The sequence below is a fragment of the Chlamydotis macqueenii genome, chromosome 10, assembly GCF_036417535.1.
Source record: "Chlamydotis macqueenii isolate bChlMac1 chromosome 10, bChlMac1.mat, whole genome shotgun sequence".
In the NCBI taxonomy this organism is placed as follows: domain Eukaryota; kingdom Metazoa; phylum Chordata; class Aves; order Otidiformes; family Otididae; genus Chlamydotis; species Chlamydotis macqueenii.
The window spans coordinates 15479740-15622548 of NC_141565.1; the positions used below are offsets into that span (position 1 = coordinate 15479740).

At 45.6% G+C, this 142809-nt stretch overlaps 2 protein-coding genes across 3 annotated transcripts; both read left to right on the top strand.

Moving 5' to 3' along the window:
- The first annotated feature begins 13203 nt into the window (after positions 1–13203).
- Positions 13204–115813, top strand: SYNPR (synaptoporin). 2 transcript variants are annotated; one of them, XM_086755940.1, is made up of 6 exons: positions 13204–13331; positions 13410–13475; positions 87872–87996; positions 105184–105382; positions 113126–113317; positions 114030–115813. In XM_086755940.1, exons 1-6 carry the CDS (start codon positions 13314–13316, stop codon positions 114294–114296), a joined length of 867 nt encoding a protein of 288 aa, XP_086612066.1. In that variant the 5' UTR covers positions 13204–13313; the 3' UTR covers positions 114297–115813. The 2 variants fall into 2 exon arrangements, with proteins under 2 accessions (XP_086612066.1, XP_086612067.1); XM_086755941.1 differs by lacking the exons at positions 13204–13331; positions 13410–13475 and adding an exon at positions 72824–72967.
- A 6239-nt stretch (positions 115814–122052) lies between these two features.
- Positions 122053–124730, top strand: SNTN (sentan, cilia apical structure protein). Its single transcript, XM_010128331.2, has 4 exons — positions 122053–122162; positions 122770–122804; positions 123526–123665; positions 124557–124730. The coding sequence occupies exons 1-4, from the start codon at positions 122053–122055 to the stop codon at positions 124713–124715; spliced, it is 444 nt and encodes a 147-aa protein (XP_010126633.1). The 3' UTR covers positions 124716–124730.
- Positions 124731–142809: the final 18079 nt, after the last annotated feature.

Genomic DNA, 142809 nt, shown 5'->3' on the forward strand with positions numbered 1-142809 from the left:
TTTTGATGTCTTCTATGTCTGCAGCTGAAGCAAAAGGGAAGTTCATTTGACACACTAGTGCTTTGATCTTCAAAGCCTCCAAAGAACACAAGTCCAGATGCTGTGCTGTTGATTAGAGAGGACCAAGAGTGTGTAAATGAGATGCAAATATATTTACAGGCTCTAAATCTTGATGATATCTAGTCATGTTTGGATCACCTTCTCTCTTTTGCTTTTCTCACAAAAACATGTGTGACAGTGTCTGACTGCACAGATGTTTAGGAAGAAGCTTTTACCTGTGCAAATTCAAGGGCTCCTTCACGAGCGAGTGTATTCTGATCTGTGCCAGAAGTTCTTACAGAACCATCTTTTCTCCCTCAGTAACTACAGAAATATCTATGGCAAATGAAATGAAGAAAATAAAATATAAAATCTGCTAAATTTCCAGTACACACTTGATTTTCTTGGTAAAACTTTCAAACAAAGCATTTTTGTTCTCCATTCCTGCAGTACCTAGCATATGACCAAGACTGTAAATGACTCTCCAATACAAGTTAAAATCCCATTGCTGCTTTGCTCAGAGTCAGTCACAGCCAGCTTTGAAAACTCATATGCTCATGCAGAGCCAGGCAAGGTTTTCCTTTATTTGGGAAAGAAAGATGAATTGCCCAGATAGCAGCTTTGGGCAGGACAAGGCTCGTTTGCTCACGTCCTCTGGGAGAGGCAGAGCGATGCTCCTAGAAAGAGCCCGGGACTTCAGGATGGTTTGCTGCTGTTGGAGGGTCTGTTCAACTGGAGAAAATAGTTTTGTGTGGCTAGACTGTGGCCAACACCAGAGCTAGGGGTGGTAGATGAAATGCAATGACTGTGTTTGGCCAAGAGACTAAACAGGGCTGTTCTCAAGGCACAGGTGCTGATAGATCTCATGATTTAATCACAAGCCCTACAATGCTTAGAGATTTTTCTGGAGTGTGGCTTTTGTTTGATGAAATGGAAGTTCTCAGCCCTCAAGATTGTCAAAACCATTAATCCCTGTGTATCCTAAATTTGCCTGTGAAGAATCCTAGCTTTATTTCAGCAAAACACAGTTTTAAGGTGCCATGTCTGTGGTTACGAACGATGAAACTCAGCTCCTGAAAAATAAGGCAGACAAACAAGAAAAGACAGCAAGCTCTCCTCAATCCTCATGCTGAAGCTAAGGTGAGTGCAAGAGCCCAATAAAAGCTGAGAAAGGTGCAGACAGGCATACCCACACCGTGCCAGAGCTGGCAGCGGCTGCAGAAAGTGACATCTGGCCTGGGATAATCTGCCTTCCCGCACAGTGGCTTTATGCGAGGGAAACGCCACGGATCTCAGAGGACGTGTTCCAGATTTAGCTTTGTGTGGGATCAGAACGAGACCGGTTGCAGCCGCTCTGGGCTGCCGACCCTGAAGCACCGAGCAGCCCTGGGCGGGTGCTGCGGCATCCTCTGGGCCAACGCTTTCCCAGGAGAGCCCGGAAGGCTCCGGGTACTGCGGGAGCAGGTTGGATGGCTTCAGTGCCTTACGCTGCATTGGAATGAGCACAGCCAGGAAAGGATTTTCTGTTGGTTAAATGAACCATCCCAGGGCAGAAATTTGGCTCGTCCCAACTTCTTGATGCACATCCCAGCCCCACAGCAGCAAATCACACTGGAAATGGTCTGCAGGAAGGGTGCTGAGTTCATTGCTGGGTGCTTGTGCTTGATTCAAACCCAGCTGCTTGAAAATCATCCTCTCTGGAGCTCACATCACCGATTTAAAGCATTTGAGTGACAGCTTTCTCCCCCTGATACTTTCATCAGTATCTGGACACTGGTCTTTTTAGTTGCTCTTTACCATCGCAAACCCACTAAGAATTTCAAAACCAGAGGCGGAAGAAAGCCCTTCCTCTGCCCCGCTGGGTATGGCCACGCAGCACAGAAGCGATGATCATCAGGATGTGTGCCAGGCATGTCAAGGCAGTATGATGGGAAGGCAGAGGACGTTTGACTAAAAATATCCACCGTGACAAATTGCACAATAAAACAGAAAACAAATTAATATTTATAAAATATTTAGGCTTCTTTGATTTTCACTTTGAACATTAGATATTCTTGCAAGCCTAGATTAACATGTAAATATGCATATAATCAGGTCATTATTTGCAAAAATTATTCCTGTCATCACAGAATGCACGCAGGTTTTTCTTTTTGATGCATTTTAGGTTAAGGGTCTGATTCTTACTCGTGCTGTGTTCTTTATGCTGTGCCAGTAAATTCCTCTTATTTTTAGGCCTTTTTACTTTACCAACAAGGTGTAAGAAGGCTTTTGTACAAATAAGGAATGGAAATGAACTATTCGTTTGTGAAATTGAATTATACTTCATCTGAATTACGAAAGATAGAAAAAATAGCTCAAAAATTGGAGAAGTGGCACATGAAAACACAAAACCCATGATCTTTAACATGTTTTGCTGAAAGGTTTACAGCTTATCAATAGTCCTCTGTTCATGCTTTTTCCCCGTGATCTAAATGTTTTGCTTTTACAAAAGCAATATGATCATGGGTTTCCTCACAACAAACTGAGTTGCTCTAAAAGAACTAGATGACATTAATGAATTAAACAACCCTAAGTCCTGCTGCTTTCATATTTGCACTGTACAGCACGGAGCAGATTTTGCACTAGATGTCCTGCTTGAGAGCTGGGAAAATCTTCCTAAGAATCTATTTCCTCCTTCAGTTATATGAACATAATTTTCATTACTGGTAAGGGTTATATATAAAAAAATATATATCCTTTCAAACCACAAAGAATGTTGTTTTATTTTTTGTTCATTCAATGACTTAATTGTTTCCTTCATTTAGTGGCATGGTTGGTTGTGGCAATAGAGATGCTATTGTAAAACAAAGCAAGCTGTCCCCGTTTTCACATCAAAGGAAAGGAGCACGGTATGAAATATTTTTTGAAAAGCATTCTCATCACCTGACATGTATCTTTTTAAATTAATCAAATTATTTAAATTGATAGAGTATTTTATACAGCACTGTAAAGATATGGCCAACAGTCAAGGGATACTTTCGAGCCTCTTGGCCAAGAAGCCAGCAGCAGGTGTGCAGGAACTGCTGCTCCTGGCCAGAGAGACTGAGCTTGAGATCGAGCCTTCAGCATGTTGCACACTCAGGACACTTGGATGGGAGTGACGCTCCCTTGCACGTCTTGTTTTGCTCAGACAAGCAGCTAAACTCTTTCACTCTCTTCTCTGCACTTTTCCCTATGATTAGGCCTTTCTTGCTCTTGGGTGGCTATAACACTACACAACACCCAAAATTGTACAGGGGTACAAACACTCCTTTGTCCACCCCTGAGAGGGTCCAGAATGGTGTCTGCCTTTTTGTGGCCATATTGCACCGCTGGCTCATAGCCATCCTCTGACGCATGAATAGCCAGACCCTGTGCTTCTTGTCCCGCTTGCTGAGCTCCCTGGTCATACGTGTGTGGTGTGCACTCCTACGGGGAGACATTGCCAATGAAGTCGTTGTTGCTTTTAAGTGCTAGCACTGTCACCTACTAAGTGTATGAATATGTGTGTAGACACACACATTGGACTTTTCTACCGACCTCTAGCCTCACCAGGAAGTTCTGGTGTATACAGGTCACTAAAATAATCTATATGGCCTTCAAAAGATCGGGCTGCTCTAGAAGTTGCTTCTGCCAAGGTAGATTTGGAGAAAAGCAACGCAATGCCACTACACCGCCTTTTGTTGACAACAACCTGGGGGGGAAAGAATCATCTTTACTTTCTTTTCCAGTCTCCCATTCTTCCTCAGGCCTACAAAATTCTCTCAGACAGCCTGAGCTTATTATTTCTCCCAGATAAGTTATTTCACAGACTCAAGCCTGTTTTCCATCTCTCAGACTGATTCCATGAGAGCTACCATAGCCCCCAGCTCCTTCTGCACCTGACGAGATGTCCTTGTAGACTTCAAACGTTTCTGAAAACTGCAGCAGGAAATCTAGCCAAAAGCCAAAGCTTGAGGAAGGGAAACAAGAAGCGATAAAATTCAAGGAGGAGGCCAGAAAGACAGAAGATGCTGCAGAATCTGCTTTTGCTATTTTTTTTTTAAGGTCTCAATGCTCAAGACTTCTCTCATTTCTAAGAAAAATGACCTTCAGCAAGAAAATACAATGTATTTCTCTTAGGAAGCACATAACTATAAAGAAGACTAAACGAGGAGATGCTCAGCAGATTGAGGCAGTCTTTGGAGTAGCACAGTGGATAACTTCCTACTGCACTGCTGCCTCATGCAAGAGCCTACCTGCCTCTCTCCTCTCCCTCCACAAAACAGCCAGCAGCTCCCCTCAGGCACTACATATAGCTTTCCCCACCCCTTCCTAATAGACTTAATAATGCCTCTGGGAGGAGCTAACTCAATATAATCCCCTCCTCCAGCAAAGCCCTTGCAATCTTCTGCCCAAGTGCAGCTACTTGAGATTTTTTGTGCTGGGCTGTGTGTGCTTTCTTTTTAATTACTCTTTTGATTATATTTGGGGGCTTTAAACTCCTTTTTAGTATTTTTCCATGCTAGTTCATGTCAGTGTTCCTGCTGTTTCTTGTGTTTGGCAACACTCTTTCACCATGGCTTTTGTGTTAGCAGTCTCTAACCGCTCCCTCTCCTGCAGGGTCTCCCCGTGTTTCTCTTTCTAGCAAAGAAGTGAGGTCTAAGTTCTTCCAAACAGAAGACAGTCACTTTCTCTGCAGCTTTGGGGACTGTGGCTGCCAGGACAACTCTAAAAGGGTATTTCTAACCTGGTAGGAAGGCTAATTTAGCCTTATGAAAATTAGGTGTTGTTTGGTAAGTAGGAATAATACACTGGCTGGTTCTCTGTGCTTTACGGTGCCTAAATAATAACATCAGGAGTGCTAACCAGATTCCCTCAGAAACAAATTAAGAGGAGGGCAGAGGAGAGCCCGGTGAGGGTTTAACTGATTGTGAGGATCCAGGCTCTCCTCCACCTTGGTGAAGCTGCACAGCCAGCTTTACCTGTGAGCACCTGAGCCCTTGTTTGAAATGAGGACGCAGCAGGGCCTGAAGTCCTTGGTGGAGATGGGAGACTTCAGTGCTGACATCTCAGACTGGGGAGAGCTGGTGCTGTCCTGGGGGAGCTGGATGCCTCCTTGCAAGGAAAAATGAACTCATCAGGCTGTTGGAATGGGCAAGAAAAGTTGCTTTTGTTTTTTTGCATTTTAATTTTTTTTCACCAAACCTCAAAAAAAAAAAAAAAAGGCACTTTTTTTTTTTAAACTACTTTCAATATGATGAAGCACAGATTTATAAACACACAAATTCAAAAACACAGTCCTGGGAGGAGGGAATGGATTTCAGTGTTCTCAACAGTGCTATAAATAGTACATCAGCAAGCAGCATGACTGCTGCAACAGCTTTAGCCAGATTGCAGATCTGAAGGAAAATCAGATAGAGTTTAGCATGAGAAAGGGATGTTATGTTGATTGTTATGAAAAGGGATGTTTCCAGCTAGTTTTTGGTGGTTACCTATTGTTTTAAATAGTTCTTTTTATGACAGGTAATAAATCTTCTGTTTTGAGGTGCGGCTGATAATCTGACTTCAGCACATTCTGTCAACTATTCATACTGTTAGCAAAATTTCCAATTAAACCCAGCAAAGCTCTTTATTAAAACCTGAAGATTTACAGCACTCTTTCCTGCTCAACCTCAAAGCTTGAGAAAGCAGTTGGGAAAACTGTAGTCAGTGTGAGGAAAGCAAAGATGAAGTGTGAATTGCCTGCAAGGAGAACAAGAGGAGTGGGGCTGATGTTCAGGGATGTTACAGGCAGGGTCTTTGAGATTTGTAGGTTCTTGCTTTCCCATGATTTATACTAGTCCACTTTCTGTTTCTGATCCCAAAAAGCAGGATGTAAAGCTGCTCACTTCCTGAAAGTTTATTGAAATACTGTTGTGGATTACAGGAATTGGTAGTGTGCCTAACTCTTCTACCCACCTGTCAAGTACTAATTAGGTGCATTTCACAAGAACATCCCAGTGGGTCACTGTCTTTAGTGCCTAGCATGGCCAGGCTTTCACCACTGAAACCTGCGGAGTGTTGTGATCTTGGAGCATCCCCCTTGCTGCTGTGACCTTGCCTGGGCTGTGCAGCAGATGATGCTTTGCCTCTCAGCTCGGCTTCATCTGCAGCCCTGTGCTTCGGGCTCCCTCTGGAAAGGATGATGTGAGTTTGAGCTTTCCCTGATTGGAGAATGTCGTAGTTCAGCCCCGATCGGACCAGACTACGCAGTCTCTCTCTCACTCCCCCCACCCTCCGAGAGAACAGGGAGAGAAAATATAAGGAAAAACGGCTCAAGGTTTGAGATAAGGATTGAGTTTAATTGGGAGCGGTAATGGGCAAAACAGGGATTGAAGTTGACAAAAGAGCAAAATGATTAGGGGAAATATATGTTCTGATTGTGGTGAAGGGACAAGTGGTGAATTGTGTGTAAATTGCATGGTATATCCACTCCTCTCCACTTCTTGCAGCCAGGCTGGACCGAGACGGGCCCAGTCGGCTGCCTGGCGAGAGGCCAGAGGGTGAGGCCTGCAAGGCCCATGAGGCCTGCGCATCCCCCTCTGCGCCTCTGCCCCTACTCAGCTTCTTCACATCTTCTCTCCTCTGTCTTTTTTTTTTCTGTTTTCCCATTCTTAAATACGTTATCACAGAGGTGTTATCACGGGACATTCTGCTACCAATCAGCTCGGCCTTGGCCAGCAGTGGGTCCACCCTAGGCCCAGCCGAGTCCACTGAACAAAGGGGAGCGACTTCTAGCAGTTTCCTACAGAAGCTACCACCTTAGGCCCCCCCTACTAAACAAAACCACGACAGAGAAGAAACTGAATTTTCCTCTCATGCTTTGTGTGAGAGCACAGACCAGCAGGCAGCAGGGTAAAAGGTAAGTTACAGTTTTAAGAAGCCCTTGCCGTTCTCTGAAGTGATGGGGCACCAGTTCCTGGCTGCAGGCTGTGGATGCACATGGACATCGCCTTGGAGAGATGGTGTTTGGGGTATTTCCTATCCTTTGCACTTTTATAGCTATCTTACACAGCCAGCTGTGAAAAATACCTTCCAACTTGCAGAGCTGTGCTGGTGTGGATTTGGGGATTTTGGCAAGTTGTTTTTTTCCCCTTTGTGTTTTGGGATATTTGCACCTGCTGTGCTGTCAAATTGCAGAGCTTTAATCCAGACTGAGGGAGGCAAACAGATGCTCCCCCAGCAAGGGAAGAAGAGGGGAAATACATTTTGGGATACAGATGTACGTGCACTATGCCTATCTCATCCCTTCCTAAGGATGTGAGTGGTGTGTGTGTCCTTTATACCAGTACTGAGGGGCAAAGCTGGGGTTTGCAGTATTTCTCATTCAATCCTGGAGCTGGCAAGGTGAGTCCTCTCCACCACTGGCTATCCCTGACCCTCTAACCTCTTCCCCTGAAGAGAGCTTTACTCATGCAAAACAGCAGCAATGTGAATTTAGGGTTTCGTTATTGCTCTGGTACCCGAAACAGGCATTGGGTCAGGGCACGGCACAGGTGGATGTGCAGGTGTGTCTCTCACAGGGCTGGGACAGCTGAGAGCATCATCTCCATGCAGGACGTGGTGCAAGCGCCTTTCTCTGCGGTCACCCCACAGCAGCTTTGGTTTTTGCAGCTGTACCTCTGGGCCGGTGCACTGACATTTTCTCTTCCTTTAAGAAAAAATATCTAGCATTTAAACCTTTGCTTGGTAAAGGATGAAACAGAAAAGTAGGTCGGATTTGAAGGATCCCAGCCCTGACAGCATCCCTTCTAGAGCTCCAGACCCAGGTTTTTGGAGAGAGACAGAATATGACTGCCGTGGTGCTTCTCATGCTCATCTGTGCTCTTTGTGCTCCTGCGTACAAAATCACCCTCAAAATGCCCAGGATAAATTATATCCCTACGCTTTTAAGGGAAGGATTTGGTTGCCAGCAATATATTTATGAAATGAAGCTACCTCTGCTCAGCTCCTTTGAAACTTAGCTGGGTTTTACCAGGAAGCAAGGTTATTTTTTACTTTTAAATAGTCTAAGCTAAATTAGCTGGAACCTAATTACAGAATGCTTTTGATTAAAGCCAGACAATGCGCTCTGGAAGCTAGGATCAAAAATGACAAGAATTGATGTCTGTGAAGGATTAAGAGGGAAAAGAAAAATGACTGATTAATTTTTAAAATCAAATCAGGATCGCTCTTTGTACATGGAACAAAGGTTGCAGCGAAGTCAGGCAATCCTTTTGGACGCAGGAAAACTTGACTTCCAATGATACGACTTTTAATTTCATTTGACATGCACATAACTGAAATCCAAAAAGAAACACCAAAGATTATTTCTGCAACTATTCTTAGAGATCAAGAGAGAAATAATTGTAAGTCTTGTGTGAGATCTAGAAATCTCCTTAAGATAGTTTGACTTGTAGACATGATACTTTTCGGTCCGCATCAGCTGTGCAGGCAGGCAGCTAGCTGCTTGCCTTAATCACTGAACCTTTAGAAAGTGCTCCATGCTGATTTCCATGCCATCCTCTGAAAATGACCCTGCTTAAAGAAATCGTCCATATTGCTAGCAAAACAAATGCTGGTCCAACGAAGCTCCTTTCAAAAATACTTCGTACCTTTAGCTTAATGAGCAATGACCTCGTTGCTCTAATGATTTGAATCCTGACAACTTTTTATGATCTATCTGGTATCATATTGACGCATGTTTTTCCAAGCTATTTTGCTCCAGAACAAGCACACGTGACTTCCTGTATGCAGACTTTTCTCAGCTTCTGAAGGTGGAATATTCTGCAATACTACGGCATTTTAGTTTATTGACCTTGAGGTGTGGCAGAGGGAGTTGATATCCTCATTTGGCCCTATCCTCTGGGCACAAGGAAATTTAGGAAATGTGGTTTCTGTGGAAATGAGGTTTCTTAAGGAATTTTTTTATAGGCAAGGGTGAAAATCTAGAATTTGAAAATGGAGTAAGGAGGAGAGACCCATGAGCATGGGTACAGGAGCTGGCTGGGACCTAATGGGCAGGGACTGGTCTTTCCCATGGGTCCCCATGTGTGGTTCCTGGCCACATGGAAGGCAATTTTTGGCTATCACAGGGCCTCATGTTTTGTTGCTTATCTGTTAAATTTTAAAGTGAAACTATCAAGCAAATGAAGCCAGGCCATGAAATGACAGGCAATTGGCATTAGGATGGGAAAGTGAACTCCCCTGTGCCAGGAAAAGGTGAAAAGCTCCCTGGTTCAGAATACAGCCCCAGGGAAAAATACTGTAACCTGATCAAAATGACTGGTAGCTTTAAAAACAACAGAAAGATCCAAGAGATGGCACCAAGCTCTCCCTTTCCGGGGATAATGTATTGCGAACAAATTTGATGGAGACCTGGAGAGGATGAAATGACCCTCGCCAGTGCGGATCTTGAGAAGAGTGACAGGTAGAGTGTGAGACTGAGGCCTGGCTGGAGCTGGGAAATCTGGTGTGCTAAGCGCCATATGGTACTCCGAGCTCGTGTGCGAGACCTCATTTCCACACCCAACTGCTCACAAAAAAAAAAAAAATAGCACTGGTGCTATCACCAGTTGCCTTGAACTCACTTCAAACTGGGTGACCCCACCGTCTGGTCCCCGCTGCTGCAGCCTGGATGGCCCATGGGTCGTAGGCTTCGTGCTCTGCCTCATGCAATGAGGAATCCATTTTAAATTATTTATTTTTATAGATGTGTGCATGTATATATCTGTGTGTATCTGGCTTATATTTAATGTCCAGTGCAGCGAAACAAGAGATCGTTCCCTACCATTTCCTCATTAGCAGATGGTTTCAATCTTATTTCCAAAGATGTCCCAAGCAAAGACAAATCCCGCTGTCCTCTTTCAGCCCCTTGAGGCTGGTACAGCTCTGCCTGCCGCAGCCCTGGGCAGAACCAGCATCACTACCAGCCCTGAAGGTAGTGTCCTCTGGCAATGACCGCTTCTCCGTTCCCACAGGGACAATTTGATCCTGAGCCACGTGCTCAGGAGCACTGCTGGCACAGCCCTGCTTGCATTGATCTGCTGCTTGCATTGATCTGATGCTTTCCAGCGCAGTGTGGTCTGCAGTCTGGAGCAAAAGGCTGAATTCAGTTGACTTGGTGTTTGGAGGACACAGCAGGAAATTATTTGCCAGAACACAGGTTCAGGCAGGTCAGAAGTCTAATACAAATCTTTTGGTAAAGCCCTGGGAAGAAAACCTTTCAAGGTAAGAGTGAGAAGCAGGCATCTCTAGGTGCTTTGCCTACTGATATATGACACCTGACAGCTTGCCATTAGTCACGGAAGCTTCCCACTCTCTGTATCCAAATGAAAAATCAGGGTACATGCTTCCCAGAAACAGGAGATAAATCACTGCTTGTAGATGGACAAGCTTGAGGACTTTGGCTTTTAAACTTGCCGTGTCAGAATTTGTGCCAATGAAATCTATTTTTCCAAAGTGAAGAAGGAAGAGCATTAAAGCAATAGTGTCCTCTGAGGGACTTTGGCCCTCAGCGTTGATGCTGGACTGGCGTTGCTGCTTCCCCTACGGCACTGGTGGACCCTCTCCAAGGAAAGGAAAGGGTGGGAGGTTCCTGTCTTTATGGAGTATGCATATGGTGGGACGTTCCATCCCTTTGAAACACTTCTGGTCTCCCCAGATTATTTTTCATTCATCGTGGTGATTTGGAGCTGCACCTCTGTGGCACTTTTTTTGAATAATGCCTGTTAAGCACAGTCATGGAGGTGTGAGAACGGTGAATATAATGTAGTGTCTTGGTGAATGGGTTCCTGCTGCATCTCCAGTAATTGCAGACATACCATCTCTGCTAGTTTTAAGATATGTTTCAGTGTTTATTTTATTATGTAGTATCAAAAAAGCGTGGATCTCTGTCACCTGCAGAGCAAGGTTTGTGCTGGGAGGATCGAGAACTGGGAAGGAGATGCTCTTACTTCCGAGCTAACTGGGACCATGTATAAAATCAGGTTGCTGCCATGGTTCTGCAAGGATTTCCAGCCAAAGGAGGAGCTGAGGTGGGGATGGCCAAGTGCTGAAGAGCAGCAAGCCAAAACACAGCTGGGACGGTAGAAGGGGATGGAAGACGCAGCACGAGGGAGCTCCTGTAGCTGCTGCAAGCCCAAGTGCGCTGAGCTAGAGAGCAGTGGGGAAACCATCTCAGTCTTCAGGAGGGCCCAACCTGCCGGTGGTGAAGGTCTCAAGAATATTTGCTTTTGTTTTTCTGTCTTGGACTTCAGTTTTCAAAAATTGTCAATGTGCTACTAAATATAACAGGAATATAACAGGAGATAATTAATAAAGGGTGAGTTCAATCAGGCTTGCAGTTCTCCATGGCAGTCAATGGAGATTGGGCATATGTTTTTCCAGAACATACTACCAATAAAATTAAGGAAAAAAGATTCTCCACATGTCCCTAGTCTACTGCTCAGTTATACTTTTACTAAATATTTCAGTATTTTTTTTTAATCTCTCAAGAGGTTTTTGAGCTGCTTCAACACATCCTCTGCTGTAAGTCTCTCCATGGAAGAAACTTATTAAAGGAAGCAGCACATGACAGTCACGGTGAGCTGCAAGCAATGAAACTCCCCACAGACAGGAATTTTGGTGGTTGTGCTGATGCAAGCTAACTACAGCTGCTATCAGACACCAGAGCTGGAAATCTCTAGGAGGGAGCGCGGTTACCCTGCAGCTCTGCGCTGGTGGGGAAAGCCGTGGCTGGAAGTCAGAGGGGAAATTTTGTGTCCCTGTCTGCTTGTGCCTTTTGGAGTCTTAGGGATGCTCTGTCCCTATGTCTGCAGGAAGGGACTCTGCCACCACCAGACAGTTATTAGAATTGCTGAGAAGTGGTTTGTATTTCCTAGAGGTTATTATTTAAATAAATAAAAGCTTACTCAATAACATTTTGTAAGGAAACGTTCTCCATTTTTCTTCCCTGTTTTTTCTCCTAGGGCAGAAAGAAAAGAGGGCACAAAACACAACGTTTTTGGTTTTTTTTCTTGAAAAAAATGAAATGTAATTGTAATTCTGACCTCAAAGCTGGTTTTGATAGGATAAAAAAGATTATTAAAAAAAATGAATTGGACCCAATCCCATTGCTACCACAGACTTCATCTAGGCTTGTTGCAGATCCATGAGTTTGACACAAAGTCCTCTGCCTCAAATTCCAGTGGAACCTTCAGAAATTCTTTCCTCCCCTGCACACATCTTGTTTACTCCAAGAATACATTTGAATTATTTTTTTTTTTAATAGAGCTTTAGTCTGAGCAAAACTAATTGACTTGTTAAACTTTTGCAGATGGCTGATTCCTTACAGGGCATAAGAGCTTCAGGTATTTTTTAGGCAGATATTGCAGTCGCTGACCTACTTAGGACCCAAATCCTATTTGAGCACTGGTGTCCTTCTGGTGGCACAACTGGTTATCAGGGTGGCAGCTAAATCGAATACGCAAATGTTTGCAGAAGAGGGGCCCAAATCTGGTCGCTGGGTGTGTGCTGTTAGACACGGTGACGGGCTCGTGCCCTCAGCACTTTCCCCAGCCTTTGCCGGGGCAGGACCCGGCTCCATCACAAAACCCTCGCGGTGATTTTTTAACGCCGCGAGGAACTGGAAACGCTGTCGGCGAGCAAGGGCATCACCAGCGCAGATGGACGCGGGGAACCACTGCTCCCGCCCAGGATATATTATCATTATTAAGGCTATGTTGGGAAACCAGGCCAGAGCAACAGCAAGACAGAAAACGCTGTTCTGCTCTCAAGGAAACCCTCAGAAGCGTTGGCGAGCAGGCGGGCAGAGCTGCAGCCCTGCGGGGGCCGGGGGCGGCCGGCAAGTTGGCCCCGGGAAGGGAGAGGACGCGGTGGGATGCGGTGCCGTCCACAAAAACATGAACAGTTCTCTGCAGGCGGGGGGAGCCAGTTTGTTTTCTTTTTTTTTTTCTTTTTCTTTTTTTTTTTCCCCCACGCCTTCCTTTCCCTTCCTGCCCCGAAATAAAAATTATTAAAGAATAAAAAAAATTAATGATTTTTAAAAGTGGCGGGGTGACAGCGGCGCCGGGGCGCGGGGCGGGTCCGCGGGGCGGTGCGGGGGGCGCGGGGCCCCGCCCGGTGTGCGCGGGGGCGGCTCCGCGCATCTTCCCCGGCTGGCGGGCGGGGGCGGCTCCGCGCATCCCCGCGCATCCATCTTCCCCGGCTGGCGGGCGGGCGGCTCCGCTCCGCTCGCTCCGCGGGGCTGCGGCGCCATGGAGGCGGTGGACCAGGTACGCGGAGCCTCGCGGGCGGGATGCGGGGAAGGGGGTTACGCGGGCGCGGTGCTGACTCCCTCTCTCTTCCCGCAGCTCGCCTCCGCGGGCACTTTCCGCGTGGTGAAGGAGCCGCTGGCCTTCCTCAGGGTGCTCGAGTGGGTGAGTCTTCGGGGTGCGTGGGGCAGCGGGTGGGGTGGGGGGGTCCCCAAAGTGCGCGCCCGCGGAACAGGTGGGAGCCGGGCTGGGACGGCGGCGGAGGGGGCTGGGGGCGAGGGGCTGAGGCTGGGGACTCTCATCCTCCAGCGATGTGGCCGGCGGGGTGGGCTGGGAGCTGGGTTTGTGGGTGCCCCCCCTCCGCTTCATTCTTGTGCTGGATGTAAAATAATTTTTTTTTAAGAAACCGAGGAGAGAAAAAAAAAAAAATCCTCATTATGCATTTAGCAAACTTGTCTCTGGGCCGAGCGGGGAAGGAGGCAGATAATTGGTTTGCGGAGCAATGTCACTGTTTGTTGCTCTGATGCTCATTCGTAGTGAAGTCTGCAGGTCAAATGACATTCATCGCCAGTAGGTCTGCGGGAGGAGAGAGCCTCTCTGAACGGAAAGTTCAGAACATGTCATGGAGGATTAATCACATTCCCCTAACGCTGACTGGCTGGGGAATTATGTAAGCTGCGTATTTTGGGGGGCGCGTCTGCATGCGGGTGCTTTTATCCACATGTTCGCACCCGTCGTGCACGGCCCGGCCACGGGGTGTTTGCAAGGGGGTGTTTTGGCGTGCGGGGGAGCGGCTGCTTGCCCCAAACCCAGTCCCTGCCCATGATTGGCAGCTCGTCTTCCTCGCCGGGTGTCTCAAAGCACCAGGTCCTGCAGGGCTGGGTGATGGGGATGCGGCAGTGCTGTGGGCCTGGGACAAGGTGGCCTCACAGCAGGACAGCCTGCATGCGGATGATGAACAAGGTCCCTCGTGTTCCTCGCCCAGAGCTCCCCAAACCCACCCAGTGCTGCTGCGCTTGCCTGGAGGAGAAGTCAGGACACCCAGGGGCTGAGCCCCAGACACCACTCTGAGGATGCTTCAGCCTCTCTGCAGGGCTCACCACGAAGCAGAAGAACGAGGAGCAAACCTATTTCTATGGCAAATAGCTGCTGGGAGCATGGTCTCTTGACTGTCTGCTCAGTGAAGCTGGGTCTGATGGCAGGTGGGAAGCGAGCTGCTCCGGGAAAGGCCCTGGGCCAAGGGGCGCAGGCTGTGCCCTTCAGGGAAACTGTTCCCCCGGAGCGTTGGCGTCCTTGGGACAGCAAGCGGGAGCTCTTTCTCTCTTGGCAGTTCCCTAGGTCTGTAACTTCTTCCAGCAGCCGGATATAAAAGCCGCCTTTGTCATGGTTGAAAGCTGCCTGTAGAACTCTTCTGGCTGCACGCTGCCCGTTGGTGTCTATAGAAATGCACGCGCGACTGTATGTAAACAGAGCTCTGCTGATGCTGCCGAGCTGGGTCAGTCCTTGGCAGCAGGGAAATAATGCAGGAGAAGGATGCAGTGCATTTAAGATGGTGTGAGAAATTACTTTTTCCCCTTTTGATGTGTGTGTATGAGTAGAATCAAGCATGTTTTAGTGCCTTTTTTTTCTTTTTTTTTTTTTTTTTTTGATTACACAAATTCCATCTCTGTTCACTTCATCTTGTTGCTTGCTCCCTCTCACCATGCTTACCAACTGCTAGCCACTTCTCTCTGCCATCTCTGATCTCAACTAAGCGTCCATCTCTCCCCCGGATTCCATTTTTCAGCCTAATTATAATCTTAAATTTTTAAAAAAGCCCAAATGCTCCAGCAGATTCTGCAGCTGCTTCCACATTCCCCGGCAGCCTCGCGGCCCTCGGTGCGCTTGATCAGAACAGTCAAATTACACTGCTAATTGCTGGATTTACAGCTGTTTCATTTTGGGTGTTAAATGATGTGTGAGTGGGGGGTTTTCTATGCAAAAAGTGCTGGTGACAGTGGGATTTATTAAACCTGCTCTTGCTAACACTGATGGGTTTTTTTGAGCTTTACAGTGATCACCTGTCAGAGGGTGTGACCGGTGTAGTGTGAGTGATGTGGCAGCTGAATCCTATCACTCAGTTTTACAGGGTTTTAGGATTTGGGGAAGCAAGAGCAAGTAACTTTAATGTTGCCTTCTCTTGGCTTATTTGTCATCTAAAAGGGAGGTGTTAACTTCTGCTTTTGGGAAATTTACATTTTTTAAATGTATATTTCCCAGAAAGCCAAATTTTGGATTTCTAGTGTGAAAAGCAAGCAGGTAGGGTACAGAGGTGGGGAAAGCCCTTTTTGCGATCTAAGGAGGGGAAAGCTGGTGTTTCTGCCCTGTTGCTTGTGTGCTGTAGCCCATATGCTACTCATGGCACCTCTTAACGCCTCCCACTTGAGTCCTAGATTGCATCTGCAAAGAAATAAAGTTCATAGCCCAGCTGGTGACGCAGAGATTCTGGGCGTTGGGAGGCTTCGTGGTGCTGGAGCACAGATGGCAGAGGTGGGGATTTCCTCAGAAGGGCTGGTAAGGTGGAGATGGTGTAGAGCCAAAATGTCCTCAGCTGGTCCAAGCGGTCCAGCACTCTTGTCTGTTGGGAAATTTGGGTGGCTCAGGGGTCGGTGTGTCTTTGTTAATAAACCTCTTGTGCAACGATGCGGCTGGAATTTGTGTATAAATGAATGCCGGTATTGCGAGTCTGGAGGCGGCTGGAGTGGCTGCGGGTGTTCCTCGAGTGTGAAGGTGTAACTGTTGCAGAAGCAATCTCTAGGTGTGCAAATTCCAGTTTACCTGTAGTCTGGCTCAGATGTCAACTCTGTCTCGAGGAGCAAGGACTTGATCTGACCTTCTTGAGTCTTCTACTTTGACTGTCCCCTAATGCCCAGAGAGAAGATCATGGAATCATAGATGCTGAGATAAGACTGATTCTTCGGAATATTCGCAGCACTGTAATCTGTTTTCATTTGTGTTTCCCGTGCACTTTGTAATCTTATTTTCGGCCAAGAAATTGCATTTGGGAGCCATTAAAAGACAACATTGACTCAGGCCCGGGAAAGGTTAAGAGAAAGGAAAAAAAAAAAGTGACTTGTAGCAATTAAGCAAGAGTTGCATTCTTTTGAACTCTTGGTATAGGTTGTATACTTATGGTATGTGGATCACAAATCTAGGCTCAGAAAACTGCACGTAGCTGTACAAGATGGGCTCTGGGTGTTCTCAGCTTTGAGTCTACTCTTGCTTCATGGCATGTGCTGGGGACAGGGAAAAGCTCTTTAAAAGCCACGTTGGTTCTTGCTCCTCTTTATTCCCTTGGCTGTTAACTCCACAAATCTTTGCATGAGAAGGGGGTATGCTTCTGAAGGTTATTTCTCATGATTGTCTACCGTGGCGCTACGACTGGTTGCAATGTCACAAACAGTATTACAACTTCACTTGAGAAATGACTCTCCTATATGCACACCTGATGATACTGAATAAGGAAAGATGAAAGAGAAGAAATATGTTCATTCGTCTCCCTGGATTAATTTCAGTCCTGTGGAGCTCTGGATGTGTTTAGGCTCCTTATTGGGTCTGCAAAAAGTCAGGATGACAAGCAAATTTGCAGGATTTGCAGGTCACCTCTCTGGAGCCCTACAAAAGCACATCAAGTGAAAAGCAGGGCTCTGTTTCTTAACCTGTTGATTAGCTGCCGGTTATTATTTTAATAATAACAAGCTACCTGCTCCATGTGCAGCCCTGTCTAGGTTGGTATGGGCACAGAGGGCATATTTTGAACATGAAGACCATACGAGGAGCTCTGTCTGAACCAGTGCTGCTTATGTCAGGGCAGATGTGAGTCACTTATGTTGCAGGACAAATCTTGTGGATACTGGGGCTTTTCTTGGTAGGACAACTTGGAAGTGGACATTAAGGATGTTCAGTGAACCCAAATGTGTCTGAGTTGTTGTTTTCATTCCTGCCTTTGTGCAGAAAAAATACATTCCAGGCCTTGCATGAGTGCGGATCGTCACTGCTCACGAGCATCCTCATGGGATGTGCCAAAGATTTTCAAAGTAGGGCAGGGCATTTGGACAACAAATCCCCATTCATCTCTGGGAGAAACTGAACAAAGGCACTGCAAGGTGGCTTCAAAAACCTGTGTGTACATGGACCGACCAAGCTAACCTTGCTTTCTTGCTTGCCTTCATGACATCGTTGTTTGACTTGTGAGCCAGGAAAAAGGCCAGGCTGCTGCCAGCCTGGCAAAAGTCAAGCTTGCTTTGATTGTATAGCCTCTGAAAGGGTTAGGAACCCTTCCCTTGCAAGCAGATGTGTATTTAGAAGGCAAAAGGAATCTGAATCTTGAAAGACTGGTAATAAGTCTTGTCTTTTGTCCTAGTGCTGATTGCTCATCTGGCCATGGAGCACTTTTGTTGGATTGTATTTGCATGCGTATGAATGGACATAAGTAGCTGCATGCTTTCAAGTGTGTCCTAGAAAAGCCTAGATATCTTGAGATGCTGAAAATAAATGGGAAAAAAAAAAATGAAGAAGACAATTCTTGCATGAAGCATATGTGATTAGTAGTTTGTTCTGTATGGCCTATGATGGGCCTGAGATATTTTATAGTTGCCTGAGAATCTTCATCACGTTTGCTTGTGTTTGTTTGGCTTTTGCTTAACCAGAAGTCTGCTGTCTACTCTGGCATGGGCAGAGACTTTAGCTGATGGAGCAGTGTGGCCTTGCTAAAGCTTAATGCTCCTCATGGATGCAGGCTGGAAAAGTTGGGTGTTGGATCTTCTCTACTCTCATACAGAAAAAGAAAGCCTTAATAAAAAGAATATTTCTTTCTGCCTGCTGATGTCACTTATGCAATGCCAGGATCAGATGCTGCATTTAGTGCTGGGTCCATCCATCTTGATGTGTAAGATACACAAGCACATGTAAAAAAGTATTGTGGTGTGGGTTTTTTTTTTGTTGTTGTTTTTTTTTTTGTGTCTGCCTTGGGATATATGTACCTGGCTGTTCTTGAAAACCTGGTCCCAGTTACTGCCTCAAAGGTCTTGTGTATATAGTGTCAGGTCAATAAAACATGTGCCACTTAATCAAAAATGTAAATCCATTTCTACGGTATTTTAATATTAGAAAGGTAATTACTGTGTAACTGGCCCTTCTCTGTAAGCTGTCATTAATTGGATGATTTCTTATAGGCAGCTTAGCATAATGCATGCAAAATGCACTGCAGCTCTGTACAGACAAAAATTGCCACAGTGAAACAACAGGATGCGAGTGTCCAAGAGACTCAAGGCTTTATCGGTCCTTGTCATCGGACGTACGACTGCTGAACACACATCAGGGCATCAGTAACCTGCAGGCAGGAAACTGTGTTGGAGAGGTTATTTTTATCAGGAAGAACTGGGAGGTGGATTTTGCTGTTAGGTGTCAGGCTCTGTTGTGTGTGATAGGAAAGATCTAAAAAGTTTTTGTAGTGTCACTGAAGACAGATGTGAAAGCCATATATCACTCTGATGGGACTGGGATAAAGGCAGCAGAAGCAATAACAGTGTCTGTGGTATTTTACCTTCTGGTCTTAAAATCCCAACTTCTGGGAGTCTTGTGATTCTGAAACCTTTGGCTTTGGTAAATCATATGCCTTTAGATCAGGAAAGCAGAAGAAGGATGGAAGGCCTAAAGTCTGCAAACCCAGAAGAGTGGAAGAGCAGAAAAATTTATCCTATGATCCCATATTTTTATGCAGACTGCAGAGAGCTGGCTGTTCTACACACTGTTCACATGCGTGTTTATCTGTGTGCGTATCTTGTTGGCAACTGAGAACCATGCCAATCTTATCCCATTGGAAAGTTGCTGTTAAAATGGTACAAATACCAGTACAGGCAAGGAGAGAAAGAGAAGTTCAGTAGCGCCTGACCACATTGCAAATAAATGACATCTTTCATCTGGAAAGTGCCTAACACTTTCTATGTAGGCTCATGTTGTGATTGTGGAAGAGTTGATTTAATAAGGTCACCTAACAATTCACTTAAATCCTGATGGTTCTCAGGCAGCCCAGAGTGGGACCTGGTATAAATGAGTTACGTAGGATTAGCGCATGTGGTTGAGAAATGGTGCTCCAGGAGACAGGAGTTTTTGGAGTTATGTACTGCTGTTGTGGAAGTCTGTGGGTGAAACTGGTGAAACCTCCTCATGGTAAGTCACCTTCTCGGTGATGAAGTCTGCTGGTGTTTTCTGAGTGTGGCTGTTTGAAGCATTAGGAATAGAAGATGAGGAGAGAGACTGATTAATACTAAATTTGATTATATATGCAAACCAGGTTTCTGTGAAAGGAAGAACAAAAATGATCTGACTTTCAAACGAGCAAGAATATGTATGGAGATAGAGGTTCTGCCATTAGACATACACGGTTAAAGACTCCTTGCCAATTTTTATAAGGGAGATGTTTCAGTCATCACTCCTGTAAATCAGCATCTGCATAATTGGAGCCCCGGGTAAAAGCCCTGCGTGTTGACAGCTTGGGATTCAAATGTTGCGGTGGGGAGAAGACAGCCTTGGGGTGCTCGTGATGAAACCCTTTCGTCATCTGAATCCTGCGTTCCATGAGTTAGCCTGGATTCACAGCACTACGTGTGATCCTGAGGGGCAGCAGACCTCCTGGTTGCGGGCTCTGCTCCGGGAGAGGGGAACCTCCTTGTGATGCCAGAGATAGGGAGAGGCAGACAGGTGACGCGGGGCTGGTGATGGAAGGTGAAGTGCTCATGCCACGCCTCCACAAGTGCAGCTTTCTCTCTCGGCACCGAATAAAAGCGGTTGAGTAGTATTTTGGTCCTGGGATGCAGTGTGGAATACAGCGCTTGGCCATCTGTCTGTCCGTCCAGCAACTGGCCAAAGGGGTCTTAATGGCTTCTGCTCTCTGGGGGAGATCTGCAACGTGCTGTGAAGAGCGTTATGGAGAGGAACATGGAGTGTGGACGTGCTGCTTTTAAGGTGTTTGTTCAAAGTGACATATGTACGGCAAAGTGTGGCATAGTTGCTAAGGTGACAGCTTGCTTGGTTTTTGGCAAAAGCAAAAGAATACTGAATATAGACAAACTGCAAGCTTTTGCTTTGTTTTGTTTGCACGGTTTCTCTTCTGGCTATTGTAGAGGCTTCTTGGGTTTGTCTTTCGAAGCAGTGTTTCCCTGTTCAGAATACTTCACTCCGTTAGAAAAGCTACTATTGCTCCCTGTTTTAGGAAATGCTAAAATCGCATAAAATGGCAGGGGTTTCAATGGTTGTAATTGTAGATACAAATTATGGCATTAAAAGAGTTTGGTGATGTCGTTCAGTCAAGTAAGGAAGTGTTCTCTAAGAACCTTTGATATAAAGAAAAAGTATTAGGTGTTGCCTCGTTAGCAGCCTATGGATGCGGGCACATCCCTGAGTGCACAGTCCAGATTTTTTGCGCGTAGTGTTTGCATGCATTTGCAAGCTGCTCGAGCCTAAGCTGAAATGCATGGTGAGGTGAGAGCTGCTGTTGGTTGTGCTCAGAGGTTGGTGGTGGTGAGAGGGAGCTGGAGTTTTGCACCAGGCAGCTCGGTTACTGCTGTGGCTGAGTGTTTTCATAATGCTGCTAGGGGAGGAGGATCAGCGGAGGATTAGACTGACGTGACCCCTCCAGAGAGGGAGGTGTTCAGACGAGAAGCCATCTGAGCTTTTACTGAAGGACTGGGGATGTCCCTGCTAAGAAGACCCCCACAAGCATCCTGGGCACTGAGGTGTGCCAGGCAGCAGTGGGGACATAACCTCCTGCTTCTCTGTGTTAATGAAGCAGGAGGAAAAACTGTGGAGCAGAAAGATTTCAATGAAGTGTTATAAATGTTCAGATGGGAGGTATATAGTTCCAGACGCACTGTCAGAAATAAATCTGATTTGACTGTCTTGCAAAGTTCCCAACCTGTCAACTTGATCTTTATTCCATGAGAAATACCAGACCCTGCTCCAAACAGCCTGACTGAATAATCACTGGAAGTGCTCAAGAACCTGAAGTATTGAGGGTGAAGTTCTGCCCGGAAGATCTCTGAAAGAAATGCTACCAAACGTCGGTGAGATCATTGATACATCAGGAAGTAATTTAGAGTTACAGCTCTTCAGTAGCTCTTTGAATTTCAACAGGAAGTTTATTGTGTCTGTCCTCAGTCTGCTTCTCCTGATGTTAATGCTCTGCCCTCCTGTGTTATTCGTCAGGTGATGTAAATCCAAAGTATCTTTGCCTTGAAGTGATAAGCCTCAGCTCAAATCCTTTGGCACCTGCATGCTGAGTGCTTGTATTGGAGCCCCATGTTTGACACTGCCTTTGCCAATCTTTCTAATATGAGGTGAAAAGCCTCTATTGCACCCCAAATAATACTGTAGAAGAAGCAATATCTTCCTTGCCAGGTTCTCAAAAACCAACGAGACAACTGACTTCTTGATTCTCCCTCCCTAATACGGGCCGTGTTATGGTGCATGGCTGCCTTCAGCATCCAAGTCAAAATACCCCAGGATGCCAGGAAATATCTTGCGGTTATTTAACAAGCAAACTTGAGTCTTGCTTGAAGTGTTTTCAGAATAATCTTCTCCCTGGCTGTGTGTTGGAGGTATGCTCGAAGCAAAACAAAACAGGACGGTGCCCATCTGTGTGCACAGTTTAAAACAGCACAGTTGCTTCCCCCCACTACTCCTCACGCAGAGGCGATGTCGTGCACAAAAAAAAAAAGCGCTGCCCTGCCTCAGTTTTGTACCCCATTTAAAGCAACCTCTGTATGGAGAAAGTGGTGGCTGGGAGCGGTTGGGCATGGCAAGGTCACAGCTCCCTGTTGGGACTGTCGGGGGAACGATGCCCGCGGGTGTATGTCATGCCCAGCCCCATGGGGTTGGGTTTGGAAATGGGCTTACTGCTGCAGAATACGTATATTGCAATAATTATCCTTCGGAGCTGAGCGGTTCCTCCAAGCACCTTTTTAGAGACCGTGTTTCAAAACCAAAGCAAGTGTGGGATTTCCCCCACTGCCAAATCCAGCAGCCGACAAATCCGGCAGAGCTCTCCTGATTGCCATCTCCAAGGGCAGTCAGCGTGCTGGAGCAGAATTAGGTCCCGGTTTGAAAGAACACGCCTGCCAAAAAATTAAACAATGGATGCCTTCCTGTTTAATTTTAACATTTTAATTAAATTCTTTGCTGCTGTGTGCCTCTGATCTCAGCGAGCTGATAGACATGGTGTCTGCTGTTGTGTCTTAGCAGCGTTTTGTTCTCATCTTGCACGCAGACACAAGGATGTGTTTCAGTGTGGATAAAAGTGCAGAAGCTGCACGCTGCCAAGTACAGAGCGTGTTGCAAACTGACTTTTCCAACTGATGACCTAAGGCATGTGGACAGAGGGATTATTCACGAGTGTGGCTCAATAGAGCTTCTTTCTCAACGTATTTTCCTCCACTTTTAATCTCCTTCTGTGAATGGTGTTGCAAGAAGAATTTCCTTGATGAAATTACTCATTGAGAGGGTTGAGGCCAGGAGCTGAGATTTTGCTGTGAACCAGAATCAGTTTCAAGTGGGATAATTAATAAATTTTGATCCCTCAGTCAGAGAGGGCTTTGACTGGGCACATCTACAGATTAGTCCCAGCCCAGTGCCCAGGTTGGGAGCGTTTGGCAGGCTGCTGGTGTTCCATGCGGCTGTGCAAAACGTGGGTACCGAGCAGCACGTGGCCAAGCAGCCCCTCCACATCTGATTTCTGAATGTGTGGAAAAGTCTTCAAATAAAGACGTGGTTACAGGTTTCCCCTGTGTTGTTGGTGGCTGGGTGTCGATGGTGATGGGAGGAGGTGAGCGAGCTGGGAGCATGTGGTGTTTTCTTGGCAAGGAAAGGTGTTCAAGTGAGCTCCCTCGTGTTTTACAGCCTGGAGCAGGTCACTGAGGAGCGCGTGGAATATTTGTCCTTTGCAATTTGGGCTGTGCCTAAATGCAAGGGAAGTGGCTGTCATCACTGCATCAAAAAGAGTCATTGGTAGAGCTGATTTGGAAAAAAAATAATTTAATTTCCTTGAGAGAAAAATCATGTTTTATCTAAATTTCCATTGGAAACTTTGGTTTCCAATGGAAACCAAATTCTCATTCTGGTGAGATTGTGAATGAAGAAATATTTTTCACAGAAACTACACTGTCTCAGCTCAAAATATTTCTGCAAAGAAACAGTGGTTGGGTCATATTCTCCTTCTCTCTGCAGCCCGGAGCATCCTCCTGTGATGCCCCAGGCTTGCTCCTCCTGGAGCAGTCAATGATGGATCACGTTAAGCTTGACCCTTCTGTGCATCGAGGCAATGTAGTCTGGCCGCAGAGCCTGGTTTACAGAGCAGGGGCAGCACAAGGGGCCAGCCCAGACTCCTTGGAGGCACAGCAGTGGTGTTCCCAGGGTAGATGTTGCAAGTCCTGAGCACTGGGACTTGCAAAGGAGAATCAATGTTTTTGGAGAGAAGATGACAACTCTTCTGGAAAAAGATAAGGCTAAAATGCAGAAAATGTGGAAAATAATCTGACTTCTGTTGTAGTATATATGTATATATGACTCTGTGTTGTAGTATATATTTATATTTTGTGCCTAGCCCTTTTATTTTTGATCAAACATGGAATTTTTCGGAGATACACAGAGGCAGCACAGTCCACTTAGCAGAGAATCAGCGAGCCGCGTTCGTGAGCCTCCTTGCTTTGCTGCGTTGGCTCCGTGGGCTGCATGTGCTCCCGCTCCACCGTTGCAGCCTGTCGCTTGTGGCAGGCGGCTCTGCGGAGAGGCCGCCCGTTCCAGCACAAAAATCTGTGCCTGGCCAGATTGCGAGGCCCTGGCAGGCAGTGGGAGCTGGCTTCGCGGTGGGCTGGCATATGTGGGGGACGCTGGGTGTGCCATGCGGCAGAAAGCCTCCTGCCACCGCCGTGCGTTACGGTGCTTCCCGGGGAAGGACAATGCTGTGAAAATGAGCTCTTTGCCTGCGGTCCTCCGTGGCCCGGTGGCACCCCTCGCTACAGGGACCAAATACTCTTCCTGCTTTTTTTATTTCCCCCTCCCCCCCTTTCCTTTTTTTCATCCTCTCCATCATGTTTTCACAACAGAACAGCACCAAGAGACTGAGATGAGGCTCAGGTCTTACGGCAGAACTGATTCAGCACAGCTTGTGCTGCTGAGCAGTGATACAGAGAAGCTTTATCAGCCATATAGCTCACCATGACATAGTTCACTCATTTTTAAAAATAATTTTCCATCTTTTTCTTTGTGCTCATTAGTGCTGGCCGCCCATGGGTGCAGTGTTGGTTGTTAATGCAGCTGAACAGGCTCTGACAGAGCTAATAAATGGGTTTTTGCACAGCTTAGTCCCTACAAAGTAATGACTCAGCAATGATCAAACATCTCTCGTGGGACAAACAGTTCCCAGCTATTCTCAACTTGCAATAAACCTGTGTGTCACTGGGCTGCTGGGAGGCGGGGCTCGAGTACCCCACATCTGTATTGCTTCTGCACAGAGAGATTGCTAAGCATGTCCTGGGTGTTAGGACAAGAGTACTCTTGCTTGGTTTAAAAGAGTTGGTTTTTTTTTTTGTTGTTTTTTTTTTTGCTGGGGATTTTTACACTCCACCCTGTGATGAGCTTTGGGATGCATTCAGCTTTCTCTTCTGAATAGGACTCCAGATGATGGAAATAAATTATCATAAATTAGAATAGATTGCACTCTTCAGCATCTCTACATCTGTCATTATGTTTCTCTAACAGTTCGGTTTAACATTTATACACACTCTGACAGCAGCTACTGGTGTGTATGCTATAAATATTGGCTTGGAGAAGACATTAATGGAGTTTAGGTAAACGTTTGATGCCGCTGAGATTCTGTTCCATATGGTGGTAAGCGGCGAAGTCGGATTTAACGTGCCACATATAGCTCTCTTGCATTCCCTGTAGACTGGCCTCCCGGCGTGTCGTCAGCTCACTGCGTTACCAAGAAAGCACAGGTGCCTTCAAAGAAGAAAGTGACCTTCTTGCAGTCCAGTCTGGTTTTTACCACCGGTATCATTTGTGATGTTTAAAGCCAATGTGTAGCACGTACGGATGGGAAGGGCCCAAGGAAAAGGAATGTCAGGTGGTGGTCAGGAATTAGGTGACAAGCTGTGGGAGCACTCTGCTTTGAATACACGTGAAGAAAACCCATAGGATTTTCTGGCCAAGATGCTATTTCATTAGACAGTAACCGAGTAACAGGGCAAAAGCTTTGTGTGTTGGTTGGTCACAGTTGCTAAACCTGAAATTTGTGATTTAACCTCTGACAAAACTGTCACCAAAACCACGCATGGGGAGCATTGCTTCAGGGTTTCAGTTATCTGGCTTGCGTCCCACTGACTTGCAGGAGGACAAATAGCCGAGACCATCATGGTATGAGGCAGGAAGATATATATTGTGGTCCCTCTGGTGTCTTTCCATCATTCAACAGAATTTGGATGTCTCCCACAAATGTTTTGTTGTTGTTTTGTTTTTTTGGGGGGCTTTTTTGGTTGTTTTTTTTTTTTCTTTTTTTTTTTTTTTTTTCTAATTGCAACACCTTGATTATTGTAGCCTGATGATGTGGCTGCCTCCTCTGCAGTATTTCTCTGATTTACCCTGTTTTCAAGCTAGCATTGGAGTAGGAGGTGTGTTGTTTGGCTTGGCACCGTGGAGGGGTAGTTGGGATAAAGCAGCCAGGCAGCCCAGCCTCTGTGCCTGATGTGGGGTACTGCGAAACATCTGTATCATGCTGGCCCTGGGGCACATTTGCTGCGGAGAGGAGCACGGCTGCTTCGTTTGCCCCTGTGTAATGCAACGTAAGTAACGAAGTAACCGTAATGTACAAACAGGCACAAAGCAGGGCAAGCTGAAGAGAAAGTGCTCTTCACACTGTAAATTGCTGAAGGTCTTTATGATGCCAGTGAATTAAAAATCTGAGAAGAAAAAGCCCTCCAGTGCTGTAAGTTCAAGACACATCTTTTAAAAGCTGCTGGTGGGGAGGGGAAGAGATAACTTATCTGAATGGAAATGTATTTAAACTCTGTCTCTTGTACAGTTCTGGATTACTGCAAGGAAAATGGTGTGTTCCCTCTCACTTGGGGAGCTGGAGGAATTTTTGTATAGACTGAATGGGTTTCTGTGATAATGTTGCTCCTTTTGATCTGAATCGTTAGGTGAATTTTCAGACCTTTGCAGCTTATTTCTTCTAAAAGAAGTTGCTTCAGATGGTTCGGTGATGTACTTGTGTTTATTTGCACTGGCAGTACAGAGTACATCTGCAGCCTCCTTCACCTTGGGCTGGGCAGAAAGCCCTCTCTTGCCTTTTCTCAAGCTTCCAGGTTTTGTCATTGTTCTGACTGCTTGTGTGTGGTTCTTCTGCCCCAGCTTTCCTCTTCTTTCTGGCTCCTGCAGAAAAAAAATGTTTTGCAAAACCATTAGCAAAATCCTTCCGCCCAGAGCAAAATCTTACCCGTGGTTTTCCTTTGAACAGCTAGTTGTGTTTGTCTGAGCTTGAGGCTTGCATTTATGTCTCTTGAATGATGCTATAAAAGAACTAAACTGTATTTAAAGAAAGGTAGCATTTACATTTGCCTGATGTTAAAGACCTTTTAGCCCAGCCAACGAGATCTCATGGCAAGCCTTGCGCCAGCCAGGAACTCTTCAGCCTTCTCCAAGCTGAAAGAGAAACTGGAGGCCAGGGACCAGTTTCAAAGCATTGAAACTCTTATTGTTATTTGTTGTATTTCTTTTCCGCATCTTTTGGCTCTTCAAGGCCTGGACACTTCAGGCCTGGACACTCTGGGTGCAGCCCTCACTGTATAGCTATGACAGGCACAGGTTTCTCCGAGATGCCCCCATATGAGCATGCTGAATTGGAGAAGGGATATGCCGTGTGAGGAAGTTCATGGAAACAATCTGCACTGGATCACTTGTCATGAGACTATCTCCTTGAATTGTTTATTTAATTGGATTTTTTAAATTTAGCTCCGATCTAGGCTGTAAAGATACTCTTAAATGGAGGGGAGAAAAAGAAGCCGTTATTCTGGATGGGTTTCTCTATTTGTTTTCAAATATACATTATATTCTCATAGAAAACGGGTCTATGTACTTCTTTTTTATTAAACCTGCTAGGTTTTAGCTTTCACATATGACTGACATTCATAAATCCCAAAGCTATTTCTTTTAGGCTTCCTGTTACCACAGTAAACCTGGAGATGACCCATTCCTGGTTCCAACTGTCATCCATACCTGGCTGAGAGGCCCTTGGGGGTAGGATGGGAGAAAAGTCACACTCTTTGCACTCCAATCAGTGCTGGATCTCAGAGTTTAAAAATACCACAAGTGAAAAACATGTGAGTCATACAGAAGACACCCTTCATTTCTAAGGGAATATAAATATCAGATTAACACATTCTTCGGATGTTTCGTCCTCCTGAGAGGTAGCTACGTCTAAGATTTCTGTTTGAAGTGTTCGGTCATAAACATTGGTCTTCTGGTGTCCGAGTGACCACTAGACACAGGAGACACCTGTGAAATGTTAAAAGCTAATGCTGTGCCAGAGCTGCATCACTCATGAGAGTCTGAACGAGCTTCGCTTGGAGGGAAAAGGTGGAGAATGCTGCGACTTCACTTCTTGGGCCAAGGTGCTGCAGCGATCCCAGTCTGCAGTGAATGCCTCACTTCTGGAAAGTCTGGTGCTCGCTTTAGACCTAAGTGCTCATCCACATCTGACACATCTGGTGTTATATTCCAGGACAGTGTATCTACGTGCTTTTGGAGTTCTTTTCAGTCATTGCCTTTGCCCCTCTGCAGCTGGGAGACTATGGTTTTGTATCACCTGGGCTTAATGGTATTTTTGAAGGAGGTATATGTTAAAATGCATATGCATTTCCCTGTGTTTTTACAGGATTAATATTTTAAAGGCTATTTAATACAAAATGACTGAAAATTATTTAAATCTGAGACATGCTGGAGAGATCAGAGAACTCTTATCAACTGCTGAATTAGTAATGTTGAATTAGACATGAGAAAATCCTTTTCAATTTGAGAGGCTTTTCTCACAACTTTTTACATTTAATCTCTTCATTCATCCTTCTAGTAATTTTTTCCAGTTTTGGCTCTCTCTGAGTGTCCATGCAGATGTGCACAATGCGTACAGCTGGGGCCCTGATCCATTCAGTCAGGCTGTACATCCCTGAGGACCATCAGGGAGCCCCAAACCCACTTGTCTCAGGGATGCGTTTTCCCCCTGTGAACGCAGTGCAAAGACCGAGCCCTTCATGGATAATTTCGTACTTGTATTTGAAAAACCTAGTTGTGCTGCTGTCTGAGAGAATGGAGATCATGAGTGCTCTTCAGTGTAGACACTTCAGCATTATCTTCCAAGAATCTTAAACTTAAAAATTGGAGATAGAAATAACATTTGTGTAATATTTTGCAAGAATGCTACTGCGAGCCTTTGCAAGGAGAATTACGGATATGACAAATACTGCTTTTTTCTTTCTTCATAACTCTTGAAGAGGGTCGGCCTCTCTCCAGTCCCCCTTGATAACAAGCTGCTGTGAGAGCTCAGCAGAGCAATGTGTGTCCTGGTCGCACCAGATGGATCTCATTTGTGTTGCTGTTCATAATCATGATAGGCAGCAAATGGAGTGGAGCCGGAGGCAGCACTTTGCTGCCTGAAGTTGGTGCCTGATGAATTACGGAGATAAATAAGGCAAGAGTCTGCCTTAGCTTTTCCCTTTGAGTGTGCACGTAAGTGTTAGATGGCCCATGTTTGAAGAGACGATGTGAAATGAGCTTTCAAATATTTCCTTGAAGTTGTCTTAATTATTCCATTATAATGGTAAGGAACAAAGCAGAAGAATCAATACACCTAATTATTACAACTAAATGCAAGAGAAATTAGCCAGTGAACTCTCCCTTCTCTGGGGAGGATTAATCTTCCTATGCTCTATTTCAGAAGTCTTCCAGAAAAATGAAAGGCTTATCACCTAGGAAACATGCGGTCCTAATCGCCCAGGTCTGGCACTTGGATTTACAGGCGGTGAGGGGACGCTCTTAGTTGGTCTTCTGAAGCACAAAATTAGATTGTTTTGCTTATGTTTAACTGTTACAGTTGCAATTTTGTAGCTGGGTGATCTGAATGACAAACGTTAGTGGGACATGCACCACGGGTCATCCAGAGATGCCTTGGCTGGTTCTGGATGAGCTGGTGGACCTGCTCAACACCAGGCGCTGCTGTGTGGAGGGGATGGGTTGGGTCCTGATGTGATGCTGTTGATGGGACAGTGCTAATTAGCTCAGCTTCTCAGCAATTAAGTGCTGTACTGATGAGTCTGTAATGCCTACAGTGCTCACTTACCTTTGCACTGTAAAATGCATGGTTTTTTGATAGCTGTATGAGACTCCAAGAAGATATAGTTTTGCTGTGGCCTGGTGGCAGATAGCTACAAGATGCTTACAGGTAATCCCGGTGGGGCTTGATTCTTCACCCTTGAATTAGTCTCTGAATTAAAATGAAAAAAGTATTTCCTGCGTACTAGGTTTAGTATGGCAATAAATTTTCGTTCTAGCTCCTTGCTGTTGACTTGCACCAAGTGAATGATATCTCGTGATACTTTCTACTAGGTTGATTATAACAATTTCAAGCTGATTTCAAATGGAGTGTTAAATGAATAAATTCATCTTTATATAAAATGTGTTGAACCCCCACTCCCCCATAAGGTCTGACTTTCTTTAGATTTTTGTCATTTGTTATTGTGTGTCATCCTGGTAGAAATCCAAGTCTGGAAGTACTAAGATGTGCTTCCTCAGAATATTACCACATTTTTGCACAGGCAGATCATGCCCAGGAAGAGAAAGGTTAGGTTTATTCCCTGCCTGCAAACCCACCTCAGTGTACAGAAGGCTCAGCAGCTAAAATGTGAAGTCTAAATAAAAGAAAAGAAGAGCCGTTTCTTTGCATAACACTGGGGAAATCAGCCTTACGGTTCACAAACTGAGATGACAGCTCGCTGTAGGGAAAACTTCAGTCCATCATTATTTTGCATTTTTAGGTTGCATTACTCATGGCAGTTTATTAATTAGTTTCTATTTTGCACTCTTTCTTAAAAGAAAAATATTTTGACTCATTATATATCACCCTTGTACCTTTCTTCCTTCCCAAATTACTCCGCACTGTGGTCAGTTCCCATCTTTCCTGGCTGTCGAGTTGATTAACTGGGTGATGCTGACTGGAGGGCATGGGATGGGCCACCGATGCACCACCTGATTATGTGGTCATGGAAGCCCCTGGAGGTAAGACCTCTGTTATCAAAATAAATTGGGATTTTCTGCCAACTAATGGTTGGCAAGGCTTGCACTAATGCTGGATTCTGCTGGATGATGCACTATGGAAGCCAATTAGCCTTTGCTGATAAGCTAGGCTTTGATTAAGCTTTTTCTAGGCTTTCTTATTGCAAGAAACATGTATTACTCATTGAACATGCAAATGCATTTGCAGTGTGTAATTACAAAATTTTCTAAAGGAGCGACCTATTTTAAACGGGGCTTTTGTTTCACTCTTATTCCTTCATTGCATTTACCAACTCAGTCACACGGTCTAGTTCAGCAAACATAATTGACTGGTTTTAGGAGTTAAAATATCCTGTTGTTGAATGTTTTATGCTTCAAATACCGAATATAATGGCGACCACTGTGGTGGGTACGTCAGCTCTCTGCAGCTGCTCTGAACGCCTTGCCCTTTGCAGTGAGCCTTTGGGAAGCCGTGGGCTGGCAACGCTGTGATCCGCCGCTTGAGCCAATTTAAAAGTGATCTTGTCCTGATAATGCTCAGAACAAACTCTTTTTTTTTTTTTTTCTTACTTTTTTTTTTTTTTTTTTTTCCCTGTAGCCATGGGCAGGGATAACGTGCAGCTTGTTGCACTTGATGGGAATTCATGTATTGATCTGGTTAGCTCCTGACCTGTTTACAAGGTGACTGTGGATGAAGCAGTGTAATTAAAATTGATTATGGCTGTGTATCATGTCTTTCATCTTTGACACTCAGGATTTGGATATTATGGTATGCCTTCTGTGGCTGATAATGAATTATGAAGAGCATCAAGGAGTTAACGTATTTTCATACTCCTTAGGAATATGCTTTCTGTGTTATGTTCTCACGTATGGTATTATTAACTGAGTGACAGTATTGTATTTCTTACCCGGTCGTATGTATTATGATAGCTTTAGTCGCTTTATCTGAGAGATCGTGTGAGCTTGTGTATATGCGTCTGTATCATATGATGCTGCTTTTGAAAAAAGCTTGGGAAATGGAATTTTGTTTCCAGGTCTAATTCATAGTTAGAGTCATCAAGTGTAACAAAAGCATTCCTATAGCCAGAGGGAATAAATGCTTCCCATTTGTGGTGCCTTTAGTTTATTGCATGCCTAATAACATGGAAATCAGTTTTCCTATTCAGAGCTGTACGCTGTGGTACACTGATGGGATCTAAGTTTGGCCTAGTTAGCATTTTCTGATTAAAGCATCTTGCAAAACTCCCCAATCAGAGCAGAAGGAAGAAACGCAGAGGTGGGTGGAGTGGTGCCCCCGCATTGTACATCCCATCTCCTGTGGCATGGCTGCAGACGTGGGAGTGGGTGATGGCAGGAACAGAGCTGCTCTGTCCACTGGGCACATGTGCTCCATCTCCTGCGCTTTCTCCCCCAGACTCCCAGTGCAGTACCCATACCTGGGCTGGGAGTGATGCTCCGGCAGCAATTGTCCCTGCATGGGGGTGAGGGAACCAAGGGTTTGGCCCCTGCAGAAAACTGGCTGAGAGTCATTAAAAGGCCCCAGTCCTGCAGGAGTAGTCTTGTGGGTGATACAGGTTTTATCCCTTTTGCAGATTGTTATTGATTACTTTGGCTTCTCTTACCTTAGCATGGGGTCTGGTGGGTTCAAGGAACGCTTGATGTGAAGGTGTATGTAGAGCATGAGCATCCTTCACTTGTGGGGCTTTGCTCTCCCCACTTGTGCTCTCTTGCTAAGCCAGCTCCCTCTGCTAATTGCATGGATGCTCCCAGGGTTTCAGTTAATGATCACAAAGCAGGCTTCTCTGCCATGTGTCTGTCCTCTTCCAAATTAGCTGTTCTCAAGTGTCCCACTGGACATCCGGCCTAAAATGGTCTGAACATTTCTACAGTTTTATTGTCATTGCCAGCGTTCATGCATGCACGCAGGCTCGGTGAGGCCACGGTCTAAACATCTGCACCAGTGCTGCCTTTATTTAAATGAATCCCATCTATGGTAATAATTTTGCAATGGAAGCTCCCAGGACTGATGTTTGAGTGTGAATATCTGAATTATAATTTAAATTCTGCAGCATTTAAGCTTAAACAGAATTTTTGTAAAATCTTAAGAATTGTGATGCTTTCCCGTTCTATCAATAGTAACTGCAAACTTGAGCATATGCTGCAGAAGGCATGGAGGCAAAGCACTTGGAGAGAGAACACAAGTGCCTTTTTCATCTGAGGAAAATTAGCAAAAAGGAGACAACTTCCAGCAAACTGTGGCTTCCGATCCACAAGCTGATAAAATCTGCATATTAGTCACAAGTTATTTTTCCAGTTTTCTAGTTCATTCTCTTGTCTTAATCAAATGCTGAAATTCTTTTTCAGTCCTTTCAGTCTCTGCTTCATAACTAGTATGCTTGGTGGGGGGGGAAATACCTCGAATCATCACCACCACCGTTATTACAGCTCACATCTGGCAGGTTGTGATTTGTTTTTTGTCTCAGCCAACAAAGATGCCAAACTGGTTGGTTTTTTTTGTTTGTTTGTTTTTTTTTTTTTTTTTTTTTGTTCAGGAGTAAGTTTAAGGGACAATGCAGTCTTTTTTTTGGGACGACATTCTGTAAAAATGAGATTCCCCCCCCCCCCCCCACCCAAAGAGAAGGTGGTGTTTTGTGACGAAAACCCCACAAGATTAAATTACAAAAATCTGAACCCTTCATTGCACAGGGTTTGTGTTCAGCATCCCAGCACATCTGGTATTTGCATACTGGATTTAAAGAAGCCTGAGGTAGATCTGCACATTTTATGCCAGTGTGGAAGCACGTAGCCATGCTGAGCCTTTGTAGTGATGGATGTGTGTCTGTCCAGGCTTGCTCCACACTAAATTAATTGCTGTGAGCATTAATGGTTCTTCACCAACTTCACTTGCCTATAGAGGTTTAAGTGCCATAAGCTTTTCCTAATTATAGGAGCTGCCCCTGGCTTGGGGAAGGGGTAGCATCACTTGCCCCCTCTTCTAACAGTGCAATCAAAGGCTCGGTGTAATGGTTCCTATTCAGAAAAGATGGTCCTTTTGGTGTAGCAGTGGTGTCCTCAACGAATCAGCTCTTCTGCCAGAAATAGCAACCACTGGCTACAGCATGGGTGTTGCTGCTTAGCGTGATATGTAAGAGTATTTTGGCTGGAAAGCTTAGCTTTTTACAACTTCATAGCATTACAGTGACTGAGGAAATATCATACTCTTTGCTTCAGTCAGTGTTTTCTGCACTGTTTTGGCATGTGGTAGTTTCGGTAAAAGTTGTTCCGGTGGTGCTGCTGAGCCTGAGTTCCTGCCACCTCATCAACTCTGGAAGAGCATCGCCGTTCTCAGTGTTGTCCGTGGAGCGGGTAGAGCAGCTGGCACAATCAGAGCAAGTACCATGAAATCTGTTGGCTTGTGGCTTCCTGATACTTCTTTAGTTTGGTGCTGCCTGTTGTCACTGTAAGTAATGTTTTGATTGGCTTTTACTGTGTTTTCTATCTTAAATTTAAATTTTATTCACTTCCATAGCATGGAGAGATGTACAGGAGGAAGTGTGTTATTGGAGAACATACACAGAATTTGTAGGCTGGGAATATTGACCTACAAGCAGAAGATATCAGACTGGCCCTTGCCGAATGCTATGCGCAGCCCGTAGCTCCAGTTCAGTTTGTGGGTATAAGACTGTTCCACTGTATTATGCATTTTCCCCCTCAAAGGATCATCCATCCTTCTGCTTTTCGCTGTCTGGTTTTTTTCTCACACTCCTCTTTTTTTGCCCCATTTTCACTGCTATCAGCCTGTCTTCTAATTTATTTTTTTATTTTTTCACTTGTGGCAAACTCTTAGAAGTTAAATGTTGAGTTCACAGTGGGCTAGGAAGAATACATGATTATGTTAACCTTTATGCCATTGTTCTGTACTGAAAATGTCTGTTTATTTTCCGTTAAGGCAAACTGATTGATTTGGCCATGCAAGATTTTACCTCCCCAGTGCCATGTCACTAATAAAGGCATTGCTTTCTAATAGCTGTAGCATTGTGTCTTTATTTTTCTTTTCAGCATGACCTTTGTGTTGATTTTGTCTGTTGTTAGGTTGAGCAAGTAACAATGTTCTGCGGTGTTATAACACTAGCTATGACAACAGTGTTGGCGCATAAATGGTGACTATTGTTGCACAGTGTGTGGAGGTGATGGGTGATTGCCTTACTCCAAGATACCGCTCTTCTGAAAAGGCTGATACAAGTAAAGCATCTCTTGGCTGAAGGAGGACTTCAGGAAAAAACAAACACAAAGAAATATTTCACAAAAGCAACCTAAACAGACAGGGTCAACTAAAACCTCAGTGTCTGCACCTGCAAAATCCGTGTGGAAATTACGCTGGGTTCGGTACCGATTCTTTCTGAGTCGTTTCTGCTAGGTAACATCACCATAGATTGCCATGACCATTTTCTTGACTTTGCAGCAAATCTGTCATTTGCAATGGATGAAAGTTGATTTTTTTTTTTTCTTTTTTCATGTTGTTGTGGCAAGACATTTACAGCCACCGCTCTGGATGCGTGGAAGAGAGAGAATGAGGGACTGTGTGCGTGTACCCAGTGTGGAGCTGGGCTGCTGTCTGTAACTTGAGCAGGATAAGTGCTGCCTTCCAGAGAAGTTGCAGCTGGGATAATACAGCTGATGCTGTAATATTTAGATCCTTCGAAAAGATGGTTGGTTGCTATAGAAGCTGGACCTTCTACAAAAATAAACCTGAAGTTTTTTGGGAGATGGAAGAAGCTAAGACGTGGTTCACAGGGGGCCAGCTCCTCTGGATCTAAGCAAAGCAGATGAGGCAGCCTGATTTGGTGGTGATTTGGGATAACAAGCCTTTGGTATGTGCCCTTGCCCTGCATCTTCTGGAGGCAGGGAGACTTCTGCTTGGGTGCTGGGATACGAAAAAGTCTGCAGGAAACCTTCCCTGCAAGCTAGAGGAATTACTGTGCCCATTTTAAAAACAGATCCCTATATTCATAATTTAAATTTGTCTTACCTCTGACATGCTTCAAACTTTGTTACCTGAAACATGCAATGGAGGGCTGTTCTGTGGGGCTCTGTAGGTAAAATACCAATGTATTTCCATGGACACACTGATTTTTAGTTTCTAAATGCAGAGACTGTGATTGCAGTCTGTGTCCCCTAGGAACTTGTTTAGAGCAGATACACCCTCCAAAGATTTAGCAATCAGAAGTGTTTTCCTCTTGTTTCAGTACTACTTTTTTTTCTTTTTCTTTTTTTTTTTTTTTTTTTTAGTGAAAGCCTGTAAAAAATGGGCAAAATGTAAAGCTGAAAGGAAGAGAAGCCAGGAATACTAAAGAGAGAGAGAGGGAGCTTGCTTGGAAGTGTTGGCCAAGCAGCTGTTCATGCCTCCTATTTAGCATGAATGGAAGACATAGCCCTGATTAAAAATGGTAGGTAGCAGCTGCACAGCCTGGGCTAAGGATTACCAGATGGTTAACTGTGATTGACTTGTCTCCATGGAGCTCGGTGGGGAGGGAGAGGTGGAATATCTGAAATGTGATGAACATGCTAGGTACACATTTTTTATTTTTTTTTTCATAATGAATGTGCCAGATTTGTTTACATGCTTTTTGAATAAAATATGGCTGCTAGTTTGACTTAAGACAGACATCTTTAGTACATGCTATGTTGCAAAACCTTGCTCTTTTGATTGTAGGTGTGATGATTCCCCCTCGTTCCCCCCCTCTCCGCCCTGGTGCTGTGATACAGCATAAAATAATTGGTTGACAGAATGTTGATTCTGCAGCACGGGGAGGATTTGCACAGATGGGAGTCAAAATATGTCTCCTTGCCTTATGCTAATGCCACCACAAAGGTTAGGGAGAAGTTCAGAACTGAATGTGGGATCCTTGTGCTGCTTTGGCTGTTGCAAAGTGTTTAAAGTCGGTACCTGAAGGAAGAAGATCTGGATTCGAATGCTCTGGTTGTCTGCTCGCTCTGTTTTACAGCGAAAGGGTACCAGCACTTGCTACATATTCGTGGTACAGTGATGCTTACGTGGCTGCTTTTCCTTGATGTGTGCCCATCATGGCTAAAGTGGGATTTTTAATTTTTTTTTTTTCCTAGCCTGGAAAGGGCTAGAAATCACAGATATCTCCTAAAAATACTGTGGCAAGAGGATGATGCATCAACATGATTCCAAACAACATCATCTAACAGGGCTTGGCCAAATTTCTCGTGAGCGCCAATCAATTGGCACTTGTTTCAGCAATATGTTCCTCAGCCATGTGCAAGGTGGTGTGTTCGTTGTACGAACTGCGCGTTGGGGTGGGGAGAGAAAGCAGGCGTCCGTCAGGTCGATAGGCTTGAACGCCTCTTCTGAACCTCTTCTCCTGGGTGATCTCTAGAAAGGGACTGCTCTCTGACTCAGTTTCCCTTCCCCTCCCTCTGATCTCAACCCCTTTTGCTATGGGCAGCAGCTCTCAGGGTGTGTTTTTGGAGGAGTCCCGGGGCCGTGGCATCCTGAAGGCCGTGAGGTTCCTGGGCAAACAGTCCTGCATGCTCACATCCTTCCGCTCCGTGTCACTGCCCTGACTTTTGTGGGAGGTGGAAATTGCAGGTAACTAAGAATAGAAGCCAGTAATTTGGAAAGTAATACCTTGGCATGTCTTTAGGAAAAAAAATATAGTAATAACGGTGAATAATTTAGAAATGCTAAGATAAATACTGTGTTTGAGGGAATGTGTCTCCTTCAGCTGAGGGGAGTGGGAGGCAGCAATAGTGTTTCTTTATCCTCTGTGTTGAAAATTTTACTTCGTGTTTGCATTAATTTTTTAAAGCAAATTACAAATATGTCAAAAAGATGGAGTTGTCAAATATGCCAACTCATTCCCTCCTATTTGAGTATGAATGAAATTGTGATGCAGATTTGTCTTCATAAGTGCTTTGTTACCTAGAAAACATTACTTCTGAGCCTGTGACACTTAGTAATTTATTATTAGTCTTACCTGAATGTCATCGCTGTACAAATAAAGTGCTAGTTCAAGCTTCTGATGTTGATAAGCAAATTGTTTATTTTGACTTTGTTGGAATTTTTTTTTTTGTGTTTTGGCAATGTCAGAGCCTCTTTCCTCCTCCTTTCCAAAATATAAAACCAAACCAAGACCCCGTCTGACTTATTGAAAGGGGCAGAGCCTTAAATGCTGTGATTTAGAGGCTCATTGTCCTCAAACAATGCATGTAATTGCCAAAGGAGGGAGGTTGGGCTGGGTATGGCATCTGTGTGGGATAAAAGGTTTGGCTGTGAGTTTTGTGGTCCAGGTGTAACAAGTCTCCTGGCTGCAGCAGCACAAGAGCATCCCCTACATGTTTCCAGTGCATATGAGAAGCTCATGAGGAAAACAAACCCATGTTTGCCAGGCTGAACGTGAAGCCCATGAGGTTTATGGTGCCTTCATAAGGGAGCAACGAGCTTTTGGTCTCCCCCTTTGCATCGAGCTGTTTGGATGCTGGGGTGCGATTGATGCCCGTGGCCAGCTCACTGGAGCGGATAGCGGGGTGCGTGTCAGAGGTCCCTGTACTTTCCTTACTTCTACACACTGCTGGAAGTCTGATTTCTGGGAAAAACTCATCCTCAGCATGATCTGCTTCTCAATGTACTAGAAATGGAATTAATCTTAATGGTGTCATAGACTTAGGTCATAAACGGAGGTGATAAATCTGTTGGCAATCACACCAAAAAGGCCAAAATATTCTGCATTTGTGGAGGTTAGGCACTGTTTGTAGAAGATAAACATTTATGATTGGGCCACATCTTGCAAAAAGAGCAAAAGAGGTGTCCAAGGAGACCTTTCCTGTTTGGTATTTGATTTATTTTTCTTTTTTTTTTTTAAATCCTTTTGTGATAACAGGGAAAGATGTGAAAGAGTGCTGCTGTGATGAGAAATGGAGACTGCTGTGCAGGAGGGAGACAAAAAAGGGGCTGGCTTGGTTTTTCTGGTATAATGGGCACACTTAAAATTTTTGATTTTTAAACACATGAAGGGGAGAACAGCTGTTTGAGCTAATGAGCCAACCTTGTGTGGCTGTAGGAACACTGTAGGTTACAGGAACACTGCAGCCCTTGAGAGGATGAGGCTCCTGTGCCAGCGTGGTAGGAGGAAAGGAAGCAAAACTGTTTTTTTGAGAAAACTGAGAAATTTATGAGAGTGATGATGCAGTACTCCCTGAGCAGCAGGAGACTTGGTGACCCTTATGGTTGCTTCCAGCCCTGTGAGAGAGGGGAGAGCAGGGTGGTTGTGATGCCCTCGGGGCAGGGCAGGGCAGAGGGTGGCCCTGGCTGCTGCCACTGGGCATTTCCAGCTGTGGCCACCACCGTGACTTCAAAGGGGTGTCACAGAGAGCGGGGCATGGGGAGAGGAGAAATCCGCCCTCTCCCTACACGTGAGGGTAATTTCTTCCTCAGTGACACTTGGCAAAGCCACGTGTGAAACACTCTTCATATCTCACTGAAAAAAAAAAAAGGCAAGACTGCCAAAATTTTGTCTGTTTTGAGTCAGAAAGAAATGTTGAAATCTTGAAAGTCTGTTTGCCTTGAAAAAGATAACATCCCGAAACTCAGATCTGGTCAACTGAAGTGTTTTGATTTTGATCTATTATGCTTTTTTTTTTTTTGTGTTAAAATTTTGTAGCATAATATTTTTCAACTGAAACTGTAAATTTTGAAAACTTCAAGAATTTTGACAATGTAAAAAATTTCTGTACAGAACATGTCATCCTTCCTGTCTACAATTAATTGTGACAAATCAAAGTTTTAAGGGAAAAACACACATGGACAATAATAATTCTTTGGGAAATTCCTTTCCAGCTGCATTGCTTAACACATTATTTCCATTTTAACAGAAAAGGAAATGGCTAGTGTAGACCTGTAGCATATTTTGAGGATAAATGGCCATTCCTCTTGAGGCTCAGTCAGCCAGTCTCTTGTTGCCGGGCAGGGAAGATGGGTCTTCTGCTGTCCCAACAGCGCTTTGGGGAGCTCCCAGGAAAGCATCTCCCACTGCTGCCTGTCGTTAGCGGAAGCGAGGAGGTTTCAGAAGGATGTGGCTGATGACACTGCTGTTACAGTCACAGTGGAATGTGTGGCTTTATCTGCTGAAGAGTGAAGAAATGTTGAGGCATTTGGAAAAGGAAAGACAAAACCGAGGAGCCAGCAGCTCTGCGACCTTGGCTCTGTGCAAGTGGCTGGTTGCAAATGGAAAGGTAAGGAGGAGCGAGGGTCAGGCTGGCACCTTTTGGGAAGAAATACAATTCACAAGGTGATGTTGGGAGAAATGCCAGGGTTTGGAGAGTACTGCTCACACAGTGCCTCCTCATGGGTCCTGCTCTGCCCCTCCAAAAGCAGCCAGCACCTCTGTATTGGCTGTGGGGCAGAGTGGTCAGGAGCGAGGTCACCCTGCCAAAGGTGCATTCCCAAATCGAGAGGAGCCTCCTGTCCCTCAGGAGAAACTACCCCTGTGCAGCACTGTGTCCAGTACTAGTTTTGTAGCTAATATTAATGAGAAGACATTCCTGGCCATCAGAAAGTGGTGACAGTGAGAGGAGGTAGAGCTGCTCCAGCAAGCTGTCTGCCAGCGTAGCTGCAGCTCAGGCTTTCCTGTTTGCTTTCAAAATGGTCAGCAAATACATGTTAATCACACATGTCACTGAAGCTGCCCTTGAAGGTAAGTGCCTATGGCTGTGTTTTTTGAGTAGTTTGCTGCTGCGTGTGGTAAATACCGATATATGTGAAGAGAAGCGTCGATGCCGTGTTGCTTTGGCCCAGTAATGTGCTCTGCTGGTGCAAGGATGCTCGCCGATGTCTTTGCCATAAAATATTTTCATCTGTAGTGAGCTACACATCAGTAAGTGCTTGATAGCAAACAAAAAATATCTGGCTGCTGTTTATGACTCCATCATAAACAAAACAGATGCAAGTGGTTTTTCTTTTCAGTGTTGTGTGCTGAAGCTTCAGGCTTTGGAAAAAAGCCGTCCAAACCTATTTACATTCTGTATTTTGCCATTTTACTCTCAGCACAAAACTCATTGTCTCCATGTCATTCCATCGCATATAGTTCATTGCTTGACATTTTCCCAGCAATATTTCTAAGCAGATTTTTTTTGTCCCCAGTAGCATAAACACTGTGGATCAGGATTTATGCTTTGTAACTCAAGGCCTGGGATTCTACACCGAGAATAACATCTCGCATGAATAAAAGCTCGGTGTCCACGTGTCAGGTAGCTACAGCATCCTACCTTCTGCTCCGCAGGATTTGTCTCAGGAAGCGTATGACGAATTAGCTCTTTGGCACTTAACTTCTACACATTAGTCTGCTTTATGGGTGCTTGGGTGACTCACTAGTACTCATGCAATGTAAATCAAATCTCTCTCTCTCTGGCTGAATGCTACTTTGAATGTAGACGATAACTTCAGAAATTGTCTTGCTGGAGACTGTTGTTTATCAGCTTAAATTAACTGTTAAAATGAATTGTTTGCAATGATACAGAAGAATGTGGACAGTTGATCCAGTTTAAGACAAATATACATTGATTTTTATCTAAAATTATTCCTTGTTTTATGAGTATAGAGCAACATAGAATTGACTTAAAAGAGATTGCATCGATACTGTGTGAATTTGCTTTAGCCAGATTAACTAAAGGAGTTAAATCTTGCCATTGCCCTGCTGCAATGTAGAATACATCTATGTATGGCTTATAGAAAATATGCGTATGTAGGGAAACTGTATATATTTACATACACACACATGTGCACATATATATAGAAATCAGGTAGAGTGCATCTGTGGGTGGCTGTAGGAATCTGGATTTGAAGGATCACCTCTAGGTTTGAAATCTGAACCAAACCTTAACAGGACAAGGTGTCACGCTGCTGCGGTTTGTATTTGGATGTGCCAAGCGCAGGCTGCATTAAACAAGGCTGGACTAAATCTCGTCAGTGCTGTACAGGTCATTAGCAATATGGCTGGTCCTTGGCTCCCCTCCTTGCCCTCATATTCACAGTTTCTTTCAGCTGGATGCTTCCATGTAGTCCTCTTTGAGAGTAATCTATGGATGGAAAATGAAGACCCTTCCTGAGCTGGCTCGCAAAGACTGCTATCGTGCAAGCCCTGCATTTGGTTTCATTAACGATGAACGTGTGCAGACATCCCAGCACTGCTCTCGTGATGTGTGTGATCGCTAAAGCCCCATATTCAAAGCTTGGATAGCATGGGAAGCTAGGCAACAGGTTTTACATGCGTCTGTGCCTTGCATGCCTATATTTTTGTCTCCAAAAGCAGCGTTCCCTCTGTCACCTGTGTCTGTGACCTGAGGTGGTGCTGGGCTCTGATACCGGTCCTGAGGATGTGTTAAGCCACGCAGGGCTCGGTGCCATTTGCGCACGTGGAGAGGTGCCTCAGGACCTCTTCTTGTGGTACCCTCTGTGTTCGTGCAGCGCAAAAATCTCATCACAGGGGATTAGAGGGTTTAGTTCTGCATTGTGCGGTTGAACCAGTTAAGCTGCACTTGGTTTATCCACGTGCTCAGATATCTTGATGAATTCATCCTGCCCTACAGCATGTGCACGTTCTGCTGAGAATTAGATTTATGTTTCTAAATTTCTGAAAAAAAAATCTAAATAAACTAACAGAGTTGAGCAATTGATCTGGATTAATGAGGACCAACTCTATTAGCTTAATACAACAGTAATCTGATTCCAAACTGTTAACATATTAAAGCTGCTTAATTATATGTTTGTTTGACACAATGTGGTAATCCAGTATGATTTAGGGTATATTGTTACAGCTCTTGACTTGCAATGCCTCACCATTGATAAAAACACAATTAAAACCCTTCAGCATGGGTTAGGCATTCACTTCACCCTTTGCTGTATTGAAACGTGGCTTGTTGTAAGCGCTGCCAAGCATCCTCCCCGCTTTTATAGGCTGGAGAAAGAGTCAGCACCTCTGTTTCATGCATGAAAAGCAAGGGGCAGGAAAGGCTGGTGTTTGCTTAGGCAAGGAATGGGTGTCTGAGCTGGGAACTTAATCCAGGGTTCCTGAGTCCGCGTCAAGGATTTAATGATGCAACAACTGTCTTCCCCTACTGATGCTACTAGCAAAGCTGGGTTTCATCATACAGCAAGAAAACTAAAAAAATTGATAGAATTTCTTCTAGATGGACCAGTAGGTTAAGGGATAAGAGGATATAGCACTTCGCAGTATTTGGGCAGTTGTCTGGTGTTGTGCAGTATTTTCTACCCGATCTGGATGCAGCGATGCTCCAAAAAGTGAAAAGCCTCCTCACATCTGCTCACTGTGAAGAGTGGCATAACGAGATGCAAAATCAAAGCAGAACACAAGCCATCTTTGCTCGTTTGAGCCAGGCGCTGTCAGAGGAGAAGATGCCTTCACTGAGAAAATTGCTCAGCCATTTCAGAGTGCTGTTCATGCAAAGGGCCTGATCCTGGGCTTGTGAGGAACGTGTTGCCCCGATCCACTGCAGGAGCAGGGCCAAACCTGGCCTCACTGCGCATCTCCATGGTGCGTTATGTTTTTCACAGCAGAATATGTAATGTGAAACGTGCCATGGGCTCAAAGGCATGGTGTGCATTTCCTTGTGCAGAATACAGCATCTTTCTGGCTCTGCAGAGAACCAGAGAGAGGTGCAAGTTTTGTGACTCCTGGTGACAAATTAACGGAACACGCTGAGGTCCCTCATTATTGAAGATCTTACCAGAACAATTCAGCTAATCAGCCTGTCCTAAAACCACAGTTAGCACCTCTGCTTTTCAGACTGTCAGAATCTCTGCTTTGCAGAGATTGTAAGTTTTTTTTTTTTAAAAAAAAAAGAAAACTTTGAAAAAATCGTATTACATGGGGTTTTTTTGATACCTTGTACAATATTCTTGAGAGTTTGCATTGCTATTGGGCAAGGTTGGGGGGCAAATTTTACATAGCATCTTTAAAATCAATATAGGTCAAATGCATTTTTACTTAAAACTTTGCATTGACTTGAAAATTTTCAGATTTTTAAATACAGTTGAAAAACCTTGAAGGATTTCTTGCAGCTTTGGTATGAAGATGTTAGCTTAAGCTTGTTGTAGAGAACATGGGGCTTTGGTGGCCATCTAAAGTCAAAATATTCCTGGAATATATGCCCTGTAAATTGATGCCTTGAAAACAAAGTGAAAGATTTATGGTCTTCTGTCCATCTCTCAAATTCAGCATCTGCATGGCCTAATGAAGCATCTGCAAAAAATTCAGATTCCAGGGATTGTGTAGTATGAAGACATGGACAACGTCCTCCCTGAACCTAATGGGTAATGCCTGAAGTGATGGTGCCTTCAGTGGACATTATAGTGACAGTCTCAAAGAATATGATGACATGAGGATCTGCAAGATGGATACTATAAATTCTGGGATGTTTGACAAGGCTCTGGCATTGGGATGGATGATCGGGGAGGGGGCGGGGGGAAGAACAGAAAGTCCTAATTTTCATATGATTTTGAAGGTTTCAAGGCTGCTGTTAAGTTTTATCACCCTACAAGGGTTTGCTTACTTCAACCAAAGGACCCGGGGCTTATTGACCAGTAAGGAAGGTCTGTTCCCAGTTAAAGACATTTGTATCCATGGCAGCTCAAATCAGAATAAAATTCTGAGTGCCTTCAGGAGTGTCTTTCACACGATGAGGCAGTGTCAAGCTGCTGCAAGAACATTTCCTCATTGATTATCTTCGAAGTGTGACGATGCCTGTAGGGATCAAGTATGGTGGCAGCGTTCCCAGAGTTAGTGCTGGGTGCTGCTCTTGTGTGTCCCTGCTGCCACGAGTGGCAGTCCACAGGGGGCCTGGGATATGTCATCTCCTGTGAAGGCTATTTTTTTTTTTTTTAAGGTAGCTTTGTAACTGATGCAGAAGTATTAGTAGCTCATATTTTCTCTCTAGTTCTTACACTGTGCTGATTGTAGAAATGTCGTGCATACAGATGAAGATATGAGACTGTTTGGAAAGATGATTTCCCCCATCTGAGCTCATTTTCTTTCTGTTGCTCCCACTTTTGTGTTATTTTGGATTAACATAGGAAGTCTCTCTCAGCACCATTTGCTTGAGGCACCAGGATAGGTAACTGTGCTTTTTACAGTTATCCAAGGAGCTCTTTAACTCTCACATCTCATACCTTGCTTTACGCATCTGGGGGCTAACTCCCCCTCAGCTGGAGTTGTGGGAATGACCCAAACCAGGTCCTCTCTGGAAATCTGGACTGTGACTGCTCTGTGAGTTGGTTTTTGGCAGTAAGACAGAGGCTGAAATACTGGGTTTCCTCAAAGACTATGTCAGGCTTCAATCTGCCCTGTTCAGAGGCAGCACATGACACCTCCAAGCCCCCACATCCTTTATGGGGATGAGAGTTAATGCTCAGGTTAGGTTTTCTTTTCTGTAAGGCAGCAGGCTGTAGGAATGACTGCAAACATAAGATAATTATCCAGAAGCAATGGTACTGAAAGCTTTTTGTATGAGAACAAAGACAAGCAGCATCTGGTTTTGGAGGGGAAAGTGGCCGTCTTTTTTGGTTATTGGTGGTATGTGTGAAAATCATCCCCCTGAGCAGTAAATGGGCTGATAAAGGAGCATTTTCAGATCTGATCTGTGTTAATCAAGAAGTTGGTGACATCTGGTGGCAGGCTCCGTCCGGCTGCGCAGCCCTCGGAAAACAGGCGCTTTGCTGCCTGACCCAGATCCAACAATTGCCCTTTAAATGTGCTTCTGCAGGATTTCCTGCTGCTTTCTGACAAGGGCAAAGTGCTCCAAATTAAGAGTTATTGTTTTCCAGGGTTTTGCAGCCGTAAAACCTAGTAGGTAATTGTGTGTAGTGATGGGAGCATCCCCACTCCGACGTGGTTCCTGGCTGCACGGGCAGGATGATGTCCCTGAGACCATCCGTGCCTTTTTCTAGCTGCTTGAATTCAGCAGGTCCCTTCCTCTCGAATCACCTGGAGTGCGTTTTCTGTAACGGATGAGATATTTGAAGAAGAATAGACTGTAGCAAAGGCTAAGCTCGACTGACTTCTTCTCTGTTACATTTTGGAGTAACTAAATGCCATTCCTACTTATTAGGATGCATAAGTTTTGTATCGCTTGAGATAAAATCTTATAGAGACATAGGGAATCAGTTAAAAAGAAGATAATTGCATGCTTGCATTTATCCATACCTGCTACTCTTGCCAGCGTCTAACTTGGAAGAATACTTTTGCCCAGTTAGGGGAGGTTCGGAGTCACTGAGCCTGTTTGGTGCGAGCACCCTTCCTGCGCACACCCGGAGCCTGCTGGGCTGGTGCACATATAGAGAAGTGGTTTTGGATGAGCGATAGCCATCGTTCGGGGCGGTGTTTGCCACTGCAGAGCCAAGGGGAGAGCCTCAGCAAGGTTGCAGTTGGGATCCTTGTTGTGTCTCAAAGCGTAAAATAGTTTCAGTCCCAAAATCCTGTAAAATGAAAACCAATTAAAATATTTGTGAAGACTTCTTGAAAGTCACTTTTCATCCTTTACAGTCTCATATTCTGGTCGATGGAAGTACAGCATCATTATATCAGAGGAATGATATTAAAAGATCATTCAGAAGGTATTGTTCTCCTCCAGTGACGGCTTTATTGCAAGAGATTAACTATGAAACATGTTTCTAGGATGGCCTAAAACCCCCAGTGTTTTAAGACCAGAGAATTAGAGATTTTTCAAAATTCCAGTCAGTTCAGCTGTATTAAGGTGTCCTTTCAGATGTTATTTAATGTTTTGGAAGTCTTTTCTGCTCTCAGTTTAATTAGCTTCCTCCAGTTGAATTTGGATTTTGCATGTTGACTAAGTGATTCTTGCCCAGACCGCCTGAGGCATCAAGTTGATCTTGATAGAAATGCTGAGGTAAACATTATTATTTGGTAGCTGTGACTGTTCAGAGCCGCATCACTGGTGCTGGACTGTTACCGCCTGTGACAGCTCGTTATCTCCCTGCTTTCCCAGGCATGGTCGTATCAAAATCACTCCATCCTTGTTCTTAGTAGGTCTTTTCATTTGTCCTGGTGGGCTGAAAATAGATTTGTGTCCATTAATATGTGTATTGCTGTTGTCTGTACAGTTGTGTAACCTTGTATATTAGGTTTACCACATCTTGCTTGTGTAGTTTTATTGGTGCAAAGGCCAATGGGGAGACATGCACTGGTGTAAGCTTATTTTATGAAGTCCAGAGTATTTATATATATATATACACACGCATATATAAAAAATACAATAGTATGTTACAATTTTTTTACATATATACACATTTAAAAGATAGTGTGTAAGCACCTGAGCCTGTGCATGGATGAAGGTGACGGCTGTTCCCAGTCAAGGTGAAGTCTGTGTATGCCTCCCAGAAGCAGTCAATAAAGAGCTTTCCTGGTCTAAAATACCTAAAGGTGTCTGTTTGAGCTCATCTAGCCTCTGCACTGGACAAAGACTGTAACATTGTCCCCTCTAGGTGATTTTTTTAATAATACACCAGCCAAGTGTATCTATTATGATCCATTGGGTGTTCGTTGGAATTGCTGTAAACTTCTGGAATTGTTCTGAGTCTGTATTACTTTTTTGTACTAAGGAGCTCCACTAACATGATGTACCTGGGTCTCAAGCCCTCATGGTGATATCTGGTGAAGCAGGAATGTGACTTTATTTAGTCAGATGGGGGACATTCTTCTTAAGGCTCAGAGATAACAAATGCACAGCTTAATGTGCTACAGATGAATCAGGGGTTGGAAAGCTTCCGAAGAGGTAGGCTTTGCTGCTGACGGCGCGTGTTACGTGAGCTCATCCTGGAAAACAACCCTGTCATCCTTGCGTACCTCGGAGTGATGTAAATGGCAAGCAAGCTCAGAGCAGTGGTTTGCAGAGGGTGGTCATTAAAAGATGTATCTGCTTCTCCTTTATTACATTTTCTTTTCTTTCATTTGCAGTAAATTTCACCAGTGAAGGAACCAATGAATAATTTTATGAATATACTGACAATCATTCCAGACCAGAATATTTTTCCCTAAATCTTTTTTTATTTTCTCTGAAATGCTTCCCTTTTTCTTCAGCAGGGTGGCTTCATTGTGTTATGTATGTATCTGTTGTCTTAAAAATGCTGACAAAGGAGTTTGCCAAAATAGCATTTGTTTGCATAAATTTAGCACATAAGAACCTACTTGTGATGAAGTTGAATACAGGGAAAAGCTTTTTGGTATGAAGAGCAATGATCCCTGTCAGTTGTATCAGAGAGAGCCAAAGGTCTTCCTGTGTGTGGATTAGTGAATATTTGTGTATATTGTATGGTAAGAGTGGTATTTTAAGGGTATTTAAAATACTGTGGAAGGAGTTTGTGTTGCTTCAGTGAGGCAGTGAGATGTTGAGGGTGAAGGTTTGCACGCAATTCGTCTCTCCTCTGAGATGAGCTCCTATTCCCCAGGCTGTGATCAAGCTCCTGCGCTTGGCAGCAGTGGTGGAGTTGTAAAGATTTCAGAAACCCCCAGTTTCCCATGATCTCACACCCAAAATGTAAGAAATGCCTCAATCCTCACTCCCCTGCCTGTTCACCTGCTGCCACAGTTTATCTCCCCATCCCCAATGCACATGCTGTCTACAGCATAAGAATATTGGGGGGTGGGGGGGTGGTGTGAAAAAGAACCCAACAAACTAGAAAAAAAAAAACAGCCAAAACCCAGAAAAGGAACATGGGGCCGTTTGAAGGCTCAGCCTTGTATTGAATGTACACAGCTCTCAGCTGCATTAAATCCTCTTGCTCCTGTCACAGCTGAACCTGTGCCATGGGGGATAATTCCATAGGAGCAGAATTTATGTTTATCTGGGGAACTACAACCACCCTGCTGTTACAGGCGTGTACAAGGATGCTCAATGCAAAAGCTCAGAGGCAAGACAGGAGGCGGCCTGACCTCTGGCAGCAAGGACTGATGACGAAAAAGTGACCGTGTGTAAATGGCAGGATCACGTTCACCTGTTCCTCAAGAGATGAGTGTTTGTTATATTTGGAGTGGTCACACTGGAAGCCTAGCCCAGAGGGGCTTGCCTTTGCAGATGGAGAATACTGAAAGAAGGAACATGTCTTTCCCTGATGTAGCCCAGGTCTGATGCTGGTTTTGCAGGAACATGCCAATAGACTGAGCTCAGCTGCTGCTTGTGAAGCAGTGATGGGTTAGAGAAAAAGCAAACGCTTCTAAATGGGCTCTAGCTCAGCACAATTCACCAATTTGGAGTCCTGGGCTTGGCCCTTCTCCTGGGCAGAGCAGGGAGGCAATGCTTTGTCCTGAGAGCTGCTCATCTCCGAAATACCCCAGAGGAACCAGGCATGCCGCCAGCGTAGATGGAGGCTGGAGGATAACTCTGCAGTGGGATTGGCAGAAGAAGTGTTTGCTGAGAGCTCTTTAATGAACTTCAATGGCTGTCCTCCATGGGGTCTGTGGTGACTGCAGCTTCTCCTGACAGCACTGGCACTGTAACTCAGTTAGGAGTCTTCTCTTGCTTTCTATTTTTTGCTTAACATACTTTCTTTCTGTGCTTTCTTGGTGCTCTGAACTATTACATTACCCAGTTGTCTTCAGTAATAGAGAGATGATGCAAAAAAGGCTGCCTCGTCAGGAGGTGAACACCAGCATTTCAGGGCATGGCAAATTATCCCATGCCGAGCTCTCTGTGTGCCAAAAGCACCTCACTCCATGCGCATCTGGAGAGTTAGAAAAGTTAAAAATAAGTTGAAGAAGCTACTTAAAAAGCCCTGTCTGAAGTCCATCACAAGGAAAGCATCACTTTGGCTGTTCCTCGCTCTCTGCTGCTTTTCTCAGCAGGTAGGAGCGGGGTGCAGGCAGGGCTGTCCCCAGCCCGGGGCCGGCCACACCCGTAGCGCGTCTCCTGGCACAGGGATGCAGGATGCACAGTGGCACCTCCCGCACCCCAGCCACCACAGGTTTGCCCTGCAAAACCCTCTGCTGTCGTTTCCTCATCTCCAGAGGCTTTTTACGGTAAGTGCCTCTCTGCGTTGCCAGCTTTTCACGGCTCGGCTGTCGAAGCAGCACCCAAGGGGTTGCTCCCTGAAGCCAGGCTGGCGCTGCAGAAGTCCTGTGGGTAAAAGCCCACGCTCACACCTTGGGAAAATTGCCCCTGGATATTACATACCGATCCAGATTAAGGGAATGATAATTGTAAATATTTTTTCCAGGCCACCTATGTTTTGATATCATACTGTGTAGTTTCATTTTGGTCGTCTCCATAGTTATTACAAACATTTCAGTGCGTTTTTTCAGTGAGTGCACAAATGGTGCTCCCTTACAGTAGAACTTAAAGCATCTGTTCTCTGTTATGAGTTTGTTTAAGCAACTGTGACAAGCTCCTGGCTTTACAGGCGCGCTCTCTGCTTCCCTGTGGTACGTCAAACGAGCTTCCTTCTCGTTGCTGCTCATCAGAACATTCCTGTTCCTCTCTGAACACTGCATTCCTTACCTTGCCGGTGAATGCTGCAGGGAGACCCATGCCGTTGCTGCTGGCACCTATGGGGTGACGCGGGCCGGGCGGTGGTTAAGCTGAGCAGCCGCCCCGGCAGGTGAAGTATGGCTCTGCGACACACCTCAGCCTTCAGATTCATACCTAACACAGGTAGAGACATCAGATAATGTCCTTGACAGCAAATTCTTATTTATGAAAGAGAACAAAACTGATAAATAGGCAAAAGCAATATGATGATTGTAAAGGATTTTTTGCTCAGCACCTCACCTGAACCTTCAGTTTTTCCCTTTAGGTCAAGCTGGAATCTCCCTCCATTAGTTTAAGGTGAGGTTTCTTGCTTATATTTCCTAGAGTTTGCAGCTGTACCTTCTTCCATATGGAGAAGGGAAGGACTTGGGCAAGAAACATGTACGGTAAGTCCTGTACCATGCCAAGTGAGAATGCAGCACTTGTTCCTATTTCAGAGTATTTCCTGCAGTTGGATGTTGAACCTACCCGGCACACGTGGGGAGTGGTTTTTCTCCTTCCCTCCTAAGGGTTTGGAGGTTTTTTTTCTTAATTAACATGTTGCTTGAGCTTAATAATTGGCTCAGTTCTCATTTCTGGCTGCTGTATTCTTCCACAGCCTTCTGAGGACATGCTGGAGATGGTATCATGATAGAATGAATGAATCATTTTCCTGACAGGTTTGTAACTACTCTTCCTCTGTGGGCATTACGAAGAGCAGGTATGTGGCACAGACAGTGAATTTGGGAATACGATGCGTACTATGAGCAGTTCTCTCCACAGCAGTGTGACCTCACTTGGCTTTACAGGATCTCTTCACATTTAGAGAAATACAGAAACAACCAAGTAATTGCTCAATTTTGTCCATCCAGTGAGTAATAATTTTTCCATGTGATTCAGCTGTTTTTCACCCTTTTCAGTCCCAAGAGTTCATTTTGTTCATCCTTCTACCCCAAGATAGGGTCTGTATAAACTGTTCCTGACGGAGCTTTATCTAACCTACTCCTAGTATGTCCTGTGATGGACATCCATTGCTTCTCTAAAAGGAAAACAGTGCTTGAGTAACTATTTATTTCCATTTATTTCATGGGAGTAACATGCTCTGAAGAAGATAGAAGTTTGAAGTAGATGACTATCAGTCTTAGGATAGAGTGCTTTGATATAAATCAAGCTGAGTAGCTTTTTATATTGTACATAAAAAGTGTGTAATAGAGTATGTAAAACAAAATTAAAACTGTTCAGTTACAGCCATAACCACGTAACAGTACGACTGCACCCGTTGCTGTAGGATTTCAAATGATACAGAAAACAAACACTTTGGTTTCAAAACTCAAATTTGTGAATGGGGTGTAACTGGATATATGATAGCAAGCAATGGTGAACAGTCCTTTAGAAAGCAGAGTTCTAAATAAATGAATAGCTCTTTATTTGCGGGAACTTGAGTGAAGTTGTAGGAGTCATTGCCTGATAATGGCATGAAAGTGAAAAGCAAAAACGAGCAGGCAGATTTAGAGAAGGGAAAAAAGTAGCTTTTAAAGAAATGGTTTCTGGCTCATATGGTCTTTAACCCACTCATTGATAGAAGTGGGAAAAGTGAGAATCAGTCTGTGCATGCCCTGCTTCTCTGCCTCTCCCCCTTTTCCTCGGTGTTAGCTGGAGGGACTGGTTAACTGGTCACTTCTGAACTATGTGAAGAAAGGAGATGGAGCGAGGTGGGTCTGCGGGCTGACCCTGGATGGCCGTTCCTGTTTGCCGTGTGGAGGATGCTGTGGGGTGGCTGCTTGGCCCCGTGCCACCGTTGCCATGTTTCTCTCCACATCCCTTTGGATCTCCACCAGCGCATTGCTGGGGTAGCACAGAGCAGCGTGAGGCATGCAGGACATTTATGAGACAACGAGACAAATTCTTCTTGACCTGTAGTAATAGATTTCACAGACATGTAGGAACATTTTCTTATTTAGGTAGGCTCAATTTTCTTGTATGGATTTGCACTGCCAGGGCATTTCTTCCAGCCTTCCTTTGATAGGAAAGGGGTGTTCATGATGCTGGTTGCCACCAAGAAATCTGGGCTCAGTTCTTGGCTTGATCACAGACTCTGTGAGATGCTGGGAGCAGGTTTCTTCTTGTGCCTCGGCTGTAAATGAGGAGATCTTCTTTTCCTCTATCACGAGCTCAAGGCTGTTCCTTTTAATAATGCACCAGCCTCATTGCCATGATATAAATAAGACTTTCTTTTGCATATTTCTGTGCAGTGATTTGATTCATCACTTCAAAGTTATCTCCAGATTTTTCATTCTTTCTTTATTGAGTGGTATTATCCTGTCTCACATTTTCCTTTGCCTAACACTGCTGAAGAGGAGATACACGCGGTGATAAAGTACGGTTGCTGGCGTTCACCTTGCAGGGAGGGCTAAGGTGAAGAGCTTATCTGCTGCAGGGCTCCTCTCTTGTAATCGTGACACGGTGGTTGGAGCACGAAAAGGACTCCTTCTAAATGATGTTGGAGGCAGCATTCGGCTCATAAATATTTGTGTTTCATCACCGCATCAACGAAAATTTGGACGGCTGTAATACCCAGTTGGTTCTGTCTTCAGTGACAGTAAAATTTTAATTGGTTTTACTTCTGGTGCTTGTTAACCAAAAGGTAATGTCTGCTTTCATGTCAAGTTCAAGGGGAAATTAAATCCCTTCCAAAATTTTGGAAATAAATTGCTTAAATAGAGGCTTGGTTTTGTGATTAATTTTTTTTTTTTTTTGCAAGACAAACTGTTTTCTGCTCTTTGCAAGGGAAAAGCCTCCTGCTGCCTTTATCGGTATCCTTAGTTCAGCCAACTTGTTTACAAGGATTGAGCTTTAAAATCAAAGCACCATAAAGACTCAGCTGTGACTCTGCCTGGATTAGAGCAACAACACGATCACGAAATACCTGAATTATGTTATTACTTGCTGTAAGCTCTGTGGAAGAGGCAGCCTTTTTTTTTTTTTTTTTTTTTTTTTTTTTTTTTTTTTTTGTATACCACCTTCTCCAAAACACACTGGCTTGTGCCCCAGGTGACACATCTACCCTGACCTTCCCATGGGAAGCTCTGGTCTGACACTATTTCCATAGGCACCAAACTGGGACCAGGGCTAACAGAGAAGCGTTTTAGCCTCATGACAACAGGAACTGCTGACCTGCTTGAGGTGAAACCTGGGGAGAACAAGGTGGGTCTGCAGAAGAGAAGACTGATGAGCAAACCAGGCTCTGGAGGAGACCATCACTCACCAGTGGGTCAATGCCATCTCTGTTGGTGGAGCTGGATCTCCTTGCAACAAAGTGCTCTGCACCGGACCAGCTCCAGCCTGGGGTTTGGGGAGTCCATGCAGCAGAGCCAGCCCTGGCGCGTTGCCCAGGGCCATCCCGCTGGTCGGGAGGCTGCTGAATACCGAGGGGCATGGAGAGCTGGACAACAAATAAGTTGGGTTTTTTTAACAAAAAATCTCTTCAGTGTGAGGTTGACGTGTCTGAGAACAGCATGTTTTGGTAGCATGTGTGGTTTTTGCACAAACAGCCCCTAGGACCACTTTCCTGTGGAGCAGTGAGCGGTGGCTGTGCCTTTGGCTGACCCTGCAGAGCACTTTTGGGGGGCAATTCCGCACTGGAGTGGGCTGGCACCAAAATGAACCCCGCCAGCAGCAAAGCCAGATTTCTCAGAAGTCCTGCATGTAGCAGTTTCAAAGCTTCTGTGCCTTTCCTGTGTCCAGCTCTCAAGGAGAGGGAGAGAGCAAAATTGCTTTGCTATATTTCTTTAATTAGCTAAAATCTTGACGATTCGGCTTGGAGTTGATAATGACTGAACTCTGCTGTTCCAGAATCGTCAAGCTGAGAGAAATAAGGAAAATCATTGCAGAAGAAGCCAGAGATTTCTTCCAGCGCGTGGATACGTGGCCCCAGGTTGGGCCATCCCCCGTGGGAGCTGTGTTTCACTTCCAGTGTTAATGTGGGAACGTGCTGGCGGCAGAGAGCCTTAGCTGTGGGCTTGGAAAATGTGGTACTCCATTTTTAGAGAGGTTTTTTTGTTTTTTTGGTTGGTTTTTTTTCTGAGGTGGTCTAAAAAAGAAATAACTGTAATTAATTTTGCAGTGCCGTGGCTATTTCAGAGGGCTGGCTGAAATCATATGCTATATGAATAATGGCCCCTTTCCCCCATCACCTCCCAGCGCTTAATGGATGTAAAAGTGAGGGCAGAGTCTGACTTCTCTTTGATTTTCGTGCAATTAGTTTTAGTCACAAACAGTGTCAATTCCTCCAAAGCTGAGTGAATGCACTTGTTTTAACACCCCTTAGTAACACTGCCTACAAAGCCTCATTTAAACCTCTATATGCTTGAAGTAATTTACTGCAGAATATTGTTGAGTTTTGTCACTGACAATCCTTATACAGAGGAGCCAGCAAATTCAAGTTAGAAAAAATGAAAAGAAAATTTAATAAAATTGTGTAATACTACATGATGGGCTGAAATAAACATAGGGTTAGAGATTTATTTTCTTATTTCCCACTCTTTCCTTCTTGAGGTATAGTGATGTAATTGCAGTTTGAGTTAATCCAAGACACAGGACCTGGTGTCCTCTGCTGTAAGTGACCTGGCTGATATGAACTTTTCTAACCCTGCCCCAGACTGTCCAGTATGAACAGTAAGATGTCGCTTCCAAACTGGGTGTTAAAATCACAGTTCAGGTAAGAACCAGCAGTCTGTGTACCACTGGAACTACTGGTCTTAACTGAAGCTGGCAGGCTGGAAATGTAAAGATCTTTCCTGTGTTAAAACATCTTCAGGTGATGGTAGAACTTTGCAGAGCTCTATAAAACCTGTTGTCTCTAGTGAAATCAGTCTCTTTGATCTCAGTCTCCATTCTGGGTTTCTATGAAATTAAACAAAACTATGCAAATATTTGAGAGGAGAATCAAATAGTTATATTACTGATAAAGTGACTTTTTTTTCTTTCATGTGGAACATGTTTTTATTAAAGCTAGCATTCCTGAGTTTTAAAATACTTGCACGATAGAAGAGGAGAAAATAGGTTTGTTAATTACGTGGATTTGCAGCTACAAGGTGATTCTCAGGTTTTAAATGTCACATCCAATATTCTTTAATCTTTTTTTTTTTTTTCCCTAACTAATGAGATAACTCTTCAAAAATACTTAGCAGCTGTATGAGACAGAAGCAGTGAGCCGCAGGTGCGAGACAGAAGGAGGAGGGAGGCAGCTACCCCAGGGCATGGGGAGAGCAGTCCAACATCTGCTGACCCACCGGCCGCAGCTCCCGCTGCCCACAGCTGCTGCCCCAGCCCATTGCTCGGAGGTTGGCCACTGCCTGTCCCACCCCACCCCATCCCTGCTGCCATCCACCTTATCAGGCTGCCTAGAAGCAGCATGTTCCCAGCCTACGGGCCCAGGTCCTCCAGCTGGGAGCCCCTGAGCTGGATCCCTTTCCTCCCCGCCGTGGGGTGTGCTGCCTGAGGGTGCAGGGAAGGGGCATGGGAAGCATCGCGTGGGCAAGGATGGGCGCAGTCTGGTGAAACCACTGCGTGACATGGCAGCTGTAGGCTCCCTCCACAAGCTCCCTTGGATGGCCAGCCGTGCCAAAATATTCTATAAGCATGTATTACACACGTCACATTTAATGTGATGATACACACAGCCAAGTGCGCACACAGAGAGATTTGTGCATTAAAATTGTTTGAAGATTCTTGTTTACCACTGTTGATTCACGCCAGCTTTGCTCTGGTTTTAAATCCATCCTGGCCTCGCTGTTCTTTGGCTTTGATGGTTCATACCCCTCAGACAGCAATTTGTTTGTGTTTTGTTTATAACCTCGTGACAGGCCACAGTTTTGCTGCAATAAAAAGAGTGCTTTACACTTAAAATGATTAAATTGTCGAAGAGCTTCTGAGCAGACACTGAAAAATTGTCTAAGCTAATTGCACGTTTATGATTTTCATGAGAATTTCTGTATGCAAGCCAGATATTTTATTGCACAACCACCCCATGAGTTGCTGCAAATGCATACAAGCAGGTCTGGCAGGTATATTTGGGCTTGAGTCAAGGCTTGCTGTGTGCTAAAATCCGGGAGGGTGGCTGGAACCAGGCTCAGCCTTGGTCGTTGCCATTAGAGGGACGTTATATTTGCAATGCTATTTAAACCTTGTCTGGCTTCATTTCATTTTATGTGGAGGTGCTAGTATTTTGTGTTCTCCTAGGGAGCTAGTCCTTTTATATTGTTTTTTAATTTATTACTCACATGCATATACAGTTTATGACTTTTGACTTTCATAAGCTTTCTTGCCCTGACTGATCTGTAATTCAGAGTCAGCTTCTACAAAAAAAAAAAAAAAGAAGGGTTTTTTTTAGACATATCATGAAACTTTGCCACGGACCTGGAGATAAAGTGTAAGTTAAATGAGCCCAGCACAGTGCTCCAACACCACTGAACATGGTAACCACAGTCACGGTTAGAGGGATCACCGTGCAGCTGGTGAAGGAGGTCTATCTAATATTAGTATACTACTGCTGCTTTCCAGGAGTAACTGGTTAGTAATTCTTTGGGGAACAGAGACAGTATCCATCTCAGCACTCTGCCCAGCTCTGTCTGAAGAAGATAACTGCATGCCAAATTATTCAGTACACAGATGAAGGAAGTTTATCTGCAAATCTAAACATTGCTCAAGCTTTGCACAAACCCAAAGAGGCTGAGCTGGGTGCGAGGGTGGGAGCGGGCAGTGATTGATGAGCTGGGGAGGAGCCTGGCCACACCTGCAGTGAGTTTGGGGTTTATTAATTAAATTACCAAACCCTGAATGTCTAAGTCAGTGCTGGTGAGCTCAGGTCAAGCACATTGAAAGTTTAAGAGACCATCATTAACCATATCTGTGGGGTCTCATTCAGCCATTACTTTTAAGGGAGGAAGAGAGAGGAGGCAGCAATTTTGACCAAGTGGCTGATGCTGGTGCAGGCTGGACAAGTGATGTGCTCATGTAAGTGAGACCTGCCTGCTCCTTGCTGTTGCCTTTTTCTGTGGCACAACCCTTGTGCAGAGATATACGGGGATACTGAAAATGTGCGTGTGGCAAGCTGAAATGACCAGTGAGCAAGGGGATGAAGAGATTTTAGGATAATTAAATTGTGCTGTGTAGTCTGACAGGCCTTTTTATTTAGCTAGTGGAAAAAGGTAAGCTGCTCCTTACAGTCATTTAAGGGATGAAAATACCTGGAGCCATCTGATTTTGTGTGGGCATCCTTTGGGGAGTGCAGGAACAGCTTCACAAGTACAGCCTGGGCTGGGACTCTGTGGGGAGGGGAGCTTTGAGGAAAGGGTTTCATTGCGACACGATGCTTTGTAGACTGGAAGTAGCAAGTATGGGGCTACGGCAAACAGGGAGGGGCTGCCTAATGGGAAGGTGAGACAATCCTTCCTTCTTCACTGTGTGCTGGTTAGATCTTGGGAAGGCATCCTGCTTTGGGCTTCATCTTCAAAGGAAGGGATAACTGGAGAAACAGAGTTGAGAAAAGTACAGCAAAAATGAGCTGAGACTGTAGGGAGAAAGGTTGTGGGAGTAAGGCTGTTTGCTGTAAGAAAAGATAACTGCAAGGAGGTGAGATCACTGGGTTTGAGTTCTCCTGGGCTGCCGCAGAAAGGAAGGGAATGGGCAGTTCTCTGTGTCTGTGGTAGTTGGGATGAGAAGAAGTGGTATTAAGGGTTATATATATATATATATAATTTTAAGATGAGGATGGAGAAGCACTGGGATAGATTTGCCCTGGGAGGTTGTGGAGTTGCAGGGGCTGGGGGTCAGAAGTTAGACTGGAAAAGATAGAGCTGACCCTGCCCCGGGCAGGGCGATGGGCTGCCTGGCCTCTGCTCCGAGGCTCCTGCCAGCCCTTTCTGCTGTGTTGACAATGAAAGCAAATTCTGTGCAAAAAATAAGTCAATGTGCTGCCTTTCCTCTATACGGAAGGAGATGCAGAGTGTGCCCAGGGGGAGCAGATGTGGAATAAAGTAGCTCTGGTAAGGGGCAAAATGTGACTGAGACCTGAAACCAATACAATAATTATTTCCTTCCTTCTCTTTAATTCTTTTTCTTCTCCCCCGCTATCAAGATAGCCAGCATTGTTCCGCATTGTTGCCTAAGCTATTCATGCACTGTGCTCTGAGTAATATTTTACAAGCATGTTCTTTCCCCTCTCAAGAGAGATTTTTCTTATGAAATGCCATCGTAGGCACTGGAGCCGGGTGCTGGGGTACATCGCAGTGTCGTGCTTTATGAATGAGTTCCTCAGGTTCCGGAACAAACAGTGACTTTCTAATGCGAGGCTGCTTTGCTTCCCTACTCGAGAGCAGGCAGGCCTGCATGATGACTGATTTTGATAATAATAAAGAAAAGCACACTGTGTGCACTGGGGAAATAATAAGAAAAGGAGTTGTGAGTGGTTTGGAGTGGGATTCTTGGGGCTGGCATCCTTGTCCAAGAGAGCTTAGCGGTAAGCCTGGGGCGTGGATTATCAGTGCGGTCCGTAATTTCAGGTCTCTATGATCAAAGCTTCTTGATGAGTAAAGCTTTTTTTTATCAGCGTTAGTGATGGGAAGAAAACAGGCTTTGTTATCTCCCGGCTTTGGGGGTTATTCCTGTTGCCCTGTGCCCCCTGGATTGCAAGGAGCCGGGGCTGGCCCTGGCTGGCACTGCTGCCACTGTGTTGGCAAGAGGACGTCCCATACCTGGAGGTCTTCCAATCTCAGTAGAGGCAGTCAAAGCAAGGAAGTGCAGGCTCTCGGTTGGCTCGTTAATGCCTGTGCTTGTCACTTCTAAGTGGAAATATGTTGGGTGGCTTTTGCGTATTAACAGGCTTTTGATATCGGGCAGGATTGTGGAGAATTTAGAAGCTGCTTCAAAGTCGTGGGTTTTTCCTCGTCTAGTTGCTGCTGAGGGTAAACAGCTCTGCCCTCTAGTGCTGCTTGCCAAATCTGTTACAACCTCACACATCGGTGATCCTGGACGTGTCTCGCCCGGAGCATCCCTTGGAGCACGCTGCTCTGGGCATCGTGCCGGGGGTCTGGGAACGGCCGAAACCTGGCAGCTTCCAGCTGGGAGGGTTTTAGCCCTGTGCCAGGCAGGGAAGCATGGCACGTGTTGGCGTACCCCCTGCTCAGCGTCCACAAGTTCATTTCTGTATTTTCACTCAGGCAGCCCCGTCGAGTCCGATATTTGCTTTCCCATTTGTTTATTATGCCTTTGAGAGATCTGTGGAAGAACTAAATGATGAACAACCATTTCAGCAGCTTTGCTCTTTCAGCCCCATAAATAATGAATTCACTGGGGTGAGAAAACACATGCCCAGACACAAACACACACGGAGCCTTGCGGAGGAGAGGGAATAAGCACGGAAGCTTGAGATCGAAATGCAGAGCCCTGTGCCGGTAAAATGGGAGCTGCTTTTTGGAGTGAGAAAGTGTCGGAGCATGAGTATGGAGTTAATTGCCTTGAGAGGAGACAAAAAGCAATTAGGAATTCAGGCGAGGGCTAGCTGAGGTTTGAAGTGATATGTTGCTACCTGCTTAGCTTTTGGAGAGAGCCATTAGTTCGAACGGGTTGTTTGTTTTATTGCCTGTAAGTCCTGTCTTCAAGCATCAGCTGGAGTAATTAAGTTGTGGCCCAGCTGGCGCAGTGGCTGGCTCCTTGCAGCCAGACAAGGTGGACAAATGTCTCTTGAACCTGCTGGCCGCCCTCAACTCGATGGGACAGAGCGGTGCGGTTTCAAAGTCTGCATTTCTGGAAGTTCTCTGAAAGTAAATAAATAAATGAAACCCCACCACTCCCTCACTGCCCCTGCTGAGAGTACTTGCAGAGGCAGTGTATGTGCAGCTTTTTATAGACACCAGAGAATCCACAGCGGAGAGGACTGGGAAGGCATCCCTGCGGAGCTCCCTTAGCCCCAGTGCGCACAAACAAGTCGCTGCATCCGGAGCAGCGAGGATTGCGTGGCGGGGTGTTTCATCACGAAGCGTGCCATATCCAGAGCTAATGCGAGAGGAAGGGAAGAGCTGGTTTCTTCCGCTTCATTGGCAATTAAAGCGGGCAAGCACAGCGGGGCAAGGTCTGGTGTGCGCTGGCAGAATGTGTCAGCGGAGCCCCGCGGACCTGTGTCTAATCGGCTTGAGATGCAGAGCTGCCAGTGCTCGCCAGGGGCTGCGGAGACCGTGGGGATTTATGCTTCCTGCTCTTGCTTTGCTCTGATGCGTTTTCCCCAATTTCTCAACACCGCCAGCTCCTATCTTCAAAAAACGCGCCCGCCTGCTCTCTTCATTGACAAATTGCATGTGGCTCAACAGCGACAGCCTCTGCCAGAGGCCGTCTCTCCCCTTTGGCGGTGGGAGCATGCCTGAAGGAGCCGAGCCTGCTGAGGTGGTTGCCAGCACTGCTGAGTCCTTACGGCGGTGGTGGAGCTGCGAGGCAGCTGCGCCATGCTGGACACCTTCACACCTCTCCTGCCCAGGTTGGACGTGGACCACTGGGGTTTAGAAGGGCTCTTTCCCTACTGATGCTCTCGAGTGCCTGAGAAACTGATGTGCAGCAGGAGATTGAGCCCGGGGGAGGATGCTGGGCAGGGCAGTGGGGGGTGAGCTGCTGGTCTCTGCAGGGCTGCCCGAAAAACAGGTGTCTGCAAATCTGGGCTGTGTTGGGAAGGTAAATGAGATACAAGTGATTCACCTGGGTGACCTTAGCAATGTTTTGCTGGCTGGGGAATAGCATCTCTGTGATAACTCTGTGAGATTCTTTTCTGGAAAAATAGCAAGGAAAAATACACTGGTTTGTAATTAGTCTTTGAAGCACAAGTGCTCCTGGACAAGCAGCAGAGCACATGGGCAGTTCTTTGATTTATGAAACGCCGAGACTTCAATTCCCTGATCTGTTTTAGCTTGATTTGCCCTGATAAGAGCTAGGCCATTTTCATAAAGTTTGATCATCTACTTATAGCCTTGTCTGAAATGTTTCACAAGTCAGCTCTCAAGACGAGATTGTCTTTTGTGGAGCTGGAAAGTTGTTTGGGGAGGGCTGGACAACTCAATTTGAAGGCACTTTACCACTCAGCGGGTGATGATGAGGGGAAAAAATTCATGCAGAGTTTAAAGATGTGGAATTTCTGAGCCTAACTGGGGCTTGCAGTTCTTGTGTTGGCATAAAAACCATAACTACTTGACTGTTGCATAAATAGCCCACCAATCTGCGTGCACTGATTTATTTTTAATTTTTTTTTCCCTTGAAACTCAGGCCATCTATGACAATTCTTGATCTGCTGTATTTTTCTCATTGATCTCTGAAGCAAGTGAAGCCTACAAGATCATGCTGTCTGAGCTCCTTCCTCCTTCCCATAGATTTTTAACTTCATTAGCCTGTCTTAACCAAATTTAACTGGAGGTAAATACTGTGTTGCTGTGGGGTTTGTGGCCCTGGGTGGTTGGGTTGAGCAGACCTGTTAGTGCCTGCAGAGCTTCACACCAAAGATGGAAGCAGAGGAGAAGGGAAAGGGAGAGGCATTAGTATTTCCCAAGTTCAGGAGAAGTTTAGACAGAGCTTCCCACCGGTAGCTGTCAGCTTCCTTCTCATCTCCCTTTGTGCATCTACTTGATGTGATGATGAAAGCTCAGATGTGAATGCAAATGCAAGGTAATTTTGCAGAGCACTATTCCTCTGAGTGCTACAGTCATTACAGGGTGAAATAATATAGTTAGAGAGATAATGGCAAAGAAAGAGGAAAATGGAGATGCCAGAGCAAAACAGAAAGTAAGTTTTCGGTCAAGTTTTGGAAAGAAACAGAGCTAATGAGTTGGAGCTCATCTAGATGGCAGTAGCAGGCATTGCTTTTCCTATGAAGAGAGCTGATGTGTGTCTGGAGAATAAAAGAGAATTAAAAACTTGCCTGATTCGTGGATGGGAGTAGGAAGAGCTACAGAAAAGGACTAGGAGTGGGCTAAAAAAAATGAGGTATCGTGGGTTTATATGTACTTCAGTTGATTCAGAATGAGTGCCTGATGGTGGGCAGTTCATAAAAACAGGCTGCTTTAGCTGTCTGATCCCTATCTGTCTGTAATTTTAAAACAATGTTTGGGTTGAGCAGGTTTGGTCCTGTTGCTGCTGGAGCGGCCAGGGAAGGAGAATGAAGGTGATGGCAGTGGGTTTGCCCCAGCCTGGAGACCAGCACCAGGACATGCCAGGATTTGGGGCCGTCAGCATGCTTACCCTGACCCCATTGCCCCCTGGCTAATGAGAGTAAATTTTGGCAGCTGGCAGACTGAGAAGCACAGGGAGGTGCCCCAGGATTTTTGTGAATCCTGGTCAGGAAAGCTCACAGAGCCAGCAGCTGTACAATTAGTGGGGGCAGGTCCCCGTGTTTGCACGGGGCATTCGTCAGCGCGGCTGTTGCAGGCCGAGCGCGCGTGGTGCGTGCGGAGGTGCTGGCTCAGCTCCCTCTGCCCTCTCACCACTGTGCCAGACAGAGATGTCAGTGGAGATGGACACAGGTGGGCTGCGTAGTGTGACGGAAAATAATTAGGAGAGCATTAGTTTTAGGTTGAAATAAATGGCTTGTCCAGCTGTAGCTGCTGTGGAGAGGAAGTTGAATGTTAATTAGGTGCCACCAGTAATTATAGTGATTATGTATTTTTTGAGTGGCTTTTAGGAATAGCTCAATTCACATCCAGAGGGTAACGTGAATGACATTTCTAATCACTTTAAGGAGGAGGGAAGGTTTTTTTTTTCCCTTCTTTTTTTCCCCAACAAGGACAATTACATCTACAGTAGGATGCAAAGAACTGTAAGAGGTTTGATGCAACTGCTCAGGTAAAAGGAGTGTCGGCTGAAGTAAGAGAAAATGCTTTGTGTCTGGTGCAAGAAATACATCCTGTTTTTCTACGCAGAATAAATACACTGTGGCAGAGATGGGACCTACACCTGGTCTCCCATCTCCTGCTGCACTTTCTTAACTGTGAGGCAAGCAGTCCTCTTGAAAATAACTGAATTTATTTTGCTGGCTTTCAGGCCTGTCTGATGCTCCCCTGCCACTTTTACACAGATAAATAAAGGTGACACCAGTAAAATTCATGGAAACAGTGATTTTTATAAAGGGATATTACCTTCCATTATTTGCAGACAGACAATTTTAATATTTAGACCAGAAACCTAATTTTACAGGCTTGTCCATACACATGGCTACTCTGAAACAGTTGTGCCATGCATATTTATGTAGGCATTGCGGCAAAACAAGTGCCCACATGCAGATCTATTCAGGAATAGCTGTTGTGCTCTAAATTCAATTTTTCTTTTGGTTTTTTCTTTCAGTTGTAGATCAAGCCTCTCACTTAGACCCACTAGTTAAGAAGTGAACTCATTAACATGCCACCCACTGTGTCTGATAACCTAACTAACACTTTCGATCTCAGACAGTCTCAGCTCAAATTCACTCTAGTGTTATTTGTCAAGATTATTTGTAGAATAAATTTGCAGAAATTCCCAACAAGCATGTACTGAATACTCAGATTTTTTTTTTGAATAATTTACTGGAAATGACTGGTGTGCAAAAGTGTCATCGTCCGTGCAGACTCACTAAGTGCTCCTGGGGGTTCCTCACTTCAAGAAATAAAAACAAACACTTGAATCTTATACACACAAAAATGTGCAAAAGGTCAAGGACAATGAGCTGATTTTCACAAAACCCCTCTGATGATTGGACAAGGACAATCTTCTGCAATCCACAGGGAAGGACCACCTAAAGCACTTGTGCGGCTGCCTAACGTAAAACTTAAAAAATGCACCATTCCCCTTCATTCACAGGGGAAATACAGTACCTCACCACCCAGCCTTCCTGAAGCTGATGTTTGCAAGACCCCTGCTGAAAATTATTCAGGTAAGATATTATCTGATTTTTGCTGTCAGGAACGTGACTGATTTTTTTTTTTTTTTCTGAGCATTGGAACCATATAAGATACCCTCATGATATTCAGTGGGGAGCATGTCTCAGGTAGAACTAAACAGATATCCAGCACAGTGGTGTAGCCATCTTCTTGGTCTTGCACTGTGCTGTATGCCTGGGCATCACTCAGCGAGGTGTAATCTTCACCAAATGGCCAACCCCTTACCTTCCTCCAGCTTCTTTCTCCATGTGGAGGTTCTTCAGTGGTCCCTGGTCTCATCACATGGGAGCACCTACTCCTTTGGGTGTGATTGGAAGTGCATCCATCACAGGGCCAAAGTGCAAGTGTCCTGCATCATGAGATGGGCGCATGCAGCCAACTCCTGTCCCATGCACTCGGACACATAGGCCTGTGTGTGCTCATCAGAAGCAGCTGTGTTTTGCACCTATAATGGATGTAGATGTGTGGCAGGGCAAGGATTGCAGATCTGAGGGAGCTTGAGAAGTGGGGTGCCCTACATGTGGGAACAAGCCTTGGGTTAACAGCTGGCTAAAAGTTTCTGATGGGTTGGATGCAGTAGGGGCATCGGATTTGCCAAAGGAAAGGCTCCCCTCTCAACTGCAAACACAATGGTCCTTCCATTCCTTAGTTACTTCCATCTAGGAAGGTTGATGGGCTCTTTGATTGAACTGTGTTAAATGAAAAGTAAGGTGGCAAGATTAATGTTTTGGTTTTGCACCTAAAATCCCACTACTAATTAGAAGTTATCAAAGCAGGAATATGCTTTTTCTTTTTTTTTTCCTTTTTCCCTGGACAACTAGTCAGTTGAAATACATTTTCATTATTTTATCTATAGTACTTTACTTTAGGGAATAGTGAGACCCTGCACACATTTTCTTGCCTGCTCAGACTGCTGTGCAAACTTGAAATTTGGCCTGGCCTTCATTTACCTTGTGCTCACATAGCCTGTGCTCTCCTCTTCCAGATTCCTCCTGGAGGACCTGCTGCTTGTTGATGGGAAGTTGCTGAAATGCACCGTGCCACATCAGGAGGGGCACAGGATAGCTTGGGCCTTGTGTCCCTCTTCTTTGAGGATGAAGAGTTGACAAGACTAAATGGTGTAGAGTCTGGGGGAGATGGAAGATCAGGAGCCCCTGGCAGTTTTCGAGACTTTGAAGAACTGATCCCAAAGGACGTTCATCTAGATATTAAGGCCTGTGTTTATAAGAGTGATTGCTTTGCCATGCTCTCGATGAGGACCTGGCTGAGCATCCAAGGAGGAGGTGTATGCTGTCACCTCCAGTGGAGGCTGGCTGGCTCATGCCACCCTATCTGTTCTGGTGCTCTGAGCTGCTCTGCGTGCTGTGCCACAAACAACACTTGTTCCCGTAGGAGTTTTTGGTGCCCCTGTGTCTGGCAGCTTCAGTTTTCCTTATTTGCCCTTTACTCTTCTCCCTTCATTCTATAATTTGACAGAGGGACAGTTCTCAGTCATGCCAGTGGGTTTGTTTCAGCCTTGATACTTTGATGCTTCCCTTGTTCATCCTTTCCACGTCTGGCACAGGCTGGGGCTGTGGGCTCTGCTCGCTGGCCAGGGGCTGGCAGTTCAGTGACAGAGCCATCACCAGTGATGACTCTGCCCTCTAACAGTTTCTTTGGGTCTCTGCTGCTTTCTGGGTGAGGAGATCCATCAGGTTCGTTTGCAGAAACACCATGGGTGAGAAGATGGACGCTGCGTCAGGCCATGTTTATTTTCACTCTGAGGGGCTGATGAGAGCTGTGTCAGCAGAGGCAGTCCACAGGGCACACTGGCTCCTGGGGTGTCCTCTTGTAGCCTTGCAGGCTGTGAGAACCGCCTCCATGGGAAGCAATTGTACACAGTGTTGAGGGTCTGGGAACACTGGGGCTCTCCAGACTGGGCTTGCTGGGAGCTCTCCTGGTTTGCCTGAGAGCACCGTGGTGCCGCTTGGCAGCCTGGGCAATGCCATAAATGACTTTTTGGCCTCTTGTCTCAAACAGTACAGCAAATGCAGAGGGTTGCACAGAGCACGGTCCTGCTATCTTGGTGCACACAGAGGGGTTTTAATCCTGGGATCCTTCTGGAATGCTGGAAAGGGCATCTCAGGCTTGTGTGGGAAGCAATGGTTTCTGCGTGGCTGCAAAGCGTTGTGCTGGGGCTGGTCCCTCCTTGCTGTGGGGTGGGGAGAGGGTGAGCGGGGTTTTGTTGGGTTTTTTGTTTTGTGAGTTTTTGGGTTTTTCTTAACACTTTTTTTTTTTTTTTTTTTAAACTCCTCCTCTGCTTTTCTCACTCCTGGGTTGGTGGATGCTGCAGACCGTGAGTGAAGGTTGCAGCACCAAAGCTCAGTGCAGTGTCACCTGCCTGTGGCTGTAGTAGGCAGGGTGGTGGCTCTTTCAGTGGGAAAACTACTTCAGCCAGAACAGTCTCCCGCGATTCCCCCGGGGAGCCGGTGGTGCAGTGTTTTGTGCTGTCGGGCCGCGTGCATCGGTTGCAAGTGTGATGGCTCCAGAGCTGGTTCAGGTGCGTGCAGAGCCCTGGGGCTGGCTCCCTCCTGTCATGTGCACCCCGGGCCCTCACTCTGGGACATCACTTTGGGAAACATGGTGTTTCCCATCTTTTCTTCACTGGCTCTCGGCAGTTTCTGTGCGTGCCCACCAGAGAGCAACCCTGGCACAGGGTTGTTGTCTCCAGACAGATGGAGACAGGAATGGTAGGTCTGGGTGCAAGGCCACATCCATCTTCCCTCACCCTTTCCAGCCCTATCACCTCGTCCCAAACCAGAGTGGAATGGCAGGTTTGGACCCACCGAGCACACTGTGTCCTGATCCAGGACCCTGCCTGGATCTTCTGCAGTAAATCCCATCTCCAGGGAAGGACCATCAGGGGCCAGGGATTTAGTAAGGAGCATCAGTCCAACACACAGGGTTCAAGTAGGCGGTTCAGACAGAGCTTACAGAACTGGGATGGGTAAAAATCTGGTGCTTTATGCAGTCTCCTGTGTAAGTGCACAGACAAATTGTGTTTATCTCCATAGAATAATTTAGGCTGGAAAAGTCCTTAAGGTCATCAAGTCCAACAGATCCCTCAGTGGATATCTTTGGTACTTGAACATGTAGTTGGGTGTCTCAGTGTGGTTTTGTGTGTGAGATACCATCCTAGCAGTTGGTGTTCAGGGTACGAAGCAGCCTGTGCTTTTCGTGCATACACAGACTTTGCAAGTGTCAGTTGAGCTTCAGTGCTGGCATGAAGTCCCAGGGCAGGCAGTCGCAGCTGGGCTTTGAGGTGGGGCTCAGCTATGCAGCATCAAATACCTTACCTGAGCTGCTTGTGTCAGGAGGGAGAGATGGACAGGATTTATCTTGTCCAGGACAAACACACAGTGCAGAGAGATGAGTTCTGAGCTGAAGGACCCGTCCCTCCCCTGGCCTTTGCTGGAGCTGGAGGAGCAGTGTTCACATCTTGGTGGTGGGTGCAGCAGCCCGTGGCACCGCTGAGCCGCAGCCCTGGTACGTGCAGAAACGGGCTTTGAAAGAAAGCTGAGGAAAGAAACAACTCCTTGCTATTTTTATCCCTGCACCAGCCCCCAGGGATTTCGATTGACAGGATTAGTTATGAAGCCAATATTATGAGTTTAACTATGAGTGAAATAACACAACTTCTGTGGGAAGCAGAGTAAAAAAGGCAATTATACAGTAGTTTAATAACAGCGCTCTGCTGGCTGGGTAGCTGAAAACTTACAGTTGGCAGTAATTAGATTTTTTCATTCTTCCTGTTAAATAGCTATAAAAGTTACAATAGAAATTTGTCTGATTCTCTTTTATTCCGTGCTGTTTTCATCATCCAGTCCATGCCCATTTGTCCTTCAGGTTATTATTTTATATGTTTTTAGTGTCTGGTATTTAAGACGTGCGGAAACAGGACTTAATCTTGAAAAATGCAGAAAGCGCTAGGAATAAGGGGGTGGCAGTAACACTCTTCTGAGCATTGGAAATCCAAGGGATGCTTGGATAGGCAGCGAGGGCTTTCCAAATTGACTCATCCTGAATAACAGCTGGACTTCTAAGCATCTGTGCCACAGGAGGTATTCCGCATCATTTAAAATGACAGTAAAAATAAGATGTTAGAAATGAAATGTTCTTTTGCCTGCCTGCTACACCAGTCACTCGCTGCCTTCACCTTCCTTGTGGGGTGGGATGGGAGTCGATGCGGTGATCTGGTTTTGGGCTCTGCTCCCACCTTGGGCTCTGTGCTGGGATGGCAGTGTGGGTGGCGGGGGGACGTTTGTCAGCTGGCAAAGAGCTGGACTTGTACTGGTTCAGACAAGACCTTGTGTGGTCCCTCAGCTCTGTGGGGTGTTGTTTCTGCTGCTACCCTGCCCTGCAGTGCTGCGATGCGCACTGGCGTGCCGGCAGGATGAGGGCTGTACAGGCATCTCGTCTCCCTGCCGTTCACATCCCGAGTGATGCTTACTTGTCAGCTGCCCTCTTTTCAAGCACTATCCTTTTTTTTTTTTGTGTCTAGACAGAAGTAAGTTTTCTTTTATGCCTCAAAAACTTGAATTACTTCAGCAACTGTGTATTTCCAAACTTACAAGGCAGAACTTGATGAGCCAGCGAATGTGTGGCGTTTTGACTGCTTATGATCATAGCTTGAAAGCGCTGCACAGCACAAAGGAGAGAGCACTCGGGTTCACTCTCATCATCGAAAGCTCAGAGTGGGGTATTTGCTTGGCAGCTAAAAGTGTTTTTCCTCTTGCTTTCTTTTACTTTATAATGTAAAAGAAGTATGGATGATAAATTATATCCTGGTCCTGATGTCATGTAGGGGATTGAGGGTGAGGTTGTGTTTTGCAGCTCCGGTGCCTGCTGGGATCTCTGGCACACGCAGTAAATAAGCTCTGCTGGAGCGCACCTGACCTCGTAGCAGAGCATGCCTCTTATTTTTATTTCTTTTCTTCTGCCATGACAGGAGCATCACTGTTCAACCTCACACTCCTGTTTTAGTTTTAAAGCGCTCTGGGGATGCCCAGAGCCATTAGCAGGGCAAAAGCCACCTCCAGGTATGCTGCTACCCCGTTTGCTTCCGCTTGTCGACAGAAATATGCTGTGCTTTTTGGCAGATGCAAATACTCCAGATGGTACTGGGAAAAGTGCAAATGAGAGATTTGATTCCAACCCTTCCTCACTTTAACATATCCTGTTCATATCTCTGCTAGATATTTTTTTTTTTCCCTCTAGGAGCCTTTACAAGTGCATTCCTCCTCTTTTCTCCTACCCCTATCTCTGAGCTTGTGACTTTCAGCTCATCCCTGCGTCATTAGAAGACGCACTGCTGGTCACTGCCATCCAACGTGCATGCCTCCCAGCATGTCATTCTGGTGTTGAGATCATAGTATGTAAAAATTTATAATTCATTGGGGTGTCCAGCTGTCGTGGTGGTGAGGCTGGTGGCAAGGCTGGTGGCCAGGTTTGGGCCAGGTGGACCAGGTAGCGAGTGGTTCATGGGGTCTCAGCACCTGGCCGTGCACTGATGTGGTGCAGACCTTCAGTGCATGAGACAAATGCTCCCTCCTGCCCTGGGTTCCCACCACCCCAGTCTGACTGCAACAGAGGTGGCCCAAAATGCTCAGTGCTGCTGTTGGGCTTTGCCTGCTGCCCAGGCAGGCAACGTTCTTCTGCAAAGCCATGGTGGAAGAGCAGGGAGGGTGAAAGGAGTCACCCTCTGGGGTTGGCCCAACCTGTGGGGCACTACCTGGACCTAAATTTGGCTTGGGAGGATGAGGGAGAGAAGAGCTGTCATCTCCCCCAGTAGCTCCATCTGGAGTGGTGTGTGTGCTCCCAATCATGTGCTGTGCTGATGCTCAGACAGTGCCCGAGTCACCACCCTGCATTACCTTATTGCAGCACATTTCCCTGGTAAAAAAATTAGATCCATTTTCAAATTGCTGTTGCACCGGTGATTGAATTGAAGTGTGGGGGTTTTCTGTTGTTTTTATCTTTTTTTTTTTTTTTTTTTTTTTTTTTTGCACTGGAGTAAATCAGGAATAAGTCAACAGAATCAAGCCCTCAGTGCTTTTAGCAACACGCTCATTTAAATTGGATGCAAGAGGGTGTCTGTGTTTACATTTGGCCTGCCAAGAATCTCTGTTTCAGAAACTGGCTTACATAATATGTCAAAATTGGTTTACTCATTAGCATTGCAAACGGCGTGAAACAAGCCGCAGATTGATAAACTCACAGCAATATTTGCATCCAGAGCCGAACTGCACAGGGGGAGGGGAAGTTCATTAGGAAACATTCCATTTCCGAGAGAAAAACAAATGATTTCCAGTTAGGCATCTCAAACTTCCTTAATTTTCTGTCTTCCCAAATTTAAATAAAGATTGAGAGGGAAATGTGAAAATCTCTGTTGGCAAACAGAAAGCCCATCTCCATCTTCCCTGAGCCCGGTAGGGTAGTTGTAGTAGCAGCTACAGGTTGGCCAATTCCCCTCTCCCTGGCCAGGGCTGCAGGCTCCAGCCTGCTCACGCAGCCACTGCTGCCTTGATGGATATTTCCTCCACGGCATAGGTGCGATGGAGGCTCTGGCATTGTTAAACGGGGAGAGTGTGCAGATAGCAGGATGTGGCCCAAAGGGCCTGGGGTGCTGCTGCCTGCTTCTGCCTTAGCGTGGATGTAATGCAGCATTAGGTAGAGCTGAGGACCACAGTACGGAAAAAATGCCAGGTCAGGTCCTCTGATGGCAACAAAACCATTCCCTCTCCAACACCCAGTGTGTACCCAGGGAGGAGAAGCCAACGCTAACCGTGCTGAGACGCTTCTGCAGCCTGTGCGGTGTGAGCTCCTGTGTGGATAAGGCATCAGAGGGCTGCTCACGGGGTGGTGGGAGCCCAATGCTGCCCACCTCTGCAGACCACAGAGGCACTGAGTTGTTTAATCTTTGTGACTGGAACTCGGGCAGTGTGCACGGTAGCTGCCAAATGCTTTCACGTACGTTAAAACACGCTGAGCGGCAGAGCAGGGCTCCAGCCTGGAGAACTCTCTTGGCACCACCATGTCTCCTCATTACAGCATCAGCCGGCTTCGGGCTGCATCTGTTGGAAACGCAGGGCCACGTCGTCAGCAGTGACATCTGTCAGTGTGGGAACAGGGCCCATGGGTTCAGCGCTTGTAAAGGGCTGTCGGTCTCCTCTGTGCCTGGATGGTGCTAGGAGTGCAAGCCCATAACAGATAAATTAAATTATCAGTTGAATTCAGTCTCCTTGGTTTTTGTCTTCAGGATTTTCCCTCTGAATTCCAGCTCTACTTGCACAATGTAAATCCCAAGCTGCCGGGCAAAAGCAATTGTGCTCTGATTCTGCCGCACAGAGAACTGTTGTCACCCAGCAGGTGTTTCTGTATGCCAGCGTGTAACTTCTGTCTCCAAATAAAAGAGAATGTTCACCTTATGTCTCATCTGTTAGGTCACATGTATTTCAGAATATTTGATGCGGTGTGTAGAAAAGAGGGAAAAACCGGTGATAAACCCAGGGCCGATAAATAAGTAGCATCGAGCGTGGTTCACAGTCTCGGTTACACCGAGCGGTGCCGGGGCGATGGGCTGGTGATGACGGAGGCTCGCAGGGCAAGTGCGGAGCCAGGCGCCTTGCAGAGAGGGATCTGCGGGTCCATTTTGCGCTCTTAACGTGCTGAATTCCTGAATTTGGAGCGGGGATGTAGGACCAGCCTGAAACCTCTCTCGTGAGGTGGTTTGCAGTGACGGGGCATGGGGTTGGTGTCTTTGTACGGCTGCTGAGGGGAAGCCATTGTGGCAACTTCCGAAAGAAGTGGCGTATGTTTGCTACTGATGTGTCCCGTTTGCAACCAGGTGCCTGCGTGTTGGGGGCAATGTGCTTACCTCCTGCTACCTTCTCCTCTTCCTCCTTCCGACACGCATGGGGGCACAGCAAAGGTTTTGTTTGGGTGGGTGGATAGCACAGGAATTTTTCCCTTTTGGCGCAAGGGAACATATGGTTTTCCCATAGGTTTTCTTTGATACACAAAAAGGGACAAAAGCTCGAATTGGAGGAAGATGCTTTGGAGGTCTGGTCCTGTGCAAGCACAGGAGGAGCTCGGTGCACATTAAAGTACGGGAAACCCAAGAGGTCTTTCCCCTTTTCTGGGCTCCTTGCTGTAGCTGCACTGAAAGGCATCTCAAAATGTAACAGAGGGTCCAAAACCCGGCGATGAAGAAGCACTGCTCCGCGGACAGTCTGTAAGCGTCAGAGCTTTGGAGGGTTCTTAAGCTTAGTGCAACTTTAGCCCAGAATTGTCAACTGAGGACCAAAGCGATGCTGCGTTAGCGGTGGGGAGGAAGGGGCTGTGTCTCCCAGCCCGCCGTGGTGGTACCAGCACCGCAGCACAGCAATCAGCCTCTCGCCGAGGGGAAAGCCTTCGCGGTCTCTACTTAGGCTGTGCGTAGCCATTGTCTAACAACACGAACATTTTGCCATCCCTCTGCAAATAAGGCTGAGGCTGCTGCCTGATTGGTATATCATCTCACTTTCTCTCAGCATTGATTTTCTTGCTCTCCTTATTTGCTTCATAAAAAGCGAGGCAAGGAGCTGGTGCTCGCTCGCTCCCGCTCCCTCCCTCCCTCCCTCCCTCCCTCTCTCTCTCTCTCTCTCTCTCCTGTGAGAAGCTTTTGGGAGCCTTTATTTTTAGTATGAGACAAACCTTGCTTTATTTCAGGAGAAGCAAGTTGGATTATAAATCCTTTTGTAAATGTGTATGGTGATATTTGCTCCGGTAAGTTATATGCATCTCTTTTTATTTGTGTAACTGTACTGTTTGGGGGAGAAGTGGGGTTTTGCAGGAAATGTGGAATCCACAAAATTGTTTTTAGGTTTGGTTTCTTTGTACTTTCATGCTGAGCCCAACTGTTCCACGGTTTTTTAGAGAGGCTGAAATATTTTCACTGTGTGTTTTGCTTTGCAGAGGGGGGTGCCTGCTTTGGAAACTTGTTTTGTACTTAATTTTACAGCAGAAATGTGAGAGAGTGAGGATTAAAAGGAAAAAGCATTCTGATTTATCATAGTCCCTCTGGCATTTTAAATCAAAGATGCTTCAAAAATAATGCAGCAATATTTGATAAAAAATATCAGTAAGAGCTATTTAATATTGATTAAGCTGAAGTATGAATATCTGACTGCATATTACCTTAGAAAGATCAATCTGAACTATGGCAGGTTGGCAGCAACACACTCCTCATCAAAATCTATTCATGAAATAAAGAAAATCTTTAAAGTAATTAAGAAAATAGCTTGCTTTTCAGATGTAGCATCATTAATACAGGTCAATAGACTGTTGCTCTGACTTTCTGCTCCCTGCCTCTGCTGTGTACGGCAGGCTCATTCCTCAGCGCTCCGGGCTAACCTGGAGACCTCGTTGTTACCTGTAAATAACAGCGAGGTGCAGTTATTTATTTCTCCCCATTGTAGCTCCCGGTGTGCTTCCCAGGCAGCACAAGACAGTGATTGCCATAGTACGGCTGAGGAAAATAAATGTATAGCTGTCATACTTTTGGACTACGTAATAAACGCTTGAATTTGCAGCATTATATTGATTAATTTATTGGCACTTTGATTCTTTCGTGCGTGAATCGTATCCATGGGAGTCGATTGCCTTGGTGTTTCAGAAGTCTTTTACAACTCCAGCTGTAGCACAAGCTGGAGCTGCTGCCAGAACATGCTTGAGTCTGTACCTGCTCAAAAATCAACATATCACACCCGGAATAACCTGCCTACTCTGGTGATAGCAGAGTGTGCTAATAGGTACCTGAAGCGTACTTTGGTAAGATGTGAGAACACTGTAACGGAGTTTGTTAGACCCACAGGAGCAGGTAAGGGTGTTGTGTCTGGCCGTCCAAGCTAAACTCTTACAGAGAGAAATTTCAGATTGCCAATAACTGCTTAGTCATTTTAAGCTGCTTTTGAACCAGTTTAATTGTTCCCATTTTTTTTTTCCCAAATGAAGTAGTTGTGCTTGCCTTCTCCCCTGCCTGACGAGCAGCTGAGGAGAGCATTTTGTGTTCTGCCCCCATGATTGCTGCTGGGTGCTGTGCCCCGCCTGCCCAAGCCCTGGCCGGGCGGGCGCTGCTGCGGGCGCACAGCATCCCATGGGCGGGCGGCCGGGCACGGGGTGTTGCACAGGCGAGCCCACGCGCTTCATTCCTGAAAATGTGGTTACCGATTCAGTGGCTTTTTGGTTTTTTTGCATGATTGCTGTTTCGTAAGGACCGTGTATATTTATACCAGCTGTGTAACTTGAATGTATGTGCTCGGGGCAGTGTTAGAGAACATGGTACATAGAATGTGCTGTTGGAGGATGTTAGAGGATGTTAGAGGATGTGGTAGAAAACAATAATTGTCTTTTTCACAGCTGCTTAACTCCTCAGGTGTGGAGGGCACGGGTGTCTGATCCGTGCACATCTCGCACACTTTCTAAGCATCATCCTGCTTGCATGAGGAGAGCGTTAGGTGTTTCTAACTTTGCTGAGCCTTGGTGACTGGCTGCGTGCAGTCCTTCAGGTGAGGCCAAGGACGATGGTCAAAGAGCACATCTGGGCGGCCCTGGAGGGAAGGGGCTGGGTAGCCTGAACCAAGAAGTACAATTTCTGCTTCCTACCCTGCAAAACTAAATGCTTGGGGTTTCTGTGCCACATAACTCATCATAGCAGGGGTGCCAGACTGCCCTGAAAGCTAGGCGTGCTGCGGTTTATTAAGAAGCCGGTTGAGCTCATCTTAATAGCTTTGAAGCATGAAAAGTGGCCAGGGATGGTTGGTTTGGCTCCAGGCAACAGGAGGTGTCACCTCTGTCCCCAAAGGCAGGTCGCCAGCGGCCAAGGCAGTGTAAGGCACAGAGTGAATAATGTGGTTAAGTCCATCACTGCAAGACTTTCCCTTGGCAAAGGAGCTTGTGGCTGAGCAGAAATGATCCCTTCAGCCCTACGTGCCGTCTCTACAGGATGCAGCTGAGACAAACGCAGGGGGATGGGAGCACTTGCCCTGCTCCTTGCATTGTACATACAAAAGTCTTCAGTGTTTGTGGTTTTCCATCTGTTGCCCATCCCAGTGTTGCAATGTGTGGTGCTCCTTCATCTTCATCTGGTGGTAGCAGGTCTGGGGGCAGCTTCTCCCCAGTCCAGTACGCCCAACTACCTTGGAGCAGCCTCTTCTGCAAGACGACCTCAGGCTGATGTGCAAACCAGGGCTTGGTGCGGCCACAGGGACAGGTTCACAGCGCAGTGCTTCACAAGCTTCCAGGGCTGAAAACGTGAAATTTGTCCCAGTAGGATGGAAGAGTCACTGTCCCTTTCTAGCAGGTGCATCAGGGTTTGAAAGGAGTTTGAAGCATTATTTTAGGGGTGCCTGAGGATCTTTTTGTTTGAAACCTGTCTCCTTGGCTGCTCCTCTAGCAGCTCAAACAGTTCCTAGAGAAATTCCTTAAACTCCTAAAAAAATTGATTTCTTAAGTATCTGGCTCCTCCTGAATGCCAGAGACTCTTTTTTTAGCCGAGTCCTTGGAAGACTTAATGAATACTTTCCTCACCTCTGTTAAGCCTGTTCAGATCAATAGGCGCTCTGCAGGGGAAAGGTATTTGTGTTGATATTGGATAGCAGCTGCCTCTCTCTGCCGGTGACAGCAGGTGCGGTTTTATTCTTCATGCCGTTCTTGCTTAGGAGTTCCTGTACAATTATATGACCATTTTTTTCAGGGAATATTTCCCTGTGCATAGCATGGCAGACAGCAACTTGACCTAGAGGTTGGTCTTTCCTCATTTTGCCTTAGAGTGGTGTGGTACGCGCTTGTAAATACAGCACATTTATGCATGGTGGGCTGGGGACTCAGCTGGTCTGAGCAGAAGTGGGGTCCCTGGGTCCTGAGCTGTGCCTGTGTGGGTGCCGCCGCGGGATGCGAGCGTGCAGGAGGGCATGAGGAGAGCCGTGGATTGGGGAGAGGCAAGAGCCACATCCCTGTTCGGCGCATCCCTGCTCCTTCATCTAGAGCCAGCGTGGGCAGCCTGATGTAAGATGAGGAGATGAAGCTGCTGTCTGCCAGTGCAGCACATGTGCGTCCGTACGTGGGACGAGAGTTGCTAGAGAGCCCAGGTGGGCCTGAAGGAGAGATTTAGCTCCTCGCCAGGGCGTGCAGGGGCATAGCGCCAGCCCTGAAGAAGTTGGAAGGGGCCCATCGGTGCATCTGGGCTGCTGGTGAGGTTGGGGCTGGGGACACACACCCCTGCCCAGGGCTCACAGGGTCAGCAGGAGCAGAACTGTGGAGCGCTTGCACAGTTTTTATTTAATTCAGTGCCGGTGCAGATGGAGGGGCTGACTCTGCCTGTCTTTAGTTTCCAAATGTGGTCGTTTCCCTGCATCCAAGAGGTTGCTCAGAGCCCTTGAACCTGCAAAGAAACTCCTGAGTAAGCAAGCTCAGGGGCCAGAGACGTGACAATACTGTGAAACTGTCACATACAACCTCTTATTTTGGAGGGAAAAAAAAAAAAAAAAAAGGAAAGTGGGAAAGATGTGCTGAGCCCTTCTGTAGAGACAGGGGAAGAGACAGGTAATCAGCGTGGGGTGCCGTATCTGCAGGGCTGTGTCTTTCCGCTCCTCCCTACACTGCTGGGTGCTGGGGCCGGCTGTCTGTCCATCCATCCATGCCGCGTGCAGGCTGTCCGGGTGGAAGGACTCTGCACCACCTGAATGGCTGCGCAGCGGCTCATCCCTCACAAAACTTCCCCGGCGCCGCGGCAAAGCGAATATGCTGCAGCAGGCTGGAAAGCTGTAAACATATGGGCACTAACAACAGATTAAGTGAGTGATTTAGTCTACGGGGCTTGGTAGATTACCATAAAATGTATCTTAATTAGAAAAGCAATCAAACTTGCACAGAGTCAATGAGGATGAAGCATCCCTCTGGCAACAGTGAGCGCTCTGTCCCCCGTGCCAGGGGATGGGGATGGCGATGGATGTATCCGGTGCCCACTTTGGGGGCTTTGCTGTGGTTTGCCCAGCCCAGCTATGGGTGGAGGGTGCCCTCAGGCTGGATTATTTGTTCTGTGACCCATGAGAGCGTCCCACAAGCTTCTCGGAATGAGCCTGGCGATGAACTCAGACTCCTTCAACAGCATTAACAAACCAGAAACTGCTGAAGGTGAAAGAACAGAGCATTTGCACATTTTCCTTAAAACTGTGTGCAATTACCCAAAGATCTATTTGAGTGTTTGCTGTGTATAGCACAGCTAGTCCCAGATAAAGGATTGGGGCTTCTAAGTGCTACCATAACACAAATAATTAATAAGTCTATCTCCCTCGCTGTGTCCTCATCTTTTTAGTGAGCGTGGCCATAATTAGCTTTCACCTGATTCTGAATTTATAGCATATTCAATTGCTTTTTTCATTCTGCTTGTGTTTTCTTTGCTTCCTTGTTTTATTGGCCCTGGTTTTATTCCACAGGCCTGAATCTACAGATAAAAAAAGCCAGATCATAATCTCCAGCCGTGCGGATATAAAGATTGCAACGGCCAAAAACATATTGATGCATTATTGGTTTTGTACAAGTGCTTGCTTTTTTCCGGGGCCGGGGAGGATTCGAAGTGCATTGGGAAGTGGCGCAGAAGATGTACAGCAGCTGCTAGCAGTCGAGAGAAAGGAAAGGAAAGGATGCCTGGTTATTTCAGAATTACATATTTTGAACCATGAAGGAGATGGAGAACATTCAGGCAAGGTTTTTGCCAAGTTTTTTGTTATCTTTTTTTTGTGTGTGTGTTTAGAAGCAGGTACGGCTGCAGATTTCAGGGAACGCGGATGAAAGGACGTGAAAAGAAAAGGGAATAGGCAAGAGGTGTGGAGGAGCACAGTAAGGGAAGGATGTAGAGGAAACAGGACAACTTAAGCTGTGTCAAGAGGTAGTGACATAGGGAATATTTTTTAATTTCAATTTAAGGACACTGTTATTAGCATTTCCTAAAAATGTTCGTGTTTAGGTGTTGCTTTTTATGATAAAATGTGGAGGAGAGCAATGCCGTCTCTGAGGACAGAGTGTAACAGGAGTGACGGAAAAGAAGAGGAAAGGGAAGTTTTAATTTTAAAAATGTTTCTTGCTCAAAATGTTCCCTCTGAATTCCCAGACCTCAGCAAAGCAAACATTCATTTATAGCCCATCTTTTTAATTATTAGAAGAGAAATTATTTTTGTCACGTGGGCTGATAGTTAGCCAGGAGCGAATTCTTCTTCCAGCCTTTTGCACAGAGGCGAGTGCTGAGGTCGGAGCCTGCTCCAGTGGAATTTTCCATCCGAAACTGGTTTGAGATAAACCAAGAGATCCCACGTTTGGGTGCCATCTACATGGGATGCCAGACTGAGCTGTGGTACAGAGGGGTCAAGCCATCCTCTGTCGTAAATGTTACGATGGTGAGGCTGGCTCTGGAGCAAGAAGGGGCCGTCTGCGGTGGTTGGACTGATGGGCTTCGGTGGTCAGGGCTGGGTGGTGTCTGGAGGCCTTTGAGGACGTACTGCCTAGAAAACTAGCCATGCTTTTCCAGAAGCAGAGTCCTAGTTCTTCTCAGTGGTCCTGCTTGTATGGGCATTATGGGACTGAAAAAAGGGAAAAAATGGCCGAGCATTATCGGAAAGAGTGCTACTGGATGTGTAAGAAGGGATTGAGGACCCATTGCTTAGCAATTTGAAAGCACTCTCGAATCCTTATGGGAAAAAACTGTTGTGTCAGATTATTAATCCCAAGGGTTTTGTGGATTCCTTCCTGAGCTAAATTATTTTCACCCATTTCCTTACATCTGCTTGAGAAAAGAGACCGAGCGGCATGCAGGCACGCATGCGTGTAGGCTGGGTGGGTGGAGGGGTGGCAGACGACACCAAATAGCTGCACAGCAGCACAAGGAGCTGAGAGGAAGCTACTAATGGCCTCTGATGAGCAGAGACATGATAATAATGAGGTTAATGCCCTCCGTTCACCCAGAAACATCTTAGCGAATGTATAATCCCTGCTAGTCAATGGGCAATCATTAGGTCATAAATAATACAGTGTGATTGAAGGACAGAAGCCTTTCCTGTAATAATCCTTTTTGGTCGGTGCCGACCCAGGGAGGGTTTTGGTGCAGCCCCTGTGCTGTGCCGCGCTGTGGGGACCGAGCGGTCGGAGCATTTTCTGGTCAGAGGAGCGCTACCACCTCTCGCTCCCGCTGTGCGCATCTGTCATCAGAGCAGGAAAACGCTCCAGCCACATAGTGCTGCTAAAGAAGAGCTGAAGCTAATGGAAAGAACAAAGACACAAATTAGATAATGAAGCAATTACAGCAGTCATCACACGGCGCTGCTGCCAGGGGCCCCAACCTGCCCAGCAGTGCCTGGTAGTGATGCTGGGAGGGCTGGGGACGGGACTGGCCTCCGTGGCTGGGAGAGGTGGGCTTGTCCCAGCCCCAGCCTGGGGCAGACGGTGTGTGCATCCCATACAGCGCTGCTTTTGCGAGGTGGATTGGCGGTCTTCTGCCGTCCAGTGCTGCGGCGCCAGAGGTGTGGTGCAGTCTTGGTTGTTGTAGAGCCCCCGCAACTTTATTGGCCATCAGGGGTTTAGAGACTTTAAGTCTGGGGGCATTTTCCCTTCGCAGAGTGCTTCTCATCTGGTTGTCACTCAGACATCATGTAAATCTCTGCGTTTATTAAAGGGAGTAAACCCCACTCAGCAATAACTTTGATCACACTCTGTATGCATTTACGTTCGATCGTGGGCCATTTTAAACCCAGATGTTTTTAAACCTAAGTAAGCAAGGAAATGAGCAACCGTCCAACCTTTTCTATTTTGTAATTAAATGTTTACACTCGTTACACAATAAATCCCATATAATCAGCTTGTAAAGCCTGCAGAAAACCTGTGTTTTCAAGGGGGAGCAGGAGCAGAATTATGTTTATGCATGAACTTGAGTGTTTGATGGGTTGCCCAACCTGTTAATAAAATAAGAATTAGCATCACCTGTTAGCAAACCTCTCCTTCACCTGCTTTTTGCCTATGGTGGCCACAGGTGACTGATGCCAAAGCCACTGGGATGATGTGGGCCCGTGGGGGGACAGCTGGACCAGGCAGGAGGATGGGGACCCAGCCCAGGGGTGGCCGCTCTCCTGGGCTGGCACTCGCGGTGGTCTGGGTGCTGTCGCGATGTGGATCCGGGTAGAGACCACCACAGTTGTCTTTTTTGCTAGCAGTCTAGGACTGGAAAAGATTTGGGGCCCAAAAAGGAGTGCATGTCTCTGCTGAAGTGATATATGTCACAACATGAGTTATTCAGGGATCGTATGCACAAATCTAAACAAATCTGTCCAACTTGTGCTCCCACCCCCTTAAAAGAAGATGGTTCAAATGTGGAGCTGTGCTGACTGCAGAGGAACAGCTGGAACTTCCAGACTGCTCTACAGCTGGAGGCGAAGAAGGGCTGCAGGCTGTAAATGGATTGGAACCGCTGCTCTCTGATACATCCCGAACGAAGCCATGTACACCCAGTAATTACACCAGTACTCTGTCTGCAGCAAGTATTGGTGTATTTTGTTTTGTGGAAGACTCGTTGCCAATCTGTGGATGTCCATGTACAGAAAGCAATTTATAAAATAAATTTAAAAAAACCCAAACCTCAGGTCGTAAATGTCTTCAATTATCTCAAACCTTTGACAAATGGTTAGAGGGGCTGGAAGAGCTTAGCATCTCTGCCCTGCTTCTCTAAGTAGCTTTGTCCTCTGACAACTTTTCCTTTCAATGAGTCCGAGAGAGATGCTCTAAATATGTCTTTGTTTTCAGCCTGTTAACTCTTCCCTGCGTGCTGCCAACCTTAGTGTTGGCTTTCAACTTTATGGCTGACCCATTAAATACTGGATGAAACACATCTCATCAGTTTGCACTACTTTTTGAACTTAATAAATAGGAAAAGCGTTACACAGATTCTGTCTGGCCATTTGGACGAGCAATATTCTTTACCTCAACGAATGGCTATCTAATCCTCTCATATACAGTTGGGTTTTATTCTATTAAAATATAATGAGAAAAGACTACTATACCATTATGTGGTGGAACTAAATGGGATTTTTAGAATAATCAATGAAAGATGAATAAAAAAGATAAAGATTTTCTTCAAAGAAAAAGAGAGAAAATTGTCTCCTTGGGATTAAAGTATTGTAGAACCAAATTATTATAGTATGATCTTTACTCACTAAAAATACCCCAATTTCATTTCCATAAATCTTTCCATTAGGAATCAAACTAAGTATTTTTTTTTTCATTTAAAAAATGCGAGGCATTAAATGAAATGCTGTGCTTTAAACAGAGGATGCTGCAGGGTTCCCGTCTGCCGCAGGATCAGATCTTTCCATCCAGCCGTCGGCACTGAGGGCTGCTCTCTGTGCCATGCCCTAAAATGCAAAACAGAGGTTTGCCGCTGCAAATGCCCTGGCAAAGACCCCAGCCAGGCGGGGAGGTCTTGGAGCGGGTTGGTCTCCTCCAGCTTGGTAGCATGCGGGTGGAGGACATGGTGTTTTCCAGCAATAGCCGTCCTCCCGCACAGCATCCGTAAGAAAGGGCCTCATTTGCTTAGCTCAATGTAAAGCCATACAAAATCATTGACGCAAGGGTTTTCCTCCAACACAACTGTAGTTGTATTTCCATTCCCCTTTCAGAAGACACTGGAAATATTAGGTCTGATAGCCAAGTGAAAGCTCTGAGGTGCTTTGTGTAAGATCTGGACAGATTGTATGTCCCCAGCTCCAGCATGGTGATCCCAGAAGCCCTTTCCCAGCCACCACCACATCCTGGAGGCATCCATGGTCTGTAAGTGCCTCTTGGTGTGACACAGTCGCAGGAGCCATCCTTCAGTGGTGGGCTACAACTGAGGCACCTCTGGGATCAATGTACCACGTTCCCTAGATGGGGCATACATGGTTCTTCAAGCCCCAAACTCTGAGATGTTCCCTCATCCCCTCCATGCAGACCAGATCTGGGCAGGCACGGGATCATTCTTTGCAACACTGCTGTTTATTTTCAAGGAGGTGTGCTAAATCCTGGCAATTAGCGGTCAATTGCTTTAGGGTTTATTTCTCAGCAGGAGCAGAATATATTTCAGCTTTCTCCTGGTATAGCTGTTGGAGGAAAATTACTCCTGCTAGTCATCGCCTAGCCCGCAGCACCGCGTCGGCGGCGATGCTATCCACCTCCAATTCATCAACCAGTCAAGTTGATATAATTAGGAATTCCAAAGTCAATAATCTGATAATCTCCAGTGCACAAAGGCTTGTATGTAGGAGAAGTGATTTCAGGAAGTCTGCAGCTCAGATCTGCGCAGGAAAAATGCCAGATTTTAAAAAAGAAACAGGCAGAGACCTGGAGGAAAGCATGCTTCCTAATCCTTCACTGCTGACATGTTTTGGGCCGTCAGCTCTGCAGTAAGTGTTTTCCTGTACAGTCATTTCGTGCCTTCGAACCTTCCCTTTACAGTCTTAATAATAATGTTCAACTACCAGTTCTGTTCTATAAATAAATAATCTCCATTTAACGAGACACGCTGCTGGGTGAGCGATGCTGGCTGCAGGGGGACATCTCCGGGGCCTCAGAGTGGCACGCTCCCTCCCCGCTCGCACGTGCACTGTTGGCCATGGTGAGCAGCCGAAAGTGTAAAGCAATACAGCTTTTGGCAAATGTTTTGCCGTCTCTTTATCGTGGCGATCTGGAGAAATGGAAGTCTTACATCCAGAAATGATGCCAGAAAAAAGAGGTCTTTGTAAAACACTTTGTGTAAAATGACTAATAAAAGAGTAGGCGGTCCAAATATTTCATGTTGCTCTTTAACAATGTCAGGAGCTCCCCTTGGCTTTCTGGTTTTAGGGCAGGTGCTGGTGGATGGGGGGGCCTTTCTGGGAAAGCATCCAGCAGGTTCATTCCCATTTTCCTCCCTCAGCCCCAAGTGAAAGCATTGAAGACCAACCCACACGGTGAGCTGTGTGTCCCTGGTGTCTTTGGCCACCACAGCTCCAGGCGAGACCGACATAATTTCTTTTGAAGATCTCACCATCCTGGAGGAGTGGCTGAAGAGCCCTCAGGCAGAATGGAGATCCCCCCTTTGCATGACGGGGATTGGGGGTGCATCTCCAGGGTGGCTCCATCTTATCTGCCAGCGAGCTGCCAAAGGCTGCTGCACAAGGCAGACGTGGCCCTGGGAAAAGCAAGTGGCTTATATAAAAGTTTCATCAATTTTAAATGACAGTGTTATCTTCCTAACAGGATGTTTTAGCGGCAACATGCTCTACATAAACCTTTTAGCTCGCCTTGTCAGGAACCGTTCTGCCTTCTTCTGGTGCACGCAGTGAGCCTGTCGCTTAGCAGGCATTGAGGGGAATTGTCGGAAAGCCAAACGTGGAGAAGTGATGGGAAACCATCCCATTTTTCCCTTCCATGGTGAGATGAGTGATATCCGGGGTCGTGTGCTGAGGCGTTGCCAACTGTCTAATGCACAGCTGGGACTGCAGCTCCCTCAGGGCATCGCACGCCCCGAGCCCCCGGCCACCGAGGATGCCTGGGTTGGGAAACTAAGGGACCAACCTTGAGTCTGGAGTCTGGATAAATAATAGCTCCTGAATACTGAATTTGAGGATCCGTTGCCATTGTGTTGAAGCCTAGCATCAGGAGGAGGGCTTCCAGCTGATCCCATAAATCAGCTGATGAACCTTTGTCTGCCCTGAGTTGGTGTGAGAAGCATGTGCTCTGCTGGAAATTATATTGCTATTTTTTCCTCAAAGTGCTAAGGAGCCAACTGATCTTTAAAAGATGATAATCTGATTTGACAGTGAAGGCTGTTTATTATTGCACAGCACCATAATAAATATCATTTCTGTTGCTTAAGTGAGACTATGAGATTTACTTGACTTCCTTGCAAAAATATACCAATAGTGCAAGCCGAGGCTGCGAGGTCATAGAGGGAATGTCACCGTAACAGGAGCAGGATATGGGGTGTTTATCACCATACAAAAAAGCATTGTGAGCTTCAGAGATGTGCTGCCCTTTAGAGATGTGTCTGAAACCATGTGGAAGAAGGGTGATCTTCCAGCCAGGCTGGACTGGACGCAGGCAATGTGTGTTGCTCCGGTCTGTGCTGAGGAGCTCAAATAATGTCCTTTCTTCCCGCTCCCTTCAGCCTATGGCCTCATCGGGTGGGGTGGTGACTGCTTTGATAGCGCACATCAAAAGAGCAGGATGCTTGTTTGAGGTGTTTTCCCACACGGATCGTGGGCCACTGATCCAGGCTGGGTCCGTGCAGGAGCAAAGGCACTTTTGAATTTGCTGTTGTAGGAGGGCCGGGACACGCAGGGAACGGCTGGGCTTCACCGTGCTCCCATGCCGTTGTGCAGGAGCAGCCCGGCACGGCCACGGCAGCAAAGATTTGTTGCCTCAAGGGCACCGTGTTTCTCCTGGCTGCCGGTTTTCTGGAGAAGACAGGCACAGCAGTGGCCGTCGGGGCTGAGCCTTGGGACGCAGCAGCCGTGTGATAACCAGAGGTAACCGTGTGCTGGGGAGATTTATCTAATATGAAGGGGAAAAGCGATCTGCATGCACGCTGCAGATGGAACTACTGCTGAGTGTGGATTTATAGGCAAAGAGTAAATAGGAACACAGGGAAATGCTTCCCTTTCTCCATAAACTTTTCAATTTCAGAGAGGCCAGATTCAATAAAATTATCTCGCAGATGGGGGTTTTATTGAATCTGGCCCATAAAGCTCCCGTTATAGGGTTTACAACTGCCATTTACACAAATCCTGAAATAATAAAATACAGTGGTGTTTACCAGCATTCCTGCAACTGCTACAGAATTACAGCATGCACAAAACCCAATGAGTAAATCTGGGCTTAATGCACCAAGCACTCCACTGACAACATAAAGCAGCAAAACTTGGGGGAAAAAAAAGAGGAAAAATGCAGAGGTAGGAGAAGGTTGCTTGGGCAGGAGAAGAATTATGCCTGCTGCTTGGCCAAGATACCCCAGGGAAATACCATTGATTTCCAGCCCTCACCCTGCTCTCCTGCAATGCAAAACATCAATATGCTTCCAAAAGGTGCTGCCTGGCCGCAGCGCACAGCCGTGGGGACCGGCCGGGCGTTCCTGGCAGCTGGGAGATCCCAGCCGTTAGCAGCATCTGACCCAGCTGCGGCAGAGAGCCAAGCTCGGGTTGGCTGAGCCCTTGCTGAATTTCGGTATAAGAATCTCCAGCTGGACACTTTTACCTTTTCCACCTGTCTCATGGATGCTGCCAGGGTGTTTGTAGCAGAGTGTGTGCTGGGTGAGGCTGGTGGGCTGTGGCTAGAGGGAATGGGGATGGAAGGGTTTGCTGAGTGAGTGAGAGCATCTGAAAAGCCTTTTCTGGTGAAGAGCTGAACGTATGGCTAAAGGGCGAGTAAAGGCTAGATCCAAACTGTCTGAGGAATTGAGATTTCAGGTGCCTGAGTCTGTTAAAGATGCTTTTGAGAGAGAAGAGGTAAAACTAGGAACTCTGGAGATCCTTTCCGGGAAGAAATAGCCTGAGCTCTGTTTTTAGGTATGGCTCTCTGGCCTTGGTGAATAAATACAGCAGCATGCATATATGCTGATTTCCAGCACTTGACTAAAGGAGATGCATTTCAGTTGTATGTCTTTCCTCTGCTTGTCACCTTTCAGATTGCTGCAGCTGAGCTCTTCCTTTCTGCCAGGTCCATCTGACACCACAGCCCTTCAGTTCCCTCTTTATTTATTGCTGCATTAATCTTTGTGACTCCCTGTGCATCTGTAAAACACTTGCGTTTGCACTCCACTAATTAGGCCAGAAAGCAGGTCAGCACTAATCTCTCCTGTTCTCCTTAATATATTGTTTTCTGACATCACCTCACAAATTAAAATGAGATAATTAATACTGATTCTTGGTGCTGTGCTACATGTAGGGGCAGAAACTTCTTGTATTTGCAGAGGAAGTGTCTCATTTAGGATGAAGGAACACTATTCAAGTTACAGTAGAAGTATTTATTTCTCATCACATATTTAACAAGTCAATTACAATAAAGTTGAGTTTTCCTTTTTTTTTTTTTTCAGTAAGCTCAGCACAAAGAATTTATTTAATCAAAGTTTTTATCAATGTTCCTTATCACTGGGCACCTAAATACCCTTGCAAATCTATCCTCAGTGATATGCCCTGGTCACACTGGAAGTGAGTAGCAGGGTGGGAACCTGTGTTATTCTCCTCTTGTTTTCTGCTCCATCATGCTCAGCACATTACCTTGCAGCTGGGGATGCTCTCCCTGCCCTGCTGCTCAGGGCTCACCCCTCTGACCTGGCCGTATCTGGGGAAACGATGCACAGGCAAAGCTCTGAGGAGGCTGCTGAAGTGCCTGGCTTTGCTCATGCTGTGAATGGGGAGAACTCGGATAAACAGCATATTTCAGAGCCTTGTGCAGCAAGGATAGGTCTATTTTTTTTCTGTTTATTATAACTCCATGTTGCTTTTACTGAATCATTCAGTCATTTATTTTGCCATTACATCTGCTTGCTGTATAATTTTTTTATGTCCAAGAACATGTTTTCTTTTCCAGATGCTTGCGCTATTTGTTTCCTCTGGGTTGCTGACTTTTAGCTTATTTAATTGTGACTGGGGTCAGGGCTTTACTTGTCATTGCCTATATCTGCCCCACTGTAGATCTCAGAGTAACTCTGTTAAAGCTGATGGAGCCACTTCAGATCTACGGTGATACAATCAACAAGACCTAGCCTGTCTTAATTTAAATTACAACTGCATAAATAAACTGTCCCCACTTACACGCACGGTCTTCCAAGGAAGCCCACATCAATGATGTTTTAAGACACCCACGCCTGTTTCCAATTCCTCTGTCTGAACCCCTGATATAAATATAAATGCTGATGTGTCTCTGGCCTGCTTCACTTTTTTCTCCTCGAAGATTAAGATGTGGTGTGGGTTTGCATCAGAACCACCCAAGCTCTTTGTTCCTGTCCAGTTTGCCTGAGCTTATCTGAAGTATTTTTTTTGTTCTGTTTTGTTGTGTGTTTGCTGCACCTCTATATCCATCTTAGATTATGGTAATGATTTAGGAAAAATAATTTTAAAATTACTGTTTTTCCCAAGTCATACATGACATGGAAGAGGGACAGCATGATTCTGTGTTTTGCCATTTGATGGGACGGTGGCCACGTTAACTGCCTTGGTTTACTGTTGCTGCTCCTGGTTGCTCCTTACAAATACTTTTACTTGTTTGGGTTAAGACTGACTCATCATGCTCAGTCAATATTCATCCTTCTCCTCTTGTCCAAGCTTGCCTGTCAGTGGGATGGCTTAAATAACTGCCTGGGCTGTGAATCCCAAATGGGGTTTGAGACAGAGGAGAGGGCTGAGGTACCTGGTGCAGACAAATGGTGATGTTTTTGTCTACGAGTGGCAACAGAACTTCAAATTTTGTGGTTCTTTGTATTGGCTTTCAGGAAGGGTGCAGGAGTAATGTATGGCAATGCCTTGAGTTCACGGAGTGATGGATAACCTGACCTGAGAGGGCCAGGGCTGCTGCGTAGATCTGCTTGTGCTGGATGCTGAAACGAAATCAAATAAAAATGTTGTTTGTTTTTGACAGCTTTTTGCAATCTTTGCATTTGCAACATGCGGTGGGTACTCTGGAGGACTGCGCCTCAGTGTGGACTGTGCAAACAAGTCAGAGAGTGACCTCAACATTGACATAGCCTTTGCCTACCCCTTCAGGTAACCCCGGCTGGTTCGCGGTGCGTTTGCGGGGAGGCAGGTGTTCGGGGGCTGATGCGAAGCCCATTTTCGGGGGGGTTCCCATCATTTCTAGCAGCTTTTGATTAAAAGTACAAATCTGGGGCTCATGAATTCTCCTCGCGGTGTTGTTTAGGCTCTGGGTGGTGTGCAGGATGAATTTGGATAGATCTGGTGTGGATGGGGCCATGGGAACTGCTGGGGAGAGGGAGCTCAGTGAAGGAGAGGAGAGCACTTGTGGGTGTGCAGAGCTCCATACAGGCCAAGACAAGTCAGGGGGTGGAAAAAGGCAGGCAAGGAAAAAGAACAAAAACACATTGGCCCAAGAGAAAAATGGGGATGAAGTAGCCAATTAACTGTGCTGGAAATGAGCGATTCCCAGCCATTGGAGTAGCAAGGACCTGGAAGAGCCACTCCATGGGGAAGGGGAATCAAAAGACAAAACAAGTTTGAACCATAATTTTGAAATGTTTTTGAAAATTATACTAACTGCCTGTTTGCATCTGTTGGTGCCTGAATACTTTAAACTTTGGAACCTAGTGACTTAGGAAAACAGATTTTATGTTGTTTAAGTAAATTTGAAAGCTGTAGTGAGGTTAAAATATATACATATATAGAAATAAATCATGCTATTTAGAATCCTGCTTTAAAAGAATATCCACAGTTCTGTTTTTAAAGATGTCAAGTCCACTCTAGAAACCTTTCACTTCTGTATAAGTGATTTCTTTAAGGAATTGAGGTGATTAAGAAAATAACGCATAATCCAATCTCAAGCCCAGTACACTATGACTATAAAATTACTTTGCTTCTTTAGGATATCACATGCTATTTTGCTTCTGATTGCTGTACACAGACCAGATGGAATAACATCTACTTCTTTAATATGTTCTAAAATATAGCATCTTCCAAACAGTGGAAACTGAATTTGATTCCTTGAACTGTTCTTGTTCCTTGACACACATTTATTACTCCAAAGAGTCACATCTTCTGCTATTACAAATGTTTATTTTTTCATCTTGAACTTGCCTGCATTTCCTTTCATTTCTACTTAGTATGCATGAGAGAGATCCTGAAAATTGAGTTATGTGAATTTGTAATGGGATTCACTTCCAAATAGGTCATATCTCCAGCATTCATTACAGAATACACCCTACAGTAAAGTGCTTTTAATTTGCATGATTATAAAATAGTACTTTATGTGAAAAGTTAATAGAATAGAGAGAAGTAGCCAGCAAGTATCTCCTGGTGTCTTACTGGGCACATTGACCACTGCTTTTAGAAGGATGTGGCTGGGTCTGCAATTTCCCACGATCTTGCTTATTGGAAAACTGCAAATGCTGCTGGGCGATTGTAGCATTCCAGCATGCTGGAAAGGTGATGCAAAATAGGGTTTGTTTGCAGAAGAGGTCCACCTGAGGCTGTAGCTGGCCCTTGAACTGTCTGTGTGGCTCCTGGGTGTGCTCGGAGCAGAGTGGGATGCAGGAGGAGCCTACATCTGAAGATTAGGTGTGGGGCACATACAGTGGGATGGCTGGCCACGTGGTAGAAGTATACCTGTAATTTGGAGGTGAGAAAGGAGGTGATGCTTAGCCAGCTGGTGTTTTGAGAGAAGTATGAAGCTATTCAGGTTTTGTGCAATTTGGAAATTTTCATGCAAACCAGATATGTATAGACTGTGTGGGGTAACAGCTGTGTGCCTGGAAAATCTGGCCTGGTGCTACCTGTGGAATTTGGTGTCATTTTACTGTTTCATATAAATGTTCTCATTACTTCCTCATATGTTTGCTCTTTCCACTGTCCTCCACTGCTCCTTTGACAGATTGGAGAGGGGATGCTCTAAAAACAGAAGTGAGCTTAGCTGGGAAAGGTAATATCTCATATTAGAGCAGTTGATACCCTTGGCAGAAGCAGACATCTTCAGTTCAGGCTCCCTCATCAAGGCTGTGATCCTGAAGCTCATCTGCCTGCAGTGGGCATGTGGACTTTGTGTAGGTAGGATGAATTTCCCACCAGTTGTCTTGCATCTAGGTCTGAATGAGTTCGTATTCATGTGGCATTTCCCTTTCAAGTGCCTTCAGTGTTCTGATATTGGCTGACAGCTGAGGAGGTGTAGGTGGATGGAGAGAGCCTGCGGAGCATCTGACATGGCATTGCTGTTGTGGCTGTCAGCAATGACACTGAAACAGTCCCACACCTGAGTGCTGCTTTTTGAGCTGTGCCTTCCAGCAGGACTTGAAATGAAGAAAGCCATGTAGCTGTGCTAGCAGCTGCTTTCATTCCCCTTGCTGTGAGTTTGAGGTTTTTAATTCTCCTAGAAGTTGCACTGCTAGACCTTGACTAGTTGATAACTGTCAAGAGCTTTCTTTAAGCAAGTAAAATTGTAAGGCTCAACAGGACAGCTCAGCAAAGCAAGAGGACTGGGGTGGGTTTTTTTTTTTGGAAATGACATTGAAGGAGCCTGAAAATGTTCCCATGAAAGCAAGATCAGAAAGGGGAGGGAGTTTTCCAGACTGAAAGGGGGGCGATCTCACTTGTGACTGTGTGCTTCTGGGGCCCATCACCTTGGGTAAAGAAAGAGCATGCAGGAGGGCAAAATCAGTGCTGATGGGATCTGGAGATGTGTGATTAAAACATGCTGATTGCCCATCTGACTTCAAACTAATGATTCATGTAGCCCCAGAGCAATCTTGAATGTACTGAACCAGCATTGCACTCCACAGCAGGGAGCTCCAGATGCTCCTGCAAACCAGGGAGTATGTCCCTACCCTCTTACTGAGATTTTTTTTTTTCAGCCACAACCTATAAGTTGCAAAAATCTCCAGCAAACAGTGTAGATGGGTTCAAAAGAAATCATTAGTTCCAGTAGAGACAGAGTTTTGAAGGGTATAGTTAAAAATCAAGAAATAATTAATATAGTTTAAAGTTATGGTAAGATGATAGCTGTGCTTGGCTCCTGCATTGTCTTACTGCCATTGTGACTCTGGCAGCAGGCACTTCTGGGACACAAAAAGCCCCACACCCCTATGCAAGGTGATTGATTCTCATTTCTGCCTAAGTCACATTCTCTCTTCCCAATTTAATTCTGGACCTGGATTCATTTGCCCTTTGAAATAAAGAAGTGAGGAAATACAGATAAGTACATCCATTCCTGGAGAAGACTATTAGCGTAATGTGGTGAAGAGGTGCTTATGCAGGGCTAGGAGAAGCTGTCCCTTTGGAGAAAAGTCCATGTGGTGGGTGCCCATGCAGGGCTGTCATGTGGCAGAGGCACGGGGAGGCAGCGCCGTTCCCCGTCGGAGGGGTGCCCTGTGCTGGGGCTCTGCTCTGGGCTCACACTGTTGGGGTGCAGTAACCACAGAGCAGTCCCTGCAGCATCACTGCTGAGTAATTGAACCCAAATTTGACTCCGCCATCTCTCCTGGCATAGGAGGTGAGGTGGATGCTTTTCTGTCTACAACTACACTGATTCTTTTAGGCTTCCTGCAACCATCATCCATGACCCTGCAGTCACCCTGTAATGTGGAAAGAAACCTGCAGTCCAAACGCTAATACCTCCCAGCAGTGTCTCCTGGAGCTTTGTCACACTTCTCCACGTATCCTGCCAGACTCTTCCATGTGCAAGCTGATTTTCATAAGGCCATTTCAAATAATCACCTGGAGTTGTGTCTGTTTTCTTCTGCTTGATTCTAGTTCTGTCACAAAGGATTTCTGTACCTCTTCATGCTTTAAAGCACAAACCAGCCTTTCTTCTGGATACCTGTATAAGTATTTCAAAGGTTTTACAAGTTCAAATATGGAAAAAACTGCTCTGATCCCACACTAGCAGTTTTTCTCAGCATTAGGATCTGTGCTTGGTACAATATCTGCTGCAAATTTGGCACATATTGGGATGCTCATCAGCTTGACCCTCACCCCAGTAATGATTCTTTGAGTGGGGGGAACAAAAAAAAATATCAGCATCTTGCAATTATTTTTCACTCTTACAGTCCATCACCCTTCCAGATCAGGTTTGTCACTCATCCAAGTGCACTGAGGTAGTATTTTTTTTTCTGTAGGTAAGGGTCCTGGTGAAGGTCCTATTTATTTTAATTATTTTTTGCTAATCCCAGCAATACTTTGTTGCTTTTCATGTACTTTGCTATTCATTGGTTTTACTTTGATAATAAGTGATTGAATAGTACACCTGCCATGCACATATTTATTGCTGGTATTCATCATATTGAGGTACTTTTTCTTTTAGGGGGATTGGTTAAAATATGTTAGTTGCCAGCTGAGTTGTCAGGCTTGACTTACCAAGTCTGTACTGAAGATTTTTACTACATAATTGTTCATGTCACAAACTTCATGTTTTTCTTGTAACTGTCAGAGTTGTGCTGAAATGTTTGGTCTTCAGCTACTGATTTAAAAGTAAGTTTGTGTAGCAGAAAGACTGTCATGATGCTGTGCTGCACTTCAGACAGGCAGCACACTGCTAGCCAGAGAAATTATCTGCTAATATCATCCCCTGTTGCTTTGTGGTTATTTTACTTCTGCAAATTGCTGGCACCACCAAGGAAGGAATGCTCGGACCTTGGCTGTACAGGGTACCTGGTGCTGCACGGGTCCTGTGGCCGGGCTGAGCTCCAGGAGCGGAGGGGTTGGGCTGCACAGCTCTACATTTCAGTACAATCCTGTATGTATGCTGTCTGTTAAGTCTTGAGGCAGATCCTGAACTGAAGTCTCTTTGCCCTCAGCTTTTGGAGGTGCTTTAGCCCAGCCTACCTACACAGGGTATCCCCAAGTTAAATGCTGCATGGGAATTCATTTGGAGTACATCTTGCCTTTTCTTGTGGCTTTCACCTTGCAAGTTAATTCAAAAATATTGTCCCAGAGGATTACATGATTAAATTTTAAATACAGTCTCAGCTAAGGCAATGGTTAAGGGAAGTATGTGCATAGGTGTTAGAACTGAGCCATAGGTACTAGTGGGACAGAAGGGGATTGCCTGGTCCTTCTGATGTGAGAGCCTGATGTAAGTCTGTGCATGTCTCTATCACAGCAGTGAGCAAAATAAATGTTGTTTTCCATTTTATTTTAAATCACTTATTAGTATCTTTCCAGTGTGCTAGTAAAACTGTCTCCTTGTTTCTGAAGGAAAAGGAAATTGTATTTTATGGGAGCTTTTCATTCACTCCCCAAGCATCTCATTTTAATAAAGACATTCCCATTGAGCACCCTTTAAAGTGTGTGCCTCATCTGCATGCGATGGGTAGGCTAGTCTTTCGTTTTAAATATGACAGCCAGATCTAAATTGCTTACTTAGAAGCTGCAGATGGTAATTAGAGAGAAAACAGCTAACTCTTTGTGCTTTGCAACTATCTTTCATTGGAAAAAGCTTCTGTTAATATTAGCACATTTCTCTGCCTTTTTTTTATTATACCTTTGTAGTAAATCTTGCTTCAGAATTCAGTGGAAAACATTTTGGCCAAAGATTATAAATGTCTATTATGGCTGGGAGACCAGGAGCTGCTGATAAATAGGAGGTCTTTAAACTTCAGGACTAAGTAGTTGCCTGCAGTGCTGCCTTTCAAGCAACTATGGCAGGCTCTCCTCCCAGCTATCCTGGACTGCCGTACCAGTTGAGAGTGGGAGATGGGAAGGAATAAAGTAATCTAGTCAGTTAAACTCCCTAAGGTTCATGTTTTATTTTGCATGTGTTCATCACACAGAGGATGCCCCTTCTGCAGAGGCAAATTGTGTCCTCTAACACTTCTGTGGGGAGACGAAAGCAAAAGTGAGCCAGCAGGTGTGCTCTGTGCCAAAATGGACATACCCCAGTTCCCAGGCAGATTTGGCAGAGCTCCTGGGTGCGAGGTGCTGGTTAAACTCTGCATGACCCATTCCAGCTTAATGAAGGGAGAAATATCTACTCCTTAGATCAAAACTTGGAGCCTTTTGCACAAACAGGGGTTGCGGGGCTGGTTAGGTGAAGCTCCGCAGCGAAGAGCACAAGCTGCGTGGTCAGGGTGGTCCCTTCTGGCTCTGCAGTCGGTTGGTGCAGGAAAGCTGCATCAGTTTAGTCTCTTTTCGTGCCCAACTGTGACCACGTCACCTGGCATTGCAGATCTGGGGTTAACATCTGAACCGACGAGGAAAGATGTTCAAAGTGTTCAATAATACATCAGTGAAATTGAGATTTTCATCAATACCCCAATTACATAAACTGGCTCTTCAGGACGGGCGCTAAGGGTTTGATCATGGCTTTAATTATCTTCTTCCACAACAGTTTCAAACTCTGATCTAGCAGTGCTTTTTATACCTAAGTCTGGCCTCTTATTGAATAGATTTGCCTAGCAAGGACTAGGTTTTAACCACTGTTAGTGGAAACTGGAGGTGATGTGAGTGAGGAGCCTAATTGTTGCATCCTGCTGAGCAAAATTCAGGAAATAAATCCTTCAGGATACAGATATCTCTAATCGTGACACCTTCACAAAAGTCTATTAATGTTTAATGTGACTTAATGATGCAAAGCAGACTGAAGCATTAAGATGTATTTTTAACTAGGAAATAAAGATGTTGGGGTTTTTTTAGTTGATTTGTACATTCTGGTAATTTATAGGACTGTCTAGAAAATTGCAGCTCTATTTTTCAAAATCTCTTTTTTCTAGTGGAAACCCACTTAAAAGATTTTATTCCATAGTGATATGAACACAAGAACTTTCAGAGCTATTTAAAGTATGGCCCCAGCACATGACTTCCCCAGTGATGAAGGAACCTCGATCAAGTCCCTGTACTGATGAAGCAAGTCCATAAGCAACCTGAACGTGGAGCTCACATAGCCAAGCTGAACTATTGGCTTAGAGCTGTTTGCTCTTACATTGTCTCCTGGGTCAGGGAAAAGGTGATCCAGGTCTGCAGAATAAATACATTTTTTTTCAGCTTTGAATGAATGTAGTTTTTAATAGGAAAGAATATTTCACATTTTTATAACCAGCTCTGGTTTTTATTAGAGAGTGAACACCGTAATTCAGAGCCCTGATACGATTTTTGCTTATTTGTGCATGGCTACAACATACTGAAGTAATTAAAATCAGTGTTCTCCAGTGTCCATGGGTCTTCAAGGACCACACTGGCTCTGGGAATACTGTCTTTGGTTTTTCTCTGTGCTTCTTCATGTCCTGTGGGATGAGTTTTTTAGACTGAGAGGGTAGTAGAATGGGAAAAAATGTCTGCTTTTGTACTTGGACAGCCGTGGTCTGCAGTAGTGGCTGTCTGTGAGCACAATGTACAATTTATTTCCTGTTGTCAGGGAGTTCAGTAAAATCATTGCTGGTAGGATTAAAACAGATAAAAATAAGGATGACTTTGTGGCTTTTCTAGTTTTAAGTGCCTCCTCCTGACCCCAATTACAGTCTTCAAAACCCACTTTGTAGATATCTTCAGGACTGGCAACTTGACCAGAGAATGGTTATTACTGCCAGTTTGAACTGTGGATAAATGAAATCCAGCAATGAGGGACTGGGAGATGCTTCCAGCCTCTTGACACTTTGTTCCTGCATGAGACCTATAGAAAACCACCAGAAATCTGATGCAGCCACATCTTCACCTTCTCTTTGAGGCTGACCCTGTGCGCGTGGTTCTTAACATAACCGATGCACTGTGTCGTGTGAAGGAAGAGATCACCCACCACCCCCGTGATTTGCTGGCTGATCAGAATAGCTTAGCTTCTGTGCCAAACTATTTTGTATGCAGCCAAGAAGCCACAGCCCAAGGATGGCTACGTAAGTGGTGAGGTCTTTGCTCGTTCATGCTGCTGGTCTGTTGGGCTGTGCACAACGATACTCTGCTTGAGTAGGTCAGATTACAAGTTCTGGCTGCCAGTATTTCTAAAACTGTAAAATCCCCAGCCTGTTGCACAATGGCTTGTCACAGGGCAGCGGCTCTGTGGACAAGATGACTTTTCCAGGTGTTGAGGTCTTCTCAGTTGCCGCTATCCTCAGTATTCTCTGGCTTCTCCTTTGTAGCTTTAATCCTTTAAAACTTGAAGCAAACACATCCTTGCATGCTGAACTGGGGCCATAAAGGAGGCTTATGCTTTGCAGCTCTTCAGACTGGTCAACTGTTGTCTTCTGTTATGAATGTCCATGTGCCTGAACGTGGAGCTCATGGGCACAGAGTTGGCTGGGAAGTAAAGGGGGAAGGAAAGTGGTAGGAACTTCTGGAGATGGTGTCTGCTACAGAGAAGGGAGAATGCTGCTGCTTAAATCTTCGTTAAATTGTAGAAGCTCTTCTTTTAGCACTCAAAATAATGGGATTCTTTACGAATTTGGATGATATTGATCCAGACTGGCGTATTTTGCTTCATAGAGGCTATGTTCTATGCCTAACACTTTTTTTGGTGCCAGAAAAAAATCTTCATTAATACTTTAGCCAGAATTTGTTCTTAAAGTGGAAATCACTCTTGGATTTAATATATGCAGCTTCTTCACAATTTGAATTTTTAATATATATTCATGAATAGTCTTTGTGGTATTGTGCAGGGACAGTATTTTATCTGTGCCTGCCACAAAGGCTTTTTCTAGAAGTCATGCTTTTTACAACTTCCCTTGCAAATTTCTTTTTGCACATTTTCATGCTGCCAGTACAGAAGCAAGCAAAGCAGAAACCCTTCGGCTTTGCTTTGTTTGGCATTTGATCCCATAGCCCAGACAGCATGAGGTGACCCAGCTAGGACACAATCAAACACACATCCTTCCCCTTTTCTGTGCTCCCAAATGGGCATGGACTGTGCAGCAGCCCTGAAGGTTTCCCCGGGACTGTAGGGAACTGGATATGTAGGATGTCTTTGGTTTTCTCCAACACCTGGTTTCTGCATGAATTTACTTGCAGTATTTTAATTTTTAACGCAATATTTATTTAATGCAATATTTCTTATTCAATAGACTCTGGAGGGGGAGGGCATCCAACCCATCCAGCACAGCCCCACTCAGTGAGGTACCTCATGGGTTATTCAGTGTGAAGGTGCCAGCAGTTTATCTGCATGTCCATCACAGACCCACAGGTCTGCCTTGGCTTCTGCCCTGTGTGCTGCTCAGCCTGCGGTGGAGCCCACGGACTTCCCGAGAAAAGGATTTGATATGTACTTTGAATTAAAATATTTTGTCTGGGAGTTTTATTGGAGTCATGCCATAAAACTCAACAGAGGACTTAATTTGATTGCTTTGAGTACTTTAGGGCAATATTCTTGGGAAAATTATAGTTAAAATACAAAGCTAATCTTAAAACACAATACAAAGGAATAAATGTTGCTGCATCTTCTCTAATTGCTCTTGCATTTGTCTCAGCTGGTCTTGGAGGTGAAATTGCTACCTTCAGGGTTTATAGACCTTCATCAAACTGTATGTGAACACTGCTGCTCACATGGTGAAGGATTTATGCTTTCAGGTGGTTCTGGCTGAACATCAGGTGATGCCCAAGAGCTTGGATTGATTTTTACGGGGACTTCGTAGCCCATTTGATTGTGGAAGGCATGGTGGATTGGAGGTGGTGTGAGAGTTATGGAGCAATGTGAGCAGTAGCAGAGTGTGGTGGGGTGCTCAGCAGTCCCCCATCACTCCATGCAAAAGCACTGCCTGGGGATTTGATACACACACTTCTCAGAAATGGTCTTATTAGATTCAGTGACAGGTTTTTAGGCCTTTTCTTTGATTTCTATTGCTTATGTTATATCTCTAGAAGTTTAGATTTTTCTCCAAATGGAAACTTTTGTTCCCCTCTGATGAGGCTTGTTAGTTTGGAAGCTGATTCCCATGTCCAAGAGGGCAGCTGGAGGGACATCAGAGCCATGGGTTCAGTCAGAATCTCACGGTGGGACCAGGTAATATTGGACAGTTGTGTATGTGGCAGTGCAAATACATGCCTATGGCATTTCCAGGCCTCCTAAATTGAATGTTCCATGGACACAATTACTTTTTTAACATAGTCAAGGGTTACCTTCCTTCAGAGGTAGTAACTAAGTTTCCCAGCTACTAGGAAGCAGTTCACCCCAAGAAAATAGCCCAGTGAAGGGAAATTAGAGAGCAGTGCCAGCAGTGTGTAACACAAAGAATCTAAGTACCCAATCTGAGACGGTATTTAGGTTTGTAAAGACCAGTGGAGCATGTCTGAGTACTATGCTCTGCTTGCACAGCAAGAAGTGTGTATTTCTGAGAAGAGCTGTGAAGATATCTTGGGAGATAAATCTGGGTCTGGATGTACGTTTGGAAGTGGGGTTGGGATCACCCACTCAGCTTTACGAGCGCTGCCGGCGGTGTGTGTTCTATAATGAGCCATTTTATTTCCTTTTTGGTGTTACGGCGGAGTACTAGGGTTTGTGTTACTGTTAGATGCACAGTCTGGGGAGGTTCATTGCTATGGCTGGCACACTTCTGGGACGTTTCTTCCTCTGGGAGTGTGACAAAGCTGTTGTGCAGGCTGTTTTCCAAGAGCTTTGTGAATGCAATGGCTGGGAGCGGGTCCTGCAAGAGAATCCCAAGTTGCAGTGGTGCCTTCTCACCACCACTGCTGGGATTGTCCCTATTCCAATGTCTTTCGACTCCATCTTCAAAAGAGTTCTGTAGCTTCCCTTCCTGGAGACCCGAGCACCTTGGTGGGGCTCTGACTTGCTCTCTTAATGGGTTAAGAGAAGTGAGGTGGAGAAGGATGGAGCAGAGGACATGTTGCGATGCTCTGGGTAGGCATCGCGGTGTATCCGCTCCAAGCTGCCTGTGCTGGGTGAATTACCAGCTCTCCCAGCGCGGCACATGCAGTGTGGTGTGTTGAGACAGCAACTGTGACTGACAGCTTGTCCTATTAAAAACAGTGCTGTAGGAAAATAGTACTGGCCAAATGTTTGCACAACAGCTGTGTGCGAGGGCTGGGAACCTGGCAAGTTAAGAAATTGAAAATATGAAAAGGGGGGAATATTTTCCATCATTTTGACTGGACATAAACCAGAAGAGAATATAGGTTGCTATAGCTTTCCTGAGTCAGCTTCCCAGCGGTGTCTTCTGGGGTTTTTTGGTGATGCTGCTTGGACATATGTTTAGAATAGAATCATAGAATGATTAGGGTTGGAAGAGACCTTCAAAGGGTAATTTCTTCATCCTGAGGAAAAGAGCTGTCAAAGAGCAAGCTTGGAGTGAGAAACAGTCTTGTTGCTGTTAGCAAAGTGGTGAAAAACTCTGGTTTTGCCAGAACATCATGGTTGCAAAAGGGCCAGAGAGCAGTCGCCTCCATGGTACCTGCTGTCCTGCTGCTGGGCGAAGCCTGCTGCATCCCCACAGCCGTCCATGGCTATTAATGTTTCAGCTATGGGACTTTAAAGGACTGGAGAGAACTTCAGTGTTAATGACTTCAAGCAGTTCAAATGTAGTATTAACAGGCTGGCTGCTGCAAAAAGAGACTGACTTCAACAGCTCTGAGATGCTTGGGTGCAAAGATTCAGATCCTATGGGCATTAATGAACAGTGGTTATAATTGTCAAAAAATACGGACTGAGGGCAACTGCTTAGCAGTGGCTCCCTCTGCAAGAGTTCATGGTGTGTATGAGAGCTTGTAGTGTAGCTCCATTGCTGCAGGGTTCCCCCTCCTCAGGAATCTGTCCTCGGAGAGCAGATTGGGCAGGATTTAGCACTGAACATGCAGGGATGCCTGGCACCAGGGGAAATGTCCTTTGCAGTGAGAAGTACTGTGTGCATTGCTTCCTCCTTGAGAACTGGCTGTGAAGAGTGTTGGAAGAGTCAGTGGACCTTGATTTCATTACAGGAAAGACCTTTCCTTCTCAGTCAGGTTTCTACTTTCACTTGAGTATTAAAGGTCACTTTTAAAATATTTTTCTTCATGTAGGTAATCTCTCTAGGGAAGTCTTGTGGGAATTAGAGCTCTGCTGTGAGAGGAAAGGCTTTCGTTTATTAGTGTTCTTCCACTAGACCTATGGAAAATCCATATTTGGAACCTTGAGAAGGACCATTTGCCCAGGGACTGGCTGTCTGGAGGCACTGATGTGAAAGCACATCAGCACAGTTCTCAGAGACAAGGGAGCTGCAGTGTTTCCAGGGCTAATGAAAAAAAATCCCTTTACTTTGTATCCCAGAGAAAGAAAGGTGAAAATCCCTGTCCTGTGCCTCGCCAGAGCAGTTTGACTCACTGTGCATTTCAGCATTTCACTACTGTATTCTGAAATTTCATTTTTCCCTGGTTTTGGAGATTATCAGCCAAGGTAAACATTTCACAGTAAATTCCTCCATAAGAGCTACCTGCAGTAAATAATTTCCAGTGGCATATTTCTCTCATTGCTTTGCAGACGGTAAATTCAATTGACAGTTTGACTACCATAAACAAGTGAGGGGGAAATAAAGCCCAATGAAAGGATAATGGATCTTTAAATTTTTGCAAGCACGTGTGTGGGTGTTGCAGATTTTGCTCAAGCATGTCATAGACAGGTTGGGGGGTGGATTACAAGATGCTATTTTCAGAAAATAGGACAACTTGCCCAAACAGATAGGTTTGAGGCTTTTTTCCCTTGTTTTTTTTCTAGTAAAGGAATGGAGAAACACTAAGGCCCATTGAGAATTTTTAGAGGCAGAACTTTATCTATTATTTATTAATCCAGGTACCGATCAAAGCCCAGGAGAAGAAATCTGTGCCAGTTCATCAATAATACTGGAGCGCATACTTGCTGTTAATTGCACGTTCTGTTGGTTTCAAGTCTAAGCTCTGTGCGCTTTGCTAACGGGGGAGGTTTTGTGAGTCAGATGAGATTAAATCACTTGATGCACACTCTCCTGCTTGGGCTCTTCTGTGAACACTGGTAGTGGGACACAAGACAAGATGGGTCTTTAAGGCGGTTGGCTCTGACCATTTTTGTGCTCAAGGATCATCAGATGGGCTGGGCTGCTTGAGAAAAATGAGAGACTATATAATTAAAAGCAAATTGTGGCTTGAATATTGCACTAAGGAAGTTCAGGAAAGAAAGACGACTTCCCATTTACATGGAGAGAGCACAGCTTCTGCTCCCCCACGCACGTGTAACAGCTGTAGCTTTGTTCAGTGTGTCTGGCTTCATGTATTGTTTTCAGAGCAGGGGTAATTAGTGTCTGAAAACGTAACTGCTCTTTGCTATTGTGGAACAATGTAAAAATCCCTTTTTTTCCACTGTAAAACATTCCTGCCCTCTTCTGATCTTGTCAAGCTAGACAATACAGCTGTCTTGTTGTCATATTTCCCACGGCAATGGAAAGTTTGCCAAATGGTAGAAGAAACCTCAGAAGCCCTTAATTACTGTGACTTAATCAGTGAAACTTGACTGCCTTTGGTGGACTCGCTTCAGATTCAAGTGAATTTGAGGGAACTCAGACCTGGCAATGACGGCTGCTGTTAACAAACAGACCCAGCAGATGAAGGGGACGGTGTCAGCAGCGATGAGCAGCGAGGGTGCCTTAGCACTGCTCTGCTGAGTATAGGGTGCAAGGTCACATTCCAGAGTCATCAGCTTTATATCTGAATTAATAACAATATTTAGCACAATACAAGGCAAAAAGCCCTATCTAGCTCATTTTTGGAGGAATTTGGGAGGGTGAAAAGTCTTTCATTACTTTTTTCCCCAATTAGGTCAATTTATTACTGAAGTGTTCCTTACTTGCATTGTCCATCAATTGGTGAAAATAGCAATACCCTTGGGCTGCATTAGAAGTTCAGATGTTACAAAGTGCAAAGGACGTGATTTCAAAGGGTCACTCTCGAGGTTCCTGGTTTTATTTGGGAAATGGAGAGGCAAAGGTGAAATGCAGGGGTGGTGCTGGAGATGGAAAAGCAGCAGAAGACACTGGCCAAGGATCACTTGAAGAAAAAGGTGGAGTGTAAAGAATGAAGATAGGAGAAGATGAAAGAACAAGTCAGGAAGTAAGAGGCAGAACAGGTAGAATTACATCAAGAATGGGAAGCAGAGATAGAGGCAATTAACTTTTTGTGAGTCATCAGCAAGCCATCCTGCATCCAGAAAGGCTGACTCAGCAGCACTTGTGGAAAAATCAGAGCTTTCTCTGAGATGCCACTCCAGATCAAAGAGGTTTCGATTAGCAAAACTGGATTTTCTGTCACTGATCCTCCCCTGCTTTATAGAAACTTTTCAAATGCATCTTATGAAATCAGCGTCCGCCCTAACCACCCCAGGGCTTGGCTTACTCACTTCTCTTCCCTGCCACATCTCCTCTTCCCAGGTCTGAGTCATGGTCTATTTTGGGTCCCTTTGCACAACTAAGATCTCAGTTGTTTGAGCAGAGGTGAGGTGGCCGCAAGAGGCACCAATTACTGCACACCCTCTTAGGGGCTAGGGAAATCGGAAAGGAAAAGTGAGTGAATAAAAATAACTTGATGGAAGAAGGCTTCTGTGATCTGGTGTCCCTGACAGATGCTTGTCCACAAAAGCACTGCTGGAAAGGTGTAAGTGAGATGCTTGTATAATATATGAACTTTTTCTCTAACTTATGATGCAAAACTAAGGTACAGTCAGGAAAACAGAATGGAAAAGGAAAGTGGTCTCTCATGATGTTTCAGAAAGGCTGGTGGGTTGTTGGTGATATGACTGGATGGGGCTGTGGTGACTGAGGCCAGTTTGGAGGGGCAGGGGTTGGGCAGCAACTCCCAGTCCAAATCCTGGTAGAAACATTCCTTAAGTTATTTCCTCTGTGGGAAGCGCAGGAGTTTGAACTGCTACTTGTGACACTATCAGTTGCCTGGTGTGCTATTTCAAGACTCCAAGGGAGAAAAAACCCAACCACCCTAAAGATGTGTTTTACACAATAAAATGCACACAGAATTGCAGGGGTTTTTTTGTTGTTCCCCCCCCCCCCAGCAATCGGATTGTATTTATTGTAGCTCAGCTCAGTCCCATAGTGCTTATGAAAGCAATGTAAGGGCCAGAGCAATTCTCTAAAGCCTCTTTGCAGCGTGAGGTAGTAACATAAAACTGCGGAGCTCCCACCCTTGCAGCAGAGCCTGGCTTTTCCTCGAGAGGCTAGAGCCTTCTCGCTGTGCTCAGCTGGAAAACAGATACTGCATCCCACAGCAGAGCCCTTAAAAAGCAACTATGGTACCTGAGTGTGGCTGTTCGAACGCAACAAGTGTGGTTAATTATTTAGGAACCAGAAAATGCTACTTAAGCATTGGGTGGGGTGGGGAAAAACAACAAGAAACCCCCCACTCAAGGTTAAAAGCCTTTATGTTGAGTTGTGAAGTCTGGGCTGATGGGGGGGACCCTGGGTCTGCCTGTGGAGGGGGGCACAGGGTGGTCCCCGGTTCTGGCTCTGCACGCCATCACTGGTGTCCTCCCTGCGCTGGGCTGCAGCCCCGTGGGTTGGGTGGAAGGTGAAACCTGGCTCCAGCCCTGAAGAGAGGACCTGAGGAGGATGGTGGGCACGGTCTCTGGCTGCACAGCATTGCATTCCCCTGGGGAAGGAGGGATGGGGTCAAGTTTCTTCCTGATCCAAAGCTCCACAGCGGCTGCCGCTGTTTTCAAGGGGTTTTGAACTGGGTTCCCAGTTTTGGTCTGTGTCAATACAATGCCTAAGCAGCTGTGCATGAGGTTTCTTTTCTGACCATGCAAATCACACATTTGAAATGTTTCCATAATTCTTGTGATGGATAAAGCAAAGCCACTTTCTCTCCAGGCTGCAAAATTGGCATGACAGGCACTAGGAAATCTTCCTCCCTCTTTGTTTCCCCCCTCTTTAAGAAAGAACAATAAGCCCTGACGAAATAGTGTGTGTGCACTGATGCCAGGAAGCTTTGAAACCAAGTCAGGCAACTGTTTTATCACGAGCATGAGAGTCTCTCATGTGTTCAGTTTTCATCAGACTTTGCTGTGTTTGCGTAGGGGAGACGACTCAGCCCTTGCTCATCTCCGCAATCTAGGCAGACACGTTTCTTGTTTTCATCCCACCACTGCTGTAGTGACAGAAGCTCAGGGAAGAAAATGCCGGAGGCAAATAACCAGTGTTGTGCATCAACCGCTGATGAAAAGGTTCTGCCTACGCGTTTGGGTACATTTGGTTTGGACCAGGAAAAGCAAAAGGTCATGCAATCCTCTGATGTCCATTAATCCATCTTCTGTGATTCCTACTGTGGGTACTTAGTTTTCCTCTGGAGACCTAACTTTTTATTTAGTCATATATTCATTGCTGCCGCCGCCGTTGGCTCACTGTTGCACACGTTAATTGCCCTTGAGCAGAGGAATGTCTCCCAGAGGGCCTCATCCTTTCTCTGCACCAGATCATAACTTCTTTGATAGCCGCTGTTAACTTGCTGCTGGCTTCACCCCCCTGCTCTCCCTGCACAGAGCAGAACAGCTTGATCGGGCCCTGTGTCCCCGGTGATGCTAATCTGAGCCGTGCAACAAAACCTGCCAAAGTACCCCCTTCAAAGATCCCCTTTCTCTTGCTGAATCAGAAATGTAAATTATGACAGCAGAAAAGGGTCTGGCAGGAGCTGCCAGACAGAACCACAAATCTATTAGCTCTGTCGCTGAATGCAAAATGTGTGAGTACAAGGTTAGGGCTTTGATTGCTTAAACCAGGGCGTGCGGACTGTTTCTTTGACCCAAGCTGTGTATTTATGCTGCAGCTTGGTTTTAAAAGCTTTTAATGTAGAAGCACTGTGTGGCTCACAGCCCCATGGGCTAACAGCCGCAGGTAGCTATGTGCTAGGCAATTTTACACAAAGTCGTGAACTTCCAAACAGGGGTATCTCATGGGCTTATTATATAGGATAAGACCTGTTTTATGCCATCTTGACTGTAAAAGTTCAAGAATCAAATAATTTCTTGTGTCATCCTTTTTCAGTTGTTGCCATGGCAAAACTCCAGAGAGGAAAGGGGAGGAGTTGTACCAAACCATTGGAACATCAACTCTTCTGAGATTACAAGATGTGTTCAGGTCCTCAATCACAGCTAGATCCTCACACGGAAGTAACCTCACATGTATGAGCAACTCTGAAGAGCAGAGCCCACAAGACTACTCCTAGGGCCAGTTATTCAAGCAGGAGATCAATGTGCATCTGGAATTAGAGAGACAGAGCAAATGCATTTATATCTTTATTCACATAACAATTTCCTTTTTCTATACTTCACCTGCCTCTCTTTGAAATGTTTTCCAGGTTGCATCAAGTGAATTTCGATGCTCCCACTTGTGAAGGCAAGCGCCGAGAAAAGCTCTCCTTGATAGGGGACTTTTCCTCTTCGGCAGAGTTCTTCGTCACCATTGCAGTCTTTGCCTTCCTCTACTCGCTGGCTGCCACCGTGGTTTATATCTTCTTCCAGAACAAGTACCGTGAAAACAACAGAGGGCCTCTAATTGTAAGTGTGCATTTGCAATGTTTTTAGGTGTAAGTCTTAACCTCTTGCTGCAGTCGTTTGTTGAGATTGTCAAGGTTGAGGCTGTGGCGTGTTCTGGGAGATCCAAGTGGCCCAATGCCCAAAGCATCTCTGCCTCCACCTGTTTTTTGTTTTGGTTTTTTTGGGGGTTTTTTTTGTTTTTTTTTTTTTACCTTAATGATAACTTTTAACATCAAGGGTAACAGAGACTATATGTGAGTGGAGTTCAGTCCTAATCCTATATATACTTCTGGGGTTCCACTCTTCTCTCCCACTGCCTTCCGTGACAATGTTCACGCAAATAATGAATGTGTATCTGGATAGTTCTGGGATTGGGGTCCAAGTCATACATCTGTGACAACAGAACTTCATTGGTGAGGCAAAAAGGGAAGAGGAGACCTTAGGCATCATCCTAGCAGATAAACAGAACCGCGCCCCTGACCAAAGCCTAGCCAGGAGATTGCTTATTGCTAACTGCTGCTGGGTTCAGGCAAAGGGTTTTGCTTTGGAGAATTATGTGGCTGGTTTTCCAGTATGACCCTGACCTCCCAGCACACTTGTGTCCTTCTGCTTGTTTATGAGGCTCCTCGTAACTTCCAGTTATTATTCTATACGCCCATCAAGCTGTGGCTGTTCTTGCCTTTATTTTTCTTTTTACTGATTTCTAAAGGCTTGTGGTAAAAAGCAAGTGCTGCTGTGCATTTGTTTTCTCATAAATCAAGCCTGTAAAGCCAGTGAGAGCTATTTTGTTCCAGGTGTCCATTACCTGTCAGTGCATCCCACGCCGTCACGCACCCTTTGGTCTTGCTAGGTTGGGAAGGGCTGTGCACCGATCCTCTGCTGTGCAGAAGCTGGGTCAGGTCTCTGCCTCTGTGGGCTGTAGGGTTGCCTCACACTCTCCTTTCCATGGGGAATGCTCTCCTTCATGACTGCAAGGATAAGGTTCTGCTCAGGTAGAGGACATATTTCTCTGAAGTCTTGGTGTGAAGAACAATTTAAAGAGAAAGTGGTAGGAGTTTAGTAAGGGAAGAGTTATGGCTATGGCTTTAAGAAAAGCTAAAGTTTGATTGACACAAAGCAGACATTTGACTGAGACTTGTGCCTTAAATGACTGAAAGCCATCAATAAAGAGCATCAGAAGATATAATAGAAAGGAAAATAAATCACCAGTGCAGAAAGGCTGTACCACAACTACAGTAACAGTAAGTAAAAGATTAAATTGCAGGAAAGGAATCAGCATCATGGGGTTTTGAGGGAAAGATTTTCCTGCTCCAAGGAGATGGGAGTTGCTTTAGTTAAGTTTAGATAATTCTAACTGATGAATTCATACAGAAGGAAAAATTCTTATTGCATATCAAAGGAAATGAATCCTTCATTTTGGGGTTGTTGGGACCTTTCCCCTCTCATTAGAAAATGGTGAGGAAAGAAGGGGAGATCCTCACAGAGGAGAGGTAGAACAGGCAAGATAAAGAGGTCCCTACAGAAACAGTAAATAAATAAAGCGCCTTGCTTCTGCTTGATTCAGTTGATATAAGGTAGTATCTCATTTCAAACTGTCTCATCAAAAGATTAGTTGCAGAGATCTGTCATTTTATTTTTCTTGTGGAAAACAATTCTTTCTTCTGACCAACCACATCATCCTGTGTAGCATTAGAAAAAGGAAAGATAAAAAAATAATACTAATCTGTCAGATTGTGATGTGGCTGTTTGCTGTTGTCCAGGGCTTTCCTGGTACAGCTGCTGCAGTCATGTTTGTCGCAGGATGCATCGTGCAATTCGCTGCAGCATTAATGTGGCATTGATTTAATTTGTTCTGTGTAATGGATTGTAATTGAATCTACAGGTTAAATTTAACTGGTGTCCGTTACCGAAGCCGCTGTTTGTAATCTCCCAGTCTTTAATCCAAGCCTAAATGACATTATTTGTTCAGAATATAAAGATGCTTCTGAGTACGTCCTACAGCAAAAGCAGCTCTTGCCGGCCAGTGGTGTTGGGAAGTGGCTCAGGGTTATGCTCAGTTTACACCTGCTTCAGCATCCCCTCTGCACTGGCAGCTCCATTGTGTTGAGTCCTTTTGGAAATAAGACTTTCTTGTGTGGATAATGTCCCTACTGGTCTCTGCCCAGTGCAGTGATTGCAACATCACAGCCTGACTGGGACAGAGTGTGAGTCCTACTCTGCAGTGCGGATGTAGGGAAAATTCAGAGCCACAGGCAGAGAACAAGTGAGCAGCTGTAGGCAGGAGGAATTCAAGGGTCAAGTGAAAACCAGCTTCCCACCGCTGCAGAGTTCACCTGAGGGATGTAACGCATTGTGCAAAGGAGGCGGGCGATGCATCCTCCAGCTCCGGGCAGATGCTGCGCTGAGCTGATGTACTCGGCAAGATCACACGTATATCAAATCAGATGTGTGAGTATGTCTCATCCCTGAGATTGTTCATCCCAAAGAGAGGTGCTGCAGAAACCTGAGGTGCTTTGTGCATGCCTGGGCCCAGCCAGCAATCCCTCAGCACGTGCCGGGGCAGGTGGCGGGGCAGTCCTCGTTCCTTCCTCATCACTGTGTGGCAGGCACCATTTCCAGACTGCCAGTTTTTTGCCTCTTAGTGAAGAGTTAGAAGATGATAGTTTCATCTCCTTGCTTCTGCTGCAGTGCCTGATCACAATCTCATATTTAAAACCATTCCTGTTTTAAGCCTTGTACTTTCTCTTGGCTTGATATTTGCTCAGTCTGGGATGACACCTGCCTTTAAGCAGCACCCTCTCAGAGCTGGCTGCCTTTCCTCCTGGACAAATTTTCAGGATTTGAAAAAGGAGCATGATAGGAGAAGTGGAGAGAGGGGGGGAAAAAACCCCACCTTTCACTTGAAATTTTAAAGTATTTTTCAAAAAACTCTTGCTCAGTCAGAGCATCATCAATGCACGACCAACTTGCAGTGGCCTGACTGGATGCAGGATGTATGCTTATAAAGAATTTAATGACCACTAAGTCATGAGAAACTCAGAGAGAATGTCACTCAAATGTTTCAAGCTCACCTTGTTTATACAAATATAGGGAAGCCCCACTCCATGTGCTGAGATCTCAGTGAAGCATCACTTGAACTGTGGGGAAATATTTTAAAGCTCAGTGTGAAGTGAGACATCATGGCAAGGAAATATTTCCAGTAGGAGAAGTCGTTAATTCCTTCCGCGGCTGTTTGGCACTGGTGTCTTTTATTCACTGTGCAGTGAGCCATGTCTGTTGTTAATGTTGCCTATCAGTTTTCAGGGATAAAAATCTTCCTTTTGGTCACACAGGAGCCTGGCTATGTTACTTGGCTGTGATGGAGGTGGGAGTCACCCCTTCCCACAGGGCTGTCAGCAGCGAGCCCTCCCTTAATTAAAGAAATCAATTGGAGATGGTGACTTAGATTTTAATGAATGCAATGTACAAAATCTCGCCAGTTCTCAGTAGAGCTGCATCTCTCAGACCAAGCTAAGCTGGTTTGTGCTTGTGGAACACCCCGTGCCCTGGGGAGGGTACTGGTTGGGGTGAGAGTGGAGATGAGCTGGAACTGCCACCCAGAGCCCTCTGTCTCAACGTCCTCCTTCAGATCTACATGTTTGCAGCTGCTTGCAAGCAGAGAGTAACCAGCTCAACACTGAGTCCTGTGCTGAAGTTTTAGGAGATCCAGGGGTAGATGCTTCCATGTATCTCTGGAGTGGGAAAATAAAGAAAAGAATAGTCATAGTCAATGTGTATCAGTACCTATCACTCAGACTTCTTACCTTTTTCCATAGTTCCTACATTCTATACGTATTCCACTTAAAACCCACACTCTGACAACTGTCTTTATCTGCCTTCAGGTTTGTCTTTGGGAAGTTACAGATCGGCCATGAAAAACTACATGCCTTCATATATGAATGTAAATGGCTTTATTAGTATCAATCAATTAATATAAAAGCATAAAATTATTTAGCCAAGAGAAGTGACTGTCATAGCCCTGAAAAGAGATATTTCGTTTTTATAGTGATTACTTGATAATATCATTCTTAGAGTGCATAAAGATGCTTATGTGTAAGAAGATGAGATCTTTCCTTTGCATCTGGAGTTCTGTGAATAATCACGTTAAGCAGAAAGGCATTTGGTTCTTTACACATGTTGTGAACCAAGTGAGTTAAGTACACTCCAAGTCTGTGCTTTGGAGATGTCTTTGATTAAACATGTTTTTTGAAGATGGGACCTTGTTCAAACGAAAAAAAAAAAAGAGCTGAAATGCCACTGTAGGAAGGTGTCTGCTGCCTGCAGCAGCCTGCTGCTGGCCACGTTCCTGGGCTGGGGCCAGGACTGTGGCTCTCGTTGGGGTGGTCCTTCAATTTTTAGGTCGGTTGTGACTATGAAAGCAAATCCTCTGAGTGGTTTGCCCCTGAACCAGCAGCTGCAGTTCAGCAATGCCAGGCACCCTCCAGCCAGGCCAGAGCTGAGTTTCTTGGATGTTTTCAAACATAACCCAGGGCCGTCGTGCCAAACTTGGACCATGTTGTCCGGGAGGCAGAGCAGAGCGCAGAGGGCGTGTGGGGACATGTCTGTGACAGTGCTCTGGGGATTGACAAGAGGCAATGTTTCAGTTACCTTGAAAATAAAAGGCATTCACAGTTCTATTCTAAAACAGATAACATATAAAATTGTTTCAAGTAGGCATTTTTGGCAACCTCAGTAATAGCAAGTTTCAACTTGAAAAAGGCAGCAATAATTTTTTTTTTGTTACACATACTTCAGGCTCTTAAAAACTCTCTCTTTGGATATTCAGCATATTTTAAATCTTGTTTTTTTCTTTATTCTACACGTTCCTGTTTTGCCTCCTTCCTAAAGGCACCTGTAGGCAGACCAAGGTATCTCATCTGAAGTCTGAGACAGAAACTTTGCAATTAGGAATATAGCATAACCATAACAATACACACTGAAGAGATGTGTAGACACCATTTCAAGAGAGCAACTACAAAAACTACTTTGTTTCAAAGGAAAAAAAAAAAAAAAGCCCATGCTGTAGGGATATTAAACATTCAAATGCAAGATTTGTTTTAGTATGCAGCCACTCTGGCTTTAATTACCAAGGAGAAATTCCCCAGATAGACATTAAGCCACAGAACAGCTTAGCTTGAAATTCACTTTTATTTTCAGCATGTCATTATCTTGTAACTCTGTTCCACCCAGAGCTGTGAAAATGTTCAGCCAGAAATCCAAACCCACTTGAAAACAAGAGTGGTTCAAGTTCCAGCCAAAGCTGAAGGCTAGGAAAGATTCAAAATAAATAGGAAGATGCAGGTTTGCTGTAGTTGTATATTCTGCTCCTTGCATAGTGCTGAGGAGACAGAATAAATCCTCCCAGAGTCTGAATCTGGCCATGTAGCCTTGGTGGGAGTTCCTGCTGAAAAAATCCTGGTGTTTCATCAGCCTTTCTTGATGAGTTGTTGGCTGGCTGGCGGACAGGCCCCGTGGTTTCTTCTCCGAGTCCTGCTGTGCAATCTTTCCCTTTTAGCTTGGTGTGTTCCTAGCAGTACTGTACAGTCCAAGACACAAGGTATTAGCAATCAGAGTGAGGGATTCGTGCAGATTGCAGTCATTTATGTAATGAGTTGTGCAAATGCTTTGCCAACGTGGGGTCAGGATCTGCGAGCTCAACAGTAAGCCTGAACCCTTGCTGCTGTCACCTCCTTGATGAACTTTGCTCACTTTTAAAACTTCCCTCTTTTTAGCAAGTTTAAGCTCCTACATTGTGTAAGTTTGGGTCAGTTTGTCTCTGCTTCAAATTTCTACCGGCTGTTATGCATTTATTTTGTTGTTATTACCAATGCACTGATTGCAGAGCTTGATTTAGCTTGTGAAGTCCAAAAACGTGGTGGCATTGAGGGAGTATTGCTTGTCACTGGAAAAAATGTATTCCCCAATACTCTGTGGTGTCCCTGTCTATTGTGTCAACCAGAGCCTATATGGGAGCTTGGCATCCAGGTAGATAACACGTCAAGCCTCACAGCAAACAAAGAGTATATCCCATCATAATCCACAGCGCAGTGAGTATCTGGTGTTTCTACCAGCTGGAGTTTATAGGAAATGTTTGCAATGGAACTATTGCCTCCAGGAGTCTGTTTCTCATTCAGTTACTGTTAGGACATAGAAGATACAATAATTTCTTTTGCTGGAAATCTCCCCGAGAAGAAAAATTACTCTGGGCTATATGCCTCTGCCTATCCAGAGCCTCTTTGGGTGTTAAGATAGTTGTCAGCTCCTGGGCTTCACACTCTTCAAGAGAGCCCATTTGGCCAGCATGAGGGGAGGTCAGAGAAACTCAAAGCTTGGTGGCAGATACAGGCCTGCGGAAAACAAATTGTGGCACTGTTAAAAGAGAAGGATGTATCCTTTGGGAAAGCATCCAAGCACAGTTAATTTAATCCCATCTGCGTGAGTGAAGAAACCCTTTGTTCGTGGCTTGCTTGTGCAGCTGGTTTATTGACTGGTGCCTCTTCCATGGTGGAAGCAGTTCGTGTCCTCCGTCTCTGTGGTGCCACGGAGAGCTCCTTCCCTAAATGTCCGGTGTGCTTGTAGAGGAGGAGAATGGTCTTTCCTAGGGCTCACTTATTTCTTTGGGTAACAACTCGAAATGCTGTGTTCTTGATGAACGTTTTCTCTTCCTTCCACGCACACCTTTACTTTGTAAGGAGGAAGGGGAAGCAGCCCCCATGTGAGGTGGGATGTCAAGATGCAGGGATGCAGTTAGTGGTATGTTAGACTTCGGCACCTCTACCATCTGTTGTGGGCTGACAGATGGGATGAAATATGACAGCAGAAAGGCTCTTCTGTTTTAGCAAGACACAAGAAAGCTTGAAAAATCACACCTCCTCCCTCCTTTCCCCCCAAACCCACACAACAACAGTGTCACTTGGCCGCTTGTTCTGGCTAAGACAAGGAGAAGTTTATGGCTGTGCGTGCTCCTGAGAGTCTTCCGAGGGAAAAGTGAGCAGAGTGGTTCAGAGCAGAGCTGCTCAGAGGCACTGGATCCTGGAGGGAACGCCACCCTTTCTCCCCTCTTTCCATGTGGATGGGAATTAGGAGTAAACACTTCAGCAGGACAGAGAGGAGTGAGGAGTCTCTGTGCTTGGCAAATCTTGCTGTTTATTTGTTTGCTCGTGGTAATTAGTGACTGCATGGCTTGTGCAATGGGGACATTTGGCCTTACCTGTAGCTGGTGAGAAAAACTCCTCATCTGGTAGCTGAGGATTAGCCAGTTTCAGGTTCTCCCTGAGATGCTGCTCCCTGAGAAACACTTCCTACAGGAAACCCACCCCAGCTGTCTGTAGGAGCACCGGGGCAAGAGCCAGCCCGCAGGAGGGCCCAGCTCCTTTCCAGGCATCTGTATTTTTTAATTCACCCAAATTCATCAGCCAGGCGCCACGAACAGCCACCTTTCCAAGGCAGATCAGCTTCCTGGGTACCAGCCACACACTTGTGGGAATCTGACCTTGAGGTTGGAGATGCGAGTGGCAGCTGAAGGGCTCCGCCCCGCAGGCATGTCAAGAGCTTCTGACAATTAGCTCTGTAGGTAATGACAATAATCACAACCTTCCACGAAATAACAAGCTCTTGTTTTTTCTCTCCTCTGATGCAAGCTTTCTGTTTTCTGGTGATTTTTAACATTTTTTTTCTTCCCAATGGACACACCAGTATAATGCTTCTAACTAATTTGTCTTTTAGGATTTCATTGTGACCGTGGTCTTCTCATTCTTGTGGCTAGTGAGCTCATCTGCTTGGGCTAAAGGACTGTCAGATGTAAAGATTGCCACCGACCCTGACGAAGTGCTGTTACTGATGTCTGCCTGCAAACAGCAGTCCAACAAATGCTTGCCTGTTCGCAGCCCTGTTATGTCAAGCCTCAACACTTCCGTTGTAAGTGACTTTGATTACCGCTTTTCACCCTTACCTTGCAGACTTATTTTCATCTCTTTTACCTGTGTATTGACCTAAACCGGCTGGTGTAAACCAGTTAGCTGAAATGATTTAATGGGGAAAGGCAGAGCGTGACTCACGACAGTGCTCGGCCGTGGAGCCGCAGCGGCTGAGCGTGCAGGGCTGGGATGGGGAGAAAGCACAGTGTCTGTCCAAGTGCATCGGTTGGCCTGTCTGCTTTGACTTTGCTCACTGCAACGCTTGGTCTGTGCGCTCCTTTAGGAAGAAAAGGTTTCATAACTTGCAGATTCCTTTAAAAATCCTCAAAACCCAACATAAAATTGGTCTTCAGGATGTTTAAAAAAATTTTTTAAAACTCCCTCTAGGCCAGCTGACCAATTAATATATCTCTTAAATTATTTTCTTTCAATTTTATCTTTCCACGTCTTCTTTAAACTAGATTATATTTTCAAGAAAAAATATTTTGGCCTAAAAACTCTGCCTTTTTTTTTTTGGAAACAGAGACAGACACCTTGTGAGCTTACAGCTAAGGGAGGTGAATTTGCAAATTTGCTCCAAAGCTGAGAAAATTTTCCAGCAGTTTTTGGGAGAAGGATGGACTGGGAGCAGCTTTGACTGAGAGGTCTGTGACGTTAGGCTGGGCTGTGAGACTGCGGCTGCTGGGTGACAAGCTTCTCTTCTCCCCACCTAGGTCTTTGGCTTCTTGAACTTTATCCTCTGGGCAGGCAACATTTGGTTTGTGTTTAAGGAGACGGGCTGGCATTCCTCGAGCCAGCGGCATCCTCCAGACACCATGGAGAAGCAGTCCAGCGGTTACAACCAAGGTGGCTACAACCAAGATAGCTACGGGCCAGCTGGTGGCTACAACCAGCCAGGCTCCTACGGCCAGGTGGGTGAATATGGCCAGTCCCAGAGCTACGGCCAGAGTGGGCCAACCTCCTTTGCTAATCAAATTTAGGGTTCACGGAGCACAAGCTCTTGCATCTCTCACATGTAGAGAGTTTAACAGGTCTCAAGTTTCAGTGGCGCCAGATTTTTAAGGGTTTTACATAACTTAATACTACGACATGGTGTTTATTGTCAATTGAAGATCTAAGCCTACCTCCTGAAGCAGATGGGAGGTGGCCGGTGGGCTGGAGTTGGCCTTTTTTTCTCCTGACTGGCCAGATACAGGAGGATACGCTCATCACAGGTGGTGACCTGGAGTCAGTGTTGTAGTATGTACTGTAGAGATAACTTTATGGTAGTTTTGTATGTGTTAAGATGGTAGAAGCATTTTGTAGCCTCAAGTCTGTAGTATTTAATATGCATAATATAATTGAATTTCCTTCTGCATTTTGGTGAAAAACAGAAGTGTTTTGCTATTATTTCTACAGACTGTTCTGTATATCCATGCATGTAACATTGCACCTAAATTTTCAAAACTGCCTGTCTGTGACTCTTCAGAGCATTTGTTTCAGTTATACTTTTTTGTTTCAGAAGATTTTACTATTATTTCAGTTAAGAGTCATCTGTAATTTAGTGCATGGATAAGCAGTTTCATACTACCAAATGTCTGGACTGTGTAAATGGAACTTCTCGACTTCTGCCACTACATTTTGTTAAATGTATGTTTAAAAGAATTATGCATCTTTTATATATTTTGCAGAGTTGAATATATGGCTTGCCCAAGTTCTGAATGCTTTGTAACGAAAATGTTTTTCCTTGAAATGGCATTCAGTAGTATATATGGTACCTGACCAATGTTTATTCCATTTAACTCAGCTAAGTATTCATTCTATAAATCACTATTTCTATGGATGTTTTGTGAATCTTTTAATGTGAGCTGTGGAGAATAAGGACCAAGTAACTGTGTTATATGTTTACAAAGGTATTTATTTAACTAAGATAACAGAGGTGCAGATATCAGTATATAAAACCACGTGAAAATGCCCTGTTACTTAATACAGCAAAACATGAAAACCCCATCTATTGTTGTGACCTTACAAAACATAAATAGCCCTTTATACCCTCGTATGAAAAGAAAACCTTTCTACCCGTGCTGTGTAAAGATTGTTTAGATATCCCTCTGTTCTGTCACCGCTCTGAGTGCTAGCTTGGTGCTATTGGAGAATGTAACTGGATTGACCAAATAACCCAGGCTCAGAGGAACTCATCCTAAACCAGCGAGAGCCAGACTTGTACCCTCGCTTGGATTTCTCCCTGGGAAACTCAGCCTTTCCCCACTACAGCACATGGGATGCATTGACACAAATGAAAGCCTGAAGCACAATTCACTAATCAAAACTGATCATCTGCATTTCTAAATCAAAGTGTATCAGCATATAATCTTATTGTATGAGCTGTAATGTTGAAAGCATCTTAGCTTAAAACAGCATAGTCTCTTCTATGATTGTTGTAACCAATTTATGGCTACTCGGTGGATGAATCTATATTGTGATATCTATTTGACCCTAATAAAGTTATTGCATACAATGCATGTTTTCAGAGTATGTTAATATTAAAATGTCACTGCAGAATAACTAAGATAACTATTAAAGATCAAGAACTATTCCTGTGCCTGACCTTACTGGTCATATTCTTACTGTTTTCCAACACTTTGAGGATTGTTTTAATGTACAGTGGAGTACGACACTTTACAGACACTTGTCATTAAAGGTCAGTAACACAAGTTTAAAGAAAGAATGAATTAAAACTGTGCAATTGAATACCTACCTGCCTCTTTACCTCTCTTTCCACCTGTCAGTAGGTCTAGCGCAGTGCTGTGCGAACTATCCCAGTTCTGTGGATTACTGGAAAGCCATGTTTGAGCTGTAGAAAGGACAAAACTGAATATCTACATGTCCTGGTATTCCAAATGGGAGCAAAATACTATTTTCTGGGTCAATGGAGATTTTTATTTTGGCTTTCACTTCTTGTATTCCTTGTTTTTAAAGTTTGGAAGAAGTTACATATAGGTAAGCCAGGAGAAAGCGAAATCTGTGTGTGTGGTGAGGGATGTGGACGGGATGTATGCTCTCCATGCCGTCTCCCACTTAGTCCTACTTCTTTTTTCTGAGGGTTAGAAACTTGAGTATTGCTTAGGTTCGTTCCTGCATTCCAAACAAGCTGAAATTCTTGTGTAACCATGTGAGCACAGGAACCTGCAGCTTTCAAACCCTGAGGAGCTGGCATCCCTGGAGAAAGGGCAGTTTCTAATGCAAGACTGCAGACAGAATTAAGATGATGACTTATTTTGGGTATTATCTGCATAACTCCAAATCTATTATTTTCTCATGAAGGGCAGAGCTGATGCAAGAGTTGGAAAAAATTGTGAAAGAGGCATATGTTTTCGTGAAAGACTTGCCCTTTGCTTTACCCTGTTGGCCAGATATTGACAGGTATGTTATCTCCTTGCCCTGCAGAGCAGTTGAGCTGGTTGTTATCCTTTGAAGACTACAGTCTTCACTGTGAATTAGGAGGGATGGAAAAATCTCTTCATCTATAGCTTCTCAGATTAATGTAGTATGGCAGCAGCAAAAGTGAAAACAAAACCGATGCACGCACTTGTGTTATATTAAAAAAATGTATCTGAATGTTTCCTGCCTGTTCTTCTGGATTTGAGTCTTATCACGTCCTTTTGCAATCATTGAGAAATTGGAAGTTTATTTGAACTGGGAATAGTGACTGTAGAGTGAAGTGTTGAGCAGCAAGATGGGAAGGACTGTATTTGATCTTTCCTGGGTTTAAGACAAATAGCTAAGTAAACTCGAGCATCCTCTGTGAAACTGCTCCTGGCAGACTGATTGCTTTCCTACTTCATCATTAGTGAGGATCTCTGACAGTCAGTTAAATAACTAGGTCAGCCTGGGAAAAAACATGTTGCTTGATCTTCTGTGCTGTCCCTCCTGTTTTCCCATGTGTTTCTCTTTATAGCCCATTTCTCAGCTACTGGAGATGGGAGCGTATTTGTATTATCAAGTGTAGAGCTGTGGAGGAGAGACAGGTACCTCTGCCGGGGAGGTGGGAGCACAGGACTTCGCAGGTGCCTCAGAGGCCAAGGAACAGGCATCCTCATGCACTGGTTTAGAGTTTCCCCATTGCCCTTGACTGGGAAGGGGATGCACTTTGCAAAGCTGCAGGATCATCCCCTCCATGGGGAGGGGCTGGAGAGGGAAGGGAGCGTGACTCCACATACCCAGTGGCTCTGCTTTGCCTCCTGCCCAGCCCATTAAGGAGACAACGATGAGTTTAGATGCAAATCCAGCCCACAGGGCTGTGCCTTTACTTGACAGGGTTGTTTGTTTTTTTTTTTTTTATTGTGCAATACTTTCCCCATTGCAGATCAAATCTCCACTGTGGCCGTAAAGCTGCCCATAACAGAGGCTCGATGATAGCCAGGACTTGGAGACAGTTTGTGCCCCTGTTACAAGAATTCATATTGCAATTGCTTGAGCTGATGAGGTTAATTATTTCTAATCTGTATATGCTCTCAACTTGAGCGAGCAAATCGGGTCTAGCCCTGAGTTACTCCTGGCTGAATTGCCGATGCAGTGATGAAAGAGGCAGTCGACTGCAGCACTCGTCGCACCCGTCTGTGGTCTGCTCCTGACAATATCTCCAGAGTTTCACACTTCACAGACAGCTAAAAACCAGAAAAAGTTCTTCTCATACTATGCCATGCCATGTCATAAGTATTTAGTCCTCTGTCTAGTTTTAAGGCAGATTTGAGTCAAAATCTTTATATCAGTGAATGGATGTGCTATTTATCTTATGCTCTCCCTGACTTAACTGTTCTTTTTCGGGATTACTTTTCATTCCCTCCTACTAAACACAAGTGCTTTTCAGCCTGGAATTTTCTAACAGCAGCAATAATCTGTATTTTAGTATTAACATCTGGTGCTGATTGTCCCATCATTTGTCAATGCCATACATCCTTAGTGTGAAGATCTTAGCATTTTGATATGACAGGTTAACAGTTGAGCAGGGAGGCATCCCACTTGTTGCATTTAGGTACCAGTTTCTTTTCTTACATTCTTACATACTGTGTCTTTCTTTAATAAAATTTCAGGTTTTTGTGAATATAGCTGCCTTTTTAAAGTCTAAATGTCCTGTAATCAAACATTTCTCAGAGGAAAAATTGTTTGGTAATAGTATTTTCAGGCTTCCCTCTGAAAATGAATATCATATTAAAAATGATGTGCTCATCCCTTATCCATTAGATTTTCAAAGAAACCGAGGGAATTGGGTGCCTGCACTCAGGGCATCCCTGCAACTGCTCTGCTCCCTGTATGAGGCATGATCATAATTTGGCCAAAGTGCTGTACCACGTCTGAAAAATGCCTGGATGTGAGATGACAAACGTTTCCCCGCAGACAGATGAGCTCTAATAGCTTTTGTTAAATGATGTTTTACCTGCTCTGTCTCAGCAAAGGGATTCATCAATATTTTAATAATTTGTGACCCCAGAGCTAAATTCCAGGCCGAGCTATCTCCTGCGTGTGCAGTAGCGCAGATGGGCTGACCTGTCCGTGCCTCCCAGCCGGGGTCTCCTGGTCACCCCGACCCCTGCCCAGGCCGGAGCGTGCCCTGCTTGGCAGCGTTCTGCAATTGCGCAGAGGAGCGCTGGTCACAGCTTCATCACCAGGCACCGGGCAGCAAACTGCACCCAGCCTGACTGACGCAGGTAAATACCAGTGCAGACTTCACCCCTGAGTGAAATCAAATTGATCACGAAGAGATTTTTTTTTTTTTTCAATGGTGATGGCCACGAGGCAAATGTTCCCGAGACACACAGAACATCACTCGTGCCATCCCAGCATGGATGGAAGCAGCAGCGTGCACCCCAAAAGGCATGGGGATGGAGAAACAAATGAGTAGAAAACTCGCTGTGTGATTTTATTTATCCTCCGCTTTCCCTGCCTCCTGGCAGAGGTTCAGGTTTCAGGATGCTTAGCAGCGTGTTAGCACGGGTAAAGCAGCTGTCAGTGAGCAGGAGCCAGTCTGGCCCCGCGACCAGAGGCGTGCGGTGGCCCTTAGCTAACTGACCTCTGTGCAAAGCAGCCTGCAGCACAGCTGTTAATCCCTTGAGCTGCTTAAATCCCCCATTAACCTGCGCTGGGTTGGGTCTCCTCTTTGCGTGCTGCCGTGCGGAAGAGGAGGAGAAGGCCCTTCCCCGGCAGGGCTGAGCACCACGGGTTGTGGCCAGTGTTGAGAGATCAACCGCAGGGAGCACGTTAGACCTGCTGCTTCTGCTGGCTTTTCCCACCTTAGGTAATTGATTTCAAAGAGATGGAGCAAGAAGGACGTTAGTGTTAGGCTGTGGCAGCCAGTCCTACTTTGGGCTAAGATGGAGCAGGGGGCTTCTCAGTCTTGGCTCTTTGGAAAAAAAAAATACAAGTATCATGTAAGATCAAAATTCTGATCACAAAGAAATCAAGATATGACTTTGCTGGGTGCAAGTTAGCAGCGCTTCTGCAGGTGCTGAAGGATTGGCTGAGGAAATGGAGTCTGGGTGGCTAATGGTGTGTGTGCACCTCCTGGTTTCGGGATCGCCTGGTGCCTCTGTCCTGCATGGGCATGCCCACACCTGCCCCAGCCGAGAGCCATCGCTAAGGGAGCCGGGGCTCTGTCGCACGCAAACGTTTCGCAACATAAGTCTTTCTGAATTGCAGCAAGTACTTTAAAAAGGACGGGAACACACTGGGAAAATACCAGAAGTGAAGCGGAGACTGCGGCTTTTTGCAGTGGCAGTTATTTTAAGTGAACTGCCTGTAAAGATTTTGCAGTTTCAAGTGTCAGGTTGCATATTTTGTGCAGACAATATTGCTAACGTGTGAAACATGCTAAAAATTGACCGATAAAAGCACCTGGATATTTCAAACGTAAATAGCGTGTATCAAAATAGATACAGAGCAGATGGCCTGGCTCCCTGCGCACCTTGCTGACCAGAATACTCGAGCAACACACACAGCCAAAATCTTGCCGTCTTCAAAGATGATCATCTGCAAAGGCAAGGGCTGTCCCCATGCCACCCTTTATCTGTCAGGCACTAACGCTCCTGCACGTGCTAATTAGTAGATCCTAGAGGGGTAATGCACCCCAGGCTCGCTTGAACTTGTTAACACCCCAGCAAAGCAAATCACCTGTTCCAGAGCTCCAGCTCTCAGAAGTCGGTTAGATGAAAAAACCCGTGAGCTGAAATCTGATCTGTGGTGGAAAGAGCCCAAAACGCAGCGGGGTGGCTCTGCCAGCCAGCTCACAGCGCTGCCCATAGCTGATAAACATGCAACGGAGCCTGCTTCTCACTCTCCTTTTTACCTTGGATGCTAAGACCAAACATTACCATTCTGCGGATTAACTGGGATGTAAGGGTTTTCATGCCTCGTTGTACGGTTCAACAGATGTGAAAGGGAATTATCACTTCAACATGATATCAAGACTTTTTTTTTTTTAGCTGATGGCAGATTACTAAGCCTGAATTCTTGTTTAATTTTAGTGTGTTAATTGATGGGATAATGAGCATTGATTATATGTGTTTTGGCTGCGTCATTGCAATTACAGGCTCTGTTTTATTCATAAGTCAGTCCTAAAGAATGCACTAGAGATCTAAGACAGCTTGAACCCCTCAGAAAAAGGCTCTGAATTGTTTGAGTAATGACACTCTTAGATGGAAAATTAAAGGTTCTCTTTTCCCATGCTTTTTAAGATAATTAAAATCCAGGAACAGTAAGGTGGTGAACATCCTTATTCATTAGCCTTCAGTAATTTAGCTTCTACTAAATGAGGAAAACATTTTAATTCTCTAGGCCATCTGTTGCAGTCTCCTTTGCATGTCCTGTTACATAAAGTCTTATCTTGGGTTGTTTTAACATCAGCATTGCATGCTTTCACCAGGAACGATGAGCTGGACGAGGTAGTTGAAGTCACTGCCTATTAGCAGACCACCCTGGGATTAAAACAGCCGCTTGGTCTTTTATGTGGAAGCTATCCTGCCCAGACACCTCTAGGCAGAGGATCCGCAGAAAGGAGACCGTGCGCTGAGACAGGCAGCCTGACAAGCTGTGTGTTTTCTAATAGCGATATCCATGCCAATAAATAACAAAGTTCACCGGAGCCCTTCCAGCTCCTCTACCGTGCGACTGCTTACCATATGGCTCTGTGCTGCTTTCGGAAGCAGGCAGCATCCGTTCGGGCAGAAACCGAGGCAGAGGCTCCGTGCTGGCTGCTGCAGCTCTCCTCATTGCTCTGCGCTGAGGGAATAAATATTAGAGCAGGAGCGTGCTCAGCCGGGATAAATGCTGGGTCAGGATTTGGCAAACGATTGGTTTCTGTCTCCGTCTATAAGAACAACTCACTTTGTAACTTGGGGCAAGTTACATTAGCCCACACTAGAAAGATTTCCCATTAAAATTATAATGTGTATAGATGAATGGGTTCAGTGTCTTAGCTATTCCTGATGCAAAGTTACATTCCTACAGATCTAAGAGGATTCAGGCTCCACAAGTTTGTTTTGTTTTTATCAAATTCTCACATAAAATAAACAACCATGCTACTTACCAACCCATCCACACTGCCTTACAGGGGCCGCTTTAGACCAGTTTATTTAGCCAGGTAGCATTTACATTATTGATAGGGCACGGCTGCAAGCAGGCTGCTTGCACAGGGCAGAGCTTGAATTCACCTGTTTGCTATTACTCGAGTTGCTTAGAGATCACAAACACCCCGGCCTCGAGATGTGTGGCTGCAGAGCAAGCGTTCCCAGCACGAAGCAGTACTCGGTCAACCAGCCAGCTCCTGCTTCCACCAAGAAAACCCCTTTGGCCGCAGCAGGCATGCCCAAGCAGTAAGTCATCACTTGGCTCTTCGCATCTCTAGTGATCTGTCATTTGTCTTGAAATTCATTATCTAGATGTATTTGTCTCTACCACAAGCAATCTCTCCAGCTGTTTATTGGCTGCTGTGTAATTAGTTTCCAGCACTTCAGTAAAAGCAAGCTGAGTTTTAATAGAAAGCAGGGAAGTGACTCTCCCGGGAGTAAAAGCTCTGTGTTTGCTCCAAACTGGGAGCACTGGTGAGTGGGGCATGGCAGAACCCTCTGCACTTCCCTGGGGATGGGCTTAAAACTGAGAAACTTCCTGGAGCTCTTTCATGTTCTGAAGAAATGACTTGAAGGATGTTGCAATGCCCCGCTCTTAAAATTATTTACTAAGCACCTTTAATAACTCCAGGCTGCTGGCTTAGGTGAGGAATTAGGAGCTGTGCGATGTTGCGTGCTGCTTGTAAAGGCCATTTCCCTTTCCGCTGCGAAGGAAAGCCAGCCTGCCTAGGGAAGCCCTGAGTTTCTAGGGAATTAAATGAAACAGAAGTGAGCAAGCTCACTCGTGGAGAAACTGTACATACACACAGAGTTCACAGGTGATAACGGTGCCTCTCTTCTCTCTCACTACCAGCATACCCATAGCCAAGCAGCTGGCCTCAGTCAAAGGTAAGGGCACCCATTCCTTGCCCCTTGGGGGTCCAGGTTGTCCAGCTTGAGTGCAGTAACTCGGCCAGTGCAAGACGAGAGGGTCGTGTGGGTCCCTGTGCAAAGCGCTCCCATATCGATCTGCATCTCCTCCTCTGCTTCTTTTTCCCTTAAAAATCACGACCCGAATCACCTGTGGTACCTGATGCTAACTGAGGGCTGTGAGCAGTCTTTAGGAGTGGGGGGAATGAATCCAGCCGAAATCCCAAATATACCATAATGCTGAAGTGCAGCGCTGATGCTCAGACATGGGCATTTCTGTTCAGTCAGGCTTCCCAAATGGGCCACGTTTTACCTCATACAGGCTCCTGGGAGTCCAAGCACACCCGGGAGATGGCCAGCATGGCCTGTCCCCATGGCATGGCAGGTCCTTGCTGGATGCCCAGGGTGGGGTTCGACCAGATGGGTCTCGCGCATCACCCTGTGTTACTGCCCCAGCTCCGATCGAAAGCTCCCTTTCAGGGTGTGCTCCATGGGAGGTGAGGCATGTTGCTGGCCCACTCCAAATAAAATCTGGTCCAGGTCCTCTGTGGGTATAAACAGTTTCAGTCTCATTAACTTTAATGAAACTACACAGATTTCCACCCACTCAGGATGGTTCTGACAGTTTCCTTTCAATTATATCTCAAATGCCACTTTTTCTGATAGGCTGATAACTTTTTTTTTTTTTCCACTCCTCTAGCTCTAGGAAAGGGCTCAGACCTTGAAAAAGCTTTTGCCACCACAGCTTTGGTGTATAACAACGCTGCTGACCCCGAGGGCAAGCTCAGCAAAGCTGAAACCAAAAGCCTGCTGCAAACCCAGTTTGGGGGTTTCATACAGGTGAGGGGGTTTGGGTGAGCGGTGACGCTGGGCCGGCACTGACTGGGCAATTTGGGTGCAGGAATGGCACCTGTGGCTGGGCAGTCACCAGTCAGCAGGGTAATCCCAAGTGAGACTTTAGGGATTTGGTACAAACATCTTCAGGGAATTGGTTGCTTTATGTTGAGCCTGTGGCTAACAGAGGGCTAAAGGAGAGGGGACAGCAATAAACCGCTGTTGACGTGCCTGCTTGCATTTTTGTTAAAAAAGTAGGGCAACTGCAAAAAAAACCCAACCACACAAAAAAAAAAACGCTCAGATGATGACAAAAGGTGGCACTTCTGGAGAGAAGAAACCCACTGCATTTTGTGAGGCGTTTGGTATTTTGCCAGAGCACTGACCCAGCATCAGGAGAGCCAGCCCCGTGCCGCAGAGCTGCACGCACTGTGGTCACTGGTGGGGCCACTGGGAGAAAGGGATCAGAAAGTACCTCCATCCATCACCCACCCAGTGTGTTGGTGGCAGTCAGGCATGGTGAAAAACAGCTGTATCAGCACTTGTGGCTGAAAACTTCTGGCAGATTTTTTCCCAGCCATCACAAACTACATTAATCACTGCCAGATTTTCAGTCCTGGCTAGGTATCTTTTAAAAGATATATTCTGGATTCAGGTGGAAATTTTGGGGACAGGTTGTTCTCCTGTCTCATTGCAATAATATTTCTGTTTGAGTTTCTTGGGATACCTTTAGAAAAACAAATATGAATAAAATATAAAAACCTGAATGGAAAGATAGAAAATACAGGAATTTTTACATAGGTGTCCCTTTTTCTTTTTTTTTTTTTTTTAATGATGCAATAAGAAAGAAACTTCATGCTTAATCTGTTTTTGTTTGTTGTTTAAAATTCTCCACAGGGCCAAGAAAACAAACTAAAATACCAGGAAATAATTTCTGCCCTGGATGAAGAGCTGGAGAACAAAATTGATTTTGAAGATTTCATGATCTTGTTAGTCAGTCTTGCTCTAATGTCTGACCTGCTGCAGGAGATCAAAAATGTGAAAACCACAAAATGATCAGTGCTTTAGAAGAAGAAAAGGCTTGGTGCTTTGTAAGGAAAGGAGGAGTGAACCACGCACAGAGATAGCATTGAGTGCCTGGGTACCCTGTGCTGTTCCCTTTTCACTGAAATAAAGTCTTGTCCAAACCTGGCTGAACTCACTCCTGTGTAGGAATAATCCACAAAGCGAAATGTTGGTGCTCAGAGCCTCGTGTCTGCTACGTTCGTGCTTTGGGAGGGTGTGCTGACTGGCTCTTGGTGGGTCCTGAGGCCCCAACACCCGTTGGCAGCTGGGCACAGCCCCCAGCCCAGCTCCATGCTGGGAGAAGGCAGCCCACGCTCTCCTAGACCTCTTCATCGTCTCCCAGCACCATTGTGGGGAGATGATGGGGAGATCGCTGCAAGAGCATGCAGCCCCATCTCCCTTCGGGGCAGCAGCACGTGTGGCACAGCTGGCCAGCTGCCCAGGGCTCTCCCAGTCACCTTGGGCGGTTCAGCCCTGAGCAGGGTGATATCTGTCATGGGTTTCACAATTGGCAGCGACTGAAAAATCTGTTGCAGCCTTTGGTAAACATTGACTTTAGTCTGTGGTTTCCAACCCACCATTAACCCTTCTGAAAGGAGCATTTGTGTATTTTTATTTCCTTCTCCAGCTGACCTGTTCATTGAATGATCACCATGGAAGGAATTTCAAGTCCAGCATTTGCAATGCATCTTTGGCAGTCCTGTGCTCGTGTGACCAAAGGGATGACTTAGTTAAACGTACCGGTCAGTGGAGTCTGTTTTTTCATGAAACCGTGAAGAGGAGAAACCAGATAAGCTAAGAGGCAGTCCAGACTAGGGGTGGTGGGGAAAAAGGGTGGCCAACAAAGTGTGGGTGTTGGAGCTGAGTGATATGGGCCACCCACCCATGGGCTTGGTTAGGTCCAGAGCCTCATCACCCTAATCTTTGTTTTGATTCCTACCTATAAGGTCTTTATTTAGAGCCAACACATAGCCCACTGTGACATCTCTTTGGAGTGCAAAAAGCATTCTTGCACCCTGGGAACAAAATATCCTCTGTAAGAATTTAACAAGCGTCTACCAAGACAGTTAAGATGAGCAAGCCAGTAAAACATTGCAACTCTTAATTTGCTCTGCTTCCTTGCCTGGAAGGAGAAGACAAGAATGATTTAGCTTTGGTGCATAATTTCTCAAAGAGGAAGGGATCAAAACCTTTGCTGTTAAAAGAGGGAAATTAATGCCAGCTGAGTAACAAGATTTAACTCCTTGACATAAAAGGGCTCTTAGTATTTCCAGAAGCTAAGAGGATGTTTTGTAATGGATTTTGGTGCAAAGGAAAGATACATTGCAGTAGGAGGCTGGCAGCCAGTCGTTTTGAGAGATCCATCAGGGATGGCTGAGGAGGGCAAACCTCTCTTGGAGACCATCGCTTCTGGGCTTGTGTCCTCTGAGGAAGCGGACCTTGACCAAGCACCCTGGATCAAAATGAGGACTTGATCTGGTAGCCTCATCCATGTGGGTATCGCGGCTTCATACAGATAACGTGCCCCTAGTGTTGCTCAGTCTCTTTGCCCATCCCCTTTGTTTTTAGCCAGGTAGAAGATCTGTGAAAGCTTAAAACATCAGCTGCTGCTCCTTTTCTGGGGTAGAAAGATGGACTGAATGTGAGAGTCCCTAGAAGGCTTTCCCATTACCAAAGTAAAGAAAACACAGCACAGCCCTGAAAAGCTTGTTTGGGAGTCACTGGTGACTTTGAAAGCATAAACTTCCTAATATCCTTCTGTTACAACAAAAAGCCAAAAGGAACAATATTGTGAAGCCAATTAAGAAAGAGTGCTTTGAAATCGCTAAGGCCCTAACACAGTTTCTGTTATTGCTGAAAAGTTTCTTAATCTTGCATGACTTGAATTAATGACTTAAGAGCCTTTTATCAGATCAGTTCACTCTGTCATCTCATCGTATACAAACCCTTTTTATTCTAATGCAGTCGTTGTGAGCTAGCATCCCAAGTCCCTGGCTTTGATCAAAAGCCCTTTGTGCTGAGCACAGTGAAAATCCAAAGAAGCAATTCCTGAACAACTCAATAGCAAGGTTATTCAAATGGTAGGGAAGGAATCAGAGGTGCAGAGAAATCAAGTGCCTTGCTCAGCACAAGTAGCAGAGCTGGAACTGGATTCCAGTCTATGCTGGGCTTCTCGCACAGAAGACCATGGCTTTCCAAGAGGCACCATGACGGTTTCTGCAAGAGTTTCTGAGCAAAGTGAATGGGACATCCAAGGCTTGATCTGCATCGCTCCTTGAAAGTCCTACCTGATGCTCAAAAGCAGAAGGACGCACTTGGAAGAGCCCCAGAATCTCCTTATAGTCGGGAGTAGGCAGAAGTTTGCAGCTTGGCTGTGGAAGATGCTCTTTTATTAGCTCAGATTATTTGTGGCTGCCCTGAGCACGCTCAGCTAACGGCTTTGAAGCTGATCTGGTGTAGACAGCATGTCTGGCTGCATCCTTGGGGAGCTGGCTAAAAGCTTGCTTAAAAGGCTACTGTTGTGCTTTATTTTGTTCCTAGCTTGCTCCTATTGGAAGCAATGGGAGTTCATCATCGATCTCTCATAGCAGAGCCCACGCAAGTGCTAAGGAGTTGAGCAGGCAGCTAAATTGATGAAATCTGCAGGATCTCCTGCCTCAGCAAGTGAGAACATCGTATCAATACATTATACCCCGTAGAAGTGAAGGGAGCATGAAAAGCAGCTAGTCAAAAACCTGATCTCTGTGGGCTTGGGGTTGGGTTGGGATTTGTGAAGCTACACTGTCCAGGTGAGAACAGCAACCCTGGGAGGCTCTGCAGACTTTGGATCTAAATTTAAAGTTCTGTTCTGAAAAGTCTGAGTCATCTTTGCAGTTATGTGAGCTTTCAAATGACTGCCAGAGGAGAAATGGGGGTCAGGGAGAGCTTCAGCCTCAGATCTTCACCTTCCATTTCCAAATATCAGCTCAGGAAGGTAAGTTCATTCTCATACTTTGATTAGCACACCTACAGCTTCTCCCCATGACTTCTTACTTCATATCTGACCTTAAGTCTCTTTAACTGGACTGGACTCAGAAGGTTTTGAAAGTCCAGCTTTAGCCTATTCTCTAAGATCGTCTCCCAGATTGCAGGGGAGCTCTCGCATCCAGCCCGCTGGCTTTCAAGAGGTGAGTTATGGCAGAGTTTTGCATGTTGAGTTTTCTGCCTCTGGAGCCTAGGGCCACGTGCGCTGTGTGCATCATTTTGCATAAATCTTTCGGGAAAGAGAAATATGCTCCTCAACTCTCTCGCTGTTACTGCACCTTCAGTAAGACCTCCTGTCTTGGACACTGGAGCCGAGATGCTGAGCAAACCTTGCAGTCTGAAAGACATTTTGCCTGTCCCCTTCTCCCTCAAAGTAAGTGCTGTGTTACTTTTTCACGTAAAGTAAAACTTGCCTTGGTGGCACATGCTTCGCAAGTATGTATGTGAGGCACACTCCCACCTCAGTACTTCCATATGTCAGGGCCCATGAAAGCTTCTCGGCAGCTGCTTGCGACATCCACTCAGGTGGTTATTGCAGAACATCACTTTGCAGAGAGAGGTAGAGGTTTGCACCACAGCCCACCACGGTAGCAGCTAAATCATGGGTAGATCTTAGGAAAACCTTCTTCAGGAGTGTTAGAACGGCTCAGAAAGATGCTACATGGTGCATCCCCTTAGGAGCTCACTACAGCACAGAAGAAAAGCTTTATCCCAGAATTATATTCTCTCCAAAGTGTTATAGTTTGTGAGCCACAAAGGAGCACTCTGAAATGCCTCCTGGAAAAAAAAGAAAATCTCTTTATTTCAAGCTTAGTCAGGGAAGCTAGACAAAGAAGAGATGGTGTTTTTTACCGCTTTCTGAGCTGACACTTTTTAATTCCTGCATTGATTTTTACTGCATTCAGTGGTTTACAAGGTTTCTGTGAAGCTGTGTCTTTTCTCCTAGCTTTGTTCATCTGCTGTTCCCTCTGCAAGCGTTTATAGCCCTAGTCCTGAGTCCTCCTCCAGCAAAGGTAAAGAGCAAATGATGTTCAGCAGCCAGATATATCTGGCTTTCTCTAATCAACCACACAAAACAGCCATTAGACAAAAATTCAGAGCTATGAGACGTAACTTTTATTTGTTGTTATTGTAGGAGTGAGTTTATGCTATGCGTCACCATGATGAGAGTCAGCCCCAGCATCCAGCACGTACAGAGGAGGTGAAACCATGGTCCCCCAAACTGAACATAAAGAAACTCACGGCCCAAGCCCAGCGCCGAGTGCCTGCAGCAGAGGCTGGTTATGCGTATCTGGTGTAGTGCCTCCGTCATCATTCCTCCCATTCAAAGGTCCCCAAAAGGCCAACATGGAAAGGATGTCCTGCACAGATAATTACAGATGGTGCTCAGTTCCTCTGGATCAAAACGCAAGTTGGGTTGTGTAGCGAATGAGCATGTAATGGCGGACCAAAGAGCCAGTGAGTCTCAAACAGGCCTGGAGGACCGAGGGCCTCTGGGCAGGCAGGGACCCCAGCAGCCAGAGCTATTCCCCAGGTGATGGCTGCTCATGCGATGGCAGCCCGAGCTGCAGCCCCTTGCAGGAACAGGTGGCACCTTCATATTTTTGACACACACAGTGCAACTGCTGGAGCCAAGGGACAAATTTGCACTTGTCATTTTCTCTTCATTTTATTCCCCTTGCCACGATCCAGCTTTTTCAGTTGCTATCCGCTGGATCTTGGTGTTTGGAGAAACACAAGCCACAGCACATGCTCCTGTGAAGCTGCTCCTGAAATCAATGAGAGGCCAGGACCTCTCGGGTGTAGGGAAGCAGCTCCTCGAGCGGGCATGTTTCTAACTCTCCAGTAAATCTGGCAGCCCAAACGGATGCAGCAGTTCATCAGCGGCCAAAATCAAGGCCCCTCCTTGTTCTGAGATGATCAATAAATGATGTACAGGATACCAGGAGCTCTTTCACCCTTGCAACCTCCTGCACGCTGCAGCGAGCTGGCCTCCAGCATCACCAGAGCAAAGGAAAACAAGCATCACAGCAAATAATCTTTGGTGAAAGTCTCACCTTGCTGCATGTGATTACTGCATGGCTTGTTAAGTGTTAGTCAGTGTTACAAAACAAAATATGAGCTCTCTGGAAAGGCAGCTAAAGCTGGGACAACTCTTTGACTGAATAAATTGATGTATGCTCGGTCTTTGCTTAGGTTTGAAAAACAAAGTACTGCAAAGGGTCCAACAATTCTTATAGTCGGGACAAGTAGAAAGATCTACAACCCAACCCTGAGACCTTTCCTTCTCCTCCAGCCATGGCCCAGAGTCCTCCCACCATTTCTTCTGTTCCTTTTGCCAGGAGTATAGGGTTGGTTTACTTTGACACCTGGGGCTGTGGGAGGAAGCCTGTGTACAAATGTTGACCCACTTCCCACATCTGCTGGAGGATTTTTTCTTGATCTAATTGTTCTGCCTCCATCCCCATGTGATGTTCTTTCGGGGTTTGCTTGGAGACAACGTGCACTAATAGGGACATCCAGGTTAAGCACTAAATGACAAGAGTTTGCTTCTCTAAAGCTGCAAAAGGGGCAAAAACCCCATCAGGGACAGACCACCAGCAGGTAAATGTCCTTTTCCCTTGGACACTACAGCTGATGTCACAGCTTTCCTGAGTTTATACTCCACTGTGTGGATTTCATAGGGTTTTCCCTAATTAATTAATGAAAACAAATTGCAAAATTACCTTCTTATTAAACTGATCTCACTACAGAAATAAGGCTGATTACTTCCCTGACAAACTTTAATTAGGCAGCTACAGCAAACTGTAATAAAGAGCACAAATTAAAACCAGATCATACTAGACATGGCTTTGTCAAATGGTGTGTTAATACCAGGCAATCTATACAATGATTAAATGATACGGAAAAGCTCTTTTTTTCCTCCTCTGGTAAAAATCTATCATATTCCTAGAGGAATAAGAGTTTATATAAAAACATCACGTTAATAACCAAAACATCAGCGAGCATTTTATCAGTTTCTTTCCAAGAGCAGACTCAGCCATCACAGCACTCTTTATCTCCTCTAAATTTATGCTTGTAGTACACACGAACCAAGGTTATTGCAAAGCCTCTGAGGAAGAGAAAAGCTTTATTACCTGCATGTATACTTCTCAATTTGTCTTTCCTCTTCTGGCTTTTCAGTGCTTGGATTCAGCTGAGCTGAAAACAGAACACAATTTGAGAGCAATTTGCATAAGAATAGTAAGCAGAGGACTACACAAATTATGCATTAATTAATGAGCACCTAAAGCTGTCTGCATCCTGAAGCGAAGCGATGCTGGGAGGGATCAAGTATGTGTGAGGGAAAGAGTGGGCAAGCATATTAAATAAAAGAGCAACGCTTAACTCTTCTCCAATATTTATTATGGCCCTTGGGGCTGCAGGAGAGCTGTAGGCTTTTTACTCATGTTAGAGGATGATGAGAGCTGCCCCTGAGTTGGGGTAAGAGGAAGGCTCTTCCACATCCATCTGGATTCATCCAGCAAATCCCGGGCTACACTGAGCTCTTTTTTTTTTACACTGATGCTGGGCTCTGGGCTGAGGAGCAATGGTGCTGCCCCTGAGGAGGGAGAGGTCGGTCCAGCCCCACAGCCTGGGCAGCAGCACGGGTGCGAAGTGTGGCTGGGGTGGGCGTCTGAGGTCTGGGATGACAGTGCTGATGTCCCGGGACAGGAGGGCAGCACCTCAGAGATGTGGTGGGGGAGGTGGGTCTCTGTGCCTGATGCAGGGTCCAGGGGGATTTACCTCCTCTGTGGGAGTGGAGAGAGGGCTGGTGTAAGAGGATAGCGAGCTTTGGACTTGAAGGGAGATCAAGGCTGGGTATGGAGACCTTTGAAATCTGAAATGACTGTTTTTCTTAGAATGCTACATGTGGGCACCTAGCATAGTGGAAAAACCTCCCCTAAGGAAAGGGGCTTTTAATTTTACCAGGTGGTGGCCATGCTCTGGACATGTCTGCTGCTCCCCAGAGCTGTTATAGCCAGAGGCTTCAAAACCCAACATTTTGGCCCTGGTTCTCTCCTGTTTTCTAGCCCAGAAAAACGTTTAGCAGCTCTTCCTCAGGCATTTAACTGGCAGCTCTCAGCTGCCAGGTGTTTCAAATCAGCTTAGAAGTTCTGATAAAGTGAAAACACTCTTCTGCAGAACCCTTGGGAGAAAGGTCATGGTGCTGGACTTCCCAGGCTGAGCATACTGGAGAGTTGTTTTGCACCGCCTTACAGGTATGTGAAATGTCTCCTTGCACCAGAGGTTTATTAATGTACAAGAAAACAAATGCTGGTGTTAATGAGAGTTGGGGGAGTTGTTGGTGTCCTTGACCTAACTCAGTTGTGAAGCTGTCTTGAGCACAACGCTTGCATCCCGGTGCTTTTAGGGAGGTCCAGCCTGGCCTTGCTGCTGTTTTTTGTAAGCACCAAGAGCTTTGGAAAGGCAGGATTGTCCCCTTGAGTTGGAAGCTGCATGAGCAGTTTGTGTACTTTTTGGTGACCTGGAAGCATTTTGCTATCGACAACTATTTCGTAACAAGATTCCTGGCCGGAAGTATGCATCCTAATGAGTGCTATGAGCTAACAGGCTGGTAGGTACTTTAAGATCAATTGAAGTACTTGATTGGTTTGTTAAAATAATAGACTGAAGCCTGACTTATTAGCTAGTAAACAAATGAGTTGAAATTGTTAAGTTTTTAAATTGCATGGTACCAATTGCTGGAACATCTCAGGTCTCTGTAATGACTCAGGAAAACAGTGGCTGCCCTCACGGGCTCTTCTGGAAGCTGTTTGTGTGCCGCTTGGCAGAGAGCGGCTGTCCTGGGTATGCGTGCTTCCCCAGGGGAGAGCAGGAGGGTTTGGCTTCTGGACCGTAGCGGTGCCCAGACCCAGGGTTTGGCATTTAGTTTTCTCTGAGGGAATGCATTCAGCTGGCTGCTAAGGCGTTTCCGCTGCCATCACTCCATGGAGCATGGCACGCTGCTTTGCTCCATTTGACATTGCTAACGGCCTCTCTGCACCTGCCCTGTGAACGACTGTAGCAAAGGGAACGGCCATTAGCTTAGATATAATATATGTACTATATATATGTGTTAAAATGATATATTATATAATTTTGCTTATATAGACACAAGCTAATATATTATACATGAAATATGTATAATATATAACCATTAATACATAAGCTATATATAAAACACCTCTCTCTGTGTGCATACACGTACAAAATCTTCTCCAGTTTTCACTATCCTGACTTACCTCACCTACAAGCTTTCTCCTGCTTCCAAATGACTTTCCAGGCCACTTATGACTAGAGCGAGCAGTACAGATCCCTGGGTATCTCCCTCCTCTGTAGAAAAATTGGGGCTTTTTCATGCCCTTGTGGGTTTTGGTTTGGTTTTTATTCCTCTAGTTATTAATGCATTAAAGGATCCTCCCTCTCATCCTGTGACATCCTAGCAGCTTTAAGTGTCTTTGAGAGGGGCTTTGTTAAAAGTGCTTTGGCATTAAAACGCTGCTAAAAGGAGCAGGCGATCACTGTGCTGGTCACAGGTCCTCTCACATGCTGGTGAGATGTGCTCTCCTGGTCCCTCCCTGCTGCTGATCCTGTTCTTGGCAAGGCTTTCTCCCAGTTTGCCAGGTACTGAAGAGCTAACAGGTCTCCATACCCTCACCCCATTCCAGAGCTAACAGGTCTCCATACCCTCACCCCATTCCAGAGCTCTCTCTTAAAACCCGGTATCAAGTTTGTAATTTCTCATGTCTCTGGTATTGACGTTAATGAGAGAGGGGTTGTCCACCACAGGCAGTTGTGGCTACCATCTGTGGCCGGAGATATTAGAAAAATACTACTTTCTTTCTTTCTTTCTTTTTTTTTTCTTTCCTCATGTGAGCTGAAGACTAACTTATTGGCAGTAAGAGTGTAAAGAATGCAAAGCCAGCCTTTCTCATAGCTTAATATCTCTCTTATCTCTTTCCCTGCCAGTCAGCATCCAAAAGGTGCCAAGTATTTCATGAAGGTTTGGGTTTTCACTACAGGGGCAACTTTAAAAAAAAAATTGTATTCTGATTGTTCAGAATCTCCTCCGCTTTAATGTAGCCCATTGGCTTATAGGGAGATGGCAGAGGAACAGGGGGCCATGCCGATAGCAGAGACTTGCTGGTTTGCCATTTTGTCTGTCACACACTGCTGTGTTGTAACTGCATCTCACTGAAGGTAATTACCACAGAAAAGCCATTGTTTTTTTCTGAAGAGACCTCCTTTCACAGGTGCACATGATGGGAGCCAAATGCCAGGTCCCATGTGATGTGTGCTCAAGTGAGCTCTGCTCCAAAATCAGGTGTCTCAGTTATTCCGTAGTTAATGGTTCCTTGGGGACATAAGGAGGGCTGGGACTTGGGAGCCTGTTTAGAAATACAAGAATAAAAATATAAAGGATTTTTATTATTTACAATAACAGAAGTCCTGGAGATGCTGTATGTGAACTTGGTTTCAAGGAGGGGCATGCCCGTAAATCTGCCCCTGTGTTGAGTGGACTGACGCAAGGAGCAGCCAAGAAAAACCCAGCCAGCTGAACCCCAAACCTGTGGTATGGGGTGAGGAAGGGTGAGTGGGGACCCCCTGCGAATTGACCTTCCTGGGGCTGCCATGCTGCTGGTGGAGCTCTAGAGGATGGATTTGTTGATGAATGGTGCCTGTGCTGGGGTAACTGGAGTTACTCACACACTGAGATGTATAGCACAATACCACGTGCTCTCCTTAAACGTGTGTTAGCCCAGCCAAATCCCAGCTCCCAGTGCTCTGCTCATAGGCGCTTGCCTGCGTTAATAGTGTAAGCCACAAAACTGCACTGACACCTGCCACTTGGAACAAACTACAGTGAGTGCATTGTCACGTCTCCCTTCACCGCTGCGCTGACCCCTCTCCTTCCATACGGTTCAGGACGTGTGAGCCCAGCTCTGGGCTGTTTGTGCTCACTGTGCTAAGGGAGCATTCCTGACTCCCCTCCCCACTGTGCTGCTGAGCAAGGTACGTGCTGATGCCACTAAAAATGGCCATAAAAATAACAGCAGTATCTGTGCTTGCCTCTGAAGAAGGTGCTTGTGGCTTTTCATGTATCTTCTCTCTCTGTGATAGGACTGTGAGCACTCATCTTCATGAGACAGGAGCAGGCTGGTGGGAACCTGCTCCCCAGCGTGCAGGGCAGAGGTGCGTCCTACCAGACCGTACAGCCTGAGACCCAAGCGTGGGTCCCTGGCTCACTGCAGGGGTCTTTTGTTCCTGAAGACAACATGAGGGTGTCTTTGTGGGTCCGTAGCTCAGTGTAATACGGCTTTGCAGTGCATTTTATTAAAAGTGTAGCTGAAAAAGACTCAGACCATGTCTAACTCTACCACAGAGCTGATGTTAGGCCAGAAGTGACAGACGCAGAGCTATTTTGCTCCAACTGTACATTGTTTGTTGGGGTTTTTTTGCCTGGTTGGTTTTTAATCAGTGCATTACCAGTCCTAGAGTAGTGACAGGTTTCTCTTAAAGATGCAGAGGGTGAAGCCCATCCTGGAGCCTGCTGCATGCCGTGATCCTCTGCACTGGTTGCCCAACAAGTGCATCCTCCCTTCTGCAAGGGCTCTGGTCCTGCGGCAAGCAGCTGGGACTCACCAGTGTTGACACTTGAGGAAAGAAGCTCTGAGTTCCTACATCTGCAATTCAGCCCTGGGGAAAGAGCTAGATTTGAAGATGAGTCAGGAAGTCCTGTGCTCCTGTTACTGGGCTTGGAAGGGGCCAGGTTAAAGTGCTGGTGGGGGAGATGCTACCTTGGTCCTGATCTATTGGAATAGGTAGTTCATTGGCTTATAAATGCATAACCTTTATAAAAGGAGATTTACATGTTTCTAGGATGAAGGAAACTCTTATTATGTTTCTAGAAGTAGTTCTGTGGTCACTCTGTGCGGTGACACGTTGATACTTTTGCTGCATACAATAACAATCACGGTTTGCCTATGGAGAAGCAACTTTACAACTTTGCTGTCTGCTTGAACTTGCCCACAGCAGGCTCTCAAATGATGCATTTTGAAATGGAGCCACCTCGAGATGCCTGTGAGAGAGAGACCTCCAACCAGAGGACAAGATTGCTCTGTCACTGTTTTGAAAGATAGATGACCTGACTGCGAGCGGCTGTCTGCTCGCACACAGAGTATTTAGTCATTTGGCGTAGAGCAGAATATCTAAAGCACTAAGGTGTGTGGGCTTTGCAGTGCATAAGTAAGTTGCAAATTAGGGATTCTGAGCGGCTGCTCGCCCCTTGTGTGCAGTGCTCCAAGTGATTACTGTTCTCCTCTTTGTCTAATCAAAGATCCTCGGCTCAGAGCAGGTTTCTAATTTAAACACTTGAGGACAACATGTCTCACTAAATTAAATAACCTTTACTCAGACAAATAATTGCAGAAAATTGTATCTCATGCACAACAGATTCTACCCCCACCTTATATATGACTTTTTTCCTTGTCTCTGTAATACAGCTTCTTCTGAAGCATAAATAATTCCTAATATAACCATGAATAAAGTAGGCTTTTCTGTATTGTATCTTCAAACACGTCTTTTCAGGAGATCTATGAGAAAATACAGGGAGTACCCCATAACTTTAGACATGATGCCCTGGCTTATAGGGTGGCAGACCCTCAGGCTGAAGTCAGAGTTACTTTGGACAGAATTTGCAATGGGGCATCTTTACTTGGGGCCTTCAAACACTTGTCACCCCTGGTGTGTCTTGCAGCTTTATTTCAGTAGTGGAGTAACTGTTTATACAAAGCGTGTGTGCAAACGTCGCAGGACTGCTCCATAAAGGAGCCCTTCCTGTATAAACACACTTTTGTGTAAATAACTGGTAAGCAAAGTCAGTAGGTGATCATCCACACAGGGAGTGCCTCTAGAGACCTGATGGCACGTACATCCTTCCTACACCGCTGCCGGCTCAGCTCCTGGCAGTGCTGTCTGCAGGGCTGAGCGCAGACGCAAAGCCAGTCTGATGGAGAAGCCATGCTACGGCTGGCTCAGTTCCAAATTCAAAATTACTTTGGTTTTGTACACAGTAACAGAAAGACATTTCATGGATCTAAGGCCTGTGAAAGCCTGTAAACGCTAGCTGCTGTGCCTGACCTGATGAACGAGGGAACGAGCTGTGCTCGATAAACAGGGTCACTTGGCAAAAGGTACATCCTGGGGGTGAGGGATGCAGATGGAGCATCCTTGTAAGTGGAGGGAGACACTTGATACGGCTGTGTGTGTGCTGGAGAAGAGTGCCCTTGCCTACGCAGCAGATGAAGTGAATTAACTTAGAGCCTGACATAAGTGTGTGCTTGGGCTCCAACTCACAAAGAGCGTGGCTTTGTAGGGTTTCTTTTTCCCTCTGCCAGAGGCAGAGACATCTCAATCAGCTGTGAAGCAGCTGCTGAGCCGCTGCAGCGCGCAGACAAAGGCATTAAAGCACAGCCGATGCAAGTTGGCTCGATCTGCTGAGCTGGGAGCTGCGGCCACCCGATAGATGCCCGGGATGTACTGCGGCAGCCATGGGAACAGTGTGGGGAGCAGGCCACAAGCACTGTGTTTGTTCTCAAATAAGCTGTTTCCACAAGTAAATCAGAGCTAGAGGGCTGTGTGTACAAGCATTTGGAGCTACAAGCACAGGCTTTTGGCTCAAGCTTGAAGCTATGCAGACGTACCCTCGTGCTGCCTTGATGTTGTTCATGTCTTGATGCTTGCTGCAGCCAGAAGGTGGATTTCATATGTGGAGGTTATCAGTTAACTAGATTATGCTAAAAGGATAGTGAAGCAGGTCTTCATATGCATGAAAATATTCAAATATATGGTTTTAAAGGATCTGTGAAATTGTGACTTTTAAGGGATTCTTGGGATGGGGTTATGGCAGATGGGACCTTCTGGGACCCTGTGTGGAAGGAGTCAGCCCTGTGCTTTGCTCATGGAGGGTCTGGCATTGCCTTTTCTGAGTCAGTTCTGGCTTTTATGGAGCTCAGCTGCTTATCATCTTGGGAAGAGTTACATCTTCCACTCCGCTGGGTTTTTTTGGCCAGGTTTCCCTGTGAAGAGTGGTGCTGTCTTGCCAGTTCTGCCAGGCACAGAGGATGGTGGTTGGGCAAAACCTCTCTGTCCCTGCTCAGCTTTGCTGTGGGTGAAACCCCGTGGGTTTCTGTACAGAGGAGCTGGGCTTTCCTTCGGGTACGATGGAAGAGTTCGAGGGCATCTGTGGTAAGGAACACCCGTGTTTCATGTAGAGTTCATCACAGACCAGGGCTGGTCTGGTTTTATCTATGATTTGATAATCTTTCCATCCATTACCTTACCCATGGGTGCACAAAGCTGGAGGGAGCACCTCCAGCAAGGAACCAGGATCATTAGAGAAGCACTGTGGTCTCAAGGAGAAATGCGATCCATCACTAAGGTGGTAGCAACAATCGATGAGGAGCTGACACAGTCAGGTGATGAGTGGCAATTAGATCGCCTTCTCAATAAGCAGTTCATTTACTTGCTTTTCAGGGGTGTTCTTTGTCTAAGTGATCAACAACTCATCACTTCTGGATGCGTATCCATCAGACTGGAATTGTCTGCCTTCTGGTTTTGATCTAAACCATGTGCCGATGAATGAGAGAAATATTTTTGAGGACAAGAGGATGGTGGATGCCGTATTTCTGGTGTAAACTTTGAAAATGTAGGCATGTGCTAAATCTCACTGAAACTTTGCAAGCATCTCTCAGAAATGCCAGTCTCTACTTGGCATGTGGATGATCCTTAATAACGAATAAAGCTGTTGATGTCACAAAATAAATGTGAGGCAATTGTTTGCCAAAGGAGCAGATGCTGTGTTGCATCCCATTCTGTGGTTAAAACTCCCAGAAACAGCTTCTCAGCAAAAAAAAAAAAAAAGTTTTTCCACTAAGTGATACTTCCCAGAGTTGTTTCATTCTGTAAACTTCTGGATACTCAGTGAAAAGCAGAGAGCAGCAGACGTACAGTGATGCTTTCTGGCTTTGAAAAGAAAATGTTCTGACTTTTTTTTTTACAGGGGAAAATTTTTTTTAGCTTCCTTTAATCATTAAATACACTTCAATTTAAACTTAGGGTTTTTTTCTTTTAATTTTTCCTTCACTTTTTCCATTCCATCCAGGCCACTAATTCCCCCACCAACACTATTGTAGGAGATAATTGCATTTTAGTGCAAAATTGCCCTGGGAGAAACTTCACCCTGTCATTCCTGCTCTTGTTGCCTGTGATCAGAAGGCGAAACACCTTGAGGTGTGTCGTGTAGTAACAGGTCAACCTTTGTAGCCTGCTGGCCATCCCACACTGTGCCCTGGGAGCCTGGTTGTGGTTTAACCTTCAAAGCTGCTGTCTTCCCTGGGCAAGTCCACCACAATTCCTGCTGTTGCAAACCTCTGGAGCAGAGGTGTCACCTCCTCTGTTTGCAGTCACAGTGGGAGAAAGGGGCTGCTGTCGTAGCACAGAAACACTTTATTTTCACTTTGGAATGGCATAAATGAAATAAAAAATCTCGCATGACTGCTGATGGTGGGTGCAAAGTAGCTTTGCAAGTTTGTGTTGCTCAGTCTGCATGCCAGTGTAGTCTCCACTTCACATGCGTACGCTACAGCCCACGAGCAGAGGCTCCTGTGCGCCGACACAGAACAGCATTTAGCATAGTGGGCTGGCTGAGGTGCCTGGATTTGACAGTCCACCCATGGTGCTGGCAGCTTGGCTGCGACACTCTTCAAATCCAACCAGGCTGTCTGGGGTCTGAGCTTGCTACTCTTTGTGGTGCATTGTGTGTCATGGAAGGATGGGGTTTCATTTCTTGTGAGAGAGGTGGGGACCACCTGTGTCACCTGGCCAGGGTGCCCTGATCCCCACCCCACCACTGCCCTTTGCTGTGATCTGGTTCACGCTCGCTGTTCCTCAGACTCTGGATTGCACCCGTGGGCTTGGCAATAGCTGTGTGGTTTTTAGCCTTGATAATGTAAGTGAAATTAGCCCTGTTATTAGGCTCATTATCTGGTCCTTTTAATACATTTTTGCTTTCTAAATGGCAAGTAGGACTCCGCTGTGCTACACATGTTCATCCAAAAGAAATGACCAATAACTCAGCTCTAACTGCAGCAAGCTCAGGAGAGCGCAAAGCACTTTGCCAGGTGCTATCTGAAACAGCATTGCAGAGCTGCTCAAGTCCCTATCGTAACGGTTTAGCTGAAAACTATCAAGATTTGTCCCACCAGTGCCACTGTCAGGTACGGTTGTCTTTTACAGAGAGGGTTTGCAAAGCAGCTGCTCGTTGCTACTCTCCTCGATGTCAGTTGTAACCTGTCAGGCATTGAAATGAAACAAGCTGTTGGCGCCGTAACATATATTTATGCTACCTTTTGTGCGTAGCACGTAGTCTGTAGACCATACGAATCTGCATAATCAATTTAATCACTGCAGAAAGCTGTAACTCAGAGGCCTGACATGGCTAAAAGATTAAAACTCCCTGGAGAGGCACTTCCCAGCATCTAGAGAGCCAGCCACCTGCAGATTTCACCCATTATCCATCAAGATGATGCGTTGCTTTTGACGTTGCAGGTACAGCCCAGGGCTGTGGCATTCAGACGGTTTACATCTCTTTTTGCAATATGAAATTCTGTGCATTAGATGATTTTTGTCTGGAATTAAATGAGGGGGAAAATGCTATAAACACATTGGCCAAAGATGCTCTAGGGGAACTTGAAGTCGCCTCTTTGCTGTGAATTGACAGTCTGTTCTCCATCCTTTTAAAAACAAAAATCCCCTATGGAGGAAATTTAAGACATCCACAGGGCTCCAGCTGGCAGCAGTGCTTTATGGTGGGAGAGGCGAGCCGGTGGGAAGTGGGGGGCAGATGTCCCAGTTAGATTGGGATGGGGGAGGCTGGAGTTACGGCTCCAGGCTGGATGTGCTGCTGGTGGAGGATGAGATGGAGGAAGCTTGTTGGTAACGACAAGAGCCTGCGGCACCTTCCATCAGATGTATCGGCTGCCACCTCTCTCGTGATGTCCCAACAAAGCAGATGTGAAAGTCTCTGCTAATTGCTGAAACTTCTGATATTTAGAGGTGTGTGTGTGTGTTTTCTCAGCTTATTAAACGGAGCTTTGCTGTCTCATGATGCTAAAATGCAATTGTATTTCCCCAACCTTGGCAATCCCGATGTCTTGACTTCTCCTGGAGCTCAGGGCAGTTCCCCTTCTCCCCGCAGACCACGCTTCCTCTGGTGCACACAGGCTGTGCTGAGCTGCTCCGTGAGCTGGGATGAAGATGTTGCAGCTGAAACAGCAAGGTGACAAAACTTGATGGTTTTGTGTGTATTTGGGAAAGCTTTTCAATGGCACTGATCTGTTAAGAGTTTTTTAAAGGACTGGTGTGGTTCAGTGCCTCCGAAAAGATGAAATACTGCTTGTAGTCCATCCTGAGGCCCAATCCTACCAAACAAGTATCATTTATTCCGGAAAATGGGATAGTAAAATGACAGTGACTGTATGCTTGAGAGTGAGTGATTAGAGGAGTGTAACTGAGCTGTATCAGAAAAGCCGTACAAGGATCTGGGAGACTGATGGCAAACGAATCGTTGGCTGTTCGTAGGAACTTCTTTATCTGAGATTAATGACAGGAGGTTAGTGGCATCTTGCTCCAGACTCTTTTTTGGCTCCGGGACCCTTGCCAAAGTTTAGACTCCCATTCTGAGTGTTGACAGGCGGAGAGAGCGCTTCAAAATGTGTTATGGACATAATTAGTTACTGTTATCACAGTTTTCTTAATTAGAATATCATAAAAAGGAGAAGTGTGATGATTTACATTGGGAAGATCGGAAGAGCAGTGATTCTAAAGGCCAGAGACCGAATGATAGAGAGCAGTAAAAGGTTGTCTGCCTTCTGGATGAGGGATGGTGCTCACCTGGGACATTCAGGCCAATGCCTGGAGGTGCTCTCACTGATGACTGAACTTTTTTTTTTTTTTTTTTCTCTCTCACTTCCCCCTAACTCAGCCAAACTGCATGAGCCTTTGTTTAGCAGTTGCCCATCCCTCTCCTGCAGGATGGCTCACCCGCTGCCAGGATCCTTGCAATGCTGATAACTAACAAATTAACATTAAGGAAGCTTATTTTTAAAAAGACAGGAGCTTCTTTCATAAGCTACATTTTTTTCCTGCTGTTTCTAGACAAGAGAATCCGAGACAGCCAAGTTATTTATTTTTGTAATTATGGGGAGAAACTAGAAACCTATTTGAAAAAGAGAGCAAGCAGCTAAAGAAAACCCAGTTATTTTACTGGTACGTTCTCTGGCAGCCCCTTAGCAGAGCTGTGCTCCCCTTCTCAGAGATGCCAACCTTAAAAAGGCGAAGTGGCACCTTGCCCGGAGCACCGCATGGGAAGCCCTGCCTCAGCACTGGCTGCTCCCAGCATCCACACCTGGGTGAAGGCTGCTTCTCTAAGCTGTTTGCCAAACCTCCCTGCCCTGGTGAGGAGTCCAGACCAAGCCATTTGCAGGCCTGGCTGTCTCTGCCATGCATGAGATGTGCTTGGCCATCAGAGGGAGAAGCATTTGACTGGCTCTGAGGCCAGTGCCCTGGAGCAAGAGATGATTTCAGTTATTTCTTGGAGGCTGTGGATCTGAAGCTTGCAACAAATTTGGCACTGATTACCAAAACTGCCACAAACCCAGGAGCCCTTCCTGAAAGAGATGGAAACTGTGTACTTTGGAGAAGGTGCTTCAAGGCTCACATCTGAGCTGTGCCTCACAGCTGCAGAGAAGCACACACACAGGGGATGTACCTCGTTTCTTCTATTGCGTTAATCCTTTGTCTGCAAGTAGTGTTTAAATTGTTCTTGGGGAAGCTGGGATGCAGCAGCCCAGGTGTGTGTTGTAGTCCCAGCTGAGCTGCGGCTCGGCACCCCAGCGTGCCGGTGGCACCTCGCTCGGTCGGCTGTGGGGAGATGGCAGCTCTACATGTCCCTCGATGC

Bases quoted from the DNA above. Each gene is read 5' to 3' on its own strand.
- SYNPR (XM_086755940.1), top strand. The intron at 13,476-87,871 runs GTGAGTCTTCGG...TGTTTTTGACAG, and splicing joins TCCTCAGGGTGCTCGAGTGG to CTTTTTGCAATCTTTGCATT. The intron at 105,383-113,125 runs GTAAGTGTGCAT...TTTGTCTTTTAG, and splicing joins ACAACAGAGGGCCTCTAATT to GATTTCATTGTGACCGTGGT.
- SNTN (XM_010128331.2), top strand. From the start codon at position 122,053: ATGTGTGGCTGCAGAGCAAGCGTTCCCAGCACGAAGCAGTACTCGGTC. The intron at 122,805-123,525 runs GTAAGGGCACCC...CCACTCCTCTAG, and splicing joins GCAGCTGGCCTCAGTCAAAG to CTCTAGGAAAGGGCTCAGAC. The intron at 123,666-124,556 runs GTGAGGGGGTTT...AATTCTCCACAG, and splicing joins AGTTTGGGGGTTTCATACAG to GGCCAAGAAAACAAACTAAA.